The 105,072-nt window shown below is 37.5% G+C and overlaps 2 protein-coding genes and 3 long non-coding RNA genes across 7 annotated transcripts; 4 read left to right on the top strand and 1 right to left on the bottom strand.

The window, feature by feature from the left end:
* The first annotated feature begins 30,163 nt into the window (after positions 1–30,163).
* Positions 30,164–31,746, top strand: LOC136251339 (uncharacterized). Its single transcript, XR_010699025.1, has 2 exons — positions 30,164–30,454; positions 31,494–31,746. It is a non-coding gene; the product is annotated as an uncharacterized lncRNA (long non-coding RNA).
* Positions 31,747–31,844: 98 nt separating this feature from the next.
* On the bottom strand, positions 31,845–51,711 carry LOC136251333 (uncharacterized). Its single transcript, XR_010699011.1, has 5 exons — positions 51,591–51,711; positions 45,111–45,185; positions 45,001–45,057; positions 32,167–32,206; positions 31,845–32,109 (listed from the first exon to the last, which is right to left on the bottom strand). It is a non-coding gene; the product is annotated as an uncharacterized lncRNA (long non-coding RNA).
* LOC136238192 (uncharacterized) lies at positions 34,831–36,565 on the top strand. 2 transcript variants are annotated; one of them, XM_066028543.1, is made up of 8 exons: positions 34,831–34,940; positions 35,247–35,324; positions 35,377–35,445; positions 35,498–35,557; positions 35,613–35,687; positions 35,737–35,793; positions 35,849–36,059; positions 36,117–36,565. In XM_066028543.1, exons 2-8 carry the CDS (start codon positions 35,255–35,257, stop codon positions 36,556–36,558), a joined length of 984 nt encoding a protein of 327 aa, XP_065884615.1. In that variant the 5' UTR covers positions 34,831–34,940; positions 35,247–35,254; the 3' UTR covers positions 36,559–36,565. The 2 variants fall into 2 exon arrangements, with proteins under 2 accessions (XP_065884615.1, XP_065884622.1); XM_066028550.1 differs by lacking the exon at positions 34,831–34,940 and having other exon boundaries at positions 34,973–35,324.
* Positions 51,712–52,110: 399 nt separating the features above from the next.
* Positions 52,111–53,610, top strand: LOC136251325 (uncharacterized). 2 transcript variants are annotated; one of them, XR_010699010.1, is made up of 7 exons: positions 52,111–52,297; positions 52,351–52,576; positions 52,623–52,734; positions 52,787–52,880; positions 52,941–52,993; positions 53,043–53,285; positions 53,340–53,609. It is a non-coding gene; the product is annotated as an uncharacterized lncRNA (long non-coding RNA). The 2 variants fall into 2 exon arrangements; XR_010699009.1 differs by having other exon boundaries at positions 52,351–52,734; positions 53,340–53,610.
* Positions 53,611–54,098: 488 nt separating this feature from the next.
* On the top strand, positions 54,099–55,320 carry LOC136251317 (uncharacterized). Its single transcript, XM_066043754.1, has one exon. The coding sequence runs from the start codon at positions 54,157–54,159 to the stop codon at positions 55,174–55,176; it is 1,020 nt and encodes a 339-aa protein (XP_065899826.1). The 5' UTR covers positions 54,099–54,156; the 3' UTR covers positions 55,177–55,320.
* Positions 55,321–105,072: the final 49,752 nt, after the last annotated feature.

Raw genomic sequence — 105,072 nt, 5'->3', positions numbered from 1 at the left:
ATTCAAGGGCGGATCCAGGAATTTTGGTGACTGGTTTCCAAACTTTTGCTATACACAGATTTAAACCTAGGGGGTATGGGGGAAAGATTTTCCAGAAAATTGTGTAATTTGAAATTGAATCTGGTAGCAATCAATTAACAGTTTAAAATAGAATTATGTTAGGTATAATGAAGGCTGCTTAATTGTGCTTGCTTCTGGTATAGTATCAGGTGCAGACTAAAGAGTTAAGGGACAGAGCAAATTTGACATTTGACAGACATGGATGTCATTCTGGGGGTCTTGGCACATGCACCCAGGAAGATTTTCAGATTTTAACATTCTGTTATAAGATTTTGGACAATTTTTTACTGTGTTGGCACAGGTAAATAAAGTAGCTAGCTAGTTACTTACAGAAATAGAAAATGTGGCTGTTCTGTTAGAGTGGTTGACTGCTCTATTAGAGTATTTCGATCTGAACTTTAATTTGTACCATTGCAAATCACTGTAAAATATAATTTTGATTACCTGAATACACTTGACCAGTTTCTGGAAACCTCAGAAACCCCCCTAGATCCGCCCCCCCCCCCCCCCCCCTCGGGCATATATGGGGCTATAGTGGGGATTTGACACAGTCAAATGTCAAATGCCCCATAGTAGGGCAAACCTATCATGTCAAATCTCCACCGTTGGCCCCAGTTGCAACGCGGGATTTACTCGGGATTTGACATAGTGAAGAAAGTTAGCTACAACAAAAAATATTTGGGCGCTTAATGAACGATCGTCAAATGCCCCATAGTGGGGCAGCAGTTTCGTGTCAATTCCCCCTGTAAAGCCCCACTTACGTCCGAGGGGGGGTGGTGGGGCAATACATTGATCGCATTAGGCGTGAGTCTCACTCTTTGGCTAGTAATCTCACGCTCTCACGCCTAACACTCTGTTTCTCACTCTTTCAGCTTAGCTCTCACGCATTTCTCACACCTGATCTGCTTCACAATTAGCCCTGTGCTAAAAATTGTGTGCTAAAAATTGAACAGCCCTGTGCTTTTTTATGACCTTTTTATTAATTTTATTATTATTCAATTTTTATTATTTTTGGTCTTCAATTGCTAAAAATCCTGGAGCTGCACTTGAGTCTAGTCCACATTGCTGGTAGTGTGTGAGGTCTCACTCCTAAAATTGTTGAGAGGCTGGAATCTCTGTCGTATCCACCTTTTCCAACTACCCATACGTAGGTGTATCTAAGAGACACTGTTTGGGGGGGCAAAGGAGTCTTGAAGGGGAGGAAGGCAAAATTTTATTCTGCTAGAGAATGGAATTCCATGGTTTTATTTTATTTGTTCATTTTTTTTTTTGCTTTTTAATGTAGGCAAGGCCTGCATTAAAGGTCTGTGGGCAACTAGTGCCTACAGCCAAAAAATGTATACGTACAACTTACATTTACAATTGAATGTATAAAATTACGATCAAATTTAAGCTAGCTGGCTAAATCCAATACTGTTAAGGCACCATGAATGTATTGTGAGGCTGGTTTCTGGTAATATATTTTATGATCCCTGATTACAATATTCAGTTACTACTGTACTGTGTATTATTAGAATAGTGACTGCTCTATTAGAGTATCTCAATCTTGACAAGAAATTCAAACTTGTTTGCCTAGTGTACAGTTTACTCTTGTAAAACTATTTACCCATTGTAACTTTAATACAGTTTGATTAATTTTCAGCCTGTTTATGGCGTAAACATTGTCCTGTGTGATATCTTAGTAGTAGCTAATTTACTAAAGCTAAGTTCACATCAATAAGATTATAGCTAATTCACTTTAATTCACACTCTGAAAGTATTACAAACAGCACACATTTATATAGTCACACTAAGAGAATGTTCTAGAACTACAAAGGAAATTAAAAGTTACTAAAATAAGTATCAAGTACAAGAAACTAAAAATAGCTAATTTTATTCATGAACATTAGTCTACATACTTACAGATTATTGTCTCTATATAGTTCAAAGTCTACAATACCACATCCTGTAAGTACAAGGGAGCAAGAGAAGGGAGCAAGAGAAGGGAGCAAGAGAAGGGAGCAACTTAGTACTCGCAGTATTATCAGTGTAGTAACTTAAGCTATATTGGAAACTTCACTTTATCTGGTGTTCTGGCAGACTCTCCATGAAGTTGGTAATCCAAATCCAACCACACACAGCAAGCTGACTTCAAAGAGTACCTGCACATAATTGGCATCACTATAATTAATACACTGTAAAATTAATGCAGCTGTAAATACACTATACCTGCATATAAATTTATTAGTGTATTTGGATATCATCGAACCAGAGGCTGGTGAAGGGAGTGAAAGAGGTGGCTGACTTGAATAACAGGTTAGTGTTGTTAATTATGAAGTTTTCAGAGCACAGGTGGAGATTTTATTGGTCCTGTTAGATAGTAGAACAGATCAATTAATTTACTTTAATGAAGTAGTCAACCACTCTAAAGAATTTCACATTAGTTACTATTCAGTTTTCTGTGAAAATTGTTACCCACTGCAATTGTTTTCCAGAGTGTATAATAAATTCTTGACTTTCTTGAGGGTGTTTCAAGCACTCGATATCTATCATCAGAGTTGGTCTGCACTCTATTGGTGACCAGATTTTACAGAACCGATCCAAATCGCACATCAGGCAAAATCAAACTAACACCTCCAGTGGATAGCTACACTATCGTACTACAAGTTTTGACCCTCAGCACTACTCAAACTACACGAGGCTGGTTTTTACACACGTCTTTTCTGGGTGGTGTGGCGTGCTCAAATGGCGGTTTCAGGCCTTGTGAGGGACCTGGCTTGGCAAGAATCAGTGGTTTACTGGTGGACAGCCTTATAATGTTGGCCAGACGTGTTCTCTGTTGATTTTGCTACATGTCAGCCACTAAGGAGCCAGCACAGCCCTGTAATCTCGTGTCTGGACTCCAATCGTGGTCTGCCTCCATTTTGAGGTCTATCTCTTGCCCTCCCCACCACCCCCCAGCCTCCACCCCCCAGCCTCCACCCCCCAGCCTCCACCCCCCAGCCTCCACCCCCCAGCCTCCACCCCTCAGCCTCCACCCCTTTGTGAGCACTCGTGATACTACTTCGCTCGTCCAACTGCTCAGATTTTCTATCTTATTTGGCGGGAAACTGTACAAGCAGCTCCAAGTACTGGAAGTGGCTTGAAAGGTAACAGATTGATGCATCTTTTGTGTAAATGTCATACGCGTGCTTGCTATCCCTGGGGAGTTATGCTGGCTTCAATTCTTTAAAACCGTTTATCTCGAAACTTCTAATGTGCGATTTGGATCGTTTTTCCAAAATCCAGTCACATTGTGTAATTTCTATTCCCAAAATCATCCACACATATCTACTGTTGTCAGGAGCATAATGAAGAGCCATTTATTTCACACTAACCTACACTTTCATCCTCTGAGGTTTACTGTGAAGAAAACTAGCTTCCATTTCTCTAAGAAGAATTGGAACTTTTCTTAGACTAATAGAACATACGTACATCTACTCCAATGGAACGCACAGTGGTGAGGTTTAGTGCAAATCAACCCCCAAGAAGAAAAATAATCACATGAAATAACTATATTTTTCATACATAAACTTGTTATGCAGTTGCCTAGGAAGGAATAAAATTCCACAACTACTCTAATAGAACACACACCAGTGAAGCAATGATACAACCAGGAGTCCAGAATACGAAATAGAGGAATAACAAAATAAGTGAAACTTTTATTCTAAACATTTCAACTAATATACTCTCTATAGGTTTGTACAGTGCTCACCTTGTAGCAACTTTGATTCCCTAAATCAGAAGAGGTTCACACTGTGTTTGCAAATACAATACAATAAGGAGCAGCTATACCATGGAGTACTTTCCTATAACTGACTACTATTGTAATCACACAGTATGATAGTACTGTATAGTAGGGACCACAAAGGAGTAGGCGTGTCCCACGAAATAATATCACTCAAAAACAGCCTCGATTTCTTCTGATGACAATGAGGCAGTATTGGTTAGGTAAAACTAAGCCCAAACAAGCTTTCAGATCGACCAGAAACGCTTTCAACAAGTTGCTACGGAATTTATAACAGAATTTTCTACTGACTGACTGACCGAGTATCTGACTGACTGACTGATGCCTTCAGACAAGCGTAACTCCATAATGGCTAAGGCTACAGGCTTGATTGTTTCACTGTTTGACATTGCTTTGGCCCAACAGGTGCCTTTTGGCATACCGCAGTATGTACAATGCATTCTTCATGGACTGACCAGTGTCTCTTTTGTGTCCCATTCATCCTTTGCTGACAGTGAAAAGTGTTGATTTGGTGATACGTAGCATGTGATGGCTTCCCTTCGTAATGGAAATTGTCCATATTTGTCATACTGGCTATTTTGATAGCAGAGGTACTTTTCATAACAGTCCTTGATTTGTACTGCTGTGTAATGGGTTGAACATAGCTGACAACGAAGCGTAATAAATACTTCACTTTTCAGATGATAATTGATATAACTGGGGCACGTGGCACCATTTATTTTGGTATGCATGGATTGCAAAGGTGCTTTTTGAACAATTCTTGATTCAAAATGCTGCATAACGGGTTGAACATATAGTTGACAACGAAGATACTTTACTTTTCAGACGATAATAATTGGGGCGTGCGGTGCCATTTCAGATGCGGTATGCATGGGTTCACCAGTCATAATAATTATTTACAAAATAAAGTTAACAAACAAGTACACAGAAAAATTTGGAATTTTCAACTAGAGTAGGGACCATAACATCGATAAAAAGTACTGAAACAAGCTGGAGTAGTGCACAATATTAAATCACAGTAAAATAACAAGAAGCTTAAGTGTTATATCCCTACTGTGTTCAAGATATCATAATTAGGAATTCCAGCCCGCTTTTAAATTTTGGAAAAATGGACTTTTTATATGCTCAATAGATAGGGTATTGATTGCCGATCTCAGAAATATATAATTTGTTTGGCTGGAATTAATTACTTTGGCATGCACACTGCTTTAAAACTGAAAAAATAGTACATTTTGTCTTCACAGCTCCCCATACATTTTAATGGAATGCACAGTAGGGATATAACATTTCTTATTGTTTTACTGTATCATGCACTACTCCAGCTTGTTTCAGTACTTTTTGTAGATGTGCTATGGTCCCTACTCTAGTTGAATATTCCAAATTTTTCTGTGTACTTGTACTGTATTTATTATTGTAGTACAGAAATTGACCTTGCCTATACATAATATGACATACAACTCAATAAATTATAAGTATTAATTATAACACTGGTGCACAATGCAATCATGACAATAATTATATACATTTTAGCCAATTACATTATAACATTGAATCATTGATCTGGTGTGTATGCTATATAAGTTTTCATCTGGGCTGTCAGAGTCATGGAGCAGCTGTAACAGTTTTTATGCAAGATACACTTGTTCTGCTACTGTTCCGCTACTCTAATAGTACTGAACTGTAAGCAAGACAGGTCTTCAAAGGAGATACTCTTCTCTACCCACATTTCTGTATACAGGGCACATTATGTTATGCTTGTGTGGCACATTGCTGAAGCATTGTTTAGTTTACCATCTGGATAGAAGTACAGATTAAGGTATAACCACAATGAATCATCATTATGCACACTTTATTATGCAATAGATGATTTACTCAACAATGTCATACAGTGCCACTAAGAAGAAAATTAATACCAATTCCTATAATAGAACAAATTACTCTAATTGAGCAATCATGAACATGGAGGTGTTTGGATAACAGAGGACTTAACTTTAGCTTTGGTACTTGCAGTTAGTTCACCATGTGTGGTTCTGCCATGGAAATTAGCACTGCTCTAAAGAAATGTAACATCACAGCTATGTTTATATGTTAGCTGAAGGTCTTACTGAGATGCATGGATCCACCATTCCACACTGCTGTATTGTAACTAAATCTTGCAGATATGATTATGTATCTTCTATGAATATTAGGTTGGATTGCAGGAGGGAATTGAATCAGCAGTATTGTGTGCTTATTAGCTTTTCTCAAAGAGTGGTCATTGTTAGGAACAGTCTCCCAAGAGACATAGTACAGTCACCAAATGTGTTTTTTATTTAAGAACAAACTTGATTAACATTGGCAACAGTTTCATTTTGATATTCTGTAAATTAGAAGTTGGTATATAAGACATCATTGTCTTCATCATCAAAACAATTAATTAATTAATTAATCCTTCTACACTAGAATAAGTACTGTAGTTTGATTTCACAAAAATTAGTACAATATATTGCACCATCAATTGGGGCACTATTGCTAGTTAAAGTTGGCGATGAATTTCCATCAATGGAAATGTCATAATAAATTCAAAATTCACAACAGTCACTAGAGAATGTCAATTAATACAAGTTGTAGAAAAAGTGCATGAGCCTTGATAATCCTGCATGGTTGTGAAATCAAAGGTGGTAGGGGTATAGATTGCTTTGCTATGTCACTAAACTTGTGCTACAGATACTGTTTACTTCTTGATACGCAAGATAGGTTTTGTTACTGCAAAATGTGTACCTACAACTTGTGTGGCCATGCAGACAATCAGACAACTATAGCTAGAATGAAAATATCTCACAGCTGTAATATTGCACCAGCAAGATGATTCGGTGTTTTAGAAAGTTTGGAAATCCTATGTGCCATGCGAGCCAGTCACAGTATGATAATAATAATTAATGTTGCTTGTCAGTTTAACCCGGTCAGCAGCCCTTAGATGTCAGTTTTAATATTTACAATGTCAATTTTAATGATATCCAAAGAAATTGATTTCATTGCAGCTATTTCTTGGCTGCCACCTTTAATTTCACATCTTTTTTCACCTAGGCTTTTGAAGGTAGCATCCTTGTTTACAGCTAAGCTGTTTGTGCATAGATGATCTTATTAAAAGGTAACTGCTGGGTATAGTTACATAGTAGTTTGCAAAGTAAGACTAGTCTTGTCCATTTACAACCTTCTTTGTATCATTGAATGCAATTTAAGTTGTGGAAAATTTGATAAACTTAATTTCAGCCATTGGTGAGCTACAAACTTCTGAATAATTACGGTATTTCTTGGTATTTTTGATATTTTGGAATAGACACAGTTTTGTCGGACCTGATGACATTTTTGTAGTAGCTACATACATAGTACACTAGATTTTAAGTGCAATTTGAGTACCATTGTACAAGCAATTGTTTTGAATGAGACACACAATTGGCATCATTAAAATTATGTCTATACGTATCAAGAAGACAATTATGATAATTGTACAGGTAAGAATTCTTCTCTAGGATTTTAATTGGGTATTGATGTCATCAGGATGCTGATGTGGAAGACAGCTGAAATGTGTACTGGCCCACTAGGTTCACTGCTTCAGCACCTTTAGTTTATTTATGCTTCACTAAAATTTTACTGTTAGTTCCTAAATTAATTAAATATCTAATTTGTTCCGGATTTTTGGTTTACTATTTGTGTAATCCTTTAGTGAAGCATAGGTAAACTAAAGATGTTGAAGCAGTGGTTGGTACTATTGAATATGAATGTGTTTAAAGGATACATGCAGGTAGTGGAAAGGAGATAAGGATATTGGTCTATGTTTTCACACGATATTCTCATGCTAAAGATTTTATTTGCATGCATGCTATTTGCAGTGACTACGACAACTGAACTGAAATATTCTTCACAACAATATTCTATACTTATCTGATAAGAGATTAATCCAACAGTTACAGATGGTCCCCTTCCGACCAACAGAAAATAGTTATTAAGAGTTTACATTTTTCTTGTGAGCATTCCCTTAGACTCTTAATCATGTCTTTTGCTCTACTGTCAGCAAATTGTTAACAATCACTGTTTCCCTTGCTTTACCATCTCCATTTCAGAAGTGCTAGCTTGAGAACATGGTGAGACTTGTTACCAAGTTCCAGCTCCTACTGACGATGATGGAGTACAGCCACAAGTGTTATACAGTATTATTATACAGTAATTAGATCATCAAAATTTCATGCTATTATATTAATTTGGGCTAGTTATATTGAAATTACTTTGCATACAGGTACATCACTGGTTAGCTACATGTCACAAGGTAAATTACAAATTTAATAATTGCAGGTTCTGTGACTTGTGTGCAAGTCACATTATAGTAGTGGTGATTTATTATTATTATCATATTGTGACTGGCTCACACGGAACACAGGATTTCCAAACTTTCTAAAACACAGAGTTATCTTGCTGGTGCAATATTACAGCTGTGAGATATTTTCATTCTAGCTAGTTGTCTGATTGTCTGCATGGCCACACAAGTTGTAGGTACACATCTTGCAGTAACAAAATTTGTGTATTAAGAAGTAAACAGTATCTGCAGTACAAGTTTAGTGAGATAGTAAAGCAATCTTTACTAGAAACCTTACTCCTGTTATACAGTTGTATAACAGTGCCCCACATTGTAATTTGTATTGTGTATGTACTATGTATACATTGTGTGGTGTACCATTGTTATGTGTGGCTCTCTGCCAAAGAGGAACACCTATGTCTGATTGGTGGAGTTTAACTCAATGATCAATCAATCAACATTTTACTGATCTTGTACGAAGTGAGGATTGAGTATATACTGAGAAAAGCATTGTTTTGTGGAAGCCATGTAATAATATTCAAAAGCACACCTTCTTTATTGTCCATCTTTGGGAAAAAATTGTTACTGATATGAATACAGAGAATAATCATGAGCACCACAATTTATTGAATCACTTTTAAACCTTATCATCTGTCAACATGTATGCATGCTTACACTACAGTGTACCCTATCTCATTTTAGTAACTATGATAGTATTAACTCTTGAAAGTATATGTATATATCATAATAATGCATCAAGGATTCAATGGAGATACATATGAAAGACTGTAGCTGTATGTTACAAACTGCATAAGGAGAGTGAACACTTAAGACCACTATATACCTTTGTTTCTGTGGAAGTATGGACAGAAACTGAAGAAGAAAGTGAATCACAAAATGTTAACTGTTGGTGCAGTATTAGACACATCACAATGCAGTGTGGCCTCTTATGTAAATAAACATAAAGCAGTGTTTTTTGGTAGTACATAAACAGGTTTTGTATTCTATTTATAGTAGTAGTAGTAGTAGTAGTAGTGTGAAACAACATATAGCGTAACTAATAATTAGAAGTGTTTAATACAAGAGGAACATACATATCATAAGCTCTGTTTTTATTTATATGCTCAAGGTAAGTAAAACGCTATAATTATTGTGTGTATGGTGCATAAATTAATAACAATGACCTTAGCATATACGTAGTATAGTACTATTGTCATACTAATGTACTTATTTGTGCTTCAAGTTTACAGTTAAGTTGTACAGTTAGGTTGTACAGCTTATATACACTGTATTATACAATTTGTATTTGCATAACTGGATATATAGGACACAGTATGCAAATGTTAAATAATATAATTTAAATACTGTATGCATGTACGTGTATGTGACCCGGTCTGCGAAAAGGGGTCTTATAACCTTTCCAAATTGTCACGTTTGACTAATCATAACTCCTCATGTTTTCAACCTAATAATTTTCATATTACACCAAGCCATAGTGCTATGTTGGGGTATAAGGGGACCAAATGTCAGGGTCACAACTCAAGTTACAGGTAGCTGAGTACATGCAATTGAAAAGACTATAAGACCGCTTTTCGCAGACTGAGTCACATATAATATCTGCATGCATAACATAATACTACTATTATTAATATTATGTGCATATACACTGTACATGCAGTATGCATGCAGTTTTGTATACATACAGGAAACTATAGTTATTTCCATCATGAAGAGGTACTTGCTTCCACTGCCATTACCACTACTGGTATTACTGCTACAGTGTGCAGGCTCCACTGTCTACTATGTGATTCCCGATAACCACTACCCTACAAGCAATAACAACACTGCTAATACTCTACACCACTACCTCAACAACACCAACAAGTACTTCACTTCTGACACTGAACTACATTTCATACCAGGACACTATCACCTCAACACTGTCATCTTTATCACTAACACAAACAACTTCTCAATAACTGGTGACAGTATGAATGAAGTGAACATTTCATGTAAATCATCACCAGGTGGAATTATTGTTACTGAAAGCAGCAATGTGAGGACAAAAGGTATTACGTTAACTGGATGTAGAGTAAATGTGAGTCAATATCTCCGCTATAATGATAACACAAAGTTGGAAATATTGGTACAGAATATGGCATATGGTATACTGATGGTTGATACATCGGGTCAGTCAAAATTGTCTAAAATCTCAACAAATGGTGTATTGGTAGCATACAGCAGTGATAGTGCGTGTATGAACACAAGGAAAGAACACAGGGTGATCTTGCAGAATATTACATGGCTTCAAAACCAGGATTATACCCATAAAATTACTCTTGTACTACTTAACCATTCCTCAAGTGTTGCCATAGTGATAGACCACATGTTATTCAGAAATGTCTTTGCTATATATATACAGGATAACACATGTGGGGGACAAAATACCATAATAGTTAGCAACTGTAACTTTGTTGATTTAGATTCACAGAAGTTTTCTTTGCACAAGAAGAAACTTAGAACAAATAACAAGTATGGAATTGTATCAGTGACGGTAAGCACCGGTAACAGCAGAGGGTTTAGTTTTCATAATATCATACTTTCCAATAGCACTTTTGCAAATAACATATTAGATGGACATTTACTGAGTTGCTATATAAACACAACCCATCATGCTTTAGTAGATTTAGATCAGTGCATGTTTTTTAACAACATTAAAGCTAAACATTTAAGATTAACATCTAATTATTTTGGCAATGTGACGTGCATTGTTAGAAATGTTACATTTCTTCAACTGAGAAACATATATGTAATACTCACTTTAAGCAAAGTTCACTTAATTTTTAAAGGATATGTAAATTTCAGGTACATCAAAAGCCAGCAGATACTAATTGGTGTAAAGAACTCTTCATTTACAATTGATGGTTATGTTGAATTTTTTTCCATCAATGCTACTTTATTAGTTAGTAGTGATCAAATTCAGCTTAAAACAAACACTTTGATTAATATTACTCATGCTTACTTCACAATGGTAATTTTTAGTTACCAAATGGAGACACTTATTTATGAAGGACCTAAAGATTCATTTTCCCCTCTGTATCCTCCTTGTTTATTTCAGTATCAAATTTTAAATGCTAAAATTAAAACTTACTCAATTCTGCTAAATGATATCCATGTGCCTAAGTTTTGCAAAAAGCATTTTTGTCTCTCACATTGTTCTATGAATAACAACAGTCCAATTGAAGAATTACTAAGTCCTTGGCAAATTAATCAAAAAGTAATCAAAGTTGACAAAGACATACTCAAGGATAACAAAACCATTTGTTTGTGTCCAAATGAACATACCTATTGTAATAATTGTTTGATCGATCAATTGCCTCCAGTATATCCAGGCCAAACAATGAACATACATCTAGCTCTCAATTTTTTTACTCAGCCCAAAGCACTAGTTACTGTTGAATTAAACCACCATAACCTTCCCAGAACTACATGTAGAGTTAATGGAGCAGAAATACAGCAAATTATTAATAGCACATGCTCAAGAGTCCACTACACAATCCAGTATGGTCATGGCAACTGGTGTGAATTGTTCTTAAGCCAAATCCAGCCAAAGTATGTTACAGAGCTGTATCCTACATATTTGTATCAAAAACTTTACAATGCATTTTATGTAAAATTACTCCCTTGTCCTGCTGGCTTCAAGTTGAACGAGAAAGGACAAATGTGCACCTGTGATCCTGCACTAAAGCTGATATTCACAAACAAACATCTTCACTGCAATATCAATAATCAAACAATACAACATCCTGGTAACATTTGGATATCTGCAGACACCAGCAATGGAATTCATAGCTATTGTGTGTCTCCAAGTTGTCAAATTGAGTACTGCTTGCATCATTCTTCAAACATTAACCTGTCTGCTTCTCCTGATTCACAGTGTCGGTTTAACAGGACTGGTGTGCTGTGTGGGCAATGCCAACATGGTCTTAGTGTTGTGTTTGGTTCAGCTCGGTGTAAACAATGTTCTAGTGTTTATTTACTCATCACTATACCCATAGCAATAACTGGTATCATGTTAGTGGTTTTCCTTTTCATGTTCAACCTCACTGTTTCTATTGGAACAGTCAACACATTAATATTTTTTGTCAACATTGTAAGCATTAATATTTCAATATTCTTTCCAAATCATCATTCACCACTTCTTACATTTCTTTCCCTCTTAAACCTTGACTTGGGCATCGAAACTTGTTTCTATAATGGCATGACTGGCTATACTAAGACATGGCTGCAATTAGCATTTCCACTCTACCTCTTTGTAATTGCGTTGTTTCTTATTACTATAAGTCGCTACTCAATTAAAATTCAAAGACTAACAGCAGCGAAAGTATTGCCAGTACTTGCTACAGTATTCCTGTTGTCGTATACTAAAATTCTATTAATCATCTGCTCCGTCCTGTTTTCATATCGCAAACTCACTTGTGTGCCCTCTCAAAACATTACATATGTGTGGCCAGTAGACACAAGTGTCAACTTATTTGGACTAAAGTATACAATGATATTTGTTATCTGTTTGCTTCTTTTTCTCACTTTACTACCATTCAATATAGCACTACTCTTTTCCCGTAGACTGTCCTGCTTTGAGGTCGTAAATTACTTTAAGCCTCTTTTGGATGTTTACTACTCACCATACAATGACAGGTTCTATTACTGGGCAGGATTACAACTTGTTGTAAGAAAAATCATGTTTATCCTTTCACTTTTTAGCAAAGATGTCAATATCCTATCTGTAGTTGTCTTGCTAGGTGGGCTGTTCTGCATACAAGGAGTTGCTAATCCTCATACAAAGAAATTTCACAATATTCAAGAAGCTCTTGTGTTGCTTATCCTTTTAGCAGCTCACATCACAGCATTTTATAGTACCGGTTCTACATGTTTAACTATCATTCAGTTGCTCACATTAACTGCATTAGTTTGTTTGCTGTTTTCCATTTCTTTTGAGTGTTTCATGAAATCCGGTTATGGGAAAGTTGCAAAGAGTTACTGGCTTTTCAATTTTATACAGAGAAGAAATAATGGAATAAGAACTAATTGTGTTAGTGAGATGCATCCTGTGCATGTAAACACAACAATAGTCGGCCCAGACCAGTGTGAGGACTTTCAAGAGCCACTGCTAGCATTAAGCAACTAAATTATTGTAGGCTAATATTGTTATTATGATTTATTTATAGTGTACATAGTACTGTATGCTGTATATTGTATGAAAATGTGTACACTACCTGTAATATAGAGCTTTCAGTTAGATACATGCACCATATATATTTTATATGCATTATATAAGCTCAATACTGTACTTATACTTATACGTATTAAAAATATTTAGAGCACTAGTAGTATCAAGAGATCATACTTGAACTCTTGGTACTATAAACAATGGGATTTCCACCTGTGTGCCAGTTTAAATACTAATAAGGAAATTTACTGAAGAAAAGAGCAAACACTTACTCTATTACAACACACACCAACTCTAGGAACGGTCAATCAAAATTGGCAAATTGTCTTGTTAGTTGTATTTATGGTATCACCATGAAGTTGCTGTCTGCTAAGATTGCTAGTACCAAACATTCAATTAGTGCATGTATAGGTAAGCATGTGCCTAGCAACACATGGGTAATTGTCACAAAGGCTCTCATGTTACCCAGTTGCATAAGCCCAAATGCATTGATGTGGATAACCATATGTGATTGGCAAATCATCAACAAAATAGCTATCTATATATGCCCAAAAACTAACTATAATTCCTTTCTGATATCCTCTTGTTCTACCATACACCTTCTAGTAGCTTGTTCCATTGATGGAGAAGTACGCAGGCAGAAGTGCAAGTGCCATACTGTTAATGCAATAAAAGCTAACACCAGAGTAAGTCTTGATAATAATGTTGGCAATCCTCTATCCCCCCACCCACATCAGCACATTTTGATATTGACATGTGAGAATATAGTAGTCACTAGTTTCAGGTGTAGGGGAAATTTTTAGGGAGTGTTGTAGCTGTAATATTACAGTACAGTAATTTCACTGGAAGAGTACAATATAGCTCTGTCTTGCACATTTGTGTTTCACAATTTTATACTGTTTAAACATTCTGTAGTCTGTTATGCCCCACCTGGTTGGGCAGTGGGGGGATATTAGCAGTGAATTTATTACCGTCCTTTATAAATTATAATCCCAGGCTACAGGGTATATGGGATTACATAGTATTACACAATAATATGTGACCCAGTCTGACGAAACCATGCAGTCTTATAACTCGTCAAATTTTTACTACTATTTGAAGTATAATAACTTTCTGAACAAAGTAACTAAGTAACATTTTCACCACTTACGTATGTACAAATCCCAGGACTGAATTTTACAGAATTATTATAACTTGTATGGAAAAGGAGAACACAATATGAAGCCAATGTACTTCAGGCTATAAGGCTGGATTTGTCAGATTTAGTCACATAAATAATAGTTGCTATAGTAGTGAATTGCAATTCCCAAAAGGCAAACAATAGGACATGTGTAATATGAAGTAGTTGTTCCCATAAGTGGCCATGGATACAGTTTCACAAATTTCCGTCAATGCTTAAACATCTTTGTCTAAACTATAGAAGTGGATCAAGGCAAAACTATTATAGTTTGCAGAATTTCCATCAAAGTCAATTAAGGTACAATATGACAACCGTATTATAACATAATTGTTTCTTATACAGAAATTACATAATTATCTGTTTTAATCCTACCATTGAAAACCACAATCAGTATATTAGTCAGGAATAACAGTTGAGAAGGTATATATTTATAACTCATTGTATCCAAGGTAATGAATGGATGCAATTATATACATAGCTAGCTACACAAAATTGGATACATACATAAAGCTGGAATACTAGGTTATAACTTACATGTTGTTGATGTTGTGTGTAGTTGGTATGTTATATGAAACTAAAAAAGAATAATAAAATAAATAAATAAAGTGCATCTGTTTGCTATAGACTTTAAACAATGTCTTTTCAATGTTTAAAAGTGTACAATACTTGTATAGCCACCTACAGTGTATAGCTACACAGAAAAACAGAACTACTTATCTACTCTTCATTATATTGTGGTATATACTTTCTAGTGTCATTTTAGGCTATACAAGTATCATACTAAGCAGAGTGAAGAAGGTATGACATGCCAATGTAACACAGTACACAGAGTGCAAGTATGTTTCCTAATAATATATTAATTGCTGTGTGTAGCTTGTCCACCTTGACCTGTATACATGTACAGCTGCCAGTGTGCCAATATGTCATTCTCCAATAATACAAGTGGTATTCTTTGTGTGACAGATCTAGATGATGTTCACCTTCCCACTACCGCTATTGGCATTACTTCTGCACTGTGCAGGCTTCACTGTCTATCATGTTATACCTGATAGCAACTACTCGACCAGCAACAACACTTCTACTCTGCCCCACTACCTCAACAATACCAACAAGTATTCACTTCTGACACTCAACTACACTTCCTACCAGGTAACTATTACCTCAACACTGTAATCTTTATCACTAATACAAACAGCTTCTCGATAATTGGTGAAATAGTAAATGGAGTGATCTCGGTGAATATTTCATGTAAATCATCACCCAGTGGGATTGTCATTACCAGAAGCAGTAACTTAACTATAAATGGAATTAATTTAATGGAATGCAGAGTTAATTTAAGCAAATATTTCAACTCCACTGATAGTACAAGGTTAGAGTTCCCACTGCAAATCATCACTTATGGTTTGCTCTTGATTGATGTCATGGGCAAATCAATTTTGTCTGAAATTTCAACAAATGATGTTTTTGTAGCACACATTACTGACCAGCCACTTGTTCATGAAAGTCCTGAAAGTAAACTAGTATTGCAAAGAATCACTTGGCTTGAAACTAAACAAAAATATAATAATTATAAAATTGCTTTAGTGCTTAATCACTCATTCATTTTTGAAGTACTAATAAGACACATATACTTCAGAAATGTTGCAGCCATTTATGTTGAGGATAACACATGCACTGGGAATAACAGTATACAAGTTATTGATTGTCATTTTGTGAACATAAAGTTAAGTAAGGCTGTCTATTATAAGTCTTTTGAAATAATTTTTGTGAAAGTGAATTCTACTAACTGCAAATCTTTTACAAAGTGTTGGCATCATAAATTACTGATTTATAATTGCAGTTTTGGAACAAACAATATAAAAGGTTATTTCCTGCTTTTGAATTTTTATATAACTACCCATACATTTGTAATGTTGGATCAGTGCATTTTTTACAATAACAGCAATATTAAGCATCTCACAGTGAAGTCTCAAGGAGTGGGCAATGTAACTTTTATCATTAAAGATACAGTATTTCTCCACTTGCAACATTTACCATATGTACTAAATGGAAATGGCCTGAACATAACTTTTAAAGGCTATGTTATTTTTAGAAATTTAAAAAGCTCTCAAATACTAATTAGTATAAAGAAGTGTTCATTTATTATTGATGGTTATACTGAATTTGCAGCAATTTATTCTGGTGTCTTAATTAGCACTGATCAAATTCAACTTCAATCAAATGCTAACATCAACATAACTAAGACAAATTGCTCAACAGCATTGTTTAGTTTCCAGCTTGAAAAACTTATTTACAATGTACCTAAAGAACTATTCTCACCTCTCTATCCACCTTGTTTGTTCCAATACATGAATGGGACAGTGATGACCAATCAATATTCCATAGTTATAAAGGAAACTTATGCTCCCAACTTGTGCACAAAATACTTTTGCATTTCTCATTGTTATTTGGACAACACAACAGAGAATATGTATACTTCATGGGAAATTAACCAGAAAGTAATAATTGTTGATAATAGCTCAAAGAATCTAATCAGAGATTACAAAACAATTTGCTTCTGTACAGATTCTCAGAACTATCACTGTCTAGCCGAAGAACTTCCAGCAGTTTATCCTGGCCAAACTTTGAACATCAGCTTTGCATTGAAATTTGATAGTCAACTAAGCTCAATAGTTAATGCGGAATATAACTACCATAATCTACCCAGATCTGCTTGTAAAATCATTAATACTTCAGAAATACAACAAGAAATTTACAGTACCTGTACACATGTAAGCTACACTGTTGAATACAATAATTTGGGGTGGTGTGAACTATTCTTCAGTCATCTTGAACAGAGGTATTTCACAGATCATGATTCAAAATCTTATTATTTCGTTAAAAAATACAATGCATATTATGTTAAATATTTGCCTTGTCCACTTGGATTTAAGATCAGTGGTAACAACATTTGTAACTGTGATCCTGAATTAATATTGGCATTGTCAAACAGTGAACTACACTGCAACATTAATGATCAGACTCTTTTACGTCCTGCTAATAGTTGGATATCTGTTGATACTAATACCAATCACTCTTATTATGCATCTCAGTACTGTCCATTTGACTTTTGCTTGCCTCATTCATCAAGCCTTAACTTAGCCTCACCTGATTCACAGTGTCAATTTAAGAGAACTGGTTTGTTATGTGGAAAATGTAAAGATGGTCTTACTGTTGTGTTTGGTTCATCCCATTGTAAACAGTGCTCTAACCTTTACTTACTAATCATCATACCCATCGGAATTGCTGGTGTATTGTTGGTTTTGTTGCTGTTTATCCTTAACTTTACAGTCACTGATGGAGATATAAATGCCTTCTTATTTTATGTTAACATTTTTGAGATCAATAACTCCATTTTCTTGCAATCTGGTAAAACATCTCACATTATTATTTCATTGGCTAACTTGGATTTGGGATTCGAAACATGTTTCTACAATGGTATGGATGACTATGCTAAAATGTGTTTACAGTTAGTGTTCCCTGCTTACCTAGTCATGATAGCAGTTGTCCTCATTATGGCAAGCCGTTACTCTACTAAGATGCAGAGGTTAACTGCACGTAGAGCTTTACCAGTACTTGCCACACTCTTTCTGCTATCATATACCAAGGTATTACGAACTGTATCATATATGTTATTCTTTTATCTCAAAATCAAACACATTCCAACAAATCATACAGTATTGGTATGGTCAGTTGATACAAAAACTCAAATTTTTGGAGCAAGATATACAGTAGCTTTTATTGTAAGCTTAATACTTTTCTTGATTCTTTTGTCTTTTAATATCATCTTACTCTTCAGAAGATTTTTTTCATATTTCAACTTTGTTAACCAATTTAAGCCACTGCTTGATGCTTATCAAGGTCCATATCAGGATAAATTCTACTACTGGACTGGTCTACAACTGGTGATGAGAGCTGTATTCTTTGGATTATCCGCATTGGACAGGAACACTAATTTGATGATCAGTACACATTTAATTGGAGTGGTTGTAGGTATACACGGAATGGTGCATCCATTTAAAAGTAAAAAAAGAAATATTCAAGAGTTCTTAATTTTGTTAAACCTACAAGCTATATTTGTATTTTCAATGTATAGGAGCTCCAATCATGTTGCCATCAGTGTGCTAACTCTACTAACCTTGTTATATTTCATTTCTATTATACTACAACATATCAATAAGCAGTGGTGTGAGAAATATTACCCTAATTGCACAGATACTCTGAAAAGTAACCTGAACGTGATGTTGGGAAGGTATTTGGGTTACTTCAAGCAACCTAAACAAGGCAGATCCAGCTTTCATCCTAATATAGAACTAATCCCAGAAGTGACTTACAACTACAAGGAGTTTCAAGAATCACTCATTGGCTTAGATGAATAAACATGTGTATTACATAAGAACAGACAATTAATTGCTGTATGCATAATATAATTAAAATGTAAACAATTTATGGCACGCATGTCAACATATCTGAGATAATTGCTATCAGCACCTCAATTTTGTTTTTATCTGCTTTACCAGTTAGGAACTGGAAGCTGAACTATGGCCCCACTTACTACAGCCATAGATTCTATTATGTGTGGTACAGTAATGCTGTCTAGTAGTAACGTTTGAGTAAATAATTCAGGTGCCAAAACTAAGGCCTGCTCAGTCTGAATTGTTGAGCATTTTTTACTGAGGCAGCTGCCTCGGTTGCCTCAATGGTAGCTATGCCACTGCCCTGGCTCCTGGATCTTTTTGTTTCATTAATTTTCTTATTTTCAGTTGTTCGCTTTTCAACTCATTACTCCCATTTGAGTATGATTAAGGATTGGTTTATACTCTGATCAGTTTGGTACTCTGATCAGTTTACGGTTAGGTGGAATTTGGATGCTTTTGGAATATATTGTTCTAATACACACAAACAAATCCTTGCTACAAATCAATAGTTGACTTGTCCCAAAGACATTGGATTAGACCAACTCCATTCTGCAGCTACTGTTTCAATTTTGCTGTATTCAAGTTTTTCTATAAATGCATTACTTAGCTATCCATTCAAGGAAAAAATGGACTCCAACTAAAAGCTGTATTACTAGTTGAACCACTAGATCCACCAGAACCTGGAGCCATCAGAAGCACTAGTACTGGAGCCATCATAACCATTGGATCCATTGTGAACCATCAAAGCCAGTAATGCCACTGAAACTAGTGGAACTGCTAGAACTATCACATTGATCACAACCAAGAACCAATAGACTAGTGGAATCACCATAACCAGTAGAACCATCAAATCACCAGAAATGGGGAGACTACTGAAACCAGTGTAACCACTAGAACTATCAGAACCAGTGGGAATATTAGAACCAATAACCAGTTAGAGGCATATCACTGAAGATGTGTAAACATAAGCTCTGTAAGTATATGCTCAAAGTATATGTGACCATATGTGAAAAATAGTGGTCTTCCACATACACCCAATTCCATGAACTCAGTGACCATTACTCAGTGCTCAAGAACTTGAAAATGTTTTCATCCATTAAGTTATGTTGGTGCTCACTATTGACCATGTAAATTTCAAGTCAATAGCCTGTTCCTTAGTAAAAGTTGGTTCATTGGATGTGTGTGGAAGACCTGTTTTCATCATTCCAGTCACATATAGACTATAGGTATTAGTATTTGAATATCTATAATAATTATTGGGATTGTGCAGATGTATTTATATTTGTGCATAATATTATACAGGGTATAACCACTTTTACTTTAAACTTATTGTGTAGCATACCACAGTACATATATACATAATGTGAAGTAAGTTGTATAACATAATCATATCACCTCTGTGTCTTCTGTACTGTAGGGAAGGTAATTTCACTGATGTAAGTCTATCCTTATAGCTTAAGTATCAATAGAAGAAATTCATTTAGTAGCCTTTCTTTGGAAATTCTCTAACTTATTAATGTCAGTAGCATAAAGGGACCCCAGATCATGTAGCTCTATTCCAATTGGGTGAATGAGTACTTTATATAAGGTGGTGAAAGTGTTAAAAGAAATTAAGATTAATGCAACTTGTTCACATTTGTATGGGCAAATGTTACAACCATCATTGCAGCATACTGTAGACTCCACTGTCTATCATGCATGTGATACCTGCTAACTGCTATGCTTTACTACCAACAACAACAACACTGCTACTTTACACTGCTACTTTACACTACTACCTCAACAACGCCAACAAGTACTTCACGTTTGACACTGAACTACACTTCCTACCTGGACACTGTTACCTCAACACTGTCTAAAAAATTAAAACTTGTATATTAAGCACCCAAATATTCAGCTATACCCACCTTGCTTGCCTAATACATTGATGGAACAACACTACAATGATGGGCAGTGAACAACTGTTTAATGGTGTTAAGCGGAGCCCAAGTTTCAAAGCTATGCAATAATTGATTTCCCACTGCTCTTGGATATGTACAGTTCTTTAAATGATTGGGAAACTAACCAGGAGATTATAATAGTCAATAACAAGTCAGAATTAGTAAAAGTATAATATTTTTGTTCAGACAAAGAGATTATTGCCAACAGGCCAATTGACTTTACTTTGAATTTTTCTGCTCAGGAAAAGCACTTGTCAATGTGGAATTAAAACCACCTCAATCTTCCTAGTTCTGTATGTGGATCAGAAATGCAGCAAAAAAATCTTTCAAAGATTTCTTGTACAGTTATGGATATGGAAACTTGTGTAGGTTGTTCCTAAGTCACATTCAACTAAGATAGGCATAGATTTTTTTGCTCATACCATTAACTATATATGCACAAAATTAATGCATATCTCCTTATTGTTGATTTAGCTACTGCTCATTATCACATATTCATTAATTTTATATGAACTTGCAGATGTCTGCTCCTGATTCTCAGAATGTCAGTGTCATTTTAATAGGACTGCAGGTGTATTGTATGGACAGGGTAAACATGGTCTCAGTACTAAGTTAAATAGTAAACATTGCTCCCATGTTTATTATTGATCACTATACCAATATAAAATTATAGGTATTGTCTTCATGGTTTTGCTTTCATGTTCAACCACTTGTATAGTGGATACACTGGCAGGTAAGAATTGTATGTACAATGTGTGACATTTTAGTAGGCTTAATTAACTATAACAGTTGTTGGTGAGCTACAATCTTCAGAATAATTAAACATCCATTTGGGTGCAGCTGTTACACTTTTTACCTTAAAGGAGTTGTCTTACAACACCTCCTTTGATGCTGTAGGCTTTCCCAAAGTTTAACAGTCAATGATTATGTATAATATTATAGTCATTCACAATGTCTGCAAAGCACACCAGTTTTGTTAAACGACACTGTTAGTTAGAAGTAAATAGAATAACATGTGACAATTAATAGATATGGCTGGAATACATGATAAATGTGCAAAAATGAGAATTGCTCTCAATAAATCATTAATCCATATGCCACCAAGAGTTTCCATGAAATTTAAACAATGTAGGTTCTTTCCTACATGTTGGAATTAGTCCAGAAATTATGAAAATCTACTGAAGCTAAATCTAAATGTCTAGCAGTAAAAAGGATTGCTTCCAACATGTTGGAAAGATAACTCAACAGCTTTCTTTCCTACATGTTGGAATCAGTCCGAAATTATAAAACTAAACTCTAGCAGTAAAAAGGATATTAATATGGTAATGTAAAGCTTTGGATTTCCATGAAATTTAACAATTTAGATAGTTTAGTGCTAGCTTATTGATTTTTGAAGTCCAGAAATTATGGAAAACTAAATCTAGATGTCAAACATCCAACATGTCGGATAAAACAATATATTAATATGGTAATGTAAAGCTTGGATATCCATAATTTAATTAAAACTTTAAGTCCTCTCTGACATGTTGGAATCAGTCCAGAAATTATGAAAACCTACTGAAAACTAAATCTAAATGTCAAGCAGTGAAAAGGCAATATGTCAGAGAGAAAGTAAACTTTACTATCATAATGGTAATGTAAAGCTTGAGGTTCTCTCCAACATGTTGGAATCAGACTGAAAACTAAACCTAGATGTCAAGCCATTATAAACTCTTGATGTCATTGACATCACCAACAGTCAATCAGAAAATGTGATAGTCAATTATGGTTAGTGATACTAAGGAATAGAACCCCTGAAGCAGAGGCGGATACAGGGGGGGGGGTTAAAAGGGGGATCTTGCCCCCCCTCCGAAAAATTTTGGTATACCAAGATCGAGATACTCTAATAGAGCAGTCACAGTATTAGAGCAGTTTGTAGAGAGCTATTTAAGGATTTTTATTTACTTTATCAGTGATAAACACATAGTTGGTGTGGTGGGCAGCTATTTTCAGCTGGCTGTGACCTTTTTTGGGTCTCACCTTACCAAACCAGACAATTGAGTGTCTCAGAGTTTATTTTGACCTCCCATTCCCATAAGTCTGGATCCACCGTTACCCTGAAGTACTCTATTTGCTTAATGAACTGTACAATGATTTTATTGAACGCATGTAGACAGGGAAAATGTCACATCCATTAAGTCTGAATATATAGAGAGATCCATGTGTGACAATTTTATGTTATGTTTAGATTGTGTGTATAATGTTATACGTGCAGTTGTACATATAACAATTAAAACATCTGTGTTTCTAATAAGACTATATATACAAGGAAGCATGTAATTAATACATTTGCATGCTTTTAAAACTTCTAGAGCATAAAATAATAAGTTATAGCCAAAACAACATGCATTAGAAGTGTATTATAATAAGCCCTCATGGCACCCCTTGGATCTCACCCTGTGCATATCATGTTCTCTATAGCTACTTACACTGCAGCTGTATCTTATGTAATTATGTTTATGTAGCACAAAATGATTGTTCTGTAATTACATTTTGGTTTTCAGGTGTGGATTTAGAATTCGCAAAGGAAGTGGCGATGGGAGTGCTAAGCTATGGGTATCTATATAATAGTGGTAGCTAAAAAAGGTGGCAACTGGTTAATACAACTAGTAGTGCAGTCAGCATTCAGAGCATACTTTATATAGAGAGGTCTGGGGGTATGACCTCACATGAAAAACAATAAATTTTGCAAATTGAGTTTTCTTAGAAATATGGCATTGGTTTTGACTGAACCAAGCATTGTAAACTGTTAAAAACTGAAATTGTCATTAACTTGTCTAGCCATGCAATGAGTGCATGCATGGTAACTAGCTTTCATTATTTGTACAGGGCACAGCTATCTTTTGAGTTCAAAGTTGAATTTCAAGGGATCCAGGAGTTGGTCTTTGCTCCTTGTAGTTTAAGAATTTTAAATGATGGATATTTTATTGGAGTAGCTCACTGTTTTGCTGAATTGAAGTATTTTGATGCATAGTAGTTTTATCTCTGAAATATAAACCTCTTGTTAATTCCTAGAAGAGATTAGCTCTTATCATCTCACTCTTTCCATCTTTTAATTGTCCATGTATGCTTTAGATGCAATTGCACGTATACTATACAATATAGCTTCTACTATCTTTCCAGTAAAATCTAGAGGGGATGCTTTACTCCCCCCAAATATGCCCTTGGTTTTATTATACCTCATTGTCATGGTAATGTTTTGTTATTGTACAACAATTCCTTGTTACACAACTTCAGTGATGTGAACATTTAAGTTATCCTATCACAAGATGGTTAGTCCGCAGAGGTTTGCATAGGTTAGGTGTTAAAATGTTTTTAGTTAGTTTTCTGAATATTCTTTTATTAACGAGCTGTAAAATTATGTTAATTTGTATATATAATGTGTCTGGTGCATGTGTCACTACACAAGAAGTATGCTTTGTGGTGCATAATATTGACATGTCTGCAGAAAAAATGTTCTATATTATAATTATATAATAACTAATGTTTAATGCATCACAGAGCACTACAATCAAAGGTATAAATACGAACAGCTATGATTAATGAAACATGCTGCTATCATTCACTGAACCTGCAGCTACCATTACATATCTACACCAATTAATGGTTCTTGATATTCGTGATAGTTATAAGCAACCTCTGGAATGTTGTTAAGAGTCAGTATTTCATCAGGTTTTATTTTTGGTTTCATGTGTAACTTTGTGATCCACCCGACTATTGAGTTCATGCAGTTACTGTGGTAAGGATTGGACCTGACCATCACTCCAGCACAAGTGAAGATATTACTAGTGGCCATGCATATGATGATGAAGCGTATTGCAGCAATGGTAACCATTACATTGACTGCAGTGGCTCCTAGACCAGACAATGTGAAGATGTATAATAGTTGAAGGTTTAAAGCGAATAGAAGTTCTTGAAAGTTTTTAATCTTGCTTTTGAAAGGTCCAACAAATCCATGTAATCCTATTAGTCCACTGGTGACAGCGGCTCCAATGATTAAACAGATGTTCTTGTCTAGAGCTGCTATACCAAAGAACACAGCCCTTATTAATAACTGTAATCCAGTCCAGTAGTAGTAGTGATCCTTGTAAGGTCCTTGATAAGCATCAAGTAGTGGCTTGAATCTGTTAACTGACTGGAATTTCATCAGGGTCCTTGTGAACAGCAACACAATGTTAAATGATAGTAGCACCAAGAAGAGTACAACACAAGTGATGAACAATATAGCAAACTTAACTCCAAACAGTGATACATTAGTATCTACTGACCACACTAGTGTGGTGTGTTTACTAGGTAGGTGAGTGACTGTGAAGTAGAAGAACAAGACATTGGACACTGTATGTAATATCTTAGTATAGGACAATAGGAAAAGTGTATCAAGTACTGGTAGTGCTCTACGTGCAGTGATCCTCTGTATTGTAGTGGAGTAACGACTTGCTATGATGAGTGATGTAGCAATGAAGATGAGGTAGAAGGGAAATGCTAATCGTAACCATATCTTAGCAAAGTCATCCATACCATTGTAAAAACATATTTTAATATCCAAATCAAGATTAGCTAGTGAGATGAATGTATACGCCGGTGTGCCAATTTCATCAGTATCAAAGAACACATCATTGTTAATGCTAATGATATTAGCATACATAATAAATGCATTAATAGTTCCATCAGTAACTGTGAGGTTGAGAAGGAAGAGTAGTAAGACTAATAAAATGCCTGCAATTATGATAGGTAGGATGAGTAAGAGTGTTATGTTGGAGCAGTGCTGACATTGAGAGGAATCAAATATCGTACTGAGGTTTTGTTGACATTGTCCACACAATATGCCAGCTCTGTTAAACTGACACTGTGAGTTAGGAGTGGAGAAGTTGACAGTTGAAGAGTGAGGTAGGCAGTAGTAGAATGGACAATGATGAGATGTTTGGTAATTGTGATGGTTGTTATGAGATTCAGCGGATATCCAACAGTTAGCATGACGTAACACAGTTTGATCATTAATATTACATTTTAATACCAACTTCTTCAGCACTGGGTCACAATCGCATGCCTCAGTGTTGTTATTTAATGAAAATCCTACTGGACATTTGTATAATTTGATGTAAAATATTGTGATGGTATTGACATATTTAGAGCTGAAAACCAACTCACATTGTTCTTTATCTGCTGATAATATGGTGTAGCGGAGTTGTGTACAACTATTCCTAACAACATTAAAGGTTTCACTGGTAGAGGATACCTTGCAGTGTGATGGTGGCAGATAACTGTGGTACATGTCAACATTAACATAAAGCGTATTAATATTATTATTACTCCTTAAGTTAAGGGTCAGTAATTGTCCAGCATATATAGGACCAAGAGTATCGGTCTGACAGTTCTGTTTTCCTTCACTGGAACAATGGCACAGCAGCCCTGTATCAAATAATTGTTCAGTTTCATTTTTGTAGTCTATGATTGACTTGTACACTTCCAATGGATTAAACCTATAAAAGACAGAGTCTGAAAGCATCTTACAGTTTTTTTTATTTTGTATATTTTCAGAAAATACTTTTAACCTGGGAAAAACGGGATTCCCGATGTTGTCAACGATTGCTATTTGGTATGATTTTGTGGTAATGCTATTTTTGCTACCACTGGAGTAGAATTGGAAATAACAGACTGGAATAATTTCATCACGTGACCTTTCTTTATGAAATATTTCTGCTAAAAATGTGTTGTATGTAATATTCAGAATAGTGTTACTTATAAGGTTAGCATTACTATCAGTTGGCGTTGACAAAAAATACATTGCTTCATTATCTGATGCTTCTATATTGCCTTTAAACTGTACTGGAGCATCAAGTATTGTAAAGTGCTTGTTGTTGTGAAATATAATTGGACCAACTATAGTAATTTGTAAGTCAGATTTTATCAGTGCTCCAAACCTTTTGTTTGATGTGAAAATTGTCCCAATCATGTGAACTGCATTATTGATAGTCATATGTGTTTCTACTCTCTTGAAATACAGTAAATATTTTGCCACATTATAGGTAAACTTGCAGTAATGGAATATTAAGTTTGCTTCTTGGGTTTGTGCTAAATGTTGGTCAGTATAGTGTGGGTGCCATATACAACTTATTATACTAGACTCTTTTCTGTTATAATTACAATATTTATGATGACAATAATTTTTAGTGAACCAGCAGTTATCAAAAAAAAAAAGTGTGTTGCTGGACATCATGATACTGGTACCCTTATTCACACATATCAGTAAATTTATGTCTATTAATGAATCAACATGTTGGATGTTGGACAGAAGCATGCAGTTTTTTACAGTAATAATGTTCCTTCTGTGCCCACAACTGCTGCTCCTGATCCGCAAAAATATGTTATGACAGCTGATGAAGGTAGAATCAGTGATGTTGATAATAACTTTATACGACACTTGTAACAATCGTATATATATAGTTGGTAATAAGACAAGCATTCTTGTTGTTGTGTAATTCTGAACTATAAGCAGATGATTTCTTGACTTTGCTGTCATGTCATTATCATCATATTTAATGTGTAGTACTGTGTTATTAATATCAGAAAGTAGTGAACTTCCAAATATATTCACTACATTTATTAATCCTTTATTCATACTTGCAAGACATTTCAGGTATATATGAGCACTATTAAGTATGTTTAGAAAAGTTTTCACACCTTTTATTTGTGTGATCATGTTCTCAAAAGTTATACTAGCCACAGTTATTCTAGTACTGTTAGCCACGTTTATGGTATATGTGCCATACTGGATGATAGTGTTAGGTGTTTTACTATTAGTCGTACTGCCTATGAGTGAAAAGTTGTGAACATTTTGTATGATGAGATCAGTGTGAAGGTGATGTAGTCCTGGTAGGAAGAATAGTTGAGTGTTAGAGGTGAAGTACTTGGTAGTATTGAGCATGTACTGTTGTAAATTGTGGCAATGATGACATGTAGTGTTAGAATTATTAGGTGTGATGGTGTAGACAGAAGCAGTTGAATTGTGAAGTAGTGATGATAGTAGAAGTAGCAAGAACATGATTGATTTTCTATTGAAAACAATTATACTGTATACGAATGTACCACACAGCAGTACTCCTGATGCGTGTTATTCATTATTAGTATTGAACAACAAGCCACAGTAAGCATGTACAATTATAACACACAAATGTCAGGTAGAATCACTGACATACCAGTGTTTAGCTACTTAATTGAAGCTAAAAGTCTTTTAATATGTACAATATACTGTATACAGGTCTGCTTTTTTGAGTAATTGTTTCCTATCTGCATAGCTACTAAATATCTCTCAAGTTTTTTAGCAGACTACATTTTAATTTGAACACAAAGTTGCCTCATCCACTCTTACAAAAAATGAAGTACTTAATATGTATAGTTATCCTGTGCATGTTGCAAAGCATTAATGATGGAAAACCTCATGCAATCTACTTTTATAGTAAAGTCATAGGAAAATTCCTTAGTAAAAATACATTCATGCACAAGCATGCTATGTTACTGTGCACCAAACTAACTATGGTTAGTTTGTTAGTTAATGAGTAACATTATCTCAAATCAAGACACACGGTAGTGTGCCGTACGCAGGGCCGTAGCCAGACTTTTATCTGGGTAGGTTCTTTTAGAAGAAAAGTGGATCTTTTTTGAGGCCTTTTTATATGGATTACAGTATGGTGTGCGAGGCACACCCAGCATGCGAAACATGCTGAAACTAGTGGGGTTTGGGGACATGCCCCCCAGGAAATGTTTTTGAAAATAGACACTAAAAGGTTGAATTTAGTGGCATTTCAGTCAATAAAAATAACAATTTTTAGGTAAGCTCAAGACCAGCTATTTAAATGACATCTGGGAAATATCTCTCTATTACTACTGTAATTATACCATCTGTGATTATACCATCTGTGTCTATAATATATTGGAATGTCACAGTGAATGAGAATGGGCAAGATTGAGTGCTCTGTTGGATCGCGCATTGAAGCAAGGATGCTATTTATGCACGGCTCTTCATGGGAGGGGCTTGCCCACTAGACAACAAATATGGTTTTGTAAATCAAATAAGTAGTTACATACAGATTTTAAAAGAAAATGTAATTGTGACTGTTCTATTAGAGTGATTGTTTTATTAGAGTGATTGTTCTATTAGGGTGGTTGACTGCTCTATTAGAGCATGTCGATCTTGCATTGCATTACAAGCACTGAATGAGCCAGCTACTCGGAGCACTTAATTTAGCTTCTTATTAGATGATTACATGAGTAGTGTTTATTAAACTGGAGCTAATGAACTTTTGCTACTGATAATTTGGACTTGTATACTAAATTTGTGGACCTTTTTGCTAAAATTGTGGACCTTTTTGCTAAAATTGTGGACCTTTTTACTGAAATTGTGGACCTTTTTCTCAAGAGGGCAGTTCTTCCGAACCCCCCGAATCCCCCCTGGCTACGGGCCTGGTGCGGCCCAAGAAGCCGGCGCGCCACACCGTGAGTATATTTAGAGGAAGAAAGTAAACGCGATTTGCACACCTTCGTAATTCCGTGATTCCTTATCTGATTGAAACCAAAGTTGCTGCAGAAGTGCCGGCTAGGTAGGGGAGTCCACATTCCAAATCTGAAGAACATCGCTCCAGCCATTTCCGAGATACGAACGGCCAAAGTTTGGGGTTTTTTTCTTCGTGTTTTTCTTCTACTGTACTTCTTTTCGCACACTTTGCAAAATCCGCCATAAAACACAAATGCAGGCTCCAATCGGGCTGAATGTTGGCACACTTAAAGGGCTTATTAAGGCGAATCTCAGTACCACGTTTGGTAGGAATCCGATGAACATTCACCGAGTTATGACCGATTATTTGCGTAACACTGTTAAAAATGAAGTTTGAAGGTTATACCAAGGAGTATGACGGTTATCCCTACCTTGTTGGTATAAAAAAGACTTGGTATGAAGGTTATACTATATGGGATGAAGGTTATCCCTACAAGTTGGTATAAAACGTCACAGGTATAACGTTTATACCTTCGTGATGTCCTTATTCCGTTTTCTTCCGTGCATTTACTACGTATTTCAATCTAAAGCGCAGCGCGTCATCTTTATGCGGCGCTTATTATATGATTCGTTAATATGCTGCCGGATCTGCGGATGGGTGCTTTGGCGGACCAGTGTCACGATTTATCTACTTAATGATCTGGAATGGATTCAAGTACAGAGGGATAAGGTGGAACACCAGCAAATACGGGACACCTAAGTGGTTTGTCAGCTGCCCAGGTACCCAGCTGCCCTTGGATCGCCTCGGATCACTGGGCACAGATGTAAGAGGATTAAGAGCGGTAGAAATATGATACAACCGGTCCTTTACAATTGTACATTATATTACTCCTGGCGATATGCATCTGTGAAATTTTGTGGCAGCTATAAAATGGAGTAATATTTAGATTAATGTAAAGTGAGTGGGACAACTATTAAAACTTTGCATGCATGTACATACACATTGCATAAGGAGGTGCCACAGGGACTAGTCTGGCACCGCGTGCTCCTTTGCAAAAAGTGAAATACAGATACTAAATGATTCTACCACTCAGATTTGGTAGTGTGTGCCAATCACGTTCACACACAAATCACCTTGGCAACGCAATGCTTTTGAAGGGTAATCATCTGACATAACTAGCAATTACATACACTGTCTAATTGAATTCCTATTGAGATTATTTAGTATCTGTATTTCACCAGCTGCAGACCCTTACTTTTGTGAAGAGGTGGATGGCACAAGACTAACTTGCTGCACGGTCTACCAAAGTCAATATACAATCAAGACGACACTTGAGACTACACAATATTGCTACTAGTAACAATGAGTCAAAATCTCAAGGCATACGAAGGGTTCAAATGTAGTGTGCAACACAGACCAGCATGATACTCCCTTGCATATACATGTATGATCGCCGGTTTAAAAGTGAAATAAAGCTAAGCAGTTCAGAGTGACTAGTGCATACTTTTAATTTCTTACACACAATCTTGTATGCAACAGAAAACATCTAGGTTACATGAGTTTTGTACTTCCAAGGCAGGGGCAAGTTTCAGGAAACCCCTTTACATAAATTCAAACCGCAGATATACAGAAATCATGGGATCTTTCATGAAACAGGAGCCTTCGCCTTGTAAATAGTGTTTGTCATGTAATAGCAATACTTGTTCTGAAGAATATTATTTTGGTGAGATACTCTAATAAAGCAGTCAGGTAATTATAATACTCTAATATAACAGTCACTTAGCTGTAGAGAAAACTCTTTTCAAAATTACTGTGTACATCCTGCAAGGTGACATGATAAAAAAGGAAGCATTGCTTGTACAAAATACAAACAATGTCAAACATTACTAAAGACATATCATGTTATATTATCTTCCTCACTATCTGCGAAAGCCAATATTTGTGTACTTGTACTTATTAGTAGTGTTGCAGGGTGAACTGTTTATAATTGTTGCAGGGTAAATGAGGCATGAATCCCAATGAGCAGCTTGTTACTACCAAATGGATTGAACATACCTGACTCTAGAGTCTGATCAAAGTTTGTAACTCATCAGCTACGTGTCAAGCAGTTGTGAAAACTATTCACAAGCAAGGAACTCAACTGAAATATTATTGCATAATTCAATGAACAACATTACTTGTGATCACAATGTTATAGCATAACTAGTGTTTGTGTTACTTGTACTTGATTTGAGTTTGTATTTCAACGACCAAGGGCTATTTAGTATACTAGCAATACCTTTCGTAAATACAATTCCTAAAGGGAACTAGTGGTGATCTATATACAAACAACTTGAGAGTTCCACACTTTGTGTATGTAAATAATATGATGCTGCTTGACAATGTACTGTAATACAACATGCATGTTCGGTCAGTCATAGTCTACACATCCATCTGCCTTGCAGATGATAAGCACATACATTATTACAACTTTTGTCCAACCACGGACACATTATGGAGTATTATTATCATCTAGTGACAGTTAGATATTACTTAAATGTTCTCTTCCTTCACAGTTCTTATGCACCCCTCAGCCCCTGGCCCAATATCTTGATTTCAGTTTCTCAGAATGCCTGTGAATAAGAAAATATACATTTTAATTCAAGAAATATACAAAATAGTCCACATACCTCTTTCAGTGCTATTACATTGGCTGAACATAATTTGACGCTAAACAAACAAGAAAGTAAATCATGAAATTTAATGATAAAATAATACTCATATTTTTCCTAATGGTGCACTACGGCCAGTCCCATATAATTATATCATACACACAGTAGTTGCTAGATACAGTATAGAGTCGTACAACAGAAATAAATGCCCAGTTTCACAGGAACTTCTAGTACAAAACAGTGAAGCAAAAGCATTTTACAGCATTCCTTTAAACTTGAAATCTATGTGGAATATATCAAGAAGAGAATATCTCAAGTTGATTCCAAGGAATATGATTTTTGGTCTTGTAAATTATAGTCACCAGTCTTGTGGCTAGGGTAAACACTTGCCTGAACATAATAAGTGTCCGGGCTATAATTGACGATACAGTACTTGAAATCAGGAAATGTACCTTGACACCATTAATGGTTTCATTTGTAGTTGTTTAGACCTCTAAAATTAGGACACTTTGGGTATACTAGCATCACTAAAGTGCTAGTTTCGTCCCTGATTAGGAACAGTGTATGACACATAATCAACAAATGTTTTGTAAATTATTGGCTCAGTTCTACATACTACACACATGCACACATGCGTGCACAGCACATACACACATGGTTGAAACAAGGTCATCTATGTCACATTTTGTCTGGGCTCAGTGGGTCACCTGGGCAGGTAATCCAGATCTGACCCGTTTTATGGACTGACCTGGATTGAGGGCTGGGTAAAATTTCATGAAATTTTTGCCTGTTATGCTCTTCAGTGTTCCCAATGTGCTCAAAAACATTTCTTACAATTATCTTTGAAAGTTTTAATCAGTGAATGCTCAATTAGAGTAATTGATTACAAAGTGACTGTTCTATTAGATAGTATCAATTTAAGGAGCTTTGGACAATGCATTGGAGTGCTCGATTGCAGTTTCCACTGACTGCTCTATTAGAGAGTAGAAGTAGTGTTCATAACATCCACCTAATATGCTAGCATTATACTGGTGCAGCACTCCAGCCTATCAGTAGTAAGCCACACACGCACGCACGCACGCACACAGTTTAAGGGTGTTAAAAATGTTGAAATTTAAAGTACCTAAATCATTTTAATTGGAAATGTATTTGGTCACTACAATATATACCTGACCAGCCACAAATCATGAGGAACCAAGTACAAATTGAAATAGTTACTATTCATGAAATCAAAAATCTAGTAAATTTGAGCACTTTCTAAATCTGTCAGTGGCTGGGAACACAGCCCCAGACCTCTGTACCTCACAGCTAAATCTGGAAGCCACTTTGGAAATATCCTGGATACGCCTCTGGAATTGATGAACTTAAAATAAGCAACTATTGTAAATACTTTGTTTGTGGTTACAAATTGCAGCAACACTGTGACAACACTGTCAGAACTGACTCCAGTACACACTCAGGTAGTACTAGCACAGTTGATTTCAGATTGCTTTTGAACAATTCACACACGACTTGCAAACGTGATAATGTGAATGACTACTTGCAGTATTTACATGTACACTCCTGGGTATGTTCACGTTGAGCTGAACCCTGAAAAACAGCTAAAAATTAAAAGTGGATTTTTTTCTCAACAGAGTTAACATTTCAGCCAACCAGATGATTATTGGTAACAGCAAAGGTGTCAACAACAGACACGTACAGTTTGCCTCCATTACAAGTTCGGGAAAGGGTTGTAATGGACCCTGTACTTATATGGCTTCCCCATAGGAAATTTATTGTGAAAATTTTGATTGGCCGTAAATATTATGTCAAACATTCGAACAACAAGATTTTGAAATGTTTTTAGCGGGTCAAGCAGTACTACCATAGATTATCGAGAGAGGGGATAGAAAACTATCACGTGACTAATTAAAATAATCATCCCTACGCGATTCTTTATCGCTATCTAGTGGAACGAAATGGTTTATAGTAGTAATCTCTGGTAATGCTCACTTGTGTATCTAGGCGTTCCATCCACTATCCGCTGCCTGGTCGAGTTTTATTCCCGTGCGCACTCCTCACCTACACCAGCCCACGAGCTTGTGGTACACCTTACCAGCGACGGGAATGGTATTGGATAATTCTTGACAGATGTAACCATTCACTGATGAATGCCATACACCCTGAAACGTATTAAAACTTCGACGAAAGAGTCCTTTGGTTGTTATGATTGAAAGCGGCAAAACATGTCCAACTTCAAAATGATTCATGCCCTTTGAAGTGCGAATTTGTGGCACGGCTTACTCCTCGACAACAATGATTAGGCAACTCTGCTTCAAGTTATGAAGTCGCCTTGTGCTGCTGTAAACCCCGAAGAAAAAAAACTTTTCTCTACAAGCGTTTATAAGAGAGTTTTAAAAAGGTGTAAATGGAACTGTAGGTGAGGAGTATGCGCGTAAAAATTAGTTTTCTATCCCCTCTCTCTATAATCTATGGTACTACAAATGAGCCAAATTTCAAGATCGTGTGTAATTGCATCCATGAGTTATTAAATGTTTTTGAGGATTCAGCTCAACGTGAACATACTATAGTACTAGTATTTAGTTATACAAGTAAAGGAGCTAGGTTGCAAACAATTAGTTCATATGTTCGAACAATCACATTGTAAATTGTTCAATGGACCTTATCCGCAATGACGTCAAAAATAAAAATGGACGCTATAGTAGGGGGACTTTGTACAGCGACTGATTGGAATAGATCCGCGTAGAGCCAGAAGTGTTTAAAGAATTGCACCCAATCAACCTGTGAGATTTGTAAGTTGTAATCCGATGCAGAAGCACGTGCCATTTTGGTTGTTATGGCTGTGATGGTTGTTTTCTCGGCTGAATTGTTTCGCGCCGAATCGGTAAAGGGGGTAATGACAAGTAAAACTGTGTGATCCTTTCCCAAGGAATGTTCTGTGCTCCTTGAATTACCCGTTAGCGTGTCTAAGGCTATTTTCACTGCTCTGTGTGGGGGGTAACTCCCGTGCGGCCTACTGTAGGTAATATCACAAGTGTTAGCTAATGCAGTGACTGTTTTGTAAAACGGTTTAGATGATCCTTGTTTTGCCATTGAAGGTTTAAAGATGGTAAAGCCAAGCAAACTTAAAGGTGCTACCTCACTGACAGTTCGAGGCGATAAAGAAGCACAAGATGGTATGTACTAAAATGTTTGTCGCAAGCTATAATGTTGTGGTATGGTATGTAGATTACAATGACAATGAACTGCCTGAGATGGTGATGGCTGACAACTACCAGGAAGATCCACTACATTGCGGTAAATAAAAGTAGTAGAGATGCATGAATCTCATAAAGGTTATCTGTTGCAGCAAACTACGACACACTTCGCATTGAGCCACCTGAAGAAATGGACAGAAATTTGGATCATAGTATGATAGCAATGATTTGAAGAGATGTATGCCTGTTACTCTTGACTTCGTATAGGTTTACCAGGATTTGTTAGCAGTGGCACAATTCAAACTGAACAATCATTAGAAACAGATGAAAGTATAGATCAGAGTAAGATGTGAATTCATGTGTGTGAATGCTTAAAATATGAATTTGATAGGTATGCCTGAAGTGAAGACTGAACTGTTCACAGAATCAGATGAACACCTTGATTGTGGTAAGATGTGTATTGAATGCTAAACTGTTGAATTCAGCGTAATACCTTACCATAGATGTTGTTTCTGATTTCCCGGTATCCCAGTGTACCAATGATGAGGAGCCAGCAGAGGAAAACTGTGATATGGTCATTCTTACTGAGAATGACATTCCTGGAGCATCACTTGGCGGGATAGACCCAAGGGACTTGAATGTTACCCAGCTAAAGAGGTGGCTTGTTTGTCGGGATGCACCAGTCAGTGGAAACAAGCCACAGTTAATTCAAAGGTATGTTTATATTGCTTACTAGGTAGTTCATAGTATACTTTGTGCATTAATTTGTAGAGTATATGATTATATCAAATATGGTTGGGATATCTACGTCATTGATCCTGATGGTGGCTCCAATGTTAAGAAAAAGTTGCTGGAAATACCTTCTAACACTGAGACTGTTTTACTGCAATCGATGCCAAAGTCAAATGACACTCAGTGGACAAAAGAAATACACAAAATTCCAAAAGTTACATTTAGCACGATCTACCAGTTTTTAGTTGAACGTAAGGCACTTGTTCAGAAAGCTGACCGTGTCGATAACATCATAGAGAGAAGAAACAGTTCATTACTACACTGTGAAGGTGACAAGCCAGTAGATTCTGACGTTGGAGATCCCATTGTGTATACCCGCACGCTGGACAAAGCTTATCGTTTTTTTGTGGACGGCCATGTCCAGAAGATTAGGTATCATGCTATGCCAACTCAGCCTGATGTTATTTGTATAGGATCATAAGTTTTACCTTCGATGAAAAAGAACAAGATGTACAATGTGTTCATTGTGGTATCAACACTTACTGCTCAGGTTAAAGTAGCATTTTGCGTTTGCCCAGCTGGACTGTCTGGGTGTTGCAATCATGTGACTGCAACACTTTACTACATTGAAGAGTATTTCAGATTAGGAATGGATGAGGAAGACCGTAAGGGCTGAACAGAGAAACTTCAAGCCTGGATCCAGCCTAGGAGGATGAAAGTAGATGCACGACCAACTGATTTGGTTCGTCTGACAAAGAAAGTATATGGGGTCGAAAAGAGACCAAAGCTTTGTTCAGTGAACAATTGGGATTGCCGACCAACATCCAGGAGAGTCTTGCAACCCGAGCGGAAAGCTAATTTATGGAATAGACTAGTGAAGTTGGATCAATCAAAGAAAGCTGCTTCCACCTGTGCCATTCTCACTGCAAATAATGATGCAAGTAAAAAGAAAGCGGTCGCAACTCAATCAAAGTTGCTTAGATATGGACATCTTGCTTTATCCAGTTGTTTGATGACGAGCCTGCTCCATCAATAAACAGAACACAGCAAATGCGGGAAGAAAGAAGGGCTAGGGTAGAATCGAAGCAGATTAAATTCAAGCAAGATTTGTCAAGGCTGATTGACAATGTGGGCCATGATCACTGTTACTGCAGCACAGAGACTATTGTTAGTCAGCATGAAGTGAACGATATACCTGCACCTCTACATCTTGTCAGGCAGCTCTATGAAGAGCATATCTGTATAGGGCCGTCTGAAGCAGCAGAATTAGAAATGGCTACTCGTCAACAATCAAAGTCAGACCTTTGGCATGAGGAGCGCAAACTGAGAATTACATCATCAATAATGAAGAGTGTTTGCAACAGACGAATGAAATCAGATGTGAAAGTGTTCTTAAGAAATAAGCTGTTTCCGAAGCCTTTAAACTCACCAGCTATTAAGTATGGAGAGAGAAATGAAGAAATTGCGATCCAGTGTTACATCAAGCACCAAGAGAAGAAGGGAGTCGTACTGAATGTTAAAAAGTGTGGACTTTTTGTGAATCCAGCAATTCCCTGGCTAGCTGCTACCCCAGATTCTGTCATTGAGGTTGGGAAGGATACTGGGTGTTTGGAGGTGAAATGTCCTTTTGTTTGTTCAAACAAATCCTTTTCCGTTGCTGCAGTAGAGGTTCCTTCATTCTATTTAGAAGAGAATAATGGAAGGCTACAATTGAGAAGAAAACATCAGTATTTTTACCAGATACAAACACAGTTATTTGTCACCCAAATGCTTTGGTGTGATTTTGTGGTATGGTCCCCAAATGAAGGCATTGTAGTGGAGAGAATCAGTTATGATGAGGAATTCAGTAAGATGATGATTTCCAAGGCTCGCACGTTTTATTTTGATACTTTTTTGCCATCTGCAGTTCCATGCACTATTATTTCGTTCAATTCACCACACGCAACAGCTTCATCTGTGTTTACTTGTGTTGCTAAAGAAGAGCCCTTGACTCCTCACCAAGAAAATAAGGCATCTGAACATTGTGAAGATATCCAGCTATTATCAATCTCGCCAGATAGCAGACCGTCAATCGATTTGTTTCAACAGCTTGGGTGTGTTCGTCACCCAGTTAATGGTGATGGCAATTGCCTTTATCATTCAATTGCACACCAGGCTGGTTTGATTGAGCCAGATTGCCATGGTGATACTTCTATAGCTATCCAGTTGAGAACTCTGGCATTAATCTGTATGCAAAAATACCCTGGTGTACGCTTAGAAGATGGTATGACACCTCAACAATGGGAACAAAAGAAGCTGCGGATTTTACATCAAGGAGAGTGGGGAGGTGATTTAGAGGTACGGTTGCTTGCCATTGGCTTGAGCAGGGAAATAATTGTGGTTACTGGCTCAAGAAATACATTTACATTTGCACGACGATTTCCTTTTCATCCACCTCCTATTCCCAAGATGAGAGGTGGAATTTTTATTCCTATGAATATTGCTAAATTACTGGAACAGTGGAAATCCTTTGATCCATTTCCTCTACTGATTATATACAACGGCATTAATCATTATGACTCCACAGTTTTTATTGATAAATAGTTATTTAATGGTATGTATTTCATGAAATTTTCTGTTAATAATCAGTTAATAATCATTAAAAACAACGTTTTAACAAACCAAGGGTGGTCCAAAATTACAAAGCATGCAGCAGACATAAATTTAATGATTAGCACAGTCCCACACCGATGTAGGGATTTCATCTCATAGGATCCGAAACTCCTTAACGCGTCCTATTGCTCTTTCCACGAGTACTCTCAAGCGAGCAATTTTTTTCGTCAAAAATACATCACTTGCCGCCATCTGACTATTGGTTGAAAGGAACGGAGGCATATTCAGGCGAACACCATAAGGAATTAAAAGATCCTGAATCGTAAATCCCTTATCCGCCATGATTTCATCTCCTGGTTCCAATTTTTCCAACAAACCACTGACTTCTACCAGCTTACGATCTGAAATAGATCCTTCATATGCCTCAGACACAAAGGAGATTGCACCACTTGGAGTCACTCCTATCAAAACCTTGATGGTATTTGTGTTTTTGTATGGTGAAAAGGTGCACGCTTGAGTTAGCAAGGAAGAAGGTCGCTCAATTGGAAATTCTGTGGCATCTATTATGATCCGTGTGTTAGGGTAGTCTTTCTTGAAGCTTTCAGGCATATATTTCTTCACTATGTGCCATGGAGGAAATGTTTCAATTGACTTAAAGCTGCGATACATAAAGTTTATCCACGTATTTGTAATTCTTGAAACTGATGCTTGCAAAATACCAAATTTGTTGGCAGCATCCATTTCAGGCATTCCTAGCCTGATTCTAACCAGTGTCATAAAAAACTGTTCAATCAGTGGTAGTTTGAACGAGGGTCCAACTTTTGATTCGTCATAGTCAAGTCCGCTTCTTTTTCCGCCCCATTGTCGTATCACACTTGCATCAGGCCCAAGAATTTCTTCATAAAATGTGACTGTCTCTGGGAAAACCGGTCTTATCGCCCATTTAAAAGTATCGAGAAACGTCGGTTTTAAATATTCTGTGTGTTGTAGCTGGCCAATGGTGGTAGCTACGCATACCAAATTTTCACACGTTTCACAACAATTTCTTACCTTCCTGATCATCCACTGAAGAAGTAGCCAACAGCTAAGTTTCCCGCTATTTTAGATAGTTTTTAAACCGAGGTTGTCTGTATCAGGCGAGCTCCAGAAGGGTGGGAGGCGGGGGCCCTGGAAGGCGGGCAAGATGGTGTTCAAAAATTGAAAAGAGACGTGCTGGGATGAATTAGGCCAAGTTATAGGCCATTCAGGGCTCAGAACTGGCTAAAATGAAAGGAAATTTACAGCACAGGTCATTGTCCAACACCACAGAGCTGTACAGCCACACACAGCCATCTCCTGTTTTTTTTTTTTTTTTTTTTTTTTTTTTTTTTTTTATATTATTATTATTAATTAGCAAAGCCCACCAGGGGCAACACGCTAATGTGCATTACAAATCACAAATTGTTTAGCTTATCTATAATGTTCTTAAAAGTGTCAAGGTTAATTGCGTTAATGTTGTCAATTTTCAAGTTATTCCAATCAATAATTGTTCTCGGGAGAAAAGAATACTTATATAAATCAATTCTGGATTGCAGCTGTGCAAATTTGAGGGGATTATTGGCACGAGTATATGATACAGGGGTTGGCTGGGGTAAACAATGGTTTGGTAGCACCAGTAAGTTTCTTACAATCTTGAATAATAATATAAGTCTAGCATTCCTTCTCCTACTTTTTAAACTTGGCCATTGAAGGTAATTAAGCATATCTGTAATACTGTGTTGTTGACTGGATCTGTGCCATGGTTTATTAAGAACAAATCTTGCAGCTCGGTGTTGGATCATTTCTAATTTGCTAACTGTTGTTTGGTGATAAGGATCCCAGATGGCTGAGCAGTATTCAATAGAAGGTAACAATAATTGTTTGTATAAGTGTTCTTTGATTTGTATTGGGGCATTATATAAATTCCTTTTCAGAAATCCAAGAAGACGGTTTGCCTTTCCACAAATATAGTTAACATGAGGTTCCCATGATAGTGTATGATGGAGGCGGATACCAAGATAGGTGTGCTCTGATACAATATTCAATGGAATATTAGACATTTTATATGTAAAAGTGCTTTTACTGTGGTGGGTTGTAAATTGTAAAATATTGCATTTGGGAATGTTAAATTCCATCAGCCAGTTGCTAGCCCATTGTGTTAAGGAATCTAAGTCATTTTGCAGTATTCTGTGATCGTTGGGCATAGCTATAGTTTTAAAGAGTAGAATGTCGCCAGCAAATAATCTAATTTCACTCTTGATGTTTGTTACAATATCGTTAATGTAAATTAGGAACAACACAGGACCAAGTACGGAACTTTGTGGAACACCAGATGTAACTTGACATGTAGAAGATCTAGAGCCTTCTACTACAACCTGTTGGGTACGACCATGAAGGAAGGACTCTAGCCACTGTAAGACAGTTCCTCTTATACCATAGTAATTTAATTTGTAGAGAAGTCTAGAATGAGCTACTCTGTCGAACGTTTTAGAAAAGTCTAATATAGCAGCATCAACTTGCAGGTTCCTGTCAATATCTTTTGCAATGTCATTAACAGTAATGAGTAGTTGAGTCTCACAGGAATGTTTTGATCTAAATCCAAACTGGTTGTCTGAAAGAATATTGTGGTCCTCCAAATGCTTCATAATTTGACTCACGATGATATGCTCCATTGTTTTACAAACTACTGAGGTGAGTGAGATAGGACGGTAGTTGCCTGGGTGAGCTTTGGAACCTTTTTTAAATATTGGGGTGACATAGGCATGCTTCCATTGTAATGGGACTTCACCAGATTCTAGTGATTGTTTGAAAATATGAGTTAGAATGGGAGATAATTCGGCAGCTGTGGCCTTCAGTACATACGGATGCAAGGAGTCAGGTCCTGGGGATTTGGATGTGTCACAGGTACTTAACAAGTTGTAGACTCCTTGTTCGGTAATCTCAAATGTAGGTAAAGATGGAAATAAGGATGGACCTTTGTCAGGAATGTTACTATTATCTTCGGATGTAAGGACAGACTGAAAGTGTTGATTGAGGGTGTCTGCTTTTTCCACAGGATTGGTTATGATATGACCATTTATAGGATTTATTAATGTACTAATACCATTGTTTTCTTGTTTTCGTGACTTGATGTAGTGCCATAAAGACTTTTTGTTACTGTCTGGTGATGAAGTTAGGTTTGTCAGGTAGGATTTGTGTTGGTACTTTAGTTTATGATCTATCTCTTTTTGTAATGATTTATATTCATTCCAGTCACTATCTCGACAATAACGCTTTGCTCTTCTATAAACTCTTTGCTTTTTACGTATGAGTCGTTTTAAAGCAGAAGACAGCCAGGGAAGGTGAATTCTTGTACTTAATTTCTTGGTAGGAGTATGAGTGTTTATTATTTCTTGTAAATTTTGTAAGAAGAAGGACCAATTTTCATCTAAGCTTTGGGGTGATGCTTGATTTATTTCAAAGTAATCATGTGATAAGTCTGATAATTCCTCTCTTATTTTTTCCCAGTCAGCTAGCTTGTAAAGGTAAACAGTTCTGGGATGTTGTTTGATTACACGTTTAGGAATCTTGATGGATACTAAAACAGCGTCGTGGTCACTCAAGCCTGGAAGTGGTTCACATGATATCACAGAATTAGGATTAGTAGTAAAGCATAAGTCTAAAACATTTTGAGCTCTTGTAGGGAAAGTGACTAACTGAGACAGTTGGTAGTTGTGTGATAAGTCAATAAGTTTTTCACGAAAGTGACATGATACATAGGAATTTATTAGTGTACTGTTTTCCCAGTCAATACCTGGACAGTTAAAGTCACCTCCAAGAATGATTTGGGTGTGGGGATACTTTTGCTTAATCGTGTCTATGGAAGACTGCAAGTTGTCAAGTATTGTATCACTTGAGTGAGGAGGACAGTAAAAGGAGCCAATGATAAAGTCATTGTTCTTGTCAAGATGAACGTGAGCCCACACTATTTCAATAGTTGAATTGTCATTAATTTGTGTACATGGTATAGAGCTCTTTATGGAAATAAACACACCACCACCAGAAGTGTTTCTGTCTTTTCTGTATGTTTGATAATTATTTGGGAAAACCTCAGAGTTTAGAATAGATTCATTCAAATGTGATTCTGTCCCTATAATGATGCCAATTGCATAGGTAACCAGAAAAACTTCAAGTTGGGTTCATTTGTTAGTAACACTACAGAAATTTACAATAGACAGTTTCAAATCACTTAATACATTATTTGAGTTTGGGTTATTAGTAGAGTTATTAAATACCTGTGAATTTGAGTCAGGATTTGAGTTAGTTATAGTGGAAACAGGGAGTCAGGATGACTCCATGCTTGTGGCAGAGGTATTATTAAGTGGCTGTGCTGATACAGTTACATACTCTAATTTGTTACCATCTGTACTCACTTTGCAATGAAGCTTGTTGTTGAGGTATAAGGAATCATTTCTTATTTTGATGTATCTCCGTTCGGTACCATTGTCAATTAGGGATCTCCTTTCCTTCAATAATAAGCGTTCCTTTTGACGCTCCTGGGGAGTTAGATCAGGTTTTATGTAGATTGGAGCTTCAAGCTTAGACTTAGAACTTAGGATGTCAATTGCTGTGTTTGAACGAAGGAACTTCACCAGAAGGGGTCTGGGACGCTCACTCTTTTGGTCATACTTACCGAGACGATACAAATCTTTTATATCACTAGGTTCAATGTCAATATCAGTTGCAGACAGAGCCTCCATCACGTTTTCCATGTCCTTTTTCATTCGGAGTTGTCTGTTGGTATTTTGGGGATTTTCTGCTACACCATACACAACGATGTTGAATTTCCTATCAATGTTGGTGGCATTTTGATAGGCAGTGTTTGAAACTTTGTCAACAACTGGAGCACGAACAGTTTGAGTAGAAGTCTGCTGTGGTTGATTAACAAGGTCTAGTTTGCGTTTAAGATCATTTAGAGAAGTTTGAAGTGTAGTAATGGTCGACATTAAGCTGTCTATTTCTGCCTTCTGCGCTTGGATCTCACAGTATAGACAAAAGAACGTGTGTTCTTCGCCAGCATCTCTTAATGTCGCGAAGTTCGTTGCTGATAACCCAGTGCATCTACGATGTACCCACGCGTCACAGTAGCCTTCACAATAGATTGCATCATCACCTTTCCTGTGCTTTGTAGCTTCTTTAATTACTTCATCGCATATTGGGCAAGTACTGTTTCTTTTGGATTTCTTCTCGCACTGGTTTGGGCTGTCTTTAGATGTCGGTCGTTTCAACGGCAGTAAACCTGGACTGGGAGTTGAAGTTGCGTTCAACGACATTTCTGTTCACGAAGGGGAAGGAAAGCACAACTTTTCTTCAGGAATATCTTCTTGGCAGCTTACTTTCAAGGAGACGACAAAAGTAGCTGCATGCCACAATCGAAGGTATTGGTTGGCCAGGGCTCCATCAAGACCCCAGACCACTCGTACGGCTCACCACTGTGCTCTAGAAAAGCAGCCAGCAAAAGCAGACCACTTTACTCTGGTCGACTGTGGCAGTGAAACTTGATAGTGCATTCATTAAGCTTTGTGTTTGTGTGAAAAAATCAAACTTCCTGTCTTGGGCGATAAGAACGGTTTTCGTAGATCCAGTCACAAATGCCAATAGCGTCCCATAGTCGAAAAATCCGGTGTAGAGTCTTATCAAGCTATCATCGTCTTTAATGCTGTCTAATCTGAAAAATGATTTATCGAGTTGGTTTTGCAGTTCTACTAGTTTCAATTTTAAATCACAATTCTCTTCCAGCAAATCTGAGTTGGAAGGCGTTGAATCAAATTCAGGGTCCATGTCACATGATAACTCTAAATCCGGTGTCTCTATAATTTCCATTTCCAGCTCCACAGATATCAATGACCTACGCTCTTTTGTGTCATGCCAAGGGAAAATTGATGGAACTGCACATTGCTTTAGGCGTCGTCTTCCACCCTCCAGCAATTCATCCGGCAAAGTAAAATCTCCAGGCTTGAAGTGTGCAGAGCATATTTTGGTGTGCTTGTTTACAACAAAATTGGTACCAGGATCGCGACGAATCAATTTAATCCATAACTTTCCTTTGGCGGATTGAATGTTGGGAAAATAATGATATGAAATTCTTCGTAACCCTAATTGGATTCGCTTCTTATTACTGCCAGAACAGTTTCTACAGTCTGGAACACAACAGTAGTCACCATGCCACATCTCCTTGCTTCTAGTAAACTCTTGGGTAAGTTTAGCTAATGCATGATCATCATCTATTCATATTATAATGAATCATTTTAAATTTCACCAAACAAATAAATACCTGCTGGTTCCATCCGTAGCTGTGAATGAAACTCTTTGATCACATGTCTGTGGTCCACTACAATGCAGGGGTTTAAATGGCATTCAGTCTACCAGTTAAATCTAGCATACCGTGTTCTAGACCATCATCTGTATCTGCTCTCAGATCAGCTTGAAGTATGCTACTGCTCATTACTTCTGGCAAACCTATATTAAGTACAGTATCATTCATAGCACCATCAATCATTGGGATTGTAGGGAAGGGGAGAATGACGCTTCACGTTGATGTGATGTACAGGAGCAGGAGGAGTTGACGGACTACTAACACTACACCAGCACGTGTTGACTCTTCTATTCTTCACGTGACCCAAAACTCAACCCCACAAGCGAAAACACAAACAATTATACAATACATGCCTAGGCCTAATACAATGCTAATAATAATAGTATTATATGGGTTGTAGTTAGTCAATCATCGACATCCTCCGGGGCCACGGTTAACTGATTAGTCCAACTCTTAATTCGTACGCGAGCCCTTGCAGCAGCATCTCTGGTTGGTCTCTGGTGAACAGGCTCAGAACTAACATCGTGATCATTGTCCTTATCAGTCTCTCTGTTGTCATCACATGTTGTAGGCTCACATGGGGAACTCAACTCAAGAGGGTACAACTTGGCAATTGGTCGGTTTGTTCTCCCTGTGCTTGTCCTTATTTTGGCTGCTCGAGCATATCCATCAAGGCCTTCCATCAATTCTTCGATCACAGCCAAACGCCATTGTAGTCTGGGTATATCATCATGCACCAGAACGACGTCCCCCACTTTCACTGATTGTTTAGAAGTACCTGTAGCCTTGTATGCCTCTCGGAGGGAAGTTAAATATTCTCTCTGCCATCTCCTCTGAAAATGATTCAACAATAGTGTTTGTCTGTTGACCTTGTCACGCAGTGATGTACTGGATAAAAAGGTAGGGTCATGTTGTTCCTCTTCTACGGCTGGGTAAGGTAACATAGTCATGCGTCGTCCATAGAGCAGGTGCGATGGTGTCAATGGCTCAGGGTCAGTCACATCTGCTGATAGATAGGTCAGGGGGCGATCATTTAGTACTGCTTCAACTTCAACTATTAAGGTTTGTAGTACCTCCAATGTAATAAATGACTTTCCCAAGACTTTCCTCAATACCGTCTTCGTAATACCAATCAACCTTTCCCAAAACCCCCCGTACCAAGGGGCACGTTTGGGGATAAACTTCCATCTCACGCCCTTGGCATTCAGGGATTCTCCTAGCTTATCTGAGGTAAAAATCTGTTCCAACTCCTTACTCGCAGACACATATGTAGACGCATTATCGGATATCATCACTTGGGGCAGTGACTTACGTGACACAAATCGGCGGAATGCTCTCAGAAAGGTTTCAACACTCAGATCACAAACTACTTCTAAATGGACTGCCCTAGACAGACCGCACGTAAATAAACAGATATATACCTTCTCTTCAGTTCCATTGTTCTTCACGTGCAGGGCTCCGGTGAAATCTACACCCGTAACATCAAACGGCTTACCCTCCTTAACTCTATCAAGTGGCAATGGCGGTGGTTCTGGTACCATGTAGGGTTTTCCTGATACCTTACGGCAGGAGACACACTTTCTGATTAGTTGCCTTACTAACTGTCGAGCCGAGGGGATCCAGTATCCTTGTCTTATAGACGTAACTGTTCCAGTTACACCTGCATGAAGTTGCTCCTTATGAACAGCCAACACTATCAGCTTTGTCAAGGGATGATGTTTAGGTAGTAGGATAGGAAACTTGGTGTCAGAATCTACATGCGCGTTATGGATCCTCCCGCCACAACGTAAATAATCAGAGCTGTCCATGAACAAACGTAGTTGTCTCACGAGAGGTAATCTCTTTCCACGTTTAGCCCTAATGTTCAAAATTTCCTTGTGGAAGGTGGTGTGCTGACAACTGTGGATCCAGAGAGTAAGTGCCTTGTTAGTTTCATCCACGGACAGTGGACCAATATGTCGCTTGGTGGGATTCCTAGCATTATGGACAAATCTGTAAACATGAGCTGACACTCTTAATACTTTCATCAGTGAACTATACTTTGTAAGTTCAATAAGGTTGTGAATACCTGAGGTTACTGTGTTAGGTAGGTCAGTAGCACTGGTATTTGTCTCCATGACATCGTCATCCACTTGTAGGTGTAGGATCTCACTATGATTCCAAGCAGGCCAACGAGTTTCATCTGTGAGCCACGGTGGGCCTTGTTGCCACAAACACGATGAGTTTAGCTGAGCAGCACTCAATCCCCTTGTTAGTAAATCTGCCGGGTTGTCATTGGTTGGGCAGTAGAGCCAAGGAATATCTGGGAATGTCTTATTAATCTCTTGAACTCGGTTTGAAATGAACTGTTTTAAGCGTTTCTTACTGTACAACCAATGAAGCACAATTTGGCTGTCACTCCACAGCTTAACTGCGTATTTCTGAAGTAGGTGAGGAAGAGATGAAACAACGAATTGAGCCAGTCTTGATGCGACAACAGCAGCCATCAATTCAAGTCGCGGAAGTGTGTGTGGCTTGAGCGGTACCACACGTGATCTGGCCAATACAAAGCAGGTGTGCTCACCAGTTCTAAGAAATGCAATGGCACCATAGGCCTTCATACTGGCATCTGCAAACACATGTAATTCTACTGGCTGGGAGTATGTTGGTCCAAAGTAAAATCTAGGTATTGTAATCTTACTGGTATCTTGTAGATCCTCAGCTATCTTCCACCATCTGTTTGTGTGTTCTGGGAACAATGGGTCATCCCAAGCGATACCTGATCTCCATAGATCCTGCATTAAAATCTTTGCTTGAATTGTGACCGGTGACAAAATTCCTAAAGGATCATATACCTTTGATGAAAGTTGGAGTACTAAACGTTTAGTGACAGGTAGTGGTACTTCTGTGTTGGATAGAAACTGTTTAGGGGTGAAGCTAATGGTGTCAGTAGCTGTGTTCCACAACAATCCTAATAGGTTTACAGTAACATCACAATCAGCTGTTCCCTCAGCCACTGTAACAGCTTGCAGTTGTGAGCTGTTAGATGCCCATGATCTCAAATTGAATTGGGCTTGTGTCATTATGAATCGGGCTTCTCTGTAATACTTAATAGCTTCTGCTTCGGTACTACATCCACTAATGACGTTATCCACGTAGAGATTCTGCTTCATGTCCTGAGCTACTGGGCTATCCCAAGAATTCAGATGATGATGTAGTGTGGCCATAAGCATAAATGGGGAGCTGGTAGAGCCAAACAAGACAGTTTTAAATCGATAAATTTCAAGGTCACTTTCTGGATCAGATGGTGATGATAACCAGAAGAATCTGGTGTTGTCACGGTCGGACTCATCCAGCCTAACATGTAAAAAGGCCTTCTCTAAATCTGTAGAAATTCCAATGGCATGGGAACGGAAGCGTAGGAGGATAGAGCACATGTCTGTTGTGAAGGATGGACCAGTTAGCAAGCAATCATTAAGACTGGGGTGTCTAGCCTGACGGTAGCTACAATTGTACACGATTCTGATCGGTGTTGTCGAGGAAGCTTTACTAACCGGGTGATGTGGTATATAGTGGACATCCTTGGTAAGGTCTGGTGCAGTTACCTTCTCGATGAAACCTCTTTGTTCTTGTTCCATAATAATTTTCCCATATAGGTGCAGCAGTTCAGGAGTGTGGCTGAGTTTGCGAGCTAAAGAGCGGGTCTTGTTTTTGCAAACTGCATAGTTTGAAGGGAGGGGTGGATATTCTTGTTTCCAAGGAAACTTCACACGGTATGCACCATCCTCTTCTCGCCTGATGCAAGATTGTTGGTATCTCTCCAGAAATTCGTTCTCTACTTCTGCTGTCTCAGGCTGTGTGACATTAGCAGATTCCATCATCCAAAAGGTCGGAGCATTGTTACAGTCAGTAGCTGGTGTGGAAACATGAAACATACTGGCGTTAGTAGTAGGAGCTGGTGGAACAACAAGTGGTCCAGACAGAAGGTAACCTAGTTTGGACTGCATTGCAGTAGGTCCATTACCTCGCACAATGTGGTCACCCATGAACTGCCAGTAATAATCAGCACCAATCAATAATGAGATGTAAAAGTTACTGGATGTTGACACTGGGTTGGCTAGCTGAAGTCCCTGTAAGTGTTCTATGTTTATCAAGTGAGTATGATACCTGTTCTGTAGGGGTGCCGCAATGACTGGGACCAGTAGAACTGATATTGGAATAGATTCACCTGTCAGTGTCTCAACGTTGACTGTAGCATTGTCCAACTGTTTGGTCAGGGTTGGTTCTCCTCCAAAGGTAGAGATATTGATGTGTTCAGTTTGTTGAGGAGATATCATTAGCTTCTTGGCTAGTTGGTTAGACATGAAGGATCTCTGGGCCCCTTCATCGAACAGAATGTGTGCTTCCACTCGGATGCCATTCACACTAACTTGAGCAACTGCAGTTTTCAATAAGCACATAGAATTTGTACGTGTGGCGGGCTCTGGGGGAATAATGGCAGCATTCATTGCAGTGGATGATGGTGTAGTGGTTTCTGTTGTCTGAGATTGTACTGTTGACTGAGGTTGTACTGTTGTTTGGGGTTGAACAGAAGTGTGAGGTTGCACTCTCTCTGTTGTGATAGATGCCTGTGTAGTGACTGGAGTGGTATTAGACTCAGATGGCTTGGTAAATGCACCGCATAAGCTAGTATGGTGCTTCTGTCTGCACAATTTGCATCTCCACTTTGAAGGACACTGTGAAGCCCTATGGTGCCCCAAACAATTAAAGCAGTGTTTCCCCTTCTTAACTAATTCAAAGCGTTTTTGGGGATCCTTAACAACATCACAGCGACCACAAAAATGTGGACCCTTACAAAATACACAGGTGTTCTTACTAGTACCTGAATTAGCAGGTTGGGATTGACGTCCACTTGCACCGGTATGTAGAGTGGTAGTCATTGTAGACTGGTAGGGTTCCATTGTCTTGCACTTGTTGGACAATGATCCACATTCTAAAATAGTGATTTCCTTCCAAATGGCATCTCTTAACTCTGCGATGGTCCATGCCCCAATGCCGTGTTCTCGAACAAGGTTCTTATGTACATCACTTGGTAGCTTTCCCAGAATGATAGGCACTAGCATTGATTCATACGAGTCTTCTGTTTTGCCAAGTGCAGTCAATCCTCTTATGTGGGCTTCTATTGTGTCGTAGAACAACTGCAGACTGGACAAGGACGAGGTGGGACAGTTGGTTTGTGACAGAGCTTGCATGTGTGCCTGTTCGATCTTATGAGACTGACCATATCTCTGTGTAAGAAGGGCTATGGCATGGTCATAGTTAGCATCAGTGAGTTGTAGTCCAGCTATGGCCCTCAGTGCATCACCCTGCAACTGCGCTCTCAAGTAGTTGAACTTCTGCACTTTGCTTAGGGAAGGAGAGTTGTGTACGGCTGCATCAAACGAGTCTTTGAAGACTTGCCACATCAAGGTATCCCCCGAAAAGTGGGGTAAGCTTAACTTAGGTAACTGGCTTACCGGTTCTCTGGTTACTGGTGGTGGCAACGTGGGTACAAACTCTGGAGCTGTTACACTGAGAGTGCGTGCAGGTTCTCTAGTTTTCTCAAGGCGGTGTTTAATCAGACTCATATACTCAATGATGGTGTCCTGTATTTCTTCTGCTTCAAGAATCTCAGTTTCTAATTCCTCTGATGTCTGTATTGATGAGGCGATCTGCCCGTTCAGCTGTGGTAATGTATCCTTCTTCTGGGTTAACTGTTCTAAATTGCTGGTGAGTTTGGCGACTTGAGTGTCCGTCAATGGGGTTTCCGTCTCTAGATTCTCGTCTACTTTCTTAAATATACGAGTAACATGTGCGCGATACGCCGCACGTGATCCCTTTGCACGTTGAGTCTCCTCCATCTCCGTGAATGTTTTCTACAAGGAAAACGACACAAAACAAATGAACACTGTAGGTGAAGCGCTTGCCTTCCGGGGTACCGTTTAAGAAATGCTACGGTACCAAGCGTTTTCGCGAGGGGTTACAAGGTCCGGAAGTAGCTCGTTTGACGAAACGACTCCAGCGTCACAGCACCATGTAGGGAAGGGGAGAATGACGCTTCACGTTGATGTGATGTACAGGAGCAGGAGGAGTTGACGGACTACTAACACTACACCAGCACGTGTTGACTCTTCTATTCTTCACGTGACCCAAAACTCAACCCCACAAGCGAAAACACAAACAATTATACAATACATGCCTAGGCCTAATACAATGCTAATAATAATAGTATTATATGGGTTGTAGTTAGTCAATCATCGACAGGGATATGGCGGTGTGCGCCGGAGTTATCCCCTCCCCCCTTTCACACACACACACACACACACACACACACAGAGCAGTGAAAATAGCCTTAGACACGCTAACGGGTAATTCAAGGAGCACAGAACATTCCTTGGGAAAGGATCACACAGTTTTACTTGTCATTACCCCCTTTTCCGATTCGGCGCGAAACAATTCAGCCGAGAAAACAACCATCACAGCCATAACAACCAAAATGGCACGTGCTTCTGCATCGGATTACAACTTACAAATCTCACAGGTTGATTGGGTGCAATTTTTTAAACACTTCTGGCTCTACGCGGATCTATTCCAATCAGTCGATGTACAAAGTCCCCCTACTATAGCGTCCATTTTTATTTTTGACGTCATTGCGGATAAGGTCCATTGCATGCAGAAAGTAATCCGAAATCGACTGTACATGATCACAAGACACTAATATAGTATTTATGTCTCACTTTTAGTTTTACTGCATTAGTCACAGTAGATTACTAATGGAGTAGGAGAAGAAGTTGAGGAACGGTAGCTTGACTACCCGTATATTCAACTGAACATTTTCGATGATTCTGATCTACAAAAGTACAGGATGAGATAATGCTCTAGAGTATTTATAACCTTACTTTGCTTAGAGTCTCCCGCTGGCAGCATGCAACTACTGATGCAACGAAATAATCTCATTTTTCCATTTAATACTCACTCCCCGTGACGTAGCGTTTACGTACGTTACTTAACGACGAAAGTTACCGTGGTAACGAACATTACTGAAAATTCCTCTGAAAGTTCGTTCAGTTTTGTTCATAAAATAAACTGGTTTTGGCAAAGAAGATATTTGAAAATTTGTGAGTTATTGTGTCTACAAGAACAGGCAGCTTGACTAAGCGGGAGGGTTTTGCAATGCGTTAAACAGGAAGGCCGTTCGCAACTGACTGAAACAGCTGACCTACTGAAGAATACGAAGGTGACGTTTCTACTAGCAATATTCAGCTTGGTGTACAGTTATTTGTAATTTAGATATGGAAAGTGCAGCAAACAGTTTATCTACAGTGCTGTGGAACCACTGGCTGACGGACTGGCAAGACGGTGCTAAAGTTGCAGTCTCATGGCTGCTTCAAAATGACTGGTACATCGAATAGTGAAATTTCAGACAATTGAATCTCTTTAATGCCGAGTTTAATGCCTAACTCAGCCAGGTTACGAAGCTACGTATTTAACTTCAGTTTGCCAGCTGTTACACAAAGTGTGAGTGTTTACAGTGGATAGCTGCCATTATGTACCCTTTACAGAACAGCTGACATCATGCCAATCCTACCCACTGAGTGTAGTGTGCATGCTGATATGGTTACGTTCTGCTATGTGCACAGTGGCAGCCAAATAACCTAGGAGACAGCCCAGCAGGTTAGTTACACATTCCTATTGTCAGTTACATACATGCAGGTACACCATGCAGGTATTGTGTCTGGTAATTGATTAATGACTGGCTTGTTGACTGCTTGTTGCAACACCAACATGCTTTCTGCACTGAGTCTTGACAATTAGCCAAGGTATGGACGTGGTAGATAGTTGAATAAGAATTGCTGTCATCTCGCATGTTATTATTACAGGTTATAATGTGTATGCTCCTGATATTCCATCTCCATCATGTTGTATACAAAATGTAAGTATTACAGCAATTGTGATACTAATAATACGACTTGACATTCTAGTGGTGTTGCCTTTTGATAACACACTGTGATGGATATTGATTGGCCGGCAGCTATTCCTGTTACTTGAAAATTATAGTAGCATCTGTCTTGTTGTTAACGCCCCTACTGTCAGGTGGAATTCCCTGCTGCAATGCAGATCGATGACAAATTGTAAGCATAGAGTGTACCAGATTGTTATGTATAACGTTTTGGCAGGTTCTGTGGACTATATATGAAGTGTTATTAGCTGTTTACAATATTAAGGTATAGTGTATGCTTGAATAAGAACTGTAACTATATTGCTTGCCAATGCTGCAGATCATGCTGGTCCTAACATCTCACGAGCACTTCAGAAGTTGGAGTTGACTATTTGAACAGCATTTAATTTCTGTAATTGAAATACATTAATAATTATTTAAATACTAAATAACAATTGGGGATAACCTTTATACTAGCATAGGGATAACCTTCATCCTACCCATATGGGATAAAGGTCATACTATTGAAAGTTGGGATAACCGTTATCCCTGGATTTGGTATGCTATATGTGTCAGCCACTTTATCCCTGTTTTGGGATAACCTTCCAACCAACTGTTTTAACAGTGAGTGTATTTATATACTGCTCTTAAGCATTGAAATTTACAAATAGAAATGTTGAACTTAGTTATAGGAGCAAGGTGATGGAATGAGCTCTTTGTCTTGTTTACTTGGAGTCAAGTTTAAGTTGTAGTAAGTTTCCGGAAGGGATATTAGTATTGCATTACAGAAATCTGTTTAAAATGCATGTATGGCATACAATAGAAATTAAAAAAGAAATGTCTACACTGCATGATATTAAGTTGTACACAGTACGAGTATTAACATAATGTATGTCTTATACTTCACATTAATAATGGTACACTGCAGAATACGAATACAAAATCTATGGCCGTATCTACACTGTACCAAACTAGAAGCCAGTAATGGTGTATGGAATGTTAAGATAATATTACAGAAACTATTAAAGTTCAGACATGTCAAACCTTACAGGATTGAATGGATGAAAACAGATGTTAGGCAATACTATATAAAGTAGGTTTTTTCAGTACTAACTATTCTGTAACTGCATTGTAGTACAAGTGGTATACTATTGGTGATGAGGATGATGTTCGTTTATTACATTATAACAATGATCCTCACTAAGGAACTGGTGATGGCTACTGAACAGTGTAGCGTGTATCGTTTTAAATCACCTTTCTACCCTGGAGAGTCTTGCAAAAACATCTACAATAAGAATGCTGAAAGCCGCGATATACCGGGATATTACTGGATTACTGATGGTCCCACCAAGGTATATTGTGGGATGACTTATACTGGATCATCCTGTGAGGACATCTACAACAATAATCCTGAAACTGGTGACAAGTCAGGATACTATCGTATTAATGACAATCAATGGACATATTGTAACATGACAGAAATTACAACCACTACTGAAGACTTGATCCCCACATGTGCTGGTGTGGGAGGAGGATGGAGAAGAATTGCCCATATCAATATTAGTGCAGGAGGTGACTGTCCCAATGGATGGCGTGAAGACACTTACTCTGGTATTAGTTTCTGTCGTGTGGTCAGTGATGACTTGCGTACTTGCTCTTCTGCCTACTTCTCCACTAATGGAACAAATTACCAGAGGGTGTGTGGTAGAGCAAGAGGATATCAGAAGGGAATACCACTTGGTTTCTTTTCTTATCACCAAGATGGTCAAACAACAATTGATGGCTGGTATGGTGATGGTCTACTGATCACCTATGGTAGTCCTCGTCAACACATTTGGAGTTATACCATTGGGCTATTTGATAATCATACTAATAATTATAACTGTCCATGTGCTGTTGGTGGAGGATTATCCCCTCCTCCTTTTGTGGGTACTAACTATTACTGTGAATCAGGAGCTGCTGATATTCAGAATTACTCTGCCTATTACTTCAATGACCCATTGTGGGACAGATCTGGTTGCATCACTAGTAATTGTTGTGATACCCCTACCCAACCATGGTTTTATCGTGAGTTGTCCGGAACAACTACAAATGATATAGAAACAAGGTTATGTTCACGGCAACAGTTTGATAGAGGATCTCCTTTGATTGATCAACTGGAGCTCTACATTCAGTAAAACTAACAGTTGTTGTTGTATTAGCTAACTTTTATTTTTATACTTACTGGAGTGATTCTAGTCATCTTGTAACCACATACATCCACACTTGTAACCTTTGTTAGATGTTGGGTGTATCATTCAATTTCATTATTGTTTATAATAATTTGATATATTACATCTGAAACTTTCAGACCTTACTTATGATAAGGAAATTTGTGGGAAAATTGGTAGAGCAAGAAGTTATCAGAAGGGAGTCTTTTCACATGTTGTTGAATTGTATGCACATCTATAAAATGCTATTTATACAGCCAATTGTATTCACACTTCCTTTATGCAACCATATACTACAGGGCAGTTCTAGGTATTACAGCCTTCCCACATCACAAGTATTACTTGCTAACCACTAAGGCTATGATATTGATGTTTTCACTGTTTGCCATCACTTTAGTCCATAAAATGCTTTTTAGCACACTCCATACGTACAGTCAACTTATAACCTGTGCTAGAAGATGTTAGGTGTATCATTCAATTTCACTATTGTTTTACACATATAACGTAAATCTGAAACTTTCAGGCTTCACTTATGATACAGAAATTTGTGGGAAAATAGGTTAAGCAAGTGCTAGGATATCAGAAGGGAGATACTCTGACTCTCTGCACATGTTGCTGAATTGTATGCACATCTATAGCATGCTATTCATACAGCCAATTATATTCACACTTCCTTTATGACTACAGGGCAGTTCTATGTAGGGACCCGCCGATTATGCTGGCATAATAATGAGTATAATAGGTGCTAAAAGCATTGAGCATAATGCTAGCATAATAGGCAGAACACTTGTGCATTACCATAAATTCTTGCTTACCAAATACATATCACAGAAAAAGATCGATATACTCTAATAGAACAGTCAGAGAATAATCAGAAATCTGACTGTTCTATTAGAGTATATCGATCTTTTCTGTGACATGCATTTTGACAAGCAAGGATTCAGAGTCTGTACTTCAGAAACTTACTGTTTTCCAATAAACTGCAAATTTACTAGAAAACATGGGAACTGAGGTATAAATATTGAGCATAATTTGAGCATAATAGGTAAGTATTGAGCATTAATTTAAGCATAATAGGCAAAATTTTGAGCAGTGCGGCATAGCATAATAGGTAAAATAATGGGCATAATTGGCGGGTCCCTAGTTCTATGTAGGTAGTGTGGCCTTCCCACATCACAAGTGTAACTCAATAGCCACTAAGGCTACAATCTTGATTTTTCACTGTTCCTCATCACTTTAGTTCATAAGATGTTGTATAGCATACTCCATACGTACAGTGCATGCTTCATGGACTTGTGGTCCATTTATCTTTGCTGACAGTGCAAGGTATCGATTCATTATGGTATCACAATTTAGCTAAGGGGCATGTTTACAGTGTGCTCTGATCATTAAGACCATGTTCTGATAATTTATGGCACATGATTGGTCCATGTGATCATTATACTAGGTGAATAAAAAATTGGAAATTTTAAAATGGGAATAGGTATCGCTGAAAAAAGCCACAAAACAAGAAGGGATTGCTGGGGTGGTAGTGTAAACCACAAATCCCTATTTTGACTCTGTCATAAATTTTTAGTTACATGCTCTGTCATTTTGAAGTGAGTCAAAATAGGGATTTGTGGTTTACATTACTATCCCAGCGATCGCCCCCCGATAAGCGGCTTTTTTCAGCGATCCCCATTTTAAAATTTCCTATTTTTTATCCATCTAGTTTGTGTACTTTTTATTAATCCATATATGGATTATGAAGAAGATTATTGTGAATAGTGTAATTTTGAATTCTGCATAGTAACGCCATCAAAGTTTCAGTACAAACATGAAACTGATCAAATTGCAATGTGCATACAGACTGAGAGTCTCCCAATGAGTTACAATTTACATTACTGGTGCCTTTAATAGCTGTCAAATTCAGTGCAAGGATTGTTGTTATACACTTGACTGCATTATTAGAGTATTTACATGACTGCTCTATTAAACTGGATAACTCGCCCACGTACAATAATCACAGAGCGAAATAAACCACCTTGCAACAAAGTCATCATCCCAGATTAAGCTTCCTGGCCTATACTGAGTTTAATAAAGACACATTCTATTAGTCACAAAGCAGCACACACTAGAAAAATTAATTTGAGCGTGATCTTGTATAGCTTCTCGAGCGTAATGGCATTTTGGCATGAAGAAACGGCCCGGTTTGGGCTGTTTCCATCCGTAAACGAAATCAAAAATAGGTCATGGACACGCACAATGATCTATTCAGTAAGCCTTGCTATTTTTTATCGCAGGGTTTTCCTTGTAAACTTTGCTATGCCTGTGAAAGAATAATAATTATACAACCAAGTACTAAGAATAATACGAAATGCGGTTAAAATTACGTCATTAATAATAAATGAATGAATAAATAAATAATGTTTGAGGTAACCACGAGGCCTAGAGACATGAACTAAGTGGGGATAGATTCGCCTGCACAACCGTATAATAAGTACGCCTGCTCGTGCTGATGACTTTACCGTACGTGTAAATTCTATATAACACCCAGCACCACACCGTTGTTTAATTACAGATTGCTCGAAGGAGAAGATTAGTAAACATCCACAGAGTGACTACAACAGAGCCAGAGGCCACGTTACACGTAAACAACAACATTACAAGTATGTTTAAATGTTTGTAACTGTGTATTTTGTATGCAGGATATGTGCTCCAGGCGTCATGCAGTGAACAACCAACTGATGACCAGTTGGGATACCAGCTGATACGCGCGTAAACAACCAGGAACAACAAGGTAATGAGTAATGTATACATCTTCATCCTTCATCTGGCTTGCTAGTGGCTGGAATTCCACTCTGCTTAACTACCACTCTACTGTGAGTCTGTAATAGCTAAACAAGAAGCCAATGCAGTGCTGCATATGTAACTATCTCCTGTATGTTGTGCATGGCTGTATGCATAATATTATAGACTGTGATCACTGTGCCAATGCCACACCGCTGATATACTGGCACATCACCAGTGGCCTCTAGTTACAACAGAGTCTGTTGTGCCATATTGGCTTGATTGGGATCAATTGCTAATTGTGCCTTCACCATATCCCTTGTTCTGCATAGCCTCACTTCACTGCTGCGTCATCTTAAGAGATACGTCACACCTACAATACATAGTAACTTTCAATATAGCTAACTTAACTTGGCTTTTGTGTAGGTGGTGTTTAGTATTGTGGTTTTTTGATGCTCCCTTTCCTGTGTACGTATGCATATGTATCATTTCCACCGGTACACACACACTGCTCTGAGTGCTGCCTATGGCACTGTTTATACTTGCCCAATGGGTAGGTTGCAACGTTGGTGTATGTACTTGGTTGTATGTGACGCGGTCCTAGTAATAATAATATTATGAATAATAATATGAACAGATGGGCATATTTCAGTTTTGTCTGAAATATACATACTGTTTCCTTTTCACTTGATACTTACTAGTGGGCCTATACTCATTGCAAAGAACCACCAGAGGGTTGTTTTGAGTTGAAGGATGCTTTTCAAGGTGGTTTTTAGGTGTGCGTTCTATAAGGAGTTTTGCAAAAAAACATAGGCGATCACTATTATGAACCCACTATCGTGGTCCATGATATGTGCAGCTACACATATCCACTCCATTTACAGTTGCTAAAGTATTTGAAGATTTTGCTCAAATGTACTATATTAATAATAAACTAATAAACCATGTATGTGATCATGTCAGTTCCAATTAGCTATATACATATCATTGTAGAGCTTTAACAATAAACAAGTTATCAAACACAATGTTTGGAATGTTGACTACCATCTTATAAGATATGAATCTTATTACACAAATAGAACCAGGTGTCTACTGTATGTGTGTTAACTAATCCCAGGAGTGTTGCAAGGTATACAGGAAATGGAAGTATAAAACTTTCATACACAATGGGAGCTAATTACTACAAAGATTAAAAATGTATCTGCAAGGTTGTTGGCCATCCACCATTTGTGTTAAATCAAAACACACACCATATGGAAGGCCAAATGCACATGATTGATATACTATGTGATTACATGTGATTACAGAAACATGGTAGCATGTTCAACACACACTCGTATATATTGTGCATAAGCACACATACTTGTCTGTTATACATACAAATGAACACACATTACACATGTATATGAAAAACACACACACAAACACATGTGTACACACAAACACACATGTACACACAAAAGCAAAACAAAGCCTTCAGCTACTGCTAAGTGGTCACACTGCCCAGTGGCCAGCATGGGGCACCTGTGCGCTACTCAGGTGCTATGTGTCAGCGCAGGAATGCCCTCCTGGGGCAGGACTAGTAACCCGCAGGAGGAAAGAAATAAGAGCTATGTAAGATAAGAATAGACTTACATCAGTGAAATTACCTTCCCTACAGTACAGAAGACACAGAGGTGATATGATTATATTATACAACTTACTTCACATTATGTATATATGTACTGTGGTATGCTACACAATAATTTAATAGTAAAAGTGGTTATAACCTGTATAATATTATGCACAAATATAAATACATCTGCACAATCCCAATAATTATTATAGATATTCAAATACTAATACCTATAGTCTATATGTGACTGGAATGATGAAAACAGGTCTTCCACACACATCCAATGAACCAACTTTTACTAAGGAACAGGCTATTGACTTGAAATTTACATGGTCAATAGTGAGCACCAACATAACTTAATGGATGAAAACATTTTCAAGTTCTTGAGCGTTGAGTAATGGTCACTGAGTTCATGGAATTGGGTGTATGTGGAAGACCATTATTTTTCACATACGGTCACATATACTTTGCCTAATACATTGATGGAACAACACTACAATGATGGGCAGTGAACAACTGTTTAATGGTGTTAAGTGGAGCCCAAGTTTCAAAGCTATGCAATAATTGATTTCCCACTGCTCTTGGATATGTACAGTTCTTTAAATGATTGGGAAACTAACCAGGAGATTATAATAGTCAATAACAAGTCAGAATTAGTAAAAGTATATTTTTGTTCAGACAAAGAGATTATTGCCAACAGGCCAATTGACTTTACTTTGAATTTTTCTGCTCAGGAAAAGCACTTGTCAATGTGGAATTAAAACCACCTCAATCTTCCTAGTTCTGTATGTGGATCAGAAATGCAGCAAAAAAATTTTTCAAAGATTTCTTGTACAGTTATGGATATGGAAACTTGTGTAGATTGTTCCTAAGTCACATTCAACCAAGATAGGCATAGATTTTTTTGCTCATACCATTAACTATATATGCACAAAATTAATGCATATCTCCTTATTGTTGATTTAGCTACTGCTCATTATCGCATATTCATTAATTTTATATTAACTTGCAGATGTCTGCTCCTGATTCTCAGAATGTCAGTGTCATTTTAATAGGACTGCTGGTGTATTGTATGGACAGGGTAAACATGGTCTCAGTATTAAGTTAAATAGTAAACATTGCTCCCATGTTTATTATTGATCACTATACCAATATAAAATTATAGGTATTGTCTTCATGGTTTTGCTTTCATGTTCAACCACTTGTATAGTGGATACACTGGCAGGTAAGAATTGTATGTACAATGTGTGACATTTTAGTAGGCTTAATTAACTATAACAGTTGTTGGTGAGCTACAATCTTCAGAATAATTAAACATCCATTTGGGTGCAGCTGTTACACTTTTTACCTTAAAGGAGTTGTCTTACAACACCTCCTTTGATGCTGTAGGCTTTCCCAAAGTTTAACAGTCAATGATTATGTATAATATTATAGTCATTCACAATGTCTGCAAAGCACACCAGTTTTGTTAAACGACACTGTTAGTTAGAAGTAAATAGAATAACATGTGACAATTAATAGATATGGCTGGAATACATGATAAATGTGCAAAAATGAGAATTGCTCTCAATAAATCATTAATCCATATGCCACCAAGAGTTTCCATGAAATTTAAACAATGTAGGTCCTTTCCTACATGTTGGAATTAGTCCAGAAATTATGAAAATCTACTGAAGCTAAATCTAAATGTCTAGCAGTAAAAAGGATTGCTTCCAACATGTTGGAAAGATAACTCAACAGCTTTCTTTCCTACATGTTGGAATCAGTCCGAAATTATAAAACTAAACTCTAGCAGTAAAAAGGATATTAATATGGTAATGTAAAGCTTTGGATTTCCATGAAATTTAACAATTTAGATAGTTTAGTGCTAGCTTATTGATTTTTGAAGTCCAGAAATTATGGAAAACTAAATCTAGATGTCAAACATCCAACATGTCAGATAAAACAATATATTAATATGGTAATGTAAAGCTTGGATATCCATAATTTAATTAAAACTTTAAGTCCTCTCTGACATGTTGGAATCAGTCCAGAAATTATGAAAACCTACTGAAAACTAAATCTAAATGTCAAGCAGTGAAAAGGCAATATGTCAGAGAGAAAGTAAACGTTACTATCATAATGGTAATGTAAAGCTTGAGGTTCTCTCCAACATGTTGGAATCAGACTGAAAACTAAACCTAGATGTCAAGCCATTATAAACTCTTGATGTCATTGACATCACCAACAGTCAATCAGAAAATGTGATAGTCAATTATGGTTAGTGATACTAAGGAATAGAACCCCTGAAGCAGAGGCGGATACAGGGGGGGGGGTTAAAAGGGGGATCTTGCCCCCCCTCCGAAAAATTTTGGTATACCAAGATCGAGATACTCTAATAGAGCAGTCACAGTATTAGAGCAGTTTGTAGTGAGCTATTTAAGGATTTTTATTTACTTTATCAGTGATAAACACATAGTTGGTGTGGTGGGCAGCTATTTTCAGCTGGCTGTGACCTTTTTTGGGTCTCACCTTACCAAACCAGACAATTTAGTGTCTCAGAGTTTATTTTGACCCCCCATTCCCATAAGTCTGGATCCACCGTTACCCTGAAGTACTCTATTTGCTTAATGAACTGTACAATGATTTTATTGAACGCATGTAGACAGGGCAAATGTCACATCCATTAAGTCTGAATATATAGAGAGATCCATGTGTGACAATTTTATGTTATGTTTAGATTGTGTGTATAATGTTATACGTGCAGTTGTACATATAACAATTAAAACATCTGTGTTTCTAATAAGACTATATATATACAAGGAAGCATGTAATTAATACATTTGCATGCTTTTAAAACTTTTAGAGCATAAAATAATAAGTTATAGCCAAAACAACATGCATTAGAAGTGTATTATAATAAGCCCTCATGGCACCCCTTGGATCTCACCCTGTGCGTATCATGTTCTCTATAGCTACTTACACTGCAGCTGTATCTTATGTAATTATGTTTATGTAGCACAAAATGATTGTTCTGTAATTACATTTTGGTTTTCAGGTGTGGATTTAGAATTTGCAAAGGAAGTGGCGATGGGAGTGCTAAGCTATGGGTATCTATATAATAGTGGTAGCTAAAAAAGGTGGCAACTGGTTAATACAACTAGTAGTGCAGTCAGCATTCAGAGCATACTTTATATAGAGAGGTCTGGGGGTATGCCCTCACATGAAAAATAATAAATTTTGCAAATTGAGTTTTCTTAGAAGTATGGCATTGGTTTTGACTGAACCAAGCATTGTAAACTGTTAAAAACTGAAATTGTCATTAACTTGTCTAGCCATGCAATGAGTGCATGCATGGTAACTAGCTTTCATTATTTGTACAGGGCACAGCTATCTTTTGAGTTCAAAGTTGAATTTCAAGGGATCCAGGAGTTGGTCTTTGCTCCTTGTAGTTTAAGAATTTTAAATGATGGATATTTTATTGGAGTAGCTCACTGTTTTGCTGAATTGAAGTATTTTGATGCATAGTAGTTTTATTTCTGAAATATAAACCTCTTGTTAATTCCTAGAAGAGATTAGCTCTTATCATCTCACTCTTTCCATCTTTTAATTGTCCATGTATGCTTTAGATGCAATTGCACATATACTATACCATATAGCTTCTACTATCTTTCCAGTAAAATTTAGAGGGAATGCTTTACTCCCCCAAAATATGCCCTTGGTTTTATTATACCTCATTATCATGGTAATGTTTTGTTATTGTACAACAATTCCTTGTTACACAACTTCAGTGATGTGAACATTTAAGTTATCCTATCACAAGATGGTTAGTCCGCAGAGGTTTGCATAGGTTAGGTGTTAAAATGTCTTTAGCTAGTTTTCTGAATATTCTTTTATTAACGAGCTATAAAATTATGTTAATTTGTATATATAATGTGTCTGGTGCATGTGTCACTACACAAGAAGTATGCTTTGTGGTGCATAATATTGACATGTCTGCAGAAAAAATGTTCTATATTATAATTATATAATAACTAATGTTTAATGCATCACAGAGCACTACAATCAAAGGTATAAATACGAACAGCTATGATTAATGAAACATGCTGCTATCATTCACTGAACCTGCAGCTACCATTACATATCTACACCAATTAATGGTTCTTGATATTCGTGATAGTTATAAGCAACCTCTGGAATGTTGTTAAGAGTCAGTATTTCATCAGGTTCTATTTTTGGTTTCATGTGTAACTTTGTGATCCACCCGACTATTGAGTTCATGCAGTTACTGTGGTAAGGATTGGACCTGACAATCACTCCAGCACAAGTGAAGATATTACTAGTGGCCATGCATATGATGATGAAGTGTATTGCAGCAATGGTAACCATTACATTGACTGCAGTGGCTCCTAGACCAGACAATGTGAAGATGTATAATAGTTGAAGGTTTAAAGCGAATAGAAGTTCTTGAAAGTTTTTAATCTTGCTTTTGAAAGGTCCAACAAATCCATGTAATCCTATTAGTCCACTGGTGACAGCGGCTCCAATGATTAAACAGATTTTCTTGTCTAGAGCTGCTATACCAAAGAACACAGCCCTTATTAATAACTGTAATCCAGTCCAGTAGTAGTAGTGATCCTTGTAAGGTCCTTGATAAGCATCAAGTAGTGGCTTGAATCTGTTAACTGACTGGAATCTCATCAGGGTCCTTGTGAACAGCAGCACAATGTTAAATGATAGTAGCACCAAGAAAAGTACAACACAAGTGATGAACAATATAGCAAACTTAACTCCAAACAGTGATACATTAGTATCTACTGACCACACTAGTGTGGTGTGTTTACTAGGTAGGTGAGTGACTGTGGAGTAGAAGAACAAGACATTGGACACTGTATGTAATATCTTAGTATAGGACAATAGGAAAAGTGTATCAAGTACTGGTAGTGCTCTACGTGCAGTGATCCTCTGTATTGTAGTGGAGTAACGACTTACTATGATGAGTGATGTAGCAATGAAGATGAGGTAGAAGGGAAATGCTAATTGTAACCATATCTTAGCAAAGTCATCCATACCATTGTAAAAACATATTTTAATACCCAAATCAAAATTAGCTAGTGAGATGAATGTATACGCCGGTGTGCCAATTTCATCAGTATCAAAGAACACATCATTGTTAATGCTAATGATATTAGCATACATAATAAATGCATTAATAGTTCCATCAGTAACTGTGAGGTTGAGAAGGAAGAGTAGTAAGACTAATAAAATGCCTGCAATTATGATAGGTAGGATGAGTAAGAGTGTTATGTTGGAGCAGTGCTGACATTGAGAGGAACCAAATATCGTACTGAGGTTTTGTTGACATTGTCCACACAATATGCCAGCTCTGTTAAACTGACACTGTGAGTTAGGAGTGGAGAAGTTGACAGTTGAAGAGTGAGGTAGGCAGTAGTGGAATGGACAATGATGAGAGGTTTGGTAATTGTGATGGTTGTTATGAGATTCAGCGGATATCCAACAGTTAGCATGACGTAACACAGTTTGATCGTTAATATTACATTTTAATACCAACTTCTTCAGCACTGGGTCACAATCACATGCCTCAGTGTTGTTATTTAATGAAAATCCTACTGGACATTTGTATAATTTGATGTAAAATATTGTGATGGTATTGACATATTTAGAGCTGAAAACCAACTCACATTGTTCTTTATCTGCTGATAATATGGTGTAGCGGAGTTGTGTACAACTATTCCTAACAACATTAAAGGTTTCACTGGTAGAGGATACCTTGCAGTGTGATGGTGGCAGATAACTGTGGTACATGTCAACATTAACATAAAGCGTATTAATATTATTATTACTCCTTAAGTTAAGGGTCAGTAATTGTCCAGCATATATAGGACCAAGAGTATCGGTCTGACAGTTCTGTTTTCCTTCACTGGAACAATGGCACAGCAGCCCTGTATCAAATAATTGTTCAGTTTCATTTTTGTAGTCTATGATTGACTTGTACACTTCCAATGGATTAAACCTATAAAAGACAGAGTCTGAAAACATCTTACAGTTTATATTTTGTATATTTTCAGAAAATACTTTTAACCTGGGATAATAGGGATTCCCGATGTTGTCAACGATTGCTATTTGGTATGATTTTGTGGTAATGCTATTTTTGCTACCACTGGAGTAGAATTGGAAATAGCAGGCTGGAATAATTTCATCACGTGACCATTCTTTATGAAATATTTCTGCTAAAAATGTGTTGCATGTAATATTCAGAATAGTGTTACTTATAAGGTTAGCATTACTATCAGTTGGCGTTGACAAAAAATACATTGCTTCATTATCTGATGCTTCTATATAGCCTTTAAACTGTACTGGAGCATCAAGTATTGTAACGTGATTGTTGTTGTGAAATATGATTGGACCAACTAAAATAATCTGTATGTCAGATTTTATTAGTGTTCCAAACCTTTCGTTTGATGTGAAAATTGTCCCAATTATGTGAATTGCATTATTGATAGTCATATGTGTTTCTACTCTCTTGAAATACAGTAAATATTTTGCCATATTATAGGTAAACTTGCAGTAATGGAATATTAAGTTTGCTTCTTGGGTTTGTGCTAAATGTTGGTCAGTATAGTGTGGGTACCATATACAACTTATTATATTAGACCAATTTCTGTTATAATTACAATATTTATGATGACAATAATTTTTAGTGAACCAGCAGTTATCAAAAAAAAAAGTGTGTTGCTGGACATCATGATACTGGTACCCTTATTCACACATATCAGTAAATTTATGTCTATTAATGAATCAACATGTTGGATGTTGGACAGAAGCATGCAGTTTTTTACAGTAATAATGTTCCTTCTGTGCCCACAACTGCTGCTCCTGATCCGCAAAAATGTGTTATGACAGCTGATGAAGGTAGAATCAGTGATGTTGATAATAACTTTATACGACACTTGTAACAATTGTATATATATAGTTGGTAATAAGACAAGCATTCTTGTTGTTGTGTAATTCTGAACTATAAGCAGATGATTTCTTGACTTTGCTGTCATGTCATTATCATCATATTTAATGTGTAGTACTGTGTTATTAATATCAGAAAGTAGTGAACTTCCAAATATATTCACTACATTTATTAATCCTTTATTCATACTTGCAAGACATTTCAGGTATATATGAGCACTGTTAAGTATGTTTAGAAAAGTTTTCACACCTTTTATTTGTGTGATCATGTTCTCAAAAGTAATACTAGCCACAGTTATTCTAGTACTGTTAGCCACGTTTATGGTATATGTGCCATACTGGATGATAGTGTCAGGTGTTTTACTATTAGTCGTACTGCCTATGAGTGAAAAGTTGTGAACATTTTGTATGATGAGATCAGTGTGAAGGTGATGTAGTCCTGGTAGGAAGAATAGTTGAGTGTTAGAGGTGAAGTACTTGGTAGTATTGAGCATGTAGTGTTGTAAATTGTGGCAATGATGCCATGTAGTGTTAGAATTATTAGGTGTGAATAACTGATGGTGTAGACAGAAGCAGTTGAATTGTGAAGTAGTGATGATAGTAGAAGTAGCAAGAACATGATTGATTTTCTATTGAAAACAATTATACTGTATACGAATGTACCACACAGCAGTACTCCTGATGCGTGTTATTCATTATTAGTATTGAACAACAAGCCACAGTAAGCATGTACAATTATAACACACAAATGTCAGGTAGAATCACTGACACACCAGTGTTTAGCTACTTAATTGAAGCTAAAAGTCTTTTAATATGTACAATATACTGTATACAGGTCTGCTTTTTTGAGTAACTGTTTCCTATCTGCATAGCTACTAAATATCTTTCAAGTTTTTTAGTAGACTACATTGTAATTTGAACACAAAGTTGCCTCATCCACTCTTACAAAAAATGAAGTACTTATTATGTATAGTTATTCTGTGCATGTTGCAAAGCATTAATGATGGAAAACCTCATGCAATCTACTTTTATAGCTAAGTCATAGGAAAATTCCTTAGCAAAAATACATTCATGCACAAGCATGCTATGTTACTGTGCACCAAACTAACTATGGTTAGTTTGTTAGTTAATGAGTAACATTATCTCAAATCAAGACACACGGTAGTGTGTCGTACGCAGGGCCATAGCCAGACTTTTATCTGGGTAGGTTCTTTTAGAAGAAAAGTGGACCTTTTTGAGGCCTTTTTATATGGATTACATTATGGTGTGTGAGGCACACCCAGCATGCGAAACATGCTGAAACTAGTGGAGTTTGGGGGCATGCCCCCCCAGGAAATGTTTTTGAAAATAGACACTAAAAGGTTGAATTAGAGGCATTTCAGTCAATAAAAATAACAATTTTTAGGTAAGGTCAAGGCCAGCTATTTAAATGACATCTGGGAACTATCTCTCTACTACTACTGTAATTATACCATCTGTGATTATACCATCTGTGTCTATAATATATTGGAATGTCACAGTGAATAAGAATGGGAAAGATTGAGTGCTCTGTTGGATCGCGCATTGAAGCAAGGATGTTATTTATGCACGGCTCTGCATGGGAGGGGCTTGCCCACTAGACAACAAATATGGTTTTGTAAATCAAATAAGTAGTTACATACAGATTTTAAAAGAAAATGTAATTGTGACTGTTCTATTAGAGTGATTGTTTTATTAGAGTGATTGTTCTATTAGGGTGGTTGACTGCTCTATTAGAGTATGTCGATGCATTACAAGCACTGAATGAGCCAGCTACTCGGAGCACTTAATTTAGCTTCTTATTAGATGATTACATGAGTAGTGTTTATTAAACTGGAGCTAATGAACTTTTGCTACTGATAATTTGGACTTGTATACTAAAATTGAGGACCGTTTTGCTAAAATTGTGGACCTTTTTACTGAAATTGTGGACCTTTTTCCCAAGAGGGCGGTTCTTCCGAACCCCCCGAATTCCCCCCTGGCTACGGGCCTGGTGCGGCCCAAGAAGCCGGCGCGCCACACCGTGAGTATATTTAGAGGAAGAAAGTAAACGCGATTTGCATACCTTTGTAGTTCCGTGATTCCTTATCCGATTGAAACCAAAGTTGTTGCAGAAGTGCCGGTTAGGTAGGGGAGTCCACATTCCAAATCTGAAGAACATCGCTCCAACCATTTCTGAGATACGAACGGCCAAATTTTGGGGTTTTTTTCTTCGTGTTTTTCTTCTATATACTGTACTTCTTTTCGCACACTTTGCAAAATCCGCCATAAAACACAAATGCGTGCTCCAATCGGGCTGGATATTGGCACACTTAAAGGACTTATTAAGGCGAATCTCAGTACCACGTTTGGTTGGAATCCGATGAACATTCACCGAGTTATGACCGATTATTTGCGTAAAATAAGGTCGAAGGTCTGTCACGCCCACAGGGTAAACCGCTTGAAGGAATGAGCTGAAAATTGCTATGTAGATGGAGTAACTATCGTAGGAGTGCCTTTTTGTGGTTTGAAAGGAATCCACGTAAAGGCCATCGAGATATGACACAAAACCCAACCTGTGTCACAATTACGCGATCGATTTTTATGAATAAAAAAATCTATTAGTTTCACGCCTACCAAGCAAACCGCTTAAAGCAGTGGGCTGACAATCGGTGTGTAGCTGGAATAATTATCATAGAAAGACCTTGCAGAAGAATCGGATTACAAACCACTGAGTTCTGATTCCAAAGCCAACTACGTGTAGCATATGCGAGATCGAGATACTCTAATAGAACAGTCACCCTAATAGAGCATTCAGCTACGTTTATGATTTACTCCATTATAGAATTATATTACATTGCAAGTTGTTCTGTAGGGAGTTCAGCTGCAAACAGTTAATCTTATAGACAATTCAGCTACAAGCAAGTCACCCTGTAGAGAGTTCAACTACAAATATGTTGCTGTAGAGATTCAGAACATTATAAGTCACACTGAAGAGAATTCAGCTATAAACAAGTCACCTTATAGAGACAACAAGTCATTCTGTAGAGAATTCAGCTACAAAAAAGTCACTGCATAAAGGGTTCAGCTACAAAAAAGATACCCAGTAGAGAGTTCATCTAGATCAGCTACAAACAAGTTACATTATGCAATGTTCAGCTCACGTACAAGTAAGTCACTCTGTAGAGAGTTCAGCTACAAACAAGTCACTCTGTAGTACAAACAAGTCACTCTGTAGTACAAACAAGTCACCACTTAGCTGGAGAGTTTAGCAACCGATCAAAAAACCACCCTGTAAAGAGTTCAGCTATACAAACATGTTATAACTCTATAGAGAAAGTTATAACTCTATAGAGAGATCAGTTAGAAAAAATTAGTCATCCGCAGAGAGATCAGCTACAAGACATCACCTTATAGAGAGTTTAGTTACAAAGAAACCATCATGTAGAGAGTCCAACTGCAAACATATCACCCTGTAGAGAGTGCAGCTATGAACAGGTAGAGAGTTCAGCTAGAAAAAGTCATCCTGTAGAGAGATCAGCTAGAAGGATCACCTTGTAGAGAGTTCAACTACAAACAAATCACCCTGCAGATAGTTCAGCTACAAAAAAGTCACCCTATAGAAAGATCAGCTAGAAGAAGTTACCTTGTACAGAGCTCAGCAACAAAGAAACCATCATATAAAGAGTTCAGCTGCAAACAAATCACCCTGTAGAAAGTTCAGTTACAAACAGATAACCTGTAGAGAGATCAGCTAGAAGAAATCACCTTGTAGAGAGTTCAGCTACAAAGAAACCACCATGTAGAGAATTCAGCTGCAAACAAATCATCCATAGAAAGTTCAGCCAGAAACAAGTTCGCCCTATAGACAGATCAGCTAGAAACAAGTCACCCCGTAGAGAGAGCAGCTACAAAGAAACCATCCTGTAGAGAGTTCAATTACAAACAGATAACCCTATAGAGAGTTCACCTAGAAATAAGTCACCATGTAGAGAGATCAGCAAGAAACAAGTCACCCTGTAGAGAGATCAGCTACAAAGAACCCATCCTGTAGAGAGTTCAATTGCAAACAGAAAACCCTATAGAGAGTTCAGCTAGAAACAAGTCACCATTTAGAGAGATCAGCTAGAAACAAGTCATCCTGTAGAGAGATCAGCTACAAAGAAACCATCCTGTAGATAGTTCAGCTACAATCAAGTTACACTATAGAGAGATCAGCTAGAAACAAGTCACCCCGTAGAGAGAGCAGCTACAAAGAAACCATCCTGTAGAGAGTTCAATTACAAACAGATAACCCTATAGAGAGTTCACCTAGAAATAAGTCACCATGTAGAGAGATCAGCAAGAAACAAGTCACCCTGTAGAGAGATCAGCTACAAAGAACCCATCCTGTAGAGAGTTCAATTGCAAACAGAAAACCCTATAGAGAGTTCAGCTAGAAACAAGTCACCATTTAGAGAGATCAGCTAGAAACAAGTCATCCTGTAGAGAGATCAGCTACAAAGAAACCATCCTGTAGATAGTTCAGCTACAATCAAGTTACACTATAGAGAGATCAGCTAGAAACAAATTATCTTGTAGAGAGTTCAGTTGCAAACAAATCACCTTGTAGAGAATTCAGCCATCCTTTAGAGAGTTCAGCTTGAACAAGTCACCTTGCAGAGAGTTCAGCTACAAAGAAATCACCATGTAGAGAGTTCAGCTGCAAACAAATCATCCTGTAGAGAGTTCAGCTAGAAACAAATCACCCAGAAAATAGTTCAACTACAAACAATGGGAGTTTTAGCTACAGTTCAGTTATGTAAGAAGTCACCTTTTTAACTACAGTATGTAATAATCATCATTCAATGTTAAATATACAAATGCTTATCAGACAAAAGCTATATACATAATTACTTCCTTTCTTCCACAATTCCTTACAAGTTAAAAGGAAGCAGCATCAAAGCCATATGGCCAGCTTTGTGACTTGCAATACAAAAAGAAGTGATATCTAAACCATAATAGCCAAGCTGTAAAAAAAGAGTGCGGCCCCCAAGGTGAAAAAAGATGTGTAATCCAAGGTGGTGGCCAAGAAAAGGCTGTGATGGTAGGTCAATGGCAAAAATTTTCATTACGACAATTCAGGTGAATTTGGTGCCGCCTCCTCAAATTCACCTGAATTGTCGTAATTAAAATTTTTGCCATTAACCTACAATACCATCACAGCCATTTCTTGGCCACTACCTTGGATTTCACATCTTTTTTCGCCTTGGGGGCCACACTCTTTTTTTACAGCTTGGCTGTTTTGGTTTAGATATATTATTACACGATCCATAGTTGTTCTGTCTAACACTCTTATCCACATATATACAATGTATATAATATAGTGTACCTTGATGAATGCTCAAGATGGAGTCAAAAAGACAAGCACTGAGTATCTACGTAGCTTACAACAGTATAATAATGTTCTAATGTCCACAGTTATTACACGTGTTTACCACTTTTTATATATGATTGGTAGAAACTGAATTTCATCCTGAAACATTAACATTCACCTACTGACAAGCACCCATACTGGTATTGTTTGGTTGTTGAAGATGATGTACCATATCATAACAAATGTAAAACTTTTGTAACACAACAACACATCAACACATCAAATATCTGGGACACAATGAGGATGCAAAGCTTACAAAAAGGAAAGCTTTATAATGCAGGATATAGAAACCTCCAAGTCAATTGCTACAGGGAATCAGTAGTATAACTAAACTACACAAACAATTTTTTTTAGTGTACACATGCTATGTAGTCACCCAGGCGCATACTTCTAATTGTATGAATGTACATAATAGTCATGTTAATATATATAAGTTACGACTTGCGAGTGATGCCATATCTACTCACACAGGAACTATGATACTTGGGTAAAAGGAAACACCTCCTATCTATGCAGCTATGGAGTGTCCCCTTTTTGTGGTTTAAGGGAAGGTACCTGGCATGCAGAATGCATCTGGATGCTAAATCCCTTCCTGGCCCAAGTATCAAGAATTTAAAATAAACAAATAAATTTTAGGGCCTTATAGATATTTGACCTCGAAAAAACTAGTAAGAAAAATTTTAAAGGACCAAACATGGCAATCAGGGCAAAGTACATTTACCAAACCACCACCACAAACATCAGTTTGTGGGAGGCAAAGAGCTACTAGTGGGTTGGAATCTTAGGAGCCAGGGCACGTAAGAAAGATTAGTATAGTGATCAACATTAAATAATGTTTAAAATACCTTTAGACCTAGTCTGAGTTTATTTTGAAAACGATGGCAGCACCAGACACTCCACCATAGAGTGGGACAGCAAATAAAATTTACGGGGCACTAATTAGAACATCTATGCACTAATAGGAATAATGATGTCGCGCATGCTCACTAACACGTGATCAAGAAGTAGGAGCTGACGCTAACGTGTGACAACAAAAACATCTCCCCCTCCCCCCTTTATAGCTATTCTTTCCATACCTCTGCATCTGTAGTGCTACAACCGCTATAAATCATTCAAAGATAACAATGAATACAATAAAATAATTACAATTTGCTTCTGATAACAGACTAACGTAGTTTTACACCTACAATCTGTTATTGGGTACACTGATACATAATCTATGTTCCATATTGTTGTTCAATAGGTAATTATTATATGCTGTGTATTGCCATCTTGTTGCTGATGTATAGTGCTAAAATTTGTTGCATACATTAACTGCAGATTAGGCCACTCAAACAGGAGCATTGATGTGCGACTCCTTACTGAACAGGTCAACGTCAGCTCCTTCAAAGGTGGTGTTGATGGCGCCGCTCTCAAGGAGCACCATCGATCACCTTGTCTACAGAGAGCTTCAGCCTAGCATTTGTGCTGCCTCTCAGCAGGAGTGTTGGCCCCACGCCCCTTCATGAGCATGGGCCAGCTCCACACAAATAGGAGTGTTGACGTGTGACTCCTCTGTGGGTCAACATCAGCTCCTTCCAGAGGTGTTGACGGGGCCGCTCTCAAGGGAGTACCGTCAACCACCTTGTCCACAGAGAGCTCCAGCACTGTGAAAAATGAGGGATATAAGATGGTATTTCCAGTGGCTTATTGAATACAAAAAAGCTTGATATAACCTGTAGTATACTAACAGTCACATGTAAGGCTTTAGTTAATGTGTTAAACATACTAAAACCATATATGTGATGGTATAGTGTGGGCATTATATTTGATATAAGCTATTTTAGGTAATGTGGTAAATAAACTGAAACCATATATGTAATAGTATAGTATGCATTATACTAAAGTATAACATGAGTATAATACAGGGTTTATATTAAGGCTTATTTGTATTCAATAAGCCACTGGAAATACCATATTATATCCCACCTTTTTCACAGTGCAGCCTAGCATTTGTGCTGTCTCTCAGCTGGAGTGTTGGCTCCATGCTCCTTTGTGAGCATGGGTCAGCTTCACACATGTCAGAGGGTGCATCAACACACTGTCACATGGTGGCAATTATACTGGTTGTGCTGCTCTGATGCAGAGCTTATCCACAGCTCTAGCTGTACTTGCAGCATCTCCATTCCTGATAGGAGGAATGTGATAGTACTGCGCCCAACTAGGATGGTTGCCATCAATGTGTACTTATAAGTATATTGCCAATGCAGATGTGGCTTAAGGGAAGGTACTTGGCATGCAGAATGCCTCTGGATGCTAAATCCCTTCCTGGCCCAAGTATTGATAATTAAAAAAAAATAATAATAAAATTTAGGGCCTTATAGATATTTGACCTCGAAAAAACTGGTAAGAAAAATTTTAAAGAACCAAACATGGCAATCAAGGCAAAGTACATTTACCAAACCACCACCACAAACACCAGTTTGTGGGAGGCAAAGAGCTACTAGTGGGTTGGCATCTTAGGAGCCAGGGTACGTAAGAAAGGTTAGTCAAATGATCAACATTAATGCAGGATATAGAAATTTTTAACCTTTATTTTCCACAATATTTAAAAGTTATAAGTTGTACATTCATGCAATTGTGAGCATTTATTTTATGAAATTTTATGATACAGTGTAGGTCACTGCCATCATTATGGACATGCAACCTTCTTAATTGTAGACAAGAGAGGGTTGCATGGGAAAGCTTCTATTGTGTCACAAGGCATTGTGCTTGGCCCTGTATTATCTCTCATCGATAATCACAGATTAAGTTACATGCAGTGTATATATGCTGCATTACTGCATTTTGCACTACCCATGAGGAAGAGATGTTACCATCCTACAAAGAGATCTCACTTAACTCAGGGAATAAAAATATTGTGGCCAATAAAGTTTGGAAATCCAAAGGTCTATGTACTAGTTACAATTAGTACATTGCTAGAAACCACCAACCTAAATTAATCTTTTCAGTATAAGTTTGGTTTTAAAGTCCCACAGAGTCACCACTTGTAAACTGGTCAATGTGCATTATGATTAAAGATAGAGCCTGTATTTATAACTGATCAGTACTACAATTAGCATGTAATTTTACAAAAGCAAATCTATAATCAAACAGTTAGCCATTTAGTAAAGTTAAAGAATTAGCAAATTTGCTACAAATTTTGGCAAAGCATTTTAGCCATTAATTAGCACAATATCAAAAAGTACTTAGATCTACTGTAACATTTGAGTCTTAAGTGATACTTAAAACACGTTAAACTGATGTCCCCTGGTGGCAGTGGTGTTGTATTAGGTGTGTACTGTGGATAAATTTGAGCTAAAGTACTGTACAGTAGTTGTCTCTTCTGTGGCACCTGTGGGCTATATATAGATGGTAGTTGTAGTGTGGACAGTCTCTCACTGTAAGACATGTCTTTGAAGGATGGTAGTAATCATACTGAACTTTTCTTTGATCAAGGATAATGAAGGTTCCTTATTGCATTACAATAGTTTAGAGTAGAATGCATCAAAGATACAGATAATTAATATTTGGGTGGCACTTCTGAGTCGAGATAGTCACTCCAATTAAGAATAGTATAAGCAATTGACTTTTAACAGCAATGTCAGAGGTACATACTGATGGCCATGGTCAAGGACTAATTAAATACCAATTAAAATCTTCATGGGATTCAACAGTGTCAATGATTAGTTCTATACCATTTAAGTTACACAATCTGCCGTAGTGGTGTGTTGTTACAAAGTTTAAATGCTTGCATTTGGAAAAAGTACATTTAGCTGCAAATGGAATCTCAATGAATTGACTAGTCATGAAATGCTGTAACTATGGTCAAACATGGTGTAGGAAGATGACTCCGGTTCTAGAAAAAGATGCCATAAAAGTGAAAATACAGTAATCAGTAACTTAAAGAGCTGATATCTGGAGACAATCAGTAGTACTATAATTACCAAAGCTTTAATCCATGCAAGAACATGATGGGCCAGGGGGAGGGGGGGGGGGCTTTGGGGGCTGAAGCCCCCCCCTTCATATTTAGGCTTTACTTGATCAACATGCTGAGTAGTATAATGAAATCTTGTCTTAACATAATTATATGATCACTAATAATACAAATACTCATAAAACCACCTTATAAACATCTTTCCAAGGTATTATCAGTGGATTTATGCTAAAGTTTATGCAACAAGGACCCGGATCAGCATTGGAAATGTACAAGATTGAGATACTCTAATAGAGCAGTCAGCTAACTACTCTAATAGAACATTCACTGGAAACATGTAGTTGGTTCTGTTATGGAATTTTTCCAAATCTGCCTGCACCTATACATACAATGAAGTGCATTGGTCTGTTTAAAGGGCTTCATTCATCTACTTGTGTAGTTAATATGTATGGCAATACTTAATTCAGGTACACAATTTCCATTGAAAATGCTCTCGGATTTAATCTTGTATTGTTCAAATTTCAAAATTTTCCACTTCCAACATTATTATTCTAACATGTACCTATTCAGTGTTGTGCAATTGTGAGAGGGGTGCATCATGTACTTGGTTGTCTGTACCTACCCTTTCTTTTCCATTAGAAAAATGCTTCAGAGAGCCATACCTATTATATAATCTAAAGGCAGTATATAAAATATTTACAGACAGAAAATATTATGAATTTTATGTGGAAATGTCTCCAAATTGCAGTATTTTAGCATCTATTTTTCAAAATTTTTCTGGGGGGGCATGCCCCCAGACCCCCCTAGTTTTTTGCATGCTGGGAAGTGTGCTTTGCACACCTCTACCGAAGAGATTAGTACCTTGAGTTAGCCCCCCCCTTTTATAAATCCTAGATCCGCCCCTGAGGTGCACCCATGAAAGTAAAAGTATAACCAGAACCAGTTTGATATTCTAAAGTGGCGGTTTAGAAAACCCGGACTGGACCGGACCAGACCAGGTCAACTTCTTCAAGTAAGTCAATTCACACAATAGCTATAACATACAATTCACACAATAGGTAGCTATAATATACACTCTTCACCTTGTAGCCACTCTGTCAAGAGCATAATTAGCTAGCTACGATGGCTCAGACTGCAACAGCGATCGCATACTGACGGCCATGGTCAAGGACTAATTAAATACCAATTAAATCTTCATGGGATTCAATAGTGTCAATGATTAGCTCTATACTATTTAAGTTACACAATCTGCCGTAGTGATGTGTTGTTACAAAGTTTAAATGCTTGCATTTGGAAAAAGTACATTTAGCTGCAAATGGAATCAATGAATTGACTAGTCATGAAATGCTGTAACTATGGTCAAACATGGTGTAGGAAGATGATTCCGGTTCTAGAAAAAGATGCCATAAAATACAGTAATTAGTAACTTAAAGAGCTGATATCTGGAGACAATCAGTAGTACTATAATTATCAAAGTTTTAATCCATGCAAGTACATGATGGGCCAGGTGCACCCATGAAAGTAAAAGTACAACCAGAACCAGTTTGATATTCTAAAGTGGTCAAGAATGAATGTGTTGATACAACTGATTGCAGTTAGCAAAGTTTTAACATTAAACTTTAATTGGTCAGCTGTGTTCTACATTCACCCTTGCTGCATCCTAAAGTAATTTATTTAACTCTAATTAGTTGGTTATTTGGCTGCCTCTTTTCCTTTACACTGACTATTGAAAAAAGGCGGCCAAATTATGTACCAGTCAGTTAGTGTTAAAATAAATTATTTTAGGATATTCGTACATCAATGGTGAATGTAGAACACAGCTGAATGATTAAGGTTTAATGTTAAGACTTTGCTAATAGCATTCAGTTGTATCAACAAATTCATTGCTTTTGTAGCCAGGTAATTTTACTTTCATCAGTGCACCTGGCCTGTTTTACAGCCAAGGTGTTCTTGCATGGATTAACCCTTATCTCCCAAGTATTGTGCAATCATTTTACACTACTCCACATATTGCTTTATATCTCCTACAGGTATATACATTAAGCAATCATGATAAATTTTTTCTGGACTAGTTCTCTACTGTTCAGTGACCAATAGAAAGCATTGGTGTGGTAATAGAATATTCCACTAGGAATTGTGATAGATTTAAATATAACAAATATTTTTAATAACTTTTACCAATAGATTTATTGACAATTTTTGGTGTTTCATTGGATAGCCACAATATTCAGCTACAAGCAGAAAAAAAAATTGGAGCAGAAAGGATATTCTATAATGATTTTATGACCGGAATAAGACTATTCATTGGCACGTGAAAGAATAGGAATATTAAAGGAAATTGATTGTCATCTTAAGATCCTTTTATATTTTAGCTTTTGCTAAGAAGTTACTGAACTGATAAAAATGAGTGGTTTAGACAAAACACTTTCCATCAAGCTTCAAAAACATTTTTCAAGTAGATGCAGAAAATGTATGGAAAATAGATGCTGGGAGTTAAAACTTTGGTAATAATTATAATAGCATTGATTCTTGGCCAATCGGATGCTGGGGTGGTAGAATGCTGAAGCATGCAACTTTCATTATTATGTAAAATGTACGTATCACCTCAAAAACACCTTCACTGTAAAAAAAAGAAGAAACTACTAAGTACCTCTAACCCAATAGCTCAGTTGTACAAAAATACAATACATCATGAAAGTGAAAATAACTGGTAACTTAAAGAGCTGATATCTGAAATGTTACTTTGTTACATTGTCGATTGCTGCATAATATCATTTTCACATAATGGTACCAATGGCCACCGTATCATATACAAAACTAGCTAAATAGTTAACTCTATAATATATATATATATAAATATCAAGACACACGGTAGTGTGTCGTGCGGCCCAAGAAGCCGGCGCGCAACACCCGTGAGTATATTGACAGAAAGAAAGAAAACGCAATTTTCGCACCTCCGTAGCTCTGTGCTGCCTTGATGAAACAAGATGATTTTTGCTGTGGACGCACCCTCCACCCTCAGTACTCCACATTCCAAATTTGAGCGACATCGCTTCAGGCGTTCCCGAGATATTCGACTTCAAAAATTGGCTTAGTTTCTTCGTTTTTTTTCTTCTTATTTTTCTTCCTCTTTTCGCACACTGACAAAAACTGCTATAAAACGCGAACGCCTTATCTGATTGCCTTGAAATTTGGCACGCAGAAGGAGGGTATAAAGGCGCATCACGGTACCAACTTTGGCTGTAATACCAGAAACAGGCAAAGAGTTATGGGCGATTATTCACGAAAAATAACACCAATATGTTGTCACGCCTACAGGGTAAACCGCGTATGGGAAAAAGATGAAAATCGGTGGGTGAATAGGTTAACTATTGAACCTCAAACCTTTTGTAGTTTGAAAGAAATCGAGCTAAAAACCAGGAAGATACAACGAAAAAACCAATAGTGTGTAACAATTACGCAACCGAGATTAGCTAATAAAAAACGACTACTTGCCACGCCTACCAGATAAACCGCTTGGGGCTCGAGTTTTCTATCCCCTCTCTCGAGAATCTATGACTTGACTCTTGTTATTTCAGTCTCTGACTGCTCTATTACAGTATCTCGATCTTGAAGGATGCCAGGTTTGTACACCTATGCACCCTGGGAACAAGAGTGGAGGGACCTCCATCCTTCTACTATGTATATATACGCAGCTAGAGTCAACTATCAATTATTGGGCACTATGGTTTTCGAACAGCTGCCACTCACTTCATGGAAATCCAACAGCTTAGGTTATTACACCACAAAGTAGCCTACACTAAGCAGCAATTATCCTCCAATAATCAGGTATGTAGGATTAATAGCGTGAGAGCTGCAGCTAATAGTATGCAAGGTCCGATAAATTCCAGGTTCGAACAAAACCATCCATTTACGAACATTGAGTTTTACTACCAGAAAATAATGCCCATTTTTTTTCAAATTTATGTATAACGTACCCAGGGGCGGATCCAGGGGGGGGGGGGGGGGGGCTTTGGGGGCTGAAGCCCCCCCCTTCACTTTTCAACTTAACTTGATCAATATGAAAGGATCACAATGAACTTTTTCTGTCTTAGCATATAATAGTGTCACTAATAACACATATACACATAAACCCACTTTAGAACTATCTTTCCAAGGCATTATCACTGGATTTGTGTTAAAGATTATACAACAATGGGCCTGAATCAGCACTAGCAGAGCATGAGATCGAGATACTCTAATAGAGCAGTCACCTAACTACTCTAATAGAACATTCAGAAGACACATTTAAGTTGGCTTCGCTACTGATGGAAATTATCCAAATCTGTCTGCATTAAATGATGTATCTACACATTGTGAAGTGCAATAGTCTAGTTCAAAAGCCTTCATTAGCTGATACCTCTATATACTTGTATAGTATCTTATAAGTGATAGTCGTACTTGCTGTATGAATAGAATTACTTCAAGTACATATGCACCACTGAAAGTGCTCTCAGATTCTCATTCAAATCTCAAAATTTTCCAGTAGGGCTGTTCATGCTACTGTAGACCCTTATGATAGTCTTTGTGCTATCTAAGGTGCAGTTAATGACTATAAATACTTCTAAATTACTTTCACCTAAGTGGCTACAATAACATTAATTTCTAGATAACTTTGCTTCCCCTATACCTTTGGAGTAGCAGCCAAGTATATTTCAGTTCTACGAAGCTAAGGCAGATAAAGGGAAATCTATTATCCTGTAGCATTTGTTTAAACTGATGCACCCTCTTACATTGTCCAAAATTTCAACAACTGCAGGTATAGTTAAAAGGTAACAAAGGACACTGAAATATTAAGGATTTCATGCTGAAATGCTACCAAATTGCAGTATTTTGGCATCAATTTTCAAAATTTTTCTGCAGGGCATGCCCCCAGAAAATCTACCCTCTTACAATTTCCAACAATACATATAGGTAGGACAATGATATAATTAAAAGGACACTGAAATGCTTACAAACAGTAAGGTTTTTATGTTGAAATGTTACCAAATAGCAGTATTTTGGCATGATATTGTTCAAATTTTTCCTGGGAGGGCATGTCCCCAGGCCTCCCTAGCTTCAGCATACTTTGCATGCATGCTGGCCGGTGTGCTTTGCACACCACAACACATATACATATACTTCAAGTTAGCCCCCCCCTTTTAGAAATCCTGGATCCGCCCCTGGTACCTGTGTTCATTTATGATATTTGGCGGCATTTTCGAACACCATTAATTTTTTATTTAGTCATGCCCACCAGTAGATTTTATGTTTCTGCAAGAAATTCACCAGTACTAAAGTACAGAAACCCGTAAATGAACACCTTGCATGTATAGAACTGTACTGTGAAGTTGATATCAAGGATATTTTCGTTGTTGCACTGCATTTTCAGCTCCTACATGAAGGAGATGCAAAAAAGTTATAAATGAAGTAAGGAGAAGCAACCTCCTGACCATCCCAATATATTAGTCTAGGTGGCCCACCACAAATATACAACCATAAAGTTTAAAGGGTGTTGCTTTATCTACCTCATATGGGTGCATAAAGTAGCGAAATTTCGACAAAGCGTGCATCTTTTTGCGCCCATATAAGGTAGAAAAAGGAAAGACCCTTATTTTTATGGTGATATTTGTAGTGGGCCACCTAGACTAACATATAGGAATGATCAGGAGGTTGCTTCTCCTTTTTGCATCTCCTTCATGTAGGAGCTGAAAATGCAGTGTAACAACGAAAATATCATTGATATCAACTTCACAGTACAGTTTTATACATACAAGGTGTTTAATTACATAATTTAGCACTGGTGCAATTCTTGCAGAGCATAAAATCTACTGGTGGGCACGACTAAATAAAAAATTAATGGCGTTGGAAAATACCGCCAAATATCATAAGGCTCTTACTCCCTCTATGCTACAGATATCGAAACCATTTTCTGGTCATTGGTAGCTAATGAACACAGGTACATTATACATAAATTTGAAAAAAATTGGGCATTGTTTTCTGGTAGTAAAACGCAGTGTTCGTACATGGATGGTTTTGTTCGAATCTGGAATTTATCGGACCTTGCATACTATTAGCTGCAGCTCTCACGCTATTAATCTTACATACCTGATTATTGGAGGATAATTGCTGCTTAGTGTAGGCTACTTTGTTTATAAAAACCGAAGCTGTTGGATTTCTATAAGTGAGTGGCAGCTGTTCGAAAACCATAGTTCCCGTTAATTAATAGTTGACTCTAATGCATTCACCTTAAAACTTAGTCACTCTGTGCCTCCGTACATCATGAAAAAGTGCATTCACGTGATCTATAATCAAATAATTAAAATTTGGTACTGCTACCTAAAAGTTGATTCGGGCGGTGACCGGAAACAAGAAACTTAATAATGATGCACTAAGCTTAGTATAATTATAAGGTGTGGCTGCTCCATAATAATGTAGTGATCTAATCGCATAACTAGCTAGCTAACGCCCACATGGAGCGTAAGCGAAGTAGACTTTGATCACTACCGCAAGAGTATGATGCTATTTCCTACGCCCACGTGGGCGTGGGCTTGTTTAGATTAGTTGGATTCCAAGAAAGATTTTGTTAATTTTTATTAATTCTTACAAAGGGAGCTTCCAAATAAGTATACCACTCAGGCGGAGATCCTAACAAAGTGCGTAGGATTATTACATACGCCGGTGTGTAATTATTTCTATGAACTGATATAAAAGACCATCACGTTGCTAATTAGCTAATTCCATGAATTGCCACTAAGACTTGAGAAATAGCCAAATGTACTAGTTATAGTTGAATTCTAAGAATTGCAATAAATTCTGGATAGCTAAACTATTATTATTAAAATGGCAAAGGCATTGTCAAGCGTTATGATTATGATTACCGAATACACAGTTACAAATTGATGTGTTTAGGTAAGGAAAAATTACAAATTACATAGATAATAGTCAGTTATAATTTATCTAAGAACACTTGTAGAGATTGGGATTCAATAGTGTCAGCGTTGCAGTGTATTTATTTATTTATTTTATTTATTTATGTTTACGGGGCAGTCAGTACAGCTGGTGTGCCCAGCAAAAAAAAAGGGGGGGATTATAGTATTAAGTGCAATTATAATTATATTAGTGTGGTGAAGTGTAATCGTATGTTAGTTGTAAATCCATCATAGTTTGTCACCCCTACAATACAAGTAGTTCATTTCATTCTTTGAATAAAATGATTGTTGATAAGATGTTGTTGATGGTGTGGGCAGGATAAAATGCAAGGGATGATAGTGTCTTGTTTTTTGGAATCGGTCTGCTACATGCAAACACAGGCATGTGGTATATCGAGCAATTGTTTGGACTTGTGGAAAGAGCAGTTGAACACTATAGCTTGAACTTGGTTTGGTGCAGTCATAATTGTAGCCACATACAACTAGCTAAACATATATACTAGGGATTTAGCCATTCACTTCACAGTTGGTGGACATATGTTATGCATACATTTAACATCGTCTGTTTTATCTACCAATGCTGTCTTTTCAGGCATAGGCGTAATAGACAAACCACTTTTATTTAGCCCTACTCTCCAGAAAATGCAACATAGTTGTGAGCTAGGTAGCGATGTCTATGTATGAACTTTACTGTTTATTAAATATACTGCATAAATATTGTGAGCCAGCATTGCACATAATTTTTATAGATATATGTTATGTGCAATTTAATAGGGTGACACAGTTGACCATAGGTCACCATAAGTAGAACATAAAGATCTGGTAGTTCTGATGGTTAAAAATATCATTGTCACTCATGTATTGTTACTAACAAATCAAATCAGGTAAAGCCATATTTTTCTGGAAAGTTACAGTATACGCTTTCAAATTATCATACAAACTGCTGGTACACCACACCACAAATGTTGTCTATAGGGTTCTATTGCTACATAAAGTAACTACATAACTGAGTACACAACAACAATGGGGATTTATGCAGAACTATTCTAGTAATTTATGCAAGACCTCAACATTTGGATCTTAATTCCAACATTAGCATACCATAGCATTATAGAGATTGAGCTGATGATGATCATGAGTTAGCTATGACACCCTACACCATATAGCTTTGACATAAATCCCAAATTTTAATTCTGCTGTTAACTCAGTGACGGCATTATTCACAAAGCTAAAACAAGCTATCCTTTTCTAAAATCTGATGATCCCCTTTTCCACTCATGACGTCATGTAAAAATGTGAGAAATCGATTTTTTGCCATCAGAGTTTGGTAAGATTTTTGAAAAGGGCTTCAGAAAATTTAACTGTATGATAGATAAGAAACCAAACAATAAAATTAATAAAAGGGCATCAGAGAAAAATGTCTTCGGAGATTTTGAGACTTTAAATTGCAGTGCATAGGTAATGAAATGTAATGTGTTGCTGCGGGGTTTAATAACTATAATGGATGTAGTTAATGCAATTGCATGCATACTACTAATTAATTATTGGGTTGTTTATGAGCTGGTTAAACAATTCAAGAGTATAGAATAGTCTCATGATGACCATTATGCAATGGTACAAATCTATGGCTTGGTTGTGAGCTCATCTATACAGAAAAAGCAGGCTGAAAGCTGTAAGACCATGATGATTCAGAAACAGTTTACTCATTAAAATTCTTATGGAATCTATTTTTTGAATGATTTATTCAACAAATTACTCTTTCGGACTTCATAAGCTAGCTTTCAAAAGTGCATGATTTCTTAAAGCAATGATTTTTTTTCTGAAACAGACTGATTGAAAATTAGTTCGGACCATAGTCACATTGTTAAAGGAGTTTTCCACAATATACAGTAGCTATGCACCTATTAATATATATAGCTAGGAACTCAATTTTAAGTCTGCACTACTGCGTTAAAACTAGAAATTAATAAACTTGTTCTCTGCTTTAACTTGATACACATCTGGCTGTGTAGCTACCACAGCAGCTTGATTCTCTAATATGCTACATAAATATGATATTATCTAATCTACAACAGCCAAGCTGCAAAAAAGAGTGCGGTCCTCAAAAAAGCTATGGTGAAAAAAGATGTGAAATCCAAGGTGTTGGCCAAGAAATGATGGTAGGTTAATGGTAAAAAGTTTAATACCGACAACTCAGGTGAATTTGGTGCTACTTGGTCTTGGCATGAAATTCACCTGAATTGTCGTTATTAAAATTTTTACCATTAACCTACCATCACAGCCATTTCTTGGCTGACACCTTGGATTTCACATCTTTTTTCACCATAGCCTTTTGAGGACTGCACTCTTTTTTACAGCTTGGCTGTTGTGGATTAGATAATAATTATTATAATGTAGCATATTAGAGAATCGAGCTGCTGTGGTAGCTACACAACCAGACGTGTATCAAGTTAAAGCAGAGAACAAGTTTATTAATTTCTAGTTTTAATGCGGTAGTGCAGACCTAAAACATGCCAAGATCAAACAGCACCAAATTCACCTGAGTTGTCGTTATTAAATTTTTACCATTAACCTATCATCACAGCCATATCTTGGCTGCCACCTTGGATTTCATGTCTTTTTTCACCACAACCTTCTGAGGGCCGCACTTTTTTTACAGGTTAGCTGTTTTGAATTAGATTTCACTTCTTTTTGTATTTGTATACCCCAAAGCAGGCCTGTGGCTGGCCTTGGGGCTTTTTAACCTATCTTTTTTCTTTACCACAGGAAGAGGAAAAAGATGAAGCAGATTTTAATTACTTCAACTAATTCTGATTTTATCGGAAATGTACAAATTACACACATATGTATATATACAATGCATGTCAATTAGTCCCTATGGATAACGTGTTTGCAGCTGATCTTTCTACTGGGTGACTTAAAAACAAAAAAATGTAACTGAAGTCTCTACAGGGTAACTTGTTTACAGAGTAGTTGAACTCTGTACAGAGTGGTTTTTTTTGTAGCTGTGCTCTCCACAGGGTGATTTGTTTCTATCTGCTGATCTCTCTACAGGGTTACTTTGTCTGGTTTATCTCTCTAAAGGGTGATTTATTTTTGTAGCTGAACTCTCGTCTACAGGTCACTTGCTTCTAGCTGATCTCTTTACAGGATGACTTGTTTCTAGTGGAGCTATCTACAGGGTGATTTGATTGTAACTGAACTCTCTACAGGGTAATTTGTTTGTAGCTGTATTCTCTACAGCGTAATTTGTTTGCAGCTGAACGCTCTACATGGTAGTTTCTTTGTAGCTAAACTCTCTACAAGGTGACTTCTTCTAGCTGAACTCTCTATAGGGTGATCTTTTCAAAGCTGAACTCTCTACAGGGTGATTTGTTTGCAGCTGAACTATCTACATAATGGTTTCTTTGTAGCTGGACTCTTTGCAAAATAACTTCTTCTAGCTGATCTCTCTACAGGGTGACATGCTTGTAGCTAAACTCTCTACATGCTGGTTTCTTTGTAGCTGAACTCTCTACAAGGTGACTTCTTCTAACTAAACTATCTCTTTTTCGTAGTAGAAGTCCCTACAAGGTAACTTCTTCTAGCTGATCTATCTACAGAGTGAATTGTTTGTTACTGAACTCTCTACAGGGTGGTTTGTATGTAGCTGATCTCTATACAGGTTATTTGTTTCTAACTGATCTCTTGAATTCTTTTCAAGGTGGCTGCTCTATTAGGATGACTGCTCTATTAGAGTATCTCGATCTCGCACTTGCTACACCAAGTTAGATTTCGTGTTATAACTCCGTGGCTTTAAGTATGATTCCTCTACACCACTGAAGAGCCGTGCTAAGATGACTACTGCATCTGTACAGCGATTTTCAAAGCATTACTCCAAGCAGTTTTTCTGGTACGCGTGGCAAGTAGTCGTTTTTTATTAGCTAATCTCGATTGTGTAATTGTTATACACTGTTGATTTTTTCGTTGTAGCTTCGTGGTTTTTAGCTCGATTTCTTTCAAACAACAAAAGGTTTGAGGTTCAATAGTTAACCTATTCACCCACCGATTTTCAGCTTCTTCCCGCAAGCGATTTACCCTGTAGGCGTGACAACATATTGGTGTTATTTTTCATGAACAATCGCTAATAACTCTTTGCCTGTTTATTGTATACCAGCCAAACCTGAGTCTTAGATGTGCCTTTATATCCTCATTCTGTGTGCGAAAGTTCAAGGCAATCGGATATGGAGTTCGAGGTTTATGACAGTTTTTGTAAGTTTACGAAAAGACGAAGAAAAATAACCGAAGAAACTAAGCCACTTTTTGAAGTCGCATATCTCGGGAATCCTTGAAGCAATTTTGCTCAAAATTGGTATGTGGATTACTGAAGTTGGCGGGCGTGTCCAAAGCAAAAAATTGTCTTGTTTAGTGAAGGCAGCACAGAGCTACGGAGGTGCAAAAGTTGCGTTTTTTTCTTCCTGTCCATATACTCACGGTGTTGCGCACCGGCTTTTTGGGCCGCACGGCACACTACCGTGTATCTTGATACTCTCTATTATGCTACATATAATATTATAGTTCCCTGAGAATAATTAAACTCAGTGGTACAAATTGTACAGTGCTATATACTTAATACAATTATTAATCAAATAGGCAGCCTATAAGTTTAATTAAGCATGTGCATGTAGGGCTGTCATGTAAGATTCTATAGATATTACGTATAGAGTCTAATGGTGCATGGAAAAGTAACCGGTGCTTTTTATAACTTCTTTCTGAAGGATCTGATTTCTTCTAAGCATTTGCTTGTCCTCTCACTTTGGGTATCACTTACACCACACAGTCTACTGAAAGCAGCACATAGAGACTTGTATTCATGATTCTTTGGATATTGCAAGGATTGATGGGTACGCTCGTAAGACTCTACGTGACTTTTGATTTGCATTACGTGGGCTTTAAGCTCTATAGCTGAATTTTTTAAATCCATGAATTTTCTTCCATGGCTTCGGAAGCTCTCTTCTGCTTCCTTGAATTCTCGGTAAAGTAGAATAGTACCTCCTGCAGTGCCCACAGATACAGCAGTCGTTGCAGCTATTGTACCAACTATTCCTAGCACTGTTCCAATGCCACCAGTGAAAATCCCAATAACCACTGACGCTGCAGTCCCTGTTGCAACACTTGCTACAGTTCCTACTGCTCCAACTCCTGCAGTAACTTGTTTTTTAGCCTTTTCTTTCCCTTGCAACTTATAACAAATTTCAGCAGCGTCATCGCATTGTACCTTGGCTGCTTTACAAGCATCAGAAAACTCTTCATGTGCTTTACCAATCTTTCTCAAGAAATCATCCATCCTGGCTATAAATATTTCCAATGGTTTGTTATCTCCTTTTTCAAATGCATGTTTAATTTTCGTAAAATCTGTTTTTGGGCAATAATAATATAAGTCATAAACACTTCCTACGTACTTCTCAGCTGTATACACAACATCCTTTACGCTATCTGTAATGCTAGTACTTGAAATTTCTTGTCTCAACTTATTATAATTAGCACGCTCCACTGCATTCTTTACGTCTTCTACCTGTGTTTTGACACCATTCACTAATTCCTTTGTTCTATTAACTAATTTATCATTTTCAATCAATGAAACAGCTGTTTTAAGAACAGTGACTGCCTGAGCCATATTTACGGAATTATTTTAGTGACAGCGATGTAACTATAGCGGTTAGCTAACCAGTACGCGATTATGATCAACGATCGAGACACCTATTGTAATACGAAACGTCAACTGAATGATACCTACAGAACTAGTTAGTTAGCTAGCTAACTGGTTGTTTTATACGCACAGCATTGGAAAAGTTGTTTTGCATGAACGCTATAATGCTATGCAGTGCCGTACCGCGTGATGCGATTGCATCAGTCATGCATGAGATAATATTTCCTTCCGCATTATAATAAGCATAAATGCTTCACATACAAATTTTTCCCGTTACATTTAAGTACCAATGGCCTGATTTGGCTACGCTTTTGTCACGTGGTTTACTCAATGGGCGATATCCACAATGACGGTTCTGGATTGGGAGCGGAAGTCCCGGACTTGTTTTGGTTTAAGTCATTATGCGGTTATAAGGACATAACTATTGTAGCTAGCCTGAGATTAAATATAAATGGCCAGCGGATTAGTTCATAATTTATAAGCTCGTTTTATGACGAATCGGAACTCCACTGGAATATAAATGTCGAAACAGGTTAGAAGCTATGCTAAGTTTACTAGCTTGTGCGAGCATAAATGCTTGTGTCAGTACCTCCGCTGACCTACGATAAAACCTGCAACACGAAAAATCTATATCCTCAATCAACTACCTAACTATTGTAATGTGTCAGGTTACCGTAGGCGGGAAAAGTTACGCGTGGGAAAGTTTCGCGAATTGCACTCTACTTTGTATACTGGCGTAAAAGTTTCGCGATGCTGATTTTGCATACTAATTTATTACTGTACAAATACAAGCATCTAGAAGCTAACCGGCGTAAAAGTTTCGCGATAGCTACTGCAATCGCGAAATTCGCGAAACTTTTTCCCGCCTACGGTATGTGTAATTAGCGATTTTTAGGGTTCTCCGTATGTCACGATATTCACGCTCAACATTGTCCAAGTAGTCTATCGTAGGGCCCGCAAACTGAGATGCTCATCGTAGTATACCACACTATTAAAATGAAGAGTAACCACAACTCTCAATGAGTTCCCAGTGTAGGGAGGATTTAACACCCCTGGAGAGAGTAACCATTACTCTAAAGGAGTAACTGGGGAGTAACACGTGCTCTGAAGTTGGTGTCACTTAATCTGCAGAGTAATGGTTATTCTCTTCAGAGTGTTGGTTACTCTCCATGGGGTGTTAAATCCTCCCTACACTGGTATTCTTATAAACTACCTTTAGGTAACAATTCTTTTTTTAATGACCACATCTTACTGTAATTGTGTTCCAAACCTTACGAAGAGTCTTGCAAAGCCTTTTGTGCATGATTGTAGCATAGCTAACTGATTACTCTATTTAGAGCCTGGCACATAATTATCTAGGCTTAATTTTGAAGAATTGGTAGTGTGTGCACAGCAAGCTATAAGATACAAGTTAGACTGTTATGGTCATCACATCCATGCTTCTTCTGAGTTGCTTTGAACACCTTTGTCTTTGTGAAGACATAGATTATGGACCATTTGCAACCAGTATTGTAAAGTTTCTTACAAATCATCAAATCAGATCATTGTTATTCAAGCATGCAGGGGTGTATAAGCTGATGTTGGCACACAGCAGAATACTTTAGAGAGAATATATAGGTCCTAAACACACTTCAACACATCAATACTATAATATAACTATATCATTAAAGAAACTGATTTGTCTCTTTTAACATTTGCATGATCAGAGAAGAACATTAGAGGGTGAGAAAACTATAAATAGCATCCAGCCTGTGGCAAAACATTGAAAACATATACAAAAGCCAATGTTGCTTACCCCTAGTTAACTAATTATAAAATATACTAACAATATCATTTTATAAATAATACTCCAAAACTGTCTAAGGATTTAAAGTATATAAGCTAAAGTTCAGTTAGTCCAAGTTGTAACGTAATTATAAAGTATCTATTGATCTAAAATTTTATTTTAAAATAATGGCTCAATTTTTGAAAAAAAAGTGAATGAATCCTTTCTTTCAGTGGGGGAATCAGTAGCATTGCTCAATATAAAAACTAACGTGATATCAATACTCCTTAGTCAAATTTTTTAGAACTGTTAAATTATGACCATATCACTTGTTTCTAGTTTGAAACCTTATTGTAAATGCAAGATGTAAATGACCAATACACAATGAGTATGCATTTCAAAATGCAAGTGTATAGCATGTAGCATCAAAGGGGTTTATGATGTCCACACTATAGCTACTAGAATGGAATCTGTCTCTGTCACTTAATAATATGACTTGGCCTTATTATACAGATGATTGCTTTATACAAATAATACAATGTGTTAATGCATTAAATGGCTGACATTTACAATTTGCCTTCAATAAAAGATAGATGGGTTTCTATATAGGTGGCCACAAGACCAGTTCCACTCTTTGCAGTACATTGGATCCATTGGTGTTACAGTATTACTTGTAACCACATACAAGAAATGTAGTTGATAAGGGTCAGATTACTAATAAATTATGTAGGCATCCAAGTCCCCAAAGATGAATGAACGGAATAGCTTTCAAGAAAAGTACTCTCCAAGGATGACTGATATACATCGGGAAGAACCATGATGCACTATTTGGTAAATCACACATTGTTGCATACAGTTGAACCTCTTGTAATGACCTTGGTGCACCATGAATAAGGTCCAAGAATATACGGCTCTAGATACGTATCTGCATAGTGCATTTACAGGCCTTGCTTAGTCTGCTATCATGTCTTCAAAACGTGTTTATGCTTTCATTTGCCCATATAGGCATACAGTGTTTCAGTTGTGGGTCCCTGATGTTACAGGTACAGGTGGAAATAGGCCACACAGAAACTTGTGCCTTGTGGTAAAGAGCAATTTGCTTTTCAAGGTGTTTAGCCATTAAATTTGCTTAATTAAATAGGTTTTGCACTGTGATCAGTGTATAAATTCAACCAGTTCATAGTAACAATATCCTTTTTTGAGCTAATATTATTAATTCATATGCATTATGCACATGCTGACATGAATGGATTTACACTTCTAAACTGTCCAAAATCAGCAGGAAACAAGTGATATTTATAAGCATTACTTTTACTGGTAGTATATTGCATTCTCCCTTTCAGACTTGGTCTTTCACCATTTAATGTATGTATATACATATGATAAACCTGGCTCAAAATGAGGTATATCACAATGGAAATTGAAGTATAATGCTGCTGGTTACAGTAATCACAAGGTAACAGAATAGTGGTACTGTAGTTTCACATGTGACAGCTTAAGGCTGTGGACACAAAGTAATATAATATGCAATATTATTATAGTTACTATATTTTATGGATAATATGTAACTGTAACTAAATAGTTCAGTTGCAAGTATATATATAATCTAATCCAAAACAGCCAAGCTGTAAAAAAAGTGTGCGGCCTTCAGAAAGGCTATGGTGAAAAAAGATGTGAAATCCAAGGTGGCGGCCAAGAAATGGCTGTGATGGTAGGTTAATGGTAAAAATTTTAATAACGACAATTCAGGTGAATTTTTGTGCCGCTTCACAAAATTTACCTAAATTGTCATTATTAAAATTTTTACCATTAACCTACCATCACAGCCATTTCTTGGCTGCCACCTTGGATTTCACATCTTTTTTCACCATAGCCTTTCTGAGGGCTGCACACTTTTTTTTACAGCTTGGCTGTTTTGGATTAGATTTCATTTCTTTTTGTATTTGTATACCCCAAAGCCGGCCTATGGCCAGCTATGGGACTTTTTTAACCTATTTCTTTTCTTTACTACAGGAAGAAGAAAAGATGAAGTAGATGTACTTTAAATATTTTATCAGTAAATTAATGTACAAATTATATATACTGTATAATACATATGTGACCGGATTTGCGAAAAGGGGTCTTCCACACACATCCAATTTGCCAACTTTGACAATTGATAACTTCAGATTGGAAAGAGCTATTGCCTTGAATTTTGGATAGTGGTGAGCACCACTATAGCTGAATACGTGGTGAAATGTTCAGGTTAATATGTTACTTGAACACTGAGTTGTGGTCTCCAACGGTTACGGAATTGGATGTGTGTGGAAGACCCCTTTTCGCAAATCCGGTCAAATAATATTATATTGATTACAGAAATCTCCATGGTGGTTTCTTTGTAACTGAACACTCTACAAGGTGACTTCTTCTAATTGCTCTCTCTACAGGGTGAATTGTTTGTAGCTGAACGATCTACAAGGTAACTTCTTCTAGCTGATCTCTCTACAGGGTGATGTGTTTGTAGCTGAATTCTGTATAGGTGATTTGTTTGCAGCTGAGCTCTTTACAGAATGGTATCTTTGTAGCTGAACTCTCTAAAAGGTAACTTCTTCTAACTGATCTTTCTACAGGGCAATTTGTTTCTGGCAGAATTTTCTACAGGGTGATTTTTTTGCAGCTGAACTCTCTACATGGTGGTTTCTTAGTAGCTGAACTCTCTACAAGGTAATTTCTTCTAGCTGATCTCTCTACAGGGAGATTTGTTTGTAGCTGAACTATCTACAAGGTAACTTCTTATAGCTGATCTCTCTACAGGGTGATTTGTTCGTAGTTGAATTCTGTACAGGTGATTTGTTTGCAGCTGAGCTCTTTACAAAATGGTTTCTTTGTAACTGAACTTTCTCCAAGGTAACTTCTTCTAACTGATCTTTCTACAGGGTGATTTGTTTGTAGCTGAACTATCTACAAGGTAATTTCTTCTAGCTGATCTCTCTACAGGGTGATTTGTTTGTAGCTGAATTCTGTACAAGTGATTTGTTTGCAGCTGAGCTCTTTACAGAATGGTTTCTTTGCAGCCGAACTCTCTACAGGGTGATTTGTTTGTAGCTGAAATCCCTACAAGGTAACTTCTTCTAGCTGATCTTTCTACAGGGCGATTTGTTTGTAGCTGAGTTCTCTACAGGGTGTTTGTTTGCAGCTGAATTCTCTACATGGTGGTTTCTTTATAGCTGAACTCTCTACAAGGTGACTTCTTCTAGCTGATCTCTCTACAGGGTGATTTGTTTGTAGCTGAACTCTCTACAGGTGATTTGTTTGTAGCTGAACTCTCTACAAGGCGATACTTCTAGGTGATCTCTCTACAGGATTCCTTGTTTCTAACTGAACTCTCAACAGGGTGATCTGTTCATAGCTGAACTTTCTACTGGGTGATTTGTTTGCAGCTGAACTCTCTAAATGGTGGTTTCCTTGTAGCTGAACTCTCTACAACGTGACTTCTTCTAGCTGAACTCTCTACAAGGTGACTTGTTTCTAGCTGATCTCTCTACAGGGTGACTTGTTTCTAGCTGAACTCTCTACAAGTGATTTGTTTGTAGCTGAACTCTCTACAAGGTAACTTCTTCTAGTTGATCTTTTTACACTGCATATTTGTTTGTAGCTGAGTTCTCTACAGGGTGATTTGTTTGCAGCTGAACTCTCTACATGGGAGTTTCATTGTAGCTGAACTCTCTACAATGTGACTTCTTCTAGCTGAACTCTCTACAGGGTGACTTGTTTCTAGCTGAACTCTCTATAGGTGATTTGTTTGCAGCTGAACTCTCTACATGGTGGTTTCTTTGTAGCTGAACTCTCTACAAGGTAACTTCTTCTAGCCGATCTTTCTACAGGGTGATTGAGTTTTTTGCAGCTGAACTCTTTACATGGTGGTTGCTTTGTAGCTGAACTCTCTAAAAGGTGACTTCTTCTAGCTGAACTCTCTACAGGATGATTTGTTTGCAGCTGAACTCTCTACGTGGTAGTTTCTTTGTAGCTGAACTCTCTACAATGTGACTTCTTCTAGCTGAACTCTCTACAGGGTGACTTGTTTTTAGCTGATCTCTCTACAGGGTGACTTGTTTCTAGCTGAACTCTCTACAGGTGATTTGTTTGCAGCTGAACTCTCTACATGGTGGTTTCTTTGTAGCTGAACTCTCTACAAGGTAACTTCTTCTAGCTGATCTTTCTACAGGGTGATTTGTTTGTAGCTGAATTCTCTACAGGGTGATTTATTTGCAGCTTAACTCTCTACAAGGTGACTTCTTCTAGCTGAACTCTCAACAGAGTGATTGATTTTTTTTGCATCTGAACTCTCTACATGGTGGTTTCTTTGTAACTGAACTCTCTACAGGGTGATTTGTTTGTAGCTGAACTCTCTACAGGGTGATTTGTTTGTAGCTGAACTCTCTACAGGGTGATCTGTTCATAGCTGAACTCCCTATAAGGTAACTTCTTCTAGCTAATCTTTCTACAGGGCGATTTGTTTGTAGCTGAGTTCTCTACAGGGTGATTTGTTTGTAGCTGAACTCTACATGGTAGTTTCTTTGTAGCTCTACAATGTGACTTCTTCTAGCTGAACTCTCTACAAGGTGACTTGTTTCTAGCTGATCTCTCTACAGCGTGACTTGTTTCTAGCTGAACTCTCTACTGGTGATTTGTTTGCAGCTGAACTCTCTACATGGTTTATTTCTTTGTAACTGAACTCCCTGCAAGGTGACTTCTTCTAGCTGATCTCTCTACAGGGAGATTTGTTTGTAGCTTAACTCTCTACAGGTGATTTGTTTGCAACTGAACTCTCTACATGATGGTTTCTTTGTAGCTGAACTCTCTACAAGGTAATTTCTTCTAGCTGATCTCTCTACAGGCCGATTTGTTTGTAGCTGAACTCTCTACATGATGGCTTCTTTGTAGCTGAACTCTCTACAAGGTGATTTCTTCTATAGCTGATCTTTCTACAGGGTGATTTGTTTGTAGTTGAACTCTCTACATGATAGTTTCTTTGTAGCTGAACTCTCTACAAGGTGATTTCTTCTATAGCTAATCTTTCTACAGGGTGATTTGTTTGTACCTGAACTATCTACATGATGGTTTCTTTGTAGCTGTACTCTCTACAAGGTAACTTCTTCTAGCTGATCTCTCTACAGGGTGATTTGTTTGTAGCAGAACTCTCTACAAGGAAACTTCTTCTAGCTGATCTCTCTACAGGGAGATGTTTTTGTAGCTGAACTATCTATACATGATTTGTTTGCGGCTGAATTCTCTACATGATGGTTTCTTTGTAGCTGAACTCTCTACAAGGTAACTTCTTCTAGCTGATCTCTTTACAGGGTGAATTGTTTGTAGCTGAATGATCTACAAGGTAACTTCTTCTAACTGATCTCTCTACAGGGTGATTTGTCTGTAGCTGAACTCTCTACAAGGAAACCTCTTTTAACTGAGCTCTGTACAGGGTGAATTGTTTGTAGCTGAACTATCTACAAGGTAACTTCTTCTAGCTGATCTCTCTACAGGGTGATTTGTTTGTAGCTGAATTCTGTATAGGTGATTTGTTTGCAGCTGAGCTCTTTACAGAATGGTTTCTTTGTAGCTGAACTCTCTACAAGGTAACTTCTTCTAGCTGATGTATCTACAGGGTCACTAGTTTGTAGCTGAATTATCTACATGGTGGTTTCTTTGTAACTGAACTATCTATAAGGTGACATCTTCTAGCTGATCTTTCAACAGGGTGATTTGTTTGTAACTGAACTCTCTACAAGAAAACTTCTTCTAAATGATGTCTGAACAGGGTGAATTGTTTGTAGCTGAACTCTCTACAGGGTGATTTGTTTGTAGCTGATCTCTATACAGGTTACTTATTTCTAACTGATCTCTTGAATTCTGTTCAGGGTGACTGCTCTATTAGGATGACTGCTCTATTAGAGTATCTCGATCTCGCACTTGCTACACCAAGTTGGATTTCGTGTTATAACTCCGTGGCTTTAAGTCTGATTTTTCTACACCATTGAAGAGCCTTTCTAAGATGATAACTCCATCTGTACAGCGAATTTCAAAGCATTACCCCAAGTGGTTTATCTGGTAGGCGTGGCAAGCATAATAATATTAATAATAACTAGTGGTACCCGCGCAAAATGCGCTTAATACTAAGACCATTGTGTGTATACACTTACAATAGAGCATAGTAATCAGACATTCAATGCACGGTAATTGTATGTAAATGCATTGTCTGTGTGTGTTTGTATGTGATAATATTATACAAAAAACATTAATCCGTCATAATTCATAATCACAATTTATCAAGATGTGTCCCATTACAACCATGCACATACATGAAAAAGATTAGTTTTGAATGGCAGGGATGTACTCAACTTTTATGATGTTGCATGAACTAACAAAGTCTTTGAGTGTGGTATGAGGATCAATTTACCAATAGTTGGTGCATCACCACAATGAGCTATGTTCAAATTCAACTTGCATTTGGCACATTCATTTTGTAATATTTATGTAGTCAATTTGAGTAACTGAATAGTAGTTTTATTTCTACAACCTAGTCATGGTATTGTAATGTTTACTTATCACATGACCAAGTGTGTATGCAGTACAATATTGAGTATGGGTATTCAAGTTTATCAGCTGTACTGAGCAAGGTCAACACAACCATGTGGATTTGGATAGAGAAGAGTTCTTTTGTTGCTTTCTGAATCAAGGTACATTACCAAGATGTATCCTTCATATGAAGAGTGGTTACTCTAGAGAGGTTGAGAGAGAGATTGACTGATTAATTGTTGATAGAGAGGTTGTGTGTTCTATTAGGGTAGATATCGCGATGTATGTTCTATTAGGGTAGTTCAACGGAGATAAGTAGAGCTTCTGGAAGTTTCAGTTGTCCCTGTGGAGTTACCAAGGAATGAAAACGTAACTTATGTCTCCCTACACATTGAAGACTGCAACAGTCACTTCATGATGTTGTCCACGATTCGTAGCCTGGTAAGGTTGATGTATGTTTTATTAGAGTAGTTGAACGTAATCTTCCGTTCTTCATCTCTCATAATGGCGAATCTTCCTTGTGTAGTCTGTTAGGTAGCCTGATTGGAGTGATCATAGCTCGTTAAATTGTCACCCCTACTACGACTGTTTCCTTCTCCCTTACAGTGGTGTTGCTGGTAATCCTCCGTTTTAGGTCTGTCTGTAGTCCCTGACCTGCTTATATTCGTGTCGCAGTAGCTGACACTTCTCTATCCTTGTAGTGGACAGCACAGCAGGGTGCAGAGTGTGTATTCCCGGCGAGTCTCACCTCTGTAGACTGCCAAGTAGCCCGATCATAGCTCGTAGACTTGCCACACCCACTCGAAACTCTCCTTTTATACTGGTGGGTGTGTTAAAAAATTTTTTTAGTTGCCGGATGATAGCGTACACACCAGATCACATGATCAAATTCGCTGATGTGATTGGTTAAATCATGAAAAAGTGATTGATCCTATCTCAATGTAAGCTTTTGGATATAAAATTTTAACCATGACGTCATTTGATTTCTATTGGCAACGCGTGTATACCGGGATGCCTTATACGCGTATCGTAAACTTATAATGGCCATTGAAAGTGATAAGTATCTCGCAACCAAGGTTAGCACGTAATGATAGACACGAAAACCACCTTATGACACATTGATTTGGACGGGTAGTTGATTTAGCGAGTTTGAAGCTAATCGGGGGAAAAACCTGGGAGGAGTTTGTGTTTGAAAATTTTATGGCCTCGATTTTAACGTTTCTCGTTCTGTCGGCCACAGGGGAGAGAAAAGTCTAGTGTCGGCTGGGGGATGGGGAAGGCTGGTAACACGATAAGGGTCTCCAGAAAGTTATGGACGAATTCGTGTCTTCCTCGTGTAGTTACGGTGATTTAAAGGGTATTTTCCGTAGTTTAACCAATCGCCACCAATCCTGCATCATAAGATTTGTCTCTAATTCTAGAATTGAATAGTAGCAATCCGATTGAAATCCGACCAAGAATGACGGATCGGTGCTCGAAAAACACGTGCGTGGGCGAAGATAATTAATATATAGATAATAATAAAATTTTTTTTGCTAATCTCGATTGCGTAATTGTTACACACTGTTGATTTTTTCGCTGTATCTTCCTGGTTTTTAGCTCGATTTCTTTCAAACCACAAAAGGTTTGAGGTTCAATAGTTAACCTATTCACCCACCGATTTTCAGCTTCTTCCCATACGCGGTTTACCCTGTAGGCGTGACAACATATTGGTTTTATTTTTCGTGCATAATCGCTCATAACTCTTTGCCTGTTTATGGTATTCCAGCCAAAGTTGGTACAGAGATGTGCCTTTATACCCCCCTTCTGTGTGCCAAATTTCAAGGCAATCGGATAATGCGTTCGCGTTTTATAGCAGTTTTTGTAAGTGTGCGAAAAGAGGAAGAAAAAAACGAAGAAACTAAGCCAATTTTTGAAGTCGCATATCTCAGGAATTCCTAAAGTGATTTCGCTCAAATTTGGAATGTGGAGTACTGAAGTTGGAGGGAATGTACACAGCAAAATTTGTCCTGTTTCATTAAGGGAGCACAGAGTTTTTACCCACTATTACCTAATGTTACCTAATGTTTTTACCCACTATTGCCTACTGTTACCTAATGTTACCCAATGTTACTTACTATCACCCAATGTTATCTACTGTAACTTGGTGTTGCCTGTAGTTACCTACTGTTCCCATTGTTGCCTGTAGTTATACACCATAGGCGGCGGAAAGGGGGGGGGCTAGGGGGCTGAAGCCCCCCCTCAGAATGATATCGAACCGAAATTATCTTTCTTGGAGTTGGGCTGAAAACCGCGATAAAGATCGAGATACTCTAATAGAGCAGTCACTCTAATAAAGTAGTTAGTGTGTAGCGAGCTATGTAAGGATTTTTATGTAGTTTATCAGCTAAAGATGGTAGCTGGTGAGGTGGAAAGCTCTTGTCAATTGGTTGTGAACGTTTTTTTTTTTTTTTTTTGGTCTCACCTTACCAAACTATAGAAATAAGTCTGGGTCAGCCCAGCCCCCCTCATATGAACTACTTGCTAGCTCCGCCGCTGTTATACACTGTTACCTACTGTTATTTACTGTTACCTGTAGTTATCTACTGTTACCTGTAGTTATCTACTGTTACCTGTAGTTACCTACTGTTACTCACTGTTGCCTGTAGTTACCTACTGTTGCCTGTAGTTACTCACTGTTACCTTCTGTTACCTGTAGTTACTAGTTACCTACTGCTGCTTACCGTTACCCACTGTTGCCTGTAGTTACTTACTGTTACCTACTGTTTCCTGCTGTTACCCAATGTAACCTACTGTTATCCAATGTAACCTACCGTTACCCAATGTAACCTACCGTTACCCAATGTAACCTACCGTTACCCAATGTAACCTACCGTTACCCAATGTAACCGTAACCTACTGTTACCCACAGTTACCAACTGTTACCCAATGTAGCCTACTGTTGCCCAATGCAACCTACTGTTGCCCACTGTTAACTACTGTTACCCAATATAACCTACTGTTACTCACTGTTATCTCAGTACTGTTACTGACCATTACTCACTGTTATCCACGGTTACCTACTGTCACACAGGAAAACAAAAGTCACATTTCAGGACCAAAAATCAGTATGGAAATGTACAGGAAATGTAACTGTTGAATTTACTATATCAAACCTGGAGTAAACCTGTATACCGTAATGTCACATGTTGTGACATTTCCTAAAACATTGGAAATTCCATGTGTCTGTACATTTTCTCTGCCAAAAATTTGACGTGTTGTTAGATTTCCTGCATGTATTCAGAAATTTGACATTTAACTACATGAGATTTCCTTAGTCAAGGACACATGACATGCAGTGACATTTCCTACACTGTCCAGAAATTTAACATTTACATTATATGTGACTGTCTCTGGTAAAACCGGTCTTATCGCCCTTTTAAAAGTATCGAGAAACGTCGGTTTTAAATATTCAGTGTGTTGTAGCTGGCCAATGGTGGTAACTAGCTACGCATACGAATTTTTCACACGTTTCACAACACTTTCTTACCTTCCTGGTCATCCACTGAAGTAGTCAACAGCTACGTTTCCCGCCATTTTAGATAGTTTTTAAACCGAGGTTGTCTGTATTAGGCGAGCTCCAGAAGGGTGGGAGGCGGGGGCCCTGGAAGGCGGGCAAGATGGTGTTCAAGGGTGGGAGGCGGGGGCCCTGGAAGGCGGGCAAGATGGTGTTCAAGGGTTAGAGGCGGGGGGCCCTGGAAGGCGGGCAAGATGGTGTTCAAAAAGTGAAAAGAAACGTGCTGAGATGAATTAGGCCAAGTTATAGGCCATTCCGGGCTCAAAACTGGCTAAAATGAAAGGAAATTTACAGCACAGGTCATTGTCCAACACCACGGAGCTGTACAGCCACACACAGCCATCTCCTGGTTGGCCAGGGCTCCATCAAGACCCCAGACCACTCGTACGGCTCGCCACTGTGCCCTAAAAAGCAGCCAGCAAAAGCAGACCACTTTATAGTAGCGGATCTAGGATTTTTAAAAGCGGGTTATGAAACTTGGTGTAGCTAAATAAGGCATCTGATGACAATTCTCAGGAACATTTTTGAGATTTTAGAAGTTCTGAGATCGGATTTTAGGCTATTTTTAGTTAGCAATTACAAATTCAATGCTTTAAACTGTAAATGGTTACTAAATACTATATAGCTAACTATAGGGCAAATATGGTGACTACGAACTGTAGCTTTGATTGCTCTATTAGAGTAGTTACTTGACTGCTCTATTAGAGTATCTCGATCGTTTTTAATGATGAAAAGTGAAGTTTTGCTGAGGGTTTAATAGCTATAAATGGTGTCAGTTAAGTGCGACTGTGCTACTGGTATATAGCTAGTTGTTTGCTATGACAAATTGTTAATACAACAATGTTTATGTATTGAAAATGCCACTAAGCAAAAATTTAAAAGGGGGTTTCTGTCGAAACCCCAGAAATCCCTCTAGATCCGCCACTGCTGTACTCTGGTCGACTGTGGCAGTGAAACTTGATAGTGCATACATTAAGCTTTGTGTTTGTGTGCAAAAATCAAACTTCCTGTCTGGGTGATAAGAACGGTTTTCGTAGATCCAGTCACATATTTCCTAAGTCAAGGACACATGGCATGCAGTGAAATTTCCTACACTATCCAGAAATTTGACATTTACATGAGATTTCCTTATTCAAGGACACATGGCATGAAGTCACATTTCCTACACTATTCAGAAATTTGACATTTACATGAGATTTCCTTAGTAAAGGACACATGGCATGCAGTGACATTTCCTGCACTATCCAGAAATTTGACATTTACATGAGATTTCCTTATTCAAGGACACATGGCATGAAGTCACATTTCCTACACTATTCAGAAATTTGACATTTACATGAGATTTCCTTAGTAAAGGACACATGGCATGCAGTGACATTTCCTGCACTATCCAGAAATTTGACATTTACATGAGATTTCCTTATTCAAGGACACATGGCATGAAGTCACATTTCCTGCACTATTCAGAAATTTGACATTTACATGAGATTTCCTTAGTCAAGGACACATGGCATGCAGTGACATTTCCTGCACTATCCAGAAATTTGACATTTACATGAGATTTCCTTATTCAAGGACACATGGCATGAAGTCACATTTCCTACACTATTCAGAAATTTGACATTTACATGCGATTTCCTAATTTAAGGACACATGGTATGCAGTTACATTTCCTACACTATTCAGAAATTTGACATTTGCATGAGATTTCCTTATTCAAGGACACATGGCATGCAGTGAGATTTCCTGTACTATTCAGAAAATTCAATGAGATTTCCTAAGTCAAGGACTCATGGCATGTAGTGAAACTTTAGTCCAAGATTGTCACTCCAGCTGCTGTCATACCTGACTACTGTAACACTTTACTGCAGATTAGGATAAGGTCTTGGTGTAGCCTAAATGCAATATATACGGTACGGGCAAGGACACATCATGTAAATTTCAAGAAATATCATATTTACTGGACATTTCCTACATTAACAGGAAATGTGGTAACCCAAACCCACAATGAAATAATACCTTGGTGATATAGGTTTCTTATACATTTTGCAAACTCTATTAAAGTAGGTAAGCTAGCTATATATAGTTGTAATGTACTGATGCTGTCTGTTCCTTGCCATTTAGGAAATGTCCATAAATGTCATGACATGTTATGTGTCCTGAACTGGTGGAGAGGGTAATGCACACTTGGTACCATACTGGCCCCCATCCATACTGTGCTTAGAGAAATGTGTTGACACATGACATTTACTGACATTTCCTAGACAGGAAATGTGTAGTTTGGTACTACCTATCCTGAGTGCAGGAAATGTAAAGAAATTTATGAAATTTGATCTTTCCTGTGTTCCAGAAATGTCAGTAAATTTCATCTATCCTGCATTAGGAAATGTCAAGAAATACCATCAATACTGCTATTAGGAAATGTCAAGAAATACCATCAATACTGCTATTAGGAAATGTCATGGAAATTGTGCCCTATACTACTTCAGGAAATGTGCAAATTTCATGAACACCGGATGGAATTTCTGTACATTTACTGTGGATTTCCGAATATCTGAAATGCAGCTTTTCTTCCTGTGTCACCCACTATTACGCACTGTTACCCACTGTTTCCTACTGTTACCTATACTATTGTTGTTATGTACTCAGCCCTGATCTTCTATACTTCTATAAGTAAAATATTGCTCACTTTAAAGTCATCAGTGTAAGATATCTGTTACGTTGTGATCACTGTAACTAGTAATAATAGGTTGAATTTCCATTATGAATACCTCATTTTAAGCCACATATGTAAGATCAAGATTACTTGTTAGGCAGAACTTTTTAACGAATAGAATAGTCAATCTATGGAACTCCTTACCTGACTTTATCGTTTCAGCACCAACAGTTGCAACCTTCAAGCTGCGCTTGGAGAATTTTTGGAAGCAATCTAGATATGGGCACCTTCAAAGGCCTGTGGCCTAACCTGGAAAGTTAGCTTGCCTGGGTATCTACAAGCCCATTAAATAATAATAATAATAAAGTCGGACAGAGCAGGCCCAGATGCAAAGCGTAGGCGCGCTATTGAAGTATCCGGAAGTTACCTGAAATAAACGTATTTCTATCGAGCCAGATTCCAGATTCTGTGTGAGATTCCGAGGGATTTCAAACGAGTTGTACGGGATTCCAGTTAGTGTCGGACCCCTCGCGAAAGGTTGATACGAGAGGCGGGATTTGTGAACTTGGGCTAAACTGGAGCGATTATACCATGAAATCCATACCAGTACACGTAGCACTAGTAACTAAATAAGCATCAGCCTTAAACTAGACTTGTTCATCCCACCATTTTCACAAACATGTGCAAATACTTTTTATACGGAAAGTGCCTATACCAGTAGTAGGCTAATCGCCATCCAAGAAACAATCTACTAAACTTACTAGTTAAAACAACCGAGCCGGCTGTATCCAGACAGTAAAACAGAATCTTCGAGTGAGAAAGAGTGTTTCAAAACTCCAGCCGCGAAACGCGGATAGTCACTTACTTTTGTATGGGCACCATACATGTGCTTCCAATCCAGGTAGGGGTGTCTATTATCTATGATGTAGCTATGCATGTCCAATACTATAATATTCAGAAAATGGGCAAACACCTATTATAACTTCATGTCCAACTCACTAGAGAAGTCAGGTGAAGGTTGCAATATGAAATTCCTAGCATGGCCTCCTTCACTGCTTCAATTTAAGCTTCACCTTTCGCGAGGCTCCCATCTTTATAAACTGTATTAGCATTTCTCTTCCTTGTTTGCTAGTAGAACACTAATCGATAAACAAGTGTGGCTTGTTCCACACGCTAGTTAATCACTTACATGACCTTTATTTTTGTACATTAGCGTTATACCCTTGATGGGTTTTGCTAATCAATAAATAAATAAATAAATAAATAGTTCTTGTAACAAACATGGCGCATTTCAGGTGAGCCTTCAGACGAACAGCCAGCAATTCCAGACAAAACAAAACCAGCCCCAAGAGTCAAATAGATTCATTACTATAAACTACATGTTGTAAACTACTTTAATTACTCAACTAAAACTACTAGTACTTTCACCTCAACTTTCACTGTTGCTATGTCTGACTGGTTACTAAGCAATACCGCGTGGCGTGGCGTGCATTACTTAGAGTTACTAACAATTTGCAGAGTTTTCATAGACTGCATTCTAGACAAGTTATATTCATGGTTATTTCATAGGTTGTTCAGGATTTCATGGCATGGCAAATCATCAATGTGATGTAAATTATCCACTTGTAAAGTTCATGTGCATTTCATAGAGTGCCAAGAAGTCCAATAAAGTTATTTTCATAGGGTTTCCATGACCATGTAAAATGGAAAAATATTTTCATAGGTGACAAAGAAATTCATGCACTTTTCATAAGGAATGCAGAATCACTGATGTCTCCCATGTGTGTAAATCCATAGACATTTCATAAAGTATTGTGATAAATCATGGGAATTTCCTGACACTACGAATATACCGTGAATGCTTTTAAGGATAAATTCATATGTACCACTTTCACACCTCAGATCAAAGGAAAGCCAGTGCGTATATATCACATATTACACTAGCTCAAATTGTGTGTGTATCTTGTTAAGACAGTGCAT

The sequence above is a fragment of the Dysidea avara genome, chromosome 1 (genome assembly GCF_963678975.1).
Source record: "Dysidea avara chromosome 1, odDysAvar1.4, whole genome shotgun sequence".
Lineage (NCBI taxonomy): Eukaryota > Metazoa > Porifera > Demospongiae > Dictyoceratida > Dysideidae > Dysidea > Dysidea avara.
This window is presented reverse-complemented; position numbering and strand designations above follow the sequence as displayed.

Excerpts from the sequence above, each read along its gene's own strand:
- LOC136251317 (XM_066043754.1), top strand. The coding sequence starts at position 54,157 with ATGAGGATGATGTTCGTTTATTACATTATAACAATGATCCTCACTAAG.
- LOC136238192 (XM_066028543.1), top strand. The coding sequence starts at position 35,255 with ATGGTAAAGCCAAGCAAACTTAAAGGTGCTACCTCACTGACAGTTCGA. Across the intron at positions 35,446-35,497 it reads GGAAGATCCACTACATTGCG|CAAACTACGACACACTTCGC; the intron begins GTAAATAAAAGT and ends TATCTGTTGCAG. Across the intron at positions 36,060-36,116 it reads AAGCCACAGTTAATTCAAAG|AGTATATGATTATATCAAAT; the intron begins GTATGTTTATAT and ends ATTAATTTGTAG.